Genomic DNA, 144,179 nt, shown 5'->3' on the forward strand with positions numbered 1-144,179 from the left:
TGTGACATCGTGAAAATCTGGGGCTCTTTCCTCAGCCTTCAGTCCCCTGAGGGAGGCCTGATGCAGATGTCCGGATCAGTCCTTGTTCCCTGTTGAAGTGCCATCAGGGTCCACAGCTCTGAGCATGGCAATGGCCTCTTAAGAGGTTGGGGTGAAGTCTGTATTGTTGCAGCTTCTCCACTGTTGTCAAGCCGACATCTGGAAGGTTAGGGAGAATGTGCAGGGGGGTCACTGAAGTGGTGTTGTTCCCCCTTGGGGAAATCCTCCTGACCTTTCTGGAATGCAGCCAGGCTGGACACATGGTTCCCCGCCACTCAGCCCAGCTGGATCTGCCAGAGGAGGGAAATAGGGCCAGTGGGGATGTGGGAGGCGAGTGAGTCAGGCAGGAGAAGAGAGCAGTCGAGGGCGTTCCCTCGATGCACCCTAAGAAGCCCTGAGGCACAACCTCGGGCACATGGGGCTGAACAACCTGGGAGCATCAGTCAACGGGACAGAGAGAGAGAGAGGCAAGGCAGCTGGCCAGTTGTGTCACCTACACAAGGCAGAGGCCGAGCTCTATGCAGAACAGCTGCCTTCCAGGGTGGGGAGGTGCTGCGCTGGGTGGACTGTGCCCATCACTCCCCACGGATTCCCAAACACAGCAAAGAAGGAGCGTGTGTATCCAGCACAAAAGACAACAATAGCCGATTAGACCTTTACAAATCCTTCCCTTCTAACTGGCCCAGATGAAAAAACAAACTGCTGAATAGGACACCAAGTTCTTCTGAGGTTGGGCGCTCATCATTTATGTTACTGGCTATTCCAAATCCTCCACATGGAAAAAGATGTCAAGAGTACCCTGTTGTCTGTAGGGACAGGGAGGGCGGAGAATTGCAATGAAAAAAGTACATAAATGAACTCAGGCAGGCTGTGAATGTGAGCTGGGCTAGGGAAGGGCTGAATGTGTTCATTAAGGTCAGAGGCCAAGTCCTGGAAACTCCTGTTTCTGCCACCAAGTGCCGTGCTCTGTCCACGGTCACAAATGATCTGCCTGTCCTGGCCCCAGGAAGAGGGGACATGTGAGTAAGACTAGGATAAATATAAACACAGCTGGGGAGCAGATTTTGAAGCAAAGCCTACAGAGCGTTTTTCATATTCAGTCATCAGGGACTTAGGATATTTCGTTTTCCAAAAAAAGAAGTGAAGTGTGAGCTGGGAGAATGCAAATTCACATTCAAACACACATGCCACATTGTGCACCCTCTTAATGACAAGAATTATGCCCTGCCTCGGCAGCAATGTGAACCTGGGGATTAAAGCAGTGCAAACCGCGGCCAAGGATAGAGAGATTAAGGCCTAACGACCCCATCTGTCCAGGCCACAAGGGACTTCCCCTGCCCTGCTCCAGTCTCGACATAAGTGGGCAAAAGCAGAGATCTCACCACTAGAAGGTCATAAAAATAGCCTCTGCTCATGGCTCTGTTTTCTAATTCAGTGAGAAGGAGATAATGCAGGGATGTTTCCAAAGGCTTCATCACTCCCTTATACAACTGGTTTTGACAGAAAATTCTCCTGCCACCCACCAGATCATTGAACCCTGTGAGATGATAACAGAGCTGGCAAACATTGATGTTATATAGCCACGGACCACTTGCTTTGGCTGTTCTTTTTGGTTACCGTGGCTACAGTGTTTCTTTCCTCAGTTCTTGTGATCTTTCCTAATATGACATTAGACAATCCCCCCTAAAACTGTTCTGTTCAAGGAAAACACTTCATTCTCACACCATTATAAAGCACCTGTCAGAACTAGAAGGTTGGGTAGGCAATACTCTCCTGTTTCTAACCTCATCTTCTCTGTCTTTAAGGTGACCCCTAGTCAGCTGAGCGACCACCTGGGAGAAAAATCCGTTATTAGGTAGTGATACTCAGCTACATGACATCTGCCCTGAAGACTATTCAAAGTTGGGTTAAGGGTGAGAAGATGGGTGAAATGGGGCCAGACAATTTCCAGCGGGAGGAAATCAAATGCAGCAAAGAAGTCATTTCAGAACATGCCACCCACCTCTACTAGTATGGTCCCCACCCTGACTGCCGTCAGATCCACCTGAAAGGAGAAGCTTCTAAAATAAAGGCTCCCAGCCTCGACCCCAGACAACTGAATGAGATGCCTCAAGATCTCCATTACACAAGCCTGTTCTAGATGGTAAAAAGAGAAAGGAATTTCTCTTCCTCAAATAAATCTCTAAGCTATGACAGTGACAATCTGAAATCGTTACTATTCAAGTAAAGACCAGTTTGGCAAGATGTTATGTTTTTCTCCAAAATATATTTAGGTGCTAATCTGACATTTCTCCACAAGTCCCCTTTTTATACTCTGCTTTATCCAAGTGTAACATACACTCCTTGATATAGTCCTTTCAAGTCAATCTTCATCTCTCAGCTGTTTATCCCTTCATTTTCCTTAGGCAGATAATCAGAGTACCTGTCAATCCACCAGGAGGGAAATCATTCAGAAGAAACATTGAAAATAGAGGTTAAACAACGCTGCTCCCTTCCCTGCCCCCGTCCAGGCATCCTGCACTCATCTGTCTCTGATGTAAGTACGGTGGCTCTGAACGGCATTTGTGGGGACTTAAATTGTGGAGTCACGCTTCCCTGACATGGCAAATCCAGCTGCCTTTTCTTACCACAGGGCATCTGTGCTCGCTCACATCTTAAAAGCTCTCTTCCTCTATATAAAGGTGAATACTTAAGATGAATTTAATCTTCTTCATTAGAATAAGTACCAGCGAAGAGATTTACACAACTGTTTTATTCTACAAAGAATGCTATTTAGGTGCATGCGCTTTTATTTCTCCAGCTCATTTCTTTATGATTAAATGTGGTGGGCAGGACCGGAGTGGGTGGGTGAGAGAGGGTAGAGAAAAGCTGCAAAAGCACTTAGAGGAATCCATTACTTTCTGATCTGAGATGTCCTCCACGGATTTAGAATCTGACTTTTAAAACATGACACAAATGAAGTTAGCTATGAAACAGATGCAGACTCAGACGTAGAGAACAGACTTGTGGTTGCCAAGGAGAAGAGGGGACAGGGGAGGGATAGATTGGGGGGTTGGGATTAGCAGATGCAAACTGCTATATGTAGAATGGATAAACAACAAGGTCCTACTGTATAGCACAGGGAACTGTAGTCAATATCTTGTGACAAACCCTAATGGAAAAGATTATGTATATATGTGTATACCTGAATCACTTTGCTATACACCAGAAAACTAACACAACATTGTAAATCAACTATATTCACTTTAAAAAAAAAGAATCTGACTTTTCATCTTCAGGAGGATACAGGTGCATTAACTATGGCTGAGCAAACCACGGAACCTTCGCTGTTCCTCCTACAGGATCTTCCCCAGGAGCGAAAGTAGGGCAGCAGCCAGGTAAGAAGAGTATTAAATTCCCTCCATTGAAGCTGCTGTATACGCTTGCCATATCTCCTCTCCTTCTGGGGGCCATGTAATGACCAAGCACCCCCTCACTGACGACTGTTTCATCCCACAATCTGAGGCCACGTATTGTGTAGGGGCCCAGCCATTTATCAGGGCGAATCTGCACAGAGCGCAGCTGTGCGTGGTCTGTAGCAAAGAGAATACAAGTGGGAACATTCAACTGGGAGCTTGCTGTGAAAGTGCCAAGAACTCTCTTGAACTCATTATTTGGGAAAGAACCAGAGTGAAGTGAATAAAGATCCAGGAACATGTAGCCCGTGTCTTTGTGGTGCCTTCTCTGTACCTTGTCCTCCGTAGGTGGCTTGCTTTAAATGTCAGTGCAGCAGTACCATTTCTCGTTTTTCTTTTAGAATTAGGTTATAAGTGGTTTCACTGTTGGCATTTTTCCCTAAATACAGGTTGCTCAGAGAACTTACATCAAAACAATATTCTCAATTTCCTTGAGTTTATTGACCCCATTCTAATCCATATTATTTTGTATCAATGTCATGATGATGCAATGAAAATAAAGCTAGATTACCCTCTTTCCCTTTAACAGGCTTGTTTCTTGTTTCTAAATCTCAGTGAAGATTTAGAGAATCATGCAATTTATTGAGCACATTCTGTAGGCCAAGCAGTATGCTAGAAAGCATAAATTTGCAACTACATTTAATGTTCATGATAATTCTGTTAAACAAGCACAATCACTGCAACTTCACAGGTGGAGAAAATTGAGGCTCCTGGAGGCTAAACTAACTGCTTAAATTCTCAGGGCTTAAGTGGTGAGTCTGGAAACTGAACCTGATTCCAATGCACATAGTAAGTCCACTCCTCTATGCAACACCACTAGAATAGAAAAGAATAGACACCTGGGAAGTACAGTACACCCAAACTAGATTTCCTCTCCTTCATCTCACAGAGATGGGCAGAGCCAAAAAAAAATGATGAGCTGCTTCAAGAATTCTTCACTCAAAAAATTCACAGAGGAAATGAATAGATCAATATTTGCCAGGAAACATACACTGTGTCATCATCAAGACAAAGTGCGTGTGTTTGGGGGTGGGGGGGTGTATGTGTATGTGTGTGTGTTACAAACTCACATGAAGATGTGAGCTGATTACATCCTCTCACTCTGTGTCCATGAAGTGTCCAACCAAGAAACACCCAGGCTACTGTTATTTTCTGTTCCTTCCTTTAAATTCCAGTGGAAGAGCAAAAAAAAACTTATTTCAAAGTGCCAGAAGTGGATAGATTACACACAATTCAATCCTAAGAATCTGTCTAATCAATGTACTGGCCCGTATTTTTCACATTTTATGGGACAGCAGGGAAAATTGTTGAGAAGAGCCAATTTGCAGCTGTGCTCTTAATTACGCCTTCTACGTGAAAGGAGGCGAATTTTTCAGCAAGAGACTGCAGCTGCATTCAGGAGGCAGGAAGCCCCAGTGTTGACAGCAGATAATTGAATGCCATAAGGGTCCCAGATCCCAAGGTAGAGCAAGCCACTTCCTCTCCATGTGGCCCAGTCAAGCCACTTTGACTCCTTTGTGCCTCAGTGAAGCCTGCTGCCGAAGTGTGTTCAAGCAGCAGGAGCTGACTGAAAAACAGATGCTATATGTGGGTAGAACTGTCCTGGATAATTACATTTCCCCGAGTCACTGTCATTTGCAAAATAGTGGAGTTCAAAAGTTCCTGCCTGCCTTGAGTGTCTTTGAGCTGTTATACCGCTGAGTCACAATTGCCTCTCTCTCACATTGGGCAGTTTACTTTGGGCCATCTTGGAAAGAAAAGTATAAAATCCTGGGGTATCTACACTGATCAGTACCAGGTAGAGGTACTGATTAGTATAGATATACCAGGGGTAGAGGGGAAGAATGGCAGGCCACCACCTCAGATGTGCAAGAATTACAACTTCATTTTTCTACAACTGAACTCAATTCCTATTAAAATCCCTATTCCCTGAAGGAAAGAAAGAGGGCAGTTCAAGGACTGTCCTCATTTTCCCTGTGATGCCATTTAGCTATCAGTTTGTTTCTATGGCTTGCAACAAGACATTGGGATAGCCATTGTGTCTGAGTCACCATCTCTGTATGTTGGCATCTCCTAAGACGTTGTGATTCCTGTCATGTATGACAGGTGGTCATTGTTGAGTTGTCCCTTGTTCCTTAATGCGTGGCTCCTTGTATGGTCCCCCTAGGGCATGAACACACATGATTCTGCTGTTATAAGCAGTTCCGTGAGGCTGTCTGATGCTTTTCACCTCTTCTGGGCATCATTTAGGAACAAGGAAATCTTTCTACTGTTCCACTATCTTTGAGGCACGAGGGAAAATTAAGGGTCCATCTGAGTAAGCAGGCACAAGACCCCGCTCCTCTCAGGTCCCCAATCCTATCCGAATTTCTGTCCTGTGCCCTACCCTGGAAGCGAGGAGGGATGGCAAAGGACACAGGGCTCATCTTTCAGGTACACACCTAATTCTAGTATCATTTCACTTCCCCTCATATTCTTTCACTCTCTCTAATTCACCCTGAGGCCCTTCAGAGCCTGGAATTTCTGTTTCTGCTATAACACGCCTAACAATGGCCATGGATGTCTCTTGATCAGATAGAAAGGAACAAGGAACAGTAGAAAACACATGAATTCATATCTCAAACACTCCCACCCTAACATTCAGTTCATTGGCTTTACCCTGAATATACCCGGGTGAGTTTGTCTATTTCCTTCCTTTCCCAAACCTTGCCAAGTGAAAAGAACATGATGGTGTCTGCCTTAGCAACTAGAGGCCTGATTTCCATCCAGTAAGCGCTGGACAGGCCATATTGATTGTTAAAATACTGAAATTGTTCCATATTGGTTGATAAATAGAGGCTGTCCGAGATTACGAGTTTTGCCACTGCTACCCTGTCAGCCCCAGCCTCTCTACCAGAAATGCTTGAACATCCAAGGGAATAAAACCTGGCAGATCTGGGGGGCTACAGGATTCTTGCTCCAGCCTATACCTAGTGTTCATTCTTATTGGTCAGTCATTGTGCCTGACCAGTTGTTTCATGTTTTAAATTTTACACCCAGCTATTTCCTTGAGACTTAGAGAGGGCAATCAGGTGATTACTCCTGAGGTCATCCTGGCCCTTGGAGGTGCACATCCATCCTTCAAGCAGAATTGTTCAGACCTGTGAGTTACTGCTGAGCTGCCGGATGGGAACCACTGAACTGGAGAACCCATCTAGATATCATGGCTAGTCCTAATAAAAGGCATTGGAGCTGGTGTCAGAACAAACTGAGTTTGAGCTTCCAAAGTCTTAGGACTTTGAACAATCTCTGTATGTCCTTATCTCTTTAAGAGGTGGTAATAACTCCATCTGTATCATAGGGAACAAATAAAATAGCAAAAGAATGTAATGATCTGCTTCCCTTCCTGGATAATTCAAACTAAAAACAATTAGGTAGGGCAAGGTATGATAGGGGCGGGGCAGAGAAGATGGGAGGTGGGCACAGCCCTACTCAGAGTGTCAGAGCCTGAGTGGTGAGATGGGAGACCATGGGACATGGCAGAGAGTGGAAGAGTGCTCCAGCAGGTGACGGCAGTGGCCCACTAGGAGGTTTGGTACCTGAATGGGGTGAGAAGTAAACAGTCATGCAGGGTTGGGGGTGGGGGAAACAGTGATTCTATATAAGAGATTGATCAAATAAAAATATAGATTCGGGGCTTCCCTGGTGGCGCAGTGGTTGAGAGTCCGCCTGACGATGCAGGGGACACGGGTTTGTGCCCCGGTCCGGGAAGATCCCACATGCCGCGGAGCGGCTGGGCCCGTGAGCCATGGCCGCTGAGCCTGCGCGTCCGGAGCCTGTGCTCCTCAGCGGGAGAGGCCACAACAGTGGGTGCCCTGCGTACCGCAAAAAAAATATAGATAGGTTAGATAGATAGATAGATAGATAGATAGATAGATAGATAGATAGATAGATAGATAGATTTAAAATAATGGAAGGCAAGTTTTTCACTGTTGGAAAAGGAAGTTACAATATGGAAGGAGACAAAACTAGAAATCAACTTTGTAATGTTAGATTTGAATTCAAGTACATATCTTCCTTGACTTACAATGGGGTTTTGTCCCAATAAACCTATGTTAAGTTGAAAATACTGTAATTCAAAAACACGTTTAGTACAACTAACCTACCAAATCACAGCTCAGCCTAGCCTACCTTAAACGTGCTCAGAACCTTTACATTAGCCTGCAGTTGGTCAAAATCAACTAACAGACTATTTTATAATAATGTATTGAATACCCTGTATAATTTATTGAATATCCTGTGTAACTTATTGAATAGTGTACTGAAAGTGAAAACCAGAATGGTTGTATGGGTACTGAATGATTGTAAGTGTATCAGTTATTTATCCTTGTGATCACGTGGCTGACTGGGAAATTTAGCTCACTGCCTTGCCCAGCATCATGAGAGAGTATTGTACCACGTATGCTAGCCCAGGAAAAGATCAAAATTCAAAGGAAGGTTTCTACTGAATGCATATCACTTTCACACCATTGTAAAGTTAAAAAATCCTGAGTCAAACCATTGTAAGTCAGGGATGGAATATATTAGCATAACTCATAGTTTTCAATCACATTGATAAATATAGAAATAAATGTGTGTGCTGTATATATTTTCACACACAGACACACACAAACACATATTTCATAGCTCCATACAATGAGAGGCTCTGAGAGCAAGATACCTCAAGAACACTGAGCACACCTACTGCCAGATCTTGGTTTCTAAACAGTATTATTCACTAAAAGGAAGCAGGGCTCCCTGGAGAATTAGCTGGAGCAGAGATAGTACAAAACAATCCTGAAATTCTGTGTCAAAAAAGTTTAAAAGGGCTTTAAAAATGACAGAGAGATGTTAAGAAAACAGAGAAGTAGGCTTGAAGGAGTCCCACTGACCAAATCTGGGTCAATTTGAGCAGCAAAATAAATAATGATAGTAAAAGATTACATTAAATAACATAAGAATCTATTTGACTATATTGATATAAATAAACGAATGGAGAGAAGGAAATTTTTTTCTTACAATAGAATATCAACCAATAAAGGCAGAAAAATAACTGAATTATAAAAATCATCATTTGGCAACTGTATAGTAATAATCTATTTAGCTATTTATTAGTTAAACATCAATAGATGCTAAGCCAGTGGGTAAAATCTAATAAGGAATGTGATATTGACAAAATCTCAAAGCACCACCCTTCAAAATACATATTAAGTATAAAGAAAAAAAAGAGAAACTCTACATTGGATAAAACTGACAAACACCAGCTCAATGAAGTGATTAAAGTCAACATCACCAGCAAAGGAGCAAATAAAAATCATATTAACACCTGACTAGATGCAATGAAAAGAACACAGAATCATGTCTGTGATATTCTGACCAAAAACACATAAACTGAATTTTTTCAAAAAGAACCATCAGATAAATCCAAATGAGGGATATTCTCAAGAACAACCTGCCTATAATCCTGAAAAGTGTCAGGATCAGGGGGATTACTGAGGATTACAGATGAAAGTAGATTAAAGGAACATGACAATTCAGTGCAATGTATGATGCTGAACTAGATCCTTTTGTTATAAAGGACACTGTTAGGACAACTGGTGAAAATTTGAAGGGGGTCAGACAATTAGATGACAGTAATATATCAATGTCCATTTCCAGATTTTGACCACTGTGTTGTGGTTATATAGAAGAGTATTTTTTTTGTTGGGATTACAAACTAAAGTATTTTAGGATTGTGAAGCATCATGTCAGCAACTTACTCTGAAAAGGGTTGAAGGAAAAAAGTTTCTTGATGATTGCTGTTTTTCTCTAAGTTTGAAATTTTTTTTTTTTTTTTTTTTTTTTTTTTTTTTTTGCGGTATGCGGGCCTCTCACTGTTGTGGCCTCTCCCGTTGTGGAGCACAGGCTCTGGACGCGCAGGCTCAGTGGCCATGGCTCACGGGCCCAGCCGCTCCGCGGCATGTGGGATCCTCCCAGACCGGGGCACGAACCTGTGTCCCCTGCATCGGCAGGTGGGCTCTCAACCACTGCGCCACCAGGGAAGCCCTTGAAATTATTTTAAAATATATTTTTAACTAAAAAAAGAGAAAAATAAGAATATATATAATTAAGAAAAATATCCTGTGCATAGGAGGAGAAAGAACTAGAATTGACCTATAGCAAGTACAAAAAAGGCAAATACTGTGAGATCCCACTTATATGTGTAATTGAAAATAGTCAGACTCATAGAGGAAAGTGGAATGGTGGATGTCCAGAGCAGCAGGGAGGGGGAGTGGGAAGGTGATGGTTAAAGGGTATAAAGTTTCAATCATATAAAATAAATAATTTTCAGAGATCTGCTATGCAGCATAGTGCCTATAGCTAACAATACTGTATTGTACACTGAAAATTTTCTAAGAGGGTACATCTTATGTTAAGTATTCTTACCACAAATAATAATAAAATAATGGGGGCAGGAGGAAATTTTAGGAAGTGTTGATTATGTCCATGGCCTTGAGGGTGGCAATGGTTTCAAGGGTGTATACTTATCCCCAAACTCACTGAGCTCTATACATTAAATATGGACAGCTTTTCACTGTCAGACGTCAGTAAAGTAGTTTAAAAAAAAAAAAAAAAGAACTAGAACTGACCCACCGTTGCTGCCAAGCACATGAATGTGATGATTCATCTGTCCCTTTGCTCTGTCAGGATAGAAAGAGCCTCTTGGGCTTGTTGTCTGATCCAACCACATGTTAAAACAAGGGGAAAGAAAAGAATTAGATCTAGAGAATTAAGGACCGAAGAAAGTAAGTGATTAATAATACTTAGAGGATACACCACTGTATTATTTTAAATAGTTCTAATGGACTTATCCAGAATTGTGCATTAGAAATACAAAGCATGGAGATGTATCTTTAAATCTGGAATATTAAAATGTGGTCTAATAATGGCTCACGTCATTATCACTGTTAGCTCTCAACCAGAAACAAAATCAATTAAAAATGATTTTTATATCTCTCATTTCTTTAGCCAAATAAAAGCATCAAAATTAGTCATAATGGAGTTAATTACCTTTTCATCAAAGTACTGGTAGTGGCAATCTGACTTCTACTTCCTTGTAAAACCCCTGTGTCTGAAAGATTCCTTAATTACACATGTAGCTTATGCAAAGCAAAACCCAACCCAATTCTTACATCTATTACTACAGAAAGAACTTCAAATTACTTTCTATGGCTGAATAGAGAAACTGCCTGAAAAATGCTGACCCAAACTTTCTCTTTCCTCATGGTAAAGAAATTGAAACAGATCCAGTAGAGTTGTCAAGGAGACCAGAAAATAAATTAACAAAGTGTAGTGTAGTGGTTAAGAGCACAAAGACTAGAACCAGACTTCCTACCTATAAATCCTGGCTCTACGACTATAGAGCTGTGTGATCTTGGGGAAGTTACTCAACCTCTCTGTGCTCCAGGATTCTCATCTGTAAAATGAAGATGATAATAGTATCTACTGCATAAAGCTGTTGCAGAATTTAATGGATAGTTTGATGCAAAGCACTTTAAACAGTAACTGGCGCATGATAAGTAATCAGTAGGTATCAGGCATTACTTAAATTGCTATTATTTATCACTTTCTTATATGGCAGAAGCATTGATCTCAAAATAAAGTCCTCAGAGTTATTCAGATTATTTCATATTTCATGGTCAAGTATCCCAGTAGATACAATAAAACTATATGATACTCAAAGCAGGTCACTTTAAATGCCTTAACTGATTTGACTAGTTGTGTCAAAGCAAAGAAACCAAGTTGGTCTAGCAAAAACTTACACCAGTCATTAGACTGAACTATTCAAATCATGATGTGTGTTTCCAGATAATCTGACTGATACCTGACTAGTTTGACCAATAAAGCCAGTAAAACACACTATTCCATTTGTACACAAAGAAAGATAGCAAGAGTCTAAGTTTCCCAGAGCACTTTAACACTGATCTCAGATACTGGTGGGAACAACTTTTTTTTTAATTGAAGTGTAGTTAATTTACAATATTGTGTTCATTTCAGATGTACAGCAAAGTGATTCAGTTATATTTGTTTTCAGATTATTTTCCATTTTAGGTTATTACAAGATATTGAATATAGCTCCCTGTGCTATACAGTAAATCCTTATTGATTATCCATTTTATGTGTAGTAGTTTGTATCTGTTAATCCCATACTCCTATATTTAACCCTCCCCTTTGGTAACCGTAAGTTTGTTTTCTATGTGTGTGAGTCTGTTTCTATTTTATTTATAGAATCATTTGTATTATTTTTTAGATTCCACATATAAGTGATACCATATAATATTTGTCAAATATATATAATAGTAATATATAGTAGTAGCTCTACTAGTAGCTACTAGTAGTAGTAGCTACTAGTAGCTCTATAGTAGGTCCTTGTTGTTTATCTATTTTGTATATAGTAGCATGTATCTTCTAATCCCAAACTCCTGATTTATCCCCACCATCCCCTTTGGCAACCATAAATTTGTTTCCTATGTCTGTGAGTCTGTTTCTGTTTTGTAAATAAGTTCATTTGTATCATATTTTAGGTTCCACATGTGAGTGATATCATATTATCATATAATATTTGTCTTTCTCTGACTTACTTCACGTAGTATGATAATCTCTAGGTCCATCCATGTTGCTGAAAATGGCATTATTTCATTCTTTTTTATGGCTGAGTAGTATTCCATTGTGTATACTTACACCACATCTTCTTTATCTAGTCATCTATCAATGGACACTCAGGTTGCTTCCACGTCTTGACTATTGTAAATAGTACTGCTATGATCATTGGGGTACATGTAACTTTTCTAATTAGAATTTTCTCTGGATATATTCCCCAGAGTGGGATTGCTGGATCATATGGCAACTCTATTTTTTTTTTTTTTTGAGGAACCTCCATACTGCTTTTCATTGTGGCTGCACCAGTTTACATTCCCACCAACACTGTAGGAAGGTTCCCTTTTCTCCACACCCTCTCCAGCATTTATTATTTGTAGACTTTTTGATGATGGCTATTCTGACCCGTGTGAGGTGATACCTCATTATAGTTTTGATTTGCATTTCTCTGATAATTAGCAATGTTGAGCATCTTTTCATGTGCCTATTAGCCATCTGTATATCTTCTTTGGAGAAATGTTTCTTTTCACATTAGAGTTTTCGTCTTTTCTAGATATATGCCTAGCAGTGGGATTGCTAGATTATATGGTAGTTCTATTTTTAATTTTTAAAGGAAGCTCCATACTGTTTTCCAGAACAATCATTTTAAATTCATTATCATATATGCTCTCCCAAACTACAAAACCTGAATAAGGCTTTGATAGAGACTGAAAATAATGACAGAAGCTTTCCTCTTCATATTAACACAGTACTTCTCTAATAGCAAGGTTGTCATCATTTATTTAAAACTAAGAATGATCCTTAAGGTAAATGAGCCTCTTTTCTACATCAAAATAAAAATGAGAGGAAACCAAGAAATTAAAGGAAAAATAAGCATTTCTGATTATATAAGAATTTAAATAATTTTCTAGGTGAAAAACATCAAAACTAGCATTAAAAAAAGGGAAATAAACAGAAAAAATATTTACAACCCATAGAATAGGTTAAGGGTCAACTACAGAGTGCAAAGAGTTCCTACCAATTTATAGCAAAAGGATAATTTAGTCTTTAAAAAATGCACAGAAGTTATGAATAGTCACATAGAGGAAATTCAAATGACCCATAAATATGGGAAAATGTATTCAGTTTCACTAGTGATCAAGAAATGCAAACTAAAGCTAAACTGAAACACTGTTTTTCAGCTATAAGACCAAAAAAATTAAGAAAATATTAATATCTAGTGCCAACGTAATACATCTCAGTGGAAATATGAATTGCTATACCAATTTTGGAAAGTGATTTGGAAATATTAATTAAAATTATAAATATATACCTCCTACGTTCCAGAAATCTCACCTCTATAGAAAAAATAAAAAAGTAACAATGAATAAATATATGTATATGGTATTACTATACATATATATATATATATATATACACACACACACACACACACTATATATATATGGTATTCATTTTCTATTGCTGTTACAACTTATCAAAAACTTAGTGGTTTAGAATACAAACTAACTAGAACAACTCAGTTACAACTCTGGAGGTCAGGAATCCTAAAATCAAGGTGTCAGCCAGGCTGCATTCCTTCTGGAAGCTCCCTTTCCAGCTTCTAGAGTCCATTTCCTTGCCTTTTCCAGCTTCCGGAGGCCACCTCCATACCTTGGGTCATGGCCTGTTCCTGGCATCAATCTGACCTCTGCCTCCATCATCACAACTTTTCTGATCCTTCTGCCTCCCTCTTATGAGGACCCTTATGATTACTGTGAGCCCATCTGGATAACCCAAGATAATCTCCCATATCAAGATCCTTAATTTAACCATGTCTGCACAGTCCCTTTTGCCTTGTAAGATAACATATTCACAAGTTCTAGGGATTAGGATTTGAATATCTTTTGGAGGTCGTTATTCTGCCCACTACATTTATACACACACACACATACACAAACATACAAACACACACACAGTTGCTATTCAAAAGTTATATTGTAGCAAAAATCTCCATGAGAGAGAAATTAAAGCTAGATTGCTATCATGCACCATAACCAAAAATGAATTCTGAAGAACCTGAATACAGGAATGCAGAAAATAAAATTCTAAATCTATTAGGAAAGGGATGGGGGAATAAAAATTTGTTTAGAGAAATGATCCTTAATGCAGTCACAAAATGACCCTGCATTTGCATTTCTGAGAATATATCCCAGAGGAATTCTGACACATGTGTACAAGGAGACATGTACCATTATTTTTACTGCAGCAAGATTTGTAGTAACCAAAAATTATAAATGACCTAAATATCCATTAATAGGATGATGGATGAATCAAATGTGAAACATCACATGATGAAATATTCAGCAGTAATTAATTTTTTTAAAAGCTTCATATGACTAGTTCTTCAAACAATGTTGAATGAAAAAAATTATTTCATTCTTCTGTTCAAAACCCAGACATACCTCCTTGTTTCACTCAAAACAGCTAAAGACTCTACAATGGCCTATAAGGCCTTATACGACCCGGTACTCCTATAACATCTCTGACCATACTTCCCATGCAGTTGGCTCCAGCCACACAGGCGTCCTGGTCACCCCCAGGCACATTCCCACCTTGGAGTTTTTGCACTGGATGTTCCCTCTGCCTGGAACTCTCTTCCCCTCTAATTCCCTCATCCTCAAATTTTTGGTCAAATTTCTTCTAATCAATGAGACCTGTCCTAATCACTCAAATTATAATTGTAACTCACAAATTAGAACACTCCCTAACACCATACATGAAAATAAATTCAAAATGGATTAAAAACCTAATGTAAGGCCGGATACTATAAAACTCTTAGAGGAAAACATAGGCAGAACATTCTCTGACATAAATTGCAACAAGATCTTTTTTGATCTCCTAGAGTAATGAAAATAAAAGCAAAAATAAACAAATGGGATCTAATTAAACTTAAAAGCTTTTGCACGCAAAGGAAACCATAAAAAAAAACAAAAAGACAACCCTCAGAATGGGAGAAAATATTTGCAGATGAAGCCACCAATAAGGGATTAATCTCCAAAATATACAAACAGCCCATGAAGCTCAATATCAAAAAAGCAAACAACCCAATCAAAAAATGGATGGAAGGTCTAAACAGTCATTTCTCCAAAGAAGATATACAGATGGCCAAAAAGCACATGAGAAGATGCTCAACATCACTAATAATTAGAGAAGTGTAAATCAAAACTACAATGAGGTATCACCTCACACCAGTCAGAATGGCCATCATCAAAATATCTACAAACAATAAATGCTGGAGAGGGTGTGGAGAAAAGGGAACCCTCCTGCACTGTTGGTGGGAATGTAAACTGATGCAGCCACTATGGAGAAGAGTATGAGGTTCCTTTAAAAAAGTAAAAATTGGGCTTCCCTGGTGGCGCAGTTGTTGAGAGTTCGCCTGCCAATGCAGGGGACACGGGTTCGTGCCCCGTTCCGGGAAGATCCCACATGCCGCGGAGCGGCTGGGCCCGTGAGCCATGGCCGCTGAGCCTGCGCGTCCGGAGCCTGTGCTCCGCAGCGGGAGAGGCCACAACAGTGAGAGGCCCGCGTACCGCAAAAAAAAAAAAAAAGGAAAAATTGAGCTACCATATGATCCAGCAATCCCACTCTGGGGCATATATCCAGAGAAAATCACAATTTGAAAAGATACATGCACCCCAGTGTTCATTGCAGCACTATTTACAATAGCCAGGACATGGAAGCAACCTTAATGTCCATTGACAGAGGAATGGATAAAGATGTGGTACATATATACAAGGGAACCATAAAAAAGAACAAAACAATGCCATTTGCAGCAACATGGATGGACCTAGAGATTGTCATACTGAGTGAAGTAAGTCAGACACAGAAAGACAAATATCATATGATATCGTCTACATGTGGAATCTTAAAAAATGGTACAAATGAACTTATTTACAAAACAGAAATAGAGTTACAGATGTAGAAAACAAACTTATGGTTTCCAGGAGGGAAAAGGAGGGGAGGGATAAATTGGGAGATTGGGATTGACATACCCACACTACTATACATAAAATAGATAACTAATAAGGATCTACTGTGTAGCACAGGGAGCTCTACCTAATACTCTGGCATGGCCTATATGGGAAAAGAATCTAAAAAAGAGTGGATATATGTATATGTATAACTGATTCACTTTGCTGTCCACCTGAAGCTAACACAACATTGTAAATCAACTCTACTCCAATAAAAAAAATAATAATTGTAACTCACCCCCGATACTCCCAAACCCCTTTCCCTGTTCTACTTTATCTTTTTTCCATAACACATCACTTTCTAACACACCCTATAATCCAATTTTTATTGTGTTTATTATCTACTGACTGTCTCCCTGGCTCAAACATAGCTCCATGAGGGCTGGGATATTGTTTTGTCCACAGGCATTTCCTAGGAGCTAGAACAATGCGTGACACATAGCAGATGCTCAGTAAATATCTACTAAATAAATAAATACATGAATATTTATTGGAGCATTTTTGTAGGGGCAAAAAAAACTAAAAAAATCTTGAGAAACACTGAATGCCAACAGTAGGGAAATAATAGAATAAATTTCTTATCATGGAATGTCATGAAGCTATTCAAAAAACATGAATTAGATCCGTTATCTGCTGATTTCAAAGAGGTTCATGATGGAGAAGGGATAGCGTGGTATGTACCAGACTTGGTACATTGGTTACCTTGAGGAAGAGAAGAGAAAAAAATTTAAATAATAATAAAAGATTAATAAAATGGAAAAAAACCTTCTGATGTAACATTAAGTAAAAGTATAGACTACAGAGCTCTATCTATATTATTACTGCAGTGTGTAAAAATTTTAAACAGATATGATCAATGATTATGAAATAACTTGGCCACATAAAAATGTTGACTAGGTTTCAATGGGCAATTTTTGTCTCAGATTTCTTGTTATTTTAATAGCTTTCATAATGAAGTAACATTTTTAAAAGAGAATATAAAGAAATCTTGACCTATTATATTTTCATTAAAAAAAAATCTGAAAAGAAGCATTTTCATTTATTTTTGAAGTAGGAAAGACTTCCTGGTTAATTAATCTTTTTCCACATGCAAACACATTCCGTCCTGGAACATATCACCTTCACTTTTTCCCTAGCATTATTAAAGACATGAATATTTCCCAAAATAAACCTCTAATGTGCAATAAAAATCTGCCACTTAAACCTATTTAGCATTGGCAACAGTAAAAGTAAATTCACTGTTTTCCTCTCAATAATATTATTATGCTATTTTACACAAGCAGTATACTTTATAATTACTTTTCAAATTGCTTTCAAGTAGTTTTTTCTTATGATCCTTTTTTTAAAAAATGTTATAAGAAACTGGTAGAGAAGATATTCTTAGCCTGATCTCATAGATGAAAAGGAGAAAGTTTGAATGACTACCCAAGGTCACTCAGCTAGTTAAGTAGGAACAGTGCCCAGTTACCCTGCCTTCTACTTCACTGTTTTTCCATTTTTTGTCAGTAAAAATCTGACAGTCACATTCTTACAGCAGCTTTTTAAAGTACAAATGAAATATTTTATCAAGACTCTCCTGTCTTCCACTGAGGTGATCACTTACCAATTGCTTTTCCTTTGGGATAGAAGAAAAATTGGATTTTCTAACCACCAGATCATAGTCACCTCCCAAGAGTCACCAGTGCAAATAAAGATCAGATTATTTAGAATGGCGTCAACATCCCTGTTTCTAATTCATAACCACCAAACGAAGGAAAGTTTATGGAAAACTAAATAAAGTCGATAACAAAATATACATTCTGAATAATTGGGCCAAAATTAGTTCTTCTGATATTAAGTAAAAAAATGTTCACCAATGTATGTTATAGATATCCAACTGTTTTTTCATTTATTTTTCAGTTGACAAGAATAAATATAAATGCAAACTTTTCCTTTCCCCCCACCCCCAACCAAGAGAAAACAGAACAGATCAGACTAGGAAAGGCTAGGAATAAAAGGACAAGAAAACCCAAAAGGAAGGAACAAGAATTATTAGAAATAGTTTTCCCCTTTAGTGTTGTGTTGTCCTAATCCACCTAACGTAGCCCCTTTAGTTACTTTTCCCTTTAGAGGTGATTGACTTGTGCTGATTCTTTATGTTCTCATTTTCCACTGAAGAAGAGCCTGCATTTGCAGGATGGATGATCTGTCACAGAGTCACTCTCTGAGGCCAAGTAAAGAATGAGGATGCCTCCTCTTCCAGTGATAAAACCTTCATTGTCAACTGACTTCATTACTACTACATGCGCCTGTGCCCACAAACTAAGGAGAAGAGATGAAGTAAAGAAAGGAGGTAAAGAAGAGAAGAGAGGGCTTCCCTAGTGGCGCAGTGGTTGAGAGTCCGCCTGCCGATGCAGGGGACACGGGTTCGTGCCCCGGTCCGGAAAGATCCCACATGCCGCGGAGCGGCTGGGCCCGTGAGCTATGGCCACTGAGCCTGCGCGTCCGGAGCCTGTGCTCCACAACGGGAGAGGCCACAACAGTGAGAAGCCCACGTACCGCCAAAAAAGAAGAGAAGAGAGCCTTGGAGTACAGAAGGGTGGGTGCCAATGGTATCCAGAATTTCTCTTGCAGTCTTCTACTGAGACCAAATAGAAATGCAGGACATTTCCTAGTGGACATAGCTGACTCCTTACACTTCTGACAGCGCTATCATTTCCATGGGTTACCCACAGCGCTCCACCCCACCCCACAAACCATCTGGGAAGTTAGATTAGCAGAATTTGTGCTGAATCTATGGGGTGGGGGGAGAGAAAGAGAAAGAGATGTGGAAACCAGAGTACTGAAGTTTCCAGCAGAATCAAGAACAATGTAGTGTCAGATTTTAGCCCCAAGAAAATGTCATAAAAAGAACTCCAACCAAACTTGGACTTTTCAAAGTGGCTATAAAATTGCAGGGTTCTGCCCACTTATCAATTCCCCCTGCTCCTCCCCCCCCACACATACACACACACACATTCTGAAGTGTGTGTAGCTGCCCAGGTGTGGTATTGGTGGAAGCGGTGATTGTTTGAGTGGGATTGGTTTATTCTGGTTTTGCTTTCATTTTATATCAAGAGTCAGAAATGTAAAACACCTTTAAGTTGCCCCTTACATTTTCACGGATAAGATATTTAGGTGGATATGTTACAAGTGTAATACAAATATATTGAGTGGCCATGAAAAATAAAATGTATGGATTCTGGGGATATATTCTGACAGTAGTAAATGTTTTCACATCATATGATTTTATGGTATGGTCAAAAATTCCCCTAAAAGTAATTAGCTGAATAAAATGTGACATCATGTAAAGGTAGCCCCTATTAGCAATTGTTCTGACAATCAGTATGAATAAAGCCAGAATAAAAACTTTATCAGATCAAGAGGATAAGATTACATTTCTGGAAGATGGCACGCATGAAACTACATGTGCTGAGACTGGGGAGACAGAGGACACCATCCCAGCCCAGGTTCCCTCTGCCTGGCTCCCCTCCACAATGATGTCCTGGATGAAGCCTGGTGTCTTCATTTGTACAATGACAGAGCAACCCAGTACAACTCCTGGGACTGTCATGAGGTTAAAAATAAAATAGTTTGGTAAGAAAGTATATAGAAATCTAGAAAACTATGTGTCACTATTTATTATGCATTAATATAATTATCAAAGATAAAACCATTCTTAAGATATGCGGGTAATTAAATACTGGGTGAGAAACTGAAATAAAGGAGCAAAGACTTATTAGAGGCTACATTTTGTCATATTATCATTTACAAAAAACTAGGACAATGCACTCTGTTTAGTAGAATGTTTCAGGAAACACAGTAATAACAACAGCAACAATAATAATAATAAGCTTTGCATCTGTATGCTAAACAACTAAAACCTCACTTCACCTTCCCAATGTGGATATTATTCCTGTTTGATAATCAAGAAAAACATTTAGCCACCTGCCCAAGGTAGCTCAGCTCTAAACTGCAGAGCCAAGACTGAAATCCAGTCTCCTGACATGTCCTCATATGCTCTTTCCAAAAAGTGCTATTTAACAAGCAAATTTGTTAATGAAGCTAGATGCTGCTATTAAATGACCAAAGTCAAGTAAAAAGTTTTTAAGAACAAATAACACAGAAAATAACAAGTGTTAGTGAGGATGAGGAAATTGGAATCCTTGTGCACTGCTGGTGCAAATATAATATGGTACAGCCACTATAGAAAACAGAATGGAGTTTCCTCAAAAAATTAAACATAGAATTACCATACAATCCAGCAATTCCACTTCGGGGTTGAAAAGTCCACTTCTGAATTGAAAGCAGGGTGCAAAAAGATCATTGCAACCCATACTCATAGTAGCATTATTCACAATAGCCAAAAGGTGGAAGCAATCCAAGTGTCCATCCACAGATGAATGGATAAACAAAATGTGGCATATAATTCAGCCTTAAAAAGAAGGAAATTATGACACATACTACAACATGAGTGAACCTTGAAGACATTTGGCTCAGTGAAACAAGCCAGTCACAAAAGACGAAATGTTGTATGATTCAACTTACGAGCTGCCTAGAGTGGTCCAATTCATGAAGACAGACAGTAGGATAGTGATAACCAGAGACTGCAGGGGAGGAGAACTAGGGAGTTATTGTTCAATGAATACAATTTCAGTTTTGCAAGATGAAAAGAGTCCTGGAGACCGTTGATGGTGACAGTTGTGCAACAGTGTGAAATACTTATGTGAACATACTTATGTCACTGAAGTATCCATTTAAAACTGGTTAAAATGGCAAATATATTTTCCATAATTTTTAAATAAATAAATTGTACTAATAAAAAAGCATCCCTTCAATGAAAAGTATCTGTGATGGTTAATTGTATCCATCAATTTGGCTAGACTATGGTGGCTAGACTAGTTTGGTCAAATACTATCTAGATATTAATGTAAAGGTATTTTTTAGATGTGATTAACATTTACAATCAGTTGACTTTCAGTAAGGCAGATTACCCTCTGTAATGTGGGTGGGCCTCATCCAATCATTTAAAAGCCTTAAGAGCAAAACGGAGGTGTCCCAAAGGAGAAAATTCTGCCTCCATACTGCAACATAGAAATTCTACCTGAGTTTCCAGGCTTCAGACTCAAGACTACAACATCAGTTCTTACCTGAACCTGCAGATTGTCCTATAGATTTTACACTTGCCAGCCCCACACTTGCATAGCCAATTCCTTCAAGTAAACTAAATGCCTCTCTCCCTCTCTCTCATATTCTACTGATTCTGTTCCTCTGCAAATCCTTGATTAATATAGTATCTTAAAGAGAAAAAAAACTTAAAAAAAAAAAGAAACTCATGTGTTTAACACTAGTAGCCAGCAGAAATGCAAATTAAAACCACAGTGAGATATCATTACAGACCTATCAGAATAGCTAACATGAAAAATGTCAAATGCTGGCAGGGATGCAGAGAAACTGGATCACTCACACATTACTGGTGAATGTAAAATGGCACAGCCACTCTGAGAAATAGTTTGGCAGTTCCTTTCCCAACTGAAAACGGAATTATTATATGATACAGTGATTGTACTATTGATCATTTATCCCAGAGAAATACACATTTATTTTCACAGAAGAACTTACATATAAATGTTCATAGCAGATTCATTTATCTTAACCAAAAACTACAAACTACCCAGATGCCTTTCAAAGGATGAATGGTTCAACAAACTGGTATATCCATGCCATGGCATACTACTCAGCCACAAAAACCAATGATCTACTACATGCAAGCACCCAAATGAACCTCCGAAAATAAATGATGCTGAATGAATAAAGTAAATCTCAAAAGGATTCGTACTGCAAGATTCTGTTTCTGTAACAATCATGAAATGACATAATTATAGAAATGGAGAACAGATTAACGGTTGCCAGAGGGTAGGAAAAGGGGAGGAGATGGGAATGCTATAAGGGGGGAACACAAAGGAGCTTTGTGGTGATGGTACAATTGAGTATCTTTATTGTGGTGGTGTTTACAGAAGTTACACATGTGACAAAATTGCATAGAGCTACATACATACACACACACAACTTGTGCATATATAACTGATGAGGTTGGAATAATCTGTATGGATCGTGCCAATGTCATATTCTTGGCTGTGATATTATCCTGTAGTTGTGTGGGATATTGGCATTGGATGTTTAGAAGGGATACGTGGGACTTCCCTGTACATTTCTTTGTAACCTCCTATGAATCTATAATTACTTCAAATTAAAAGTTAAATAAACTAATAAAACACCTGTTTTTTAATATTCATGTAAACTTTCTCTCTTTAGGAAATTAGACCTTATTCTAAATAAATTCTTCGTTCTAGAGTTTCTTTAATAAACATGCATTTTTCCTGATCCACTCTAAGACCAATTTTTTTGTCCATTTAATCTGCCAGCAATTTATTTCCCAAACAATAACTGCCTATGTAATAAAATAAAATTACCAGGAGGCAAACTTACATCTATTAGGACTGTTTACAGGTTTGTGAAATGTAACTACACAAAAGATATCAAGAGCAATGAACAAAAGAGTAATTCTACTTATGCAAATAATGTGATTCTATTATTTTAATAGTTTATGACCCCCTTTAAGACAAATAAGCTTCAAGATTAGGAATGCCACAGACCATTCCACCACTAGACATTTCTATTGACTGGGTTAGTTCCCTTTCAATACCAAATTAATGAGCAATCATGGCAAACAATCTTAGTAAGGTAGTTTGCATATTTATGAAGACCCAGTAGCTTAATAAACTGTTATAGGGCAATGAAAGTTTATGGAGATCACTAGAAATGTCAGACTAGTACTCTAAAGATACAATAAAATTTAGTAATCCTCATTTAAATCCCAACCTATCTAAAATAGAAACTAGTAGGGGATTTTTTTTATTAGCCTTGTCTAACTCATAACAGAATCTAATTTTCTTATGTAGTGTTCTGTTTACTAATATTTAGTTGACCGTATGGAAGGGCTGCCATGAGCTAGATCGTATATAATAAATTTAAGGGATTTAGGTTTAATTTTATGAAAGATGATTTCTACTCTCTTTAGCTGTACATATAAAAGTTGATGGATAGTTAGAGAGAAGGGGTATGGTAGCTAAGATTATAAATAAAACATCATACCAATAAAACTACAACAACACTACCCCTAAAGCTAAAATATTATGCTACCATGTCACAGTAGGGTTTGGAACTAGGTAATGAATCAGATCTTCCAGTTTTAAGCAGAGCATTTATCAGCTTAGAGTTTATCTCCACATTGATGACTGTCACTGCTCAAAGTAAAATCATTGTTAAGGTTTTATGTATTATGTAACAACTAAAAGCCACTGACAAGTGTATAATGATAATAGCCTTTAAAGGCAGGATTCTGTAAGTTACTTGTCAAGCTCTAGTTAGTGGCTGGCCCTTTTCCTCCCAGCTGCAGCATCTACCAATCTTCCCCACCCCTGAGTCTGTTAGTCTCCTCCCTCTGTGGGGGGTCAAACACTGGGACAATCTGGACCCATTTTCATGTCTGGCTGAGAAGGAAGGAAAATATTAGCATCTAAAACTATACTATATATCCCAGCCCATCACAGCATATAGGATTATTAAAGTGATCTCTGCAAAAATCAAAGAAGAAATGTTTCTGAAAAGGTATTTCTTGTCATTTTAAGTAGCTCGCAGAGATAGCCCCTGAGAAAATCATAGTGGAATTAAAATCTCTGACTCAACAAGTTTAGATGGATACGTTTTTTTAATTAACTTGCTAAATATTTTTTCAAAGGGGCTTCTCTTTATAAATCCAGCCAAAACTGTTTGTACTTATAACCCAAATGCCTCAACAAATATGTTTTCTACATATTCTACCAGCCAATGGATAATGTTTGCAACAGCTAAGAGTAGAGGAAAAAAAATCTGGATCTAAACCAAACCAGAGGGAAAAGAGGTACTAGATTTTGCATCCTTTATTTTACAGTCAAATTAAATAATTTTTGAGAAGACTTAGAGTTTAAATATTAGAGTGGAAGCTTTTCTCCTCCACATCAAGAGTTAATACCTTTAATTTTTGAAGAGCATGTTTAAATGTATAAGAAAACAATTTCTAAAAAGAAAAAGAATATAAATGGAAATATTTCAGAAAAAAATGATTGAATAGCACGTTGTATATGTTCAACTTCATTAGTGGTCAAAGCATGTTGGCCAGGTTGTGATGAAAGTATGGTAAAGGTGCTGCCAAAGGCACTGTGAACTGGAAAATCCATTTGAAAAGGACTATAAAAATATATAGTAAGGAAGGTAAAAAAAAATTCATGGCACCTTGACCTGATCAGCCCACTCCTGGGACTGTATGTTAGATGTGGCAGACACTGCAGAATCACTGACTCATCCTTAACCCTTTCCTGTGTGCCATCTTCTGGCCAGGTGTGGCCACATATCACAGTTCTAGTTAAGGAAAGTGAGAGCAAGTCTGCTGGGTGCACCTTTCTTTCTCCTTCCTCCTACTTTAAATGGGAAAGTGGTAGTTGAAGCTGTAGCAGCCATCTTCCGGACATAAAAGAAAGATCGTAGAAACACTGGCCCTGAAATCAGGGAACCACCGAATCAATGCCAACAACCAGCACATAACCTCCAAATTTGCTGTGTAGGAGAAATAAACCTTGGTTTGTTTGAGCCACTTAATGATATACAAAGGAATAGATTCAATAAGAGAATTGCTTAACATGCTTCTGACTAATTCAAGATTTTTCTATAGGAGTGAAAAAAGGAAAGCAACCAATTGCTTCCTAATTGGGAGATGTTTAGGAATAGTGATGCAAACAAATCAGATGATCAATCTGAAGATCATGTGTTTGGTGGATTGATTGTATTAATGACCCCAATTTTTTATCCTTTCCTAGATTCACACCTTTTCCCATGAGGCTTTGCAGTTACTCTCAAAAAAGAGACAAGATGACTCTCCTGCCCTTGATTCTGAGTTCAGCCAAGGCACTTGCCTTTGAACAATGGGATGTTAGCAACCATGGCAGAAGCTGTCTTAAAAAGTACTTCTGCAGCGTACTTGTCCTCATGCTAGCACCTCGGCCATCTTCATGAAAATCATTCCAGGCGAGCCTGCTGAAGGCCAAGACATGTGAGTAGTGCCAGGTCTCCCCAGTTGTCTGAGCTGAGGCCATTCTAAGCCATCTGGCAGCCAGGCAACTCTCAGACAAATAAGAGAGCCCAGCCAAGATCAGCAGAGCTGCCCTAGATGGCCCATGGCTGCCACATAAGGAAGCCCAGATGAGATCAACTGAGCCCACCCCAGACCAGCTGAACTCTACAGACTCATGGAATATTTACTGCTGCATGTCACAAGAGGTTTTGTGGTCGTTACACAGTATTTACATGGCAATAGGTAATTGATATAATGCAAAAAACAAATTTTATTTAATATCTGATGCTCATCTACAATATACCAGGCCTTATGTTCAGCAAAAAAGAAACAGGATTGTATTATTCTGTGAGGACAAAGTTGTAAACTGTATGACATATATGGGAAAGGCTAGGAAGGATGCTAATGCCATTTATCGTCTTTATTTTGTTTGTTTTGTCTTTCCTTTAAAATGGCTTTCACCTGCCAAGTTTGTAGGTCGGTGGCATGCAAAGGATGAAGGAGTAAATGTGAATTGAAAAAAATGGAGAGAATGAATGACAAGAATGGTGTAGAAGTGGGTAAGGAGACATTAGAATGACCAATAAGTCCTTTTTGGGATGGAGAATACAGAAACATGTTCGTAAGCTCAAATGAAAGCACTGGAAAAGATGGAGCATTAGAAGAGATGAGAGACAGGAAAATTGATGTGTAAAGTCAGTGAGGAGAGTCAGGAAGACACAGGTTGCCCAGCACAAGTGAGGGCTGAGATGGAAGGAAAAGAAGCTACCTCTGTCTCTAAAACAGTGGAAAAGGATGGAAGAGTTTTATGTGCTTTTAACTGTAGAAGGTGATAAAGCTGCTACCTCAAGGGCTGTACTTTCTTAAGCCGCAATGCAGCAAAATTATGTACCAAGGGTGAAGAGAATGAGGTGGGAAGGGAGCAAAAAGCGTTTGAAAGAAATAGTGAAGGTCTGTGAAAGGAGGCTGAGTGTAGGTAACACCAAGGATTCCTGAATTGTGTTGCAACTTATTTCCTGTCTCAAAGAAGAAGTTATGTTTCAGAAGAATTTTTAAAAGCACTTTAAAGTGACAGCAGAGAAAAATCTATATAAAAATAATGCCTTCATTAATACCTTGCTTACTGGTATTGCTGAAGTTTCATTTTTAAAACTCCTTGATAGTTTATTTAGGGGTCAGCATAGATTCAATAAGATATGGAAATTTAGGTATAAGGTATAGTGAATTAAAATATAGACCAAAAATGCACAAATGAGAAAAAATTTTAAGTTATCTTCATGCACTCCACTTACAATTATAATTTTAATTAGAACATCTTAACTGCTCCATTACTTGATGAGGATTTTCTTTTCCTAATTCTATTGTTGCTGCCTTAATAGTTTCTGCCCTTAACTGCGTTAAAAGATTCTATGGTTGTAAATTCCTTAGTAGCAGTTTGGGAATAAAATAACCAAAAAAAAAAATGGGTATTACCAAAAATACACATGTAAGAGATAATGGTGTTTAGTGTAAAAAGTAGGATTTAATTTCCCTTCCCTACTGCCACCATGTTACTTTTTTTTTAAAGCAAGGGGAAAGAGGCTGATATTAACAATTTTAAAACTAGTTTAACTTTGACAACCAGGGAATTAAAAGTCATAAGTTTTGAGGAAAAGAATGGAGTAGGGTCCAAAGTTACTGACATCCACAACCTCCTTGACTTCACTCAGTTACAGCATAACTTGAGTAAGCAGTCGAGTTATTCCTGTACTCCTGTATGGATATATCGACCCCCCAAAAAAGTACTTTATGTGCACAAACACTACCACATTTTTTCCCAGAGCTTTCTAACCTGTTTGGGGCCATAAACCCTCTAAAAACACACATTTGCACACATACATTGAAATTTTGCACATAGTTCCGGGAGGTTTATAGATCCCACAAAGCCCACCTAAGGGTCCTCCTTGAATCTCTTCTAGATCCTGTTTTCCAAGGTTCTACTAGATTAATGAATCTATGAAACTATTTTTGTTCTGTTCAGCGCTGCATCAGCCTTACCTAGAGGGACAGTTGAGTGTTACCAAATTGATGTTTCACCTGAGGCACTGAGATGCAATAAATCAAAATGAAGAATTTACAGAGAAAATTATGAAAACTAGTCCCCTGACTCTTGGACCAGTCAACCAGGTTAAAGATTCTTTTTAAAGGGGGTCGAAGGAAGGATTTTTTTTTTTGGACCCAACAACAGTCTCAGCCTCCACTACCCCTCTCCTAACTGCACCCTCACCTAAAGCCTAGTAAGCAGGGGCAGGGGTCTTCAGTGGGACAGTCGGAGAGCCCATTACATGTGATGTATGTCTCCCTTACTCTGCAGCAGAGTGGACCGGGGGCTGACTCCTAACCTGGGAGATCCAGAGGGGCAGAGAAGTGACCAACTACTACAGAGGGGAATTGCTGTGCACCACTAAGAACCAGTGTGGGGTCAGTAGGTGAGGAAAGACTCAGCAACAGAAAGCTCAGGTAAAAGTCAGAAGCCCTAGGGCTTACAGATGGAAGCTCAAACATCCACTGACATCAATTTGCATCCCCCCTCCTCCTTCCAAGGCAGCTGCAGGTGAGAAGTTCCTAGAGATGGGGATCACCGAGGGAGCTTTGAAAGAACCTCACAGAGAACGAACTTCAAGTCTGCCTGAGCCAGCTCACAGCAGCACCATTTCAGGTAAGAATTTTATTATAGTTTTCACACCCTTCACCTGCGAGTTGAGAGAAGAGGTGAAGACGAAGGGCGATGACACTCTCTCACAGAGCAAGGGACCAGCTGAGGGAAAAGAGAAGATGGTTGACAGATCAATTATGAAATTTTGATTATTGTGGAGGACTGAAGACTCTAATTTCTGAACTGAGAATGTTTATGCCTTAAATCCATTGTGGGCAGGTCTTTTACTTACCAAAAGTCCTTTGAACCTGCCTACAGTTTTCAGTGGAAAAGTCTCTTCCATTAAATGCAATTTTAGAGAAATCAGGGGAGACCGAAACAAAATTGCATTTTGATTGTGTCTCTCAAATTATTTGTTCAGTCTATAGCATGAAACAGCATTTCAGAGGTTGCAAACTCCTGGCATGCATGCTTGGTGAGTCTAGGAAATAAGTGTGTCTAGCTGCTGAAGCGATTTTTAATGATTTAATTTAACGTGAATGCCTTCAGGTGCCATTGGTACCCCCCAGTTCAGCCTCACGTCCCCTACCACCGACCATTCACAGTCACTCATTTATGTCCCTGGCTAGTCGGTGAACGCACTTGAGTTTGAGGCGGGAAGGTCTCCACCTTAGAGTAACAGCGATGGATTTTATGTAGATTCAAGCAACTCTAAGTCAAAATCTTGGCTCAAGCATGTATTGGCTTATCCTGGACAAGATATTTAATGTTTCTGAAAGGTCTTGTCTATAAAATATGTTCAATATCTATCTCATCAGTTACTTAGAAGCTAATTAAGATACTGTGTGCAGTGCAAGTCACCTATCACAGAGTGATGGCCCGATGAATATTAGCTTCCTTCCTCCCCTTAATTTTTTATTGCTAAGTACATCAGATGAGAAAATAGCGTTGTATAAATAACTGTTCATTGCATATACTGCTAGCTTTTCATTTAGCTGTTTTGAAGTCTTTATAGCAAAATTACATTAAGAGAAAATTCCACCTAATTATAAATAATAACCAAAAATTGAGTTGGCCTCAATTAAAACAATTTCATCCAAGACTCTTCAAAACATTAAAGTTAAAATATGTGGCAACAATATAATTAAAAAGTCAAAAGTCTTGTAATTGCCTTGTTTTTGCAGTGAGTAAAGGTAAATGCATGAAATCTTTTAATTCTCTCCAAAGGACTGTTTACCTTTCACATGGCCTCATCAATTTTTATTTGTTTTTTGTCATATTAAGGTCCTTTTCAATTACTATTTTAATAACTATAGCTTCAGGGTGATTAAGCTTTGTCTTTGAATGAGTAGTTTTAACTGCTGGCTTTTCTGAGGAATTACACATTCTTGACTGGCATTGACAACTCACCAAGTGAAGAGTTACAATGGCCTGTTGATAGATCAAATTCTAAATGAAGGTCATATTTATGTTGACATGACTAGGAATTAAGACATAATCAAAGCAGCTCACATAAAAGCAGTTACCTAGTCTAACCATGCATTCTGTGTGTGAACCTCTCAATTATATTGCTGATAAATGATTGTCCCCCCTCTGCTTGGAAACCTCCAATAAAACAACTCACCACGACCATGAGCATCTGATTAAATTTTAAAACATGTGTAAGTTTTAGAGACTATTTCCTTATATCGAACTAAACCAACTGGCTCATTAGCAGAGATCCCTCCAGTCACTGCCACCTGATACCTATATACACAGCCATTCCAATTTTATCTGCCCAGAGACCTCAGCTAAAATGTCATCTAAGATGAATGCTGCCCAGATGGTGGCACGTTATAGTTAAGCCAGTTGATAATTGTTGCCAATGGCATCAAAATTGATCCCTTTTAAAGTTGCCTGTGTGCTTTAAAACTTTAAAAGTGCATGTGTGTGTGTGTGTGTGTGTGTGTGTGTGTGTGTGTGTGTGTGTGTTTAATTTCTTTATGAGTAAAACCTGGGATAAAGAACATTCTTGATCAGCATTGCTGAGAGATGGTATCTAAAAAAATGATGTCCTCAACTTATGAGAAAAAATAAAATCCCTTTTTCTGTGTCACCTCTACATTCTTCAAAATGAAGACACTGCTGGAAAAGAAGCTGGGGACCCATGTGACCAGCAGTGACTTTTGTGATGTCAGCTCTGCTTTGTAACAGACCCTGAGCTAAATACCTTATTCTCATTTAAACCTCCAGTCACCCACATGGTAGGTGCTATCATCATTGCTCTTGAATGAAGAAACTGAGACAGAGAAAGATAAAGCAATTGTCCAAAGTCATACAACTAGTCAGTGAAAGAGGCAAAATTTTTACACCATGAGTTGGAACTCAGAGCCCAATCTCTTCACCTCTGCAATTAGTGTCTTAACCAATCATTGTAATCCCATCCCTCTTGCCAGTGATTGGTTCAGCAACCTAGGTTTAAGCCAATTAAAACACTCCATAGGTTCCCTTGGAGACAATTTCTGCCCCAAGGATGAGCTGGTGATCTAAAGTGATTCACAAAACCTGGAGAGTGAACTTTTTTCAGAAAACTTAAACCTAACTCACAAAAACTTTAGGTAAAACCGATAGTTTATTATTCTTTAATGTAAAATTCAAGCTGATAAGGTAGCTCTCCTCCACAAAACTGTCAGATGTCCCAGCTCCTTCTACCTTACTGCTCTGCCCTTTTCCATAACAGACCATCTCAAGGACTAAACCCATCAACAAACCCTCATTCCATCATGTATGTGTGTGTGTGTACACACACACACACACACACACACACACACACACACACACGGACAGAGACAAGGAGAGAGAGAGATTGGAAGAGAAATGTTATTATAGGAATTGACTCACGTGATTATGGAAGCCACGAAGTCCCACAAGCTGGAGAACAGGAAAGCCAATGGCTTAATTCAGTCCAAGTCCAAAGGCTTCAGAACCAGGGGAGTCAATGGTGTAAGTCCCGTTAGGTGTCCCAAAGCCCAAGGTAGGGGGGTGGTCCAACTTTGTAAGTCCTGGTCCAAGTTTTAAAGCCCAAGAACCAGGAACACTGATGTCTGAGGGCGTTCAGCTCAACACAGTGAGCAAATCTACCCTCCCTCCCCCTTTTTGTTCTATTGAGGCCCTCAGCAGATGGAATGATGCCCACCTGCATGGGTGAGGATTATTTGCTTTGCTCAGTCTACTGATTCAAATGCTAATCTCTTCTAATGTGTGTTTCTAGAAGACACATTTTACCAGATATCTGAGCATCCCTTAGCCTTGTCAAGTTGACACATAAAATTAGCCATCACAAGGAAGAATAGATATTAGGTTATAACTAAGGTGTCTGACATATTCAAGAAGACATATTTTCTTCTGGACATGACCAAGGAAGCATGCTTCCTTGGATGTTGCTGGCAAGTATGTTAACACAATGGGAGAAGCCAGCCTGAGAATAAAGATAAGGCAGAGAAGAGGGAAGAGCCAAAAGAACAACAGAGAAACAGAGCAAGCATCCTGATTTCCTCATGCCTGAGGTCCATGCTACCTGTTAACTGCCTGTTAGGTGAGATAATAAATTTCTTTATTGGTTGAATTAGGTTGCCCATTAATTGCAGCTGAAAGGAATCTAACTACTACAATGGCCAAAAGACAAACAAGAGCAGGGAAGGAGAGAAGCAGCTGGATCCCAGTGACCTCATAATAATTAATGAGGGCTTTCATTTCTCTTTAGGTATAAGAACAAACTTCCCTACCGCTTTTTACTTTATCCTCTCAGTAAACTCTTAGTTTTCTACAGGAATGTTGTACATCATCTGTATTTGAAAACAGAACTAATTTGATACCCCTGACAGGATGGGCTGCCTTGTGCTGAATTGCAGGTCTCTCTAAGTGTGGTACACAGTGATACATCTTAATTAGAGAGGGTCATTGTAATCTCTAAGTCAATTAAAATTGCTCAGTGGCTTAGTTGTAAGTAGTGTTCAGTGAAGCTGCAGAATTGTGAATAACAATCTAAAATCATCATCATTGCACATTAAGAACAACACCTAATATCAGCATAAAGCATAAAAGTACAAGAAGGAATGAAAATGCAATGTTTTCATCATGCTATGTAATGCCCTGCAATTACTTAAATATCCACACAGCATACACTGCAGTTAAGCTGTTCTAAGTTTTAACCCCTAATTCTATAACCAAGTTTAACTCATAAGTTCATACCTCAGCCAGAGCCATATTTACAGTCCCATTACAAGGACTAACTTATGCTTTTGCCACACACCAGGAAAATGACTATTTCTGTCACTCATTAAAACAGAAATCATACAATATACCACCTGGTTTTGCAGGGGAAATCAGTTGTAAGGCAAACAAAACATAAAGACTGTATCAGTAACACTGCCGTTATATGTAGCTTAGTCTACACTGTAAAATATTCACCATATCCCTCAGTCCACCCCAACCGCCCCCCTAAAAAAATGTGTTCCTATGTTTAAAGACCTGTGGATCACTCTAATCCTGACTGGATGATTAGTATTATTACATCAGTTCTAAATTAATGAATAACTGCTCAGATATTTCTCACACATGGATACCTCCAAATTATTACAGTCTAAATTTTAACTTTTCCCCCATAGCAATCTTACCCCAAGTCAAGCATTTCAGATCATGACAATGCATATTCTTCTAATATCAACTCATCTAATATAGCATGAAAGAAAATCTTAGAACATTTCCTTTGCACTGTAGTATTTTCTAATAACTTCTGATCACAACACTTCTGAAAGCGATTTCAGTTTATCTGTAGAAGTTATTTTATTTAAAAAAGTACATAAATACATATATACTTACATCATGGTAGCTTGTATTTATCAGCAAACATTCACGCTACCTACTCCCACCCTTGCTCTGTGGGAAGAGTATACTTCTCAGCCCAGTTATGGGTTTGGTCAGAAGACTTTCTTTGCAAATGGAATTTGAGTGAATATGATTTATGTCCAAGCAGAAACTTTTAGTACCAGTTTCTATCACTCATTGAGCTCCAGCCCTCCACCATGAAGAAAACTTTCCCTACATAATGGCTGCTCATTCCACTTAGGTCCCCAGAATGAAAGAATATATGAAACAGACTTGAACCCAGTCCACAGCCTGGAGCGCAGTCCAGAGCAGCCAAGCAGAGCTGAGCAAAACTACAACCAACCTGTAAACACATGAGTGAGAAATAAATATTATAAACCATGGAAATTTGGCGGTTGTTTGTTACTGCAGGAGAAGCTCACTAATATATACCCAATGCTTCTGAAGGGCATTTAAGAGGATATATAATAAATGTAACCCTAAATTAACCCCTTTGAATCAGATACTTAAAAGTTATTTGACCAGAACATAGTCAACTGGAAAACCAAAGGGCCATTTTCTTCTTCTCACTTTAATAGGCTTATTCTTTGTCTGCTCTGACACCTCTCAGTAGAGACAAATAGCCCAAAACTGCTATACAAGTCTTTGAACACTTGAGGGTAAAGGATGGGAAATCCCTATGAAAGAGTTTCAAATTCTATCTTGATTAGGATAGAATGGAGCCAGGTCAAACCCTGAATCTAGCTCCTTCCATTTTCATCTACCTCTCAGCTACTCTCACCTTCATATCATTGGGATATGACATTCCTACATTCTAAGAACTTTTAAGGATAAGATAGGGACCCTGTCATATTCATTGCTGTATGAATTCCCCCAGTGTTTATTAGTGCCATCCATAGAGTAGGCCTTACATAGATAGGATGATAAACAGAGAGACAGCTAGATGCATCTAGCTATCCCAGCCCCTGGTAGATTTAACTGCCACATTACTAGAAGCATCTACTTCACTGGATTCTCATCGCATGCATTCCACATGACGTCAGCCCACATCCCCCTGTTTGCAGTTCTGCAAATTCACCAATCTCTTTCCAAACTGTAATTCTATCTACAGGAGCCCCTTACAGGAATGGCTTTCCTCCCTTTTCACCAAAAAAATACTTCAAGACACGGTTTAAAGTCATCTCCTCTGTCTTTCCCACTAAAGTGCCAGCTCCATGAAAACAAAGGCTCATCTTTCTTATTCAAAGCTGTATCTTCAGCATCTATCTTGATGCTGGTATGAGGTAGATGCTCAATGAACACTTCTTGAATGGGGAAAGAAATTAATGCAAAAGCTCCCCTAATCCTCACAGACTGCTTTGAACCTCTCTTCTGGTCTCCTATTATAGTTAATAAGTACTTTAATTAAGGAATTGACAAAACTGTATGATGACTATCTATCACAGTACCCAACTGTTAATGACCAATAAATATTTGAGGAGTGAAATATTTATGGCAGAAACAGACTAAGATTCTCAAATCTGTGCCTGTGGGGGGTTTTTGTTTAGCACACATAACTGAGAACTGGTTTTATAGTGAGAGATTAAATAATACAGTTTGCTTAGGTTGGTCATCTCCAAACCCTGTTTTCTTTTCTAGCAAACTCTCAGCTTGAGGATGACCAGAGACTGCTTTGGGTCTGGCTAGGCACACACACACACCTCTATTTTAATTTTTTTCACTATTTTTTGTCCTCTTTGTCATCACTAAAATTGCTTTCAATGATATTTCTTATTTTTTTCTGAGTTTTGCTTCCACTTTCAAATTATCTTAAATCATTTTCCTGCCTATAAGGTGTTAGACTCCACTTCCCAATGTAACACGGCTCATTAACTTAATAAGCATTCTTTGTTATCTCCTAACAAGTCATTATTGCAACATGAAGCCTGGTTTCTAGGACAACAAGCCTCCCTGGAACATCACACCATAAGGTTCCCAGGTTGGTGTTAACCACTGATGCCCAATCTTTGAAAATAGTCCTGAAACCAGTGATCCAGGTTTAGCCCTATATTCCTTAATCCTTTCTTTTTTTTTAATGAAGCAATCATTTGTTGATGAATAAGTGTCTTTTTCCTTTGTCCAACATTTAATTGGCCCACATTCAAAGAAAAGTTTAAGAAATGACAGCAATGTTGGATTTCAGAGATATAAAAAATACCTCTTGTTGGTCATTCTTGCCCCCCAATTTCCCTCAAAAAATTCTCCATCAGCTTCCCAGTTTCTGAAATTCCACCATCAGTATTCTGTTGATTTGTTTCGTTTCCTTTCAAAAGATAAATATCTAGGGGTTAAAGTAACAAAGAATTTTCATTAATATCTAAGCATTAATTCACTTATATCTAAGCATGAATTCACTTTGGGGAGCAATTTTAGTCCCACTAGGCGAGCTTACATTTGAGAGTTCTGGAAATCTAAGAGGAATGAATGAAAAGGAGGAGTGGGCTCAGGAAACAAACTGACCCACTTGTAGAAAAAGTGAAGTAGATTAAAACTCAAGAGTCTTGCATGCAGACAGTCTAAAGAACTCCTATAAATCAAAATGAAAAAGACAACCCACTAAAATTTGGCCAAAAAATTGAACAGGCACTTCACAAAAGAGGATATTCAAGTGCTCAATCAGTATACGAAAAGATGTCCAACACTTTAAGTACTACTGATACACGCAACACCATAGATGATATTCCAGACAGATGTTGAGGAAAGAAGACAGATATGAAAAACTCTAAACTGCATGATTCCATTTATATGAAGTTCAATAACATGCAAAATGAATCTATGGTAATAGACATTAGAGTCATGGTCATGTTTGTGGGATGGGGTGATTTGACTGGAAGTGGGCACAAGGAAGCCTTCCAAGTACTGGAAATTTTCCATATCATGACATAGTGGTGATTTCATGGGTATCACCGTCTGTTTAAAGCCACCAAGCTATACATTCAACACAGCTAAACTTTTCTGAAGGTATATAATATACCAATATTTTTTTTTCTTTTTCAAATCAGAAGCCTTTGGTTGCAATGTGAATGCTGCAATATTTGGGTCCTTGGGTCAACCATCTTGAGTTACAGAATCCAGGCTTTGGACTCTCTTCCCTCATGAGGAGTTGGTAAGGTGACTATAGAGATCCTTTCCAGGCCTGGGTGAAAGCTTCTGCCTCCTTTGGTTCTGGACTTTGCCAAGTCAACTTCTGATTTCCCCACAGAGTCTTTAGCCCTCTCCTGCTTGTCAGTCCAGGATCTTAGAAACAAGACTTAGGGTCCCAGATGGTAATACCCAAATGTGAAAATGTCGTTCTTGGATTTTTGTTTAACATGTTTTTCCTACTGAGACTGAACTTTTGAAATAAATTGCTTATCTAGTACTCCATGGGGTAGTTAAATAAGAACATCAATCAACCAACTTGCTGGATTAAGTGTTTTCTCCAGTTCTCTTATAATAGCTATGGCATTTAAGTTCTTGGTCATCCCTGAGACAAAAGGATGGAACAACTCTTGTCTTTACTTAGTCACCTCTTCCATTCGACTGTGACTTCCTTGAAGACAAGAAATTATCTCATTCTTCTTTGTATCCCTGGCATCAAGCCCAGTGCCTGGTACATAGTAGGTGCTTATTAATTTTTCTTGAATTAAAATGAATGAGTAAGACCTTCACAAAACCTTTTGTCAGAGGCAATTTTAACTTGCATTCAACATCCAAGGAGAGTGGGCGTGCTGCTTTGGCTCTGACATTGAATAATCTGGATGTTCCAAATTTCTTCTTGCTCATTTGTCCTCAGGAAAAAAAGGGAAGCAGGGGAAGATCATGTTTGTGGGCCTGGCAGACACATCTCAGACTCATCACCCTGTGTGACAGATCAGATGAAGCAGGAGCAAGACCAAGGCTACCTGCCCTGCTGTCTTCTGACTGCTGATGTTGCCTTAATCACCGAGCCGATGCAATTTCCTGCTGCTAACCCTCGCTATGGTCCACTGGGAGGTCTCATTTGTCACTGTCATTACCTTTCAGATCAGCAAAACATCCGTCTTTAGTTGGGCCTTCCTTCAATGCCTTGTTCAGGTATATAGGAAGCTCATGGTCAGCAATGGCAATCCAGGACAGTGGTCCTCAGTGCCTCAATATGAAGGTGGATTCATGCACTTTGATATACTAACTCTATCAACAGTAATTTTGAGGAGAGGGTGAACCTCAGTCTCATTTCAAAGGAGTAACACTTTATTTTTATATATCCTTTAGAGAACATATTCTTTGTATTTTTTTAATAACTCGCATATTCTATGGAAAGACCTTGATTAAATGTATAGCTCCAGGGCTTCCCTGGTGGCGCAGTGGTTAAGAGTCCGCCTGCTGATGCAAGGGACGCGGGTTCGTGCCCCGGTCTAGGAAGATCCCACATGCCGCGGAGCGGCTGCGCTTGTGAGCCATGGACGCTGGGCCTGCGCGTGCGGAGCCTGTGCTCCACAACGGGAGAGGCCGCGACAGTGAGAGGTCCGCGTACCGCAAAAAAATGTATAGCTCCAATTCCACCAACGCTCTCACCTCTGTTACTACCCTGAACCCAAATCAGTCCTCTTCCCCCTCCACTCAGCTGAAAAACTGAAACATACCTGACCCCAAAAAGGAATCTGAACCATATGCAAAATGCACCCTCTCACATTTGACTTGAATAGAACTGGCTTTCTTATCTGACAAACGTCTGTCTAGCATTCACTATGTGCCAGACACAGTTCTAAGAGTTTTGCAAATATAAACTCATTTATGACACCAGAATCTCATTTTATGGATGAGGAAATGGAGGCACAGATAGACTAAGCATCTTGCCCAAGGTCACATGGCTAGTAAATGAAACTCTAACCCAGTGCATCCCATTCCTGAGTCCATGCACTTAATCAATCACTACAGTCAGACAATAGGAGGTCTTTGGACCTAAAGGCCAGGCCCAAAGCTTCCAGTAGTGTTCTGACAACATTACTTAATTACCTAATCAATTCTTTCAGCCCTGGCTCAGAACAAAGGAGAGGGGTATGTGTAGGTGTGGGTGTGGGTATGTGGCGGGGGGTGCACATGTGTGAGTGCACAGTGAACAAATAGTCCACAAAACTGTGCCTCTACCACTGTCTCTCACATTTTCCATCTCATGGTCACCAGTTGGGTCTCCAGAAGCAAATGTTCAGAGAGAATCTGAGGCACAAGATGTTTATCAACCACTGTGAAGGGAAGGGAAAGGAGGCAGAACTGAGCAGGGAAGAGCCCAACTGTAAGGAAGGCCCAGCAAAGCCTCAGTCAGGCAGCAGAGAGTCTGGAGCACATATGGGTCATCCAGGTAACCACCAAGGGCTGAGGCAGCTGGGCCTTTGTTCACCCACCTTGCTCGGTTATCAGTCTGGGGCTGCCCCACGAAGGGCAGCCTCAAAAGAGGCAGCTCTGTAGCCAAGGCAGACCTTGAAGGAGCACAGTCCCTCAGGAGGGCATCTAGACTTTCCTTGAAGGAGGTCTGGGTGGCGCAACTCCACATGTACCAAACCAAAATCCTACACAATCTGTGACCCTATTGCCTCTCTGACCTCACCCCCCGCTTCCTGCAGTCTCACTGGTCTTCTTGCCAAGCAAGCCCCTACCTGAGGGATTTTGTCCTTGTGTTCCCGCTGCTTGCTCTCATGTCCACATGATTCGCTCTTTTGGCTTCTTCATATCTTAGCTCAAATATTACATCTCAGTGAAGCGTTTTCTGAACACTATTTTAAATCTCTCTCACCACCCCCCAACCCTACTCTGATACCCCCAATCCTTCTTCCTGCCATATTTCTCTCCATATCATTTATCATCTTCTGACATAATATATAGTTGGTGGCTTACATATTTTTAATTCTTTCTCTTCATAAGCACTATGAAGACAGAGGATGTTTTCCCCTGTTGTGCTCACTGATTTATCCTCAGTACCAAGAACAGTGCCTGGCACACAGTAACCCTAAGGCAATGAATGACTACACAGAGAGTAAAAGAAGGAAGCTTCTGTCTCCTCAGCACCCTCCACAAGCTCAGGACAAGAGAGATGCCTTCCATGCATTTCCTACCTTAGAGGCAAGGAACCCTGAACATGCAAATCTCTCATGTCATCTCTATTAGACACAAGGTAATTCTTATACTTCAAGCAACAATAAATATGCTTTAATTCTAGTTCCTAGAACAATCAAGCACTACTAAATTTTCCCACCAAACTCACATGGATTATTCACTAGGCTGATCCGAGCGCCCAACTACACACTCCATTATCAGTAAACCCCATCGGTTCCAACTGCAGTTTTGCATGAAACCCATTCTTGTATCCCCTGCTGAAATATCAGTGGATTCTTGTCCCCTTCTCATTCCCTTTCCCACTTGGGGTGATAGCATTGAGAAACTGAGCTACTACCATTCTTTTTCCCATTATATCAATACCAGGTCTTACCAGTTAAGCTTTTTAGTAAACACTGCTTTGCTCCATTGGTTAAGAGGGCGGGTTCATGATATCTACAAAACAGAAACAGACACACAGACATAGAGAACAGATTTGTGGTTGCCAAGGGGGAGGGAGTGGGGGAGGGAAGGAGTGGGAGTTTGGCATTAGCAGATGCAAACTGTTATATATAGGGTGGATAAACAAGGTCCTACTGTATAGCACTGGGAAGTATATTCAGTATCCTGTGATAAACCCTAATGGAAAAGAATATGTATATGTGTAAGTGAATCACTTTGCTGTACAGAAGAAATTAACACAACATTGTAAATCAACTCTACTTCAATAAAATTTTTTAAAAAGAGTGTGGGTTCCTGGCTCCCCCACCTACCAGAAGGGTGTCCTTTGGCACATTGCCTAATAACCCCATGCCTCATTCTCCTCACGTGATCTATCACTTAAGGCACTTTAGACACATAAAGCTCAGGGCCTGGCACATTGTTGGGACCTAGGAAATAGCAGTTTCTATGACTCCATAATTCTCTCTCTCCTGCCTGCCCCACCCCCATCTTTGTCACTGGTAACTGCGTTGCTCTCAATTCTTCCTTCTCCCTAAGTCCTTCTTCCAAGTTTTACAGCATCCTGAAATCTTAAAGTCTTACAGTCTTCTTGCCTTATTTTAAAATCTTTTTGTAAGTGGCTTCACAGATATAGAATATAGTAATTCCCAGGACTCAGGATGACCCATTTGGGGCTGGGTTAAGTGATAAAGATGGATTAGACGCCCACTCAAAAGGAGCATCATCGCCAGCAACAGGAGACACGTTCCCCTTCCATACTTGTAAGTTCCTCATTGCAACCCCGTGGAACCGGCCAGTAGTCCCCTGTCCCCACAGGAAAAAAAAATTCTGTAGCTCTTTGAAACACAATGAAACATAAAACATGGCATTTCATGAAGCCAGTTTCTTAATTATGGAATCTAAGAAGTCACAGTTTTAGTTACTTTGCAACTAGACTAGTAGTTTGTCATGGTTGTTTTACATTAAGATGGAAACCAAAAGCAAGATAACCTGTGAGCATCACCTTGTAGAGAGATTTACAACCACCACAGCAGCTTGGACCCCATCAATCTTCATTCACTGAATTAATGTGCTGGTGCTGGGGAAAGGGCAATAAACAGATAAAAATCCTTGGAGTCCTGGAACTTACTTCCTAGTGGGAAGACAGAAAATAAAGATCAGTAAGGGAAATATATATTAGATGTGGTGAGTGCTGTGGAGAAAAAAGCAAGGATGAGAGGATGAGAGGCAGGACATGGGAATGCAATTTAAAATTTAAAATCAAGTAGTCAAAGACCTTACTGAAGAGGTGATATTTAAATAAAGGCTCTAGAGAGAGGAAGGGGCCAGTCATGCAGTTACCTGGGATAAGAGCCATTTAGGTAGAATGGCACGTGCAAAGCCCTAGCCCTAAGTGGAAATATGTGAGTGAATTTGAGAAATAGCATTGAGGGCAATGCCCAGAGTGAGCGTGGAGGAGATGGCAGAGTCAGAGGGAAAGCAGGGGCCCGATCACACGGGGCCTTTCCGGTCATAGTAAGGATTCAGCTTCTACTCCCGATGAGATAGGAGCTTCAAGAGGCTTTGAGCAGAGGAGTAAGGTGATCTAACTTCCTTTCTAACAGGATTGCTTTGATTAAAGGAGTTGGAGACAGAAACAGGAGATACTGCCTTTAGACCCAAGCAAGAGGGGCCCCTGCCCTGGGCCCCATGTTGTACGGGGTCCTGCATAAAACAAACTCACAACATGTACATTTATGATAGTACCCAGGGCATCCTTCTTAGTGATCAGGCTCAATTCCAGCACAGAACAGCCTGCAGTCGTAAATATGTATTCCCATGACTACCACGTTTTAGACCCTTTTAGACTCTTCTCCACACCTCTTGCCACATGTGCAGCAAACAAAAGGTGACTGCCCCCAAATGCCATCAAGGCTGCAAACATGGGAGCTGGACACTGCTTAGGAACGTGGGGAGGATTTGAGAAGTGGATGTGCCTAATTAAGAGAAGTACGACTTCACTTACTTACTTCCTCTTGGAGAGCATAAGTGCCATAGATAACAACATATTATGTCTCAGTTGTGCTGAGAGTCCATTTCCTTGCTTCTCTTTGTGTTCCAATTCAGCATTCTTGAGATATTCACGAATGGCCCAGGGTTTGCAATGGTTGCATACTTAATGGCTAGAAATATTAAACAATTCATCTCTCTCTAAATTTGTATTTATGCAGGTCCAAACAAAATTCATGCTGGAGCTAAATTCTAGAATATTGTTTCAAGAGATGACGAAAATGGCAATATAAGTGATCATAGTTTATAGGATGAAATTTAAATATTTTGAAATATTGTTTACAATAGTGGTAATATATCATCTGCAACCCCAGTTACAATACTTGAACATGATATGTAGAAGTTGTGGTTCTTATTGCTAGTTCAGATGAGCAAAGTTTCTCCAAACTGAATTGAAATTAATATGTTTAATTAATTTTTAAAATACAAGGACTCAACCAGAGTGGTCTAATTTGATAAAACTATCAATAGAACATCAATTACATGGAAATCTTGGTTATGTGGCATATATTTTACTGAAATTAAGTTTTAAAAATAACATCTACAGGATAGACATATAGTAATTCATAACTTAAACTCTTTCTGTACTCATCCAAATATCACCTACCCATTAAGAGAACACCCAGACGCACACAACAGTAATTCAGTCATCTGTTATGTTTTGCTTACTGTTGGTCATATAAAAATCATTAATTGTTTCTTACTTTTTCAACATAAGAGTATACGTTAAAGTAGGAGGATAGAACATATTTTAAATAACTTTGTTAGATTGACTCATAAAGTTCGAATATTTAGATATTTATTATGTTGGGTCCCATTTGTATTTTGGCCCCTTGTATCTTAGGGAAATCCAATTTGGAGGTTACTGTAATAAAAAAATCCTGGCAATAAATGATGGTGGTCTCATCAGGGTATGTCAATGGAGATGTGAGAAGTCATCAAATTCTGAATACTTTCTGAAAGAAGCACCAGAAGGATTCCTGACAGACTGGATTTAAGTGTGAAAGGGAAGAATCAAATGACACAATGTTTTCAGCCTGAGCATCTCCATAAAAAGTTGCCATTATGTGAGCTAGGGCAGGATGTAGGAAGAGCAGCTTGGGGAGACTTTCAGAAGCTTGTTTTGTCATGTTAAGCCTGAGATGTATTTTAACTCTCAGCAGTTTTTTTTTTTTAATACATTTATTTATTTACTTACTTTTGGCTGCATTGGGTCTTCATTGCTGTGCACAGGCTTTCTCTAGTTGCGGCAAGCGGGGGCTACTCTTCGTTGCGGTGCGTGGACTTCTCTTGCAGTAGCTTCTCTTGTTGCAGAGCATGGGCTCTACGTGCACGGGCTTCAGTAGTTGTAGCATGCGGGCTGAGTAGTTGTAGCTCACGGGCTCTAGAGCGCAGGCTCAGTAGTTGTGGCGCACAAGTTTAGTTGCTCCGCGGCATGTGGGATCTTCCCGGACCAGGGATCGAACCCGTGTCCCCTGTTTTGGCAGGTGGATTCTTAACTACTGTACCACCAGGGAAGTCCTCTCAGCAGTTTAATACTCTGGGGAGGCATTCAGGGGAGAGGTCAGGATATGCAACAGTCACTAGGGTAGGAGCAGGATATGGGTTGCATTCAAATCCTTGGGATGCAAGAGATCCACTTTTGTTTTTGGGCTTTCAACGAGACGGAAGACATGGTATAGTTTAAAGAAGGGACATTGTTGTGCCACTTCACCCTTGTAGCAGAGAGTGGCGTACAGAACCCAGAAGTCACCTCCCAAAGCCATCCCAAAGGCTAAGAACTTCCTTAGTTGGGATGCCCTGAGGAAAATTCATAACTAACCACCAACCCTGGATCCTAACCCTAAACTCTTAAGTTCAGACTTCCTATAAAGTGTTTACCACAAACACACATGTAAGACACTGCTGGATATCATAAATCCTCCATGTGAATTGTTCCTCTCTTACTGGCCCTCTGCCCAGCTACCTTTTGCATCACATCCTTTGATGTGGTTTCTCTTCCATCTTCCTAGGTTAGTTGGTCTCAGCCTCCCAAATCCCTCCGACCCAAAGATGGAAAAGGCATAAAGAAAGAAATATATCTATAAGAAAATACAGAGAGACAAAACTCTAAGTTCCTGGAATCTCTTCACTATCCCGTCCTCAAACTGGAAAAGAAAAGTCTAAGTGCAAATATCGCTGTCTTAATCATTTGTGAATTTTTACTCTCCCTGTGACAAATACAAGCAAAGCCACAATTAAAGCAATATTGCAATCTAAATAGAGAAGAATTGCTGAAGCAAGGGCTAAATGTCAAAAGTAAACTTTATCCCAGCCTGCTGGGTAATCTTTGGATGAGAAACTAATGCAACATTTCCAAAATTGGCATCTTACAGAACGCTGTTCCATGGGATGCTGCTTGATGAGTTCTATGCTCAAAATAAATATAGTATCACTGGACAAAACAAAATTAAACAAATTTCTTTTCTGTGGGAATATCAGGGACTACACTAACATGCTCTATGAATCTTTAAAAGGGAGATAGAATATAGCATTTCCAACATTTGTTTGACACAGAACCCACTCTTTGCAGTAGCTCATAATAACAACTTCCAGTAATGGTTTTCCTCTGAACACAGTTTGAGAAGTACTATTCTAATATATATATACATATATATGAAGATCAAAAATAAATTATGTTTTTCAGAGTTTGTTTATCTGGCAGAGCAAGGCCAAAATGTTTCCCATCACTCACTCCCTGACTTGACTCACCAAGATTTGCAAATCTGCATAACTATATGCCTTCATTAAACCAAATTCAATTTAGAGTCAACAAATTCACTTCTTAATAAATGAGGCTGTTGAGTTATTATATATTCACAGCTTTAAATATTCACATTGCAAGTGAATTCCCAAATACCCACCTGTTACAGCAATGTTATCACTGAATAACTAGAATTAATTATTTTAGAGATGATGATAATGAAGCCAAAGAATTTATCCAAATTAAGTGTTCTTCCATGAAGAAAGGGCTGAAACTTTAGATCAATAATGATTTAATTTTACTCTGAAATCTTTGGGGGACATTCAGTTCTTCTAAGCACAATAATTAGATGAATCGCTGGATCTTTGCTATGATGAAGCAATATCTATATCAACTTTCTTTTTACCTTTTACCCAACACACAAGTCCATATAATACAGGTTTTTTATGAGCAAACCCTTACACACTGATTGATCTTAAAAATACTTTAGCTAGTCTTTACTATTCTTTCTGTGTATTCTCCCTGAATTAAACTAACATGGGAATAGTTCTATTTTGTGGGAAGGCAATCCTCCCAACAGAATTAGAAACTTTTGAGAAATACCTACCCATCATATGTCAGCTGTTAGCCTCACATTCACACTGAAAAGAGTTACACACATTTTTATGAGACAGAAAATATTTAGTAAGAATATATTTATTTATTACAAATTTCATTCATATTTTTGTATACAAATATTATTTAAAGGGCTTGAGAAATGCCATTATAATGCTAAATGAAAAAAGCTAGCTACAAAATTAATAGACACATGCTCTCAAATACATATAAATATTTTTTAAAGGTGATGTTCTAAAATAGGAATTATTGACTCTAGGTGATATAATTTTTTCTTAATTTTTCTGTATTATTTTTATAATCATGAAAAGAAGTGAAGCTTACTTTTTTCAATAGCACTACCCAATGTTACCTGACTTATTCCACTAAACCCAAACTACAGTGTTGAAGATACAAGTTTATGGTGAAATGCCAGGGTTTTCCTCTGGGTACAAAAGGAACCCAGTAAAAATGCTATCATCCTCAGCACTGACATACACCCCATTCCAATCTTTTGAAACTTCCAGCCAGACTTGGTCCCCTGCTTTTAATTTCAAGATGATGAGGAGAGAGGCCTGGTCTATTTCATGACCATAGAGCGTTTCTCTGGACTTGAACTGCTTCCTATTCCAGGCCACCAGGCTGATCTGAGCAGGTCGGCCCCTCACGGTGACGTGGTAGGAAAAAACATATGCCCCAGGAATACTACAGTTAAATTTCCCAGTGACAGGGCTGTAGTTCCCTTGGTCGTTATAGAGAACCTTGTCAAACTTGATAGGGGCATTTGGAGGGGGGAAAGGCTTGGATAAAGCAGCACTGAAAGCTGACTGTGGGACTCTGGCCACCTCCCCCTTGGAGCCCTTGAGGCCCCGAGAGCCCTTCTTCCCAATAGACCCTCGGACCCCTTTGCTCCCAAGTTCACCCTTTGGCCCTGCAGGTCCCACAAGACCAGGAGGACCCAACTCTCCCTTTTCTCCTTTAACTCCTGGATCACCTTGGGGCCCAGGCAGCCCGTCTGAACCACTTTTCCCTTCCATTCCAATATCTCCTTTGCTACCTTTTTCTCCTTTCATGCCCTCCTCGCCTTTTTCTCCTTTTCCCCCCCTCTCCCCAGAATCTCCACAGTAGCCCTTATCCCCCATCTCCCCCTTGTCTCCCTTGGCCCCAGGCTCTCCATTCAAGCCTGGTGCACCCACAGCCCCTCGGTCTCCTTTATCTCCTTTGGTACCATTGGCACACGTGTCCCCCTTCGAGCCTTTTTGTCCTTTCACTCCTGCCAGGCCAATATTTCCTCTATCCCCCTTAGGACCAAGTCCACCTGAAATGGAAAAATTAAAATAATGGTTAAGGTTCACATATGGTATGACCATTATGCTATTATTATGCTCACAAAATGAAACAAAACCTCTTAACTGGAGCTGGAAACCTGCTTCTTGCCTGAGCAATGGCCATGCAGAGGAGATTCTTACACTGAGCCATTCAAATCAAGCGACTCCCTCATAAAGGAAAGAGTTAATGCTACTGAGAAGCAACACCTTATATTTAGATCTTATATATCTAGTTTGCCTGTTTGTTTGTTTGTTTGACTTTTAAGATGATGAAGAATATTAGAACTATAGTTGCCCGTTGTGTTCCATTATACTTTGCATTTTGGCCCAACCCAGCTATTCTCCTAAATCTCCATATTGTCCATCCAAACCCAAAATCTTACAGGCAAAACACCTGCAACCCAGAAAGATTTAGAGATCTTTTTCCCAAGGACAGCGAGAAAGAGGTGCAGAGTTCAGATACTTTTACCACTTCCAGACTCCTACACTAGTGCTGATAACACTCCATCCAATCAGTACACTAAATTATTAGAAGATTATTACTAATTGATATTTCCATCTTACCTCCCTGATAACTTTAAATACAAACAGGAAGAAAATTAAGGGCCATACTGCACACGTGACTACACACAGTAGATATACTTTATACACTACCTGGTACTCCAGGTTTTCCTGGGTATCCTGGAACTCCATTTGTTCCTTGCTCCCCACGTTCTCCCTTAAGTCCTAAAATGATACCAAGATTAACTTTTTTCTAACTATATTAGCTATGATATAACAAACACCCATTTCACAACTGTGTCACATTCTAATGCTTCCTTTACCAAAATGTGTAAAGGTAAAACAATATGGAAAAAGAATTTATTGAGTAACATTAGGAATATTTTATTCCAATTGATGGTGAACCATTTAAAGTATATTTGGAGGTAGTGCCAAATCTCTTCAGATTTCAGCTTTTCCCTCAGCATTCTTGTAGCTCTTCAAATCTCTTACAAAACCTATGACATTCTGCCTTACATTATGTATGTCTGTGTTTGTGCTCTTCTTATTACAAATTCTGAACGACAGTTAAAAGGTCCTCTTTTTTTATATCCCTCACAATGTGTGAGAGATCGTACCGTGCACCATATAAGCTAAAACACAGAGCACAACACTCTGCAGTCAGCTAAAACTATTCATGATAAAAACCCACACAGGGGGCTTCCCTGGTGGCGCAGTGGTTGAGAGTCGGCCTGCCGATGCAGGGGACGCGGGTTCGTGCCCCGGTCCGGGAAGATCCCACATGCCGCGGAGCGGCTGGGCCTGTGAGCCATGGCTGCTGAGCCTGCGCTCCACAACAAGAGAGGCCACAGCAGTGGGAGGCCCGTGTACTGCAAAAAACAAACAAACAAACAAAAAAAAACTCACACAGGATAAAAAATATTGTCCTTGATATACATAAAGCACCAAGGAAAAGCTAATTTTCATTTTGTTTGGAAATTTTTTCATATACTCTTTGGGCAATTATAAAGCTGCTGTGAAAATTCATGTTTGAAAAAATAAAAATATCTGGGCTTTTAGATATTTGCCATATTACCACAAAATGGACTTTTACACTGGGCCTGGCCAAAGGCCCATCCTGTTACAGTACAGCCACTCTAGATTTATTTTAATTGTAACTAATAATAGCAAAAATAACAGTAACAATAATACCTAACTCTCATTGAGCACTTACTTTGCACCAGGTAATGTTCCAAGCTCTTAACATGAATTTTTAAATTTCAAACTTTTAGTTTAATATTAATTTTTATTTGATAATAAAACAGCCTCTCATATAACAGGGAGGCTCACATAACAGAGCACATTTCATCAATTGGAATATTTTTCATTTACAAAAGTTTGTAGCATCTCCCATCAAGAAAGGTAGAGCACATATTTTTGTCACCACTTTCATCACAAAAGAAACTGAGGTATGAAAAAGTTTAGCAATCTGTACAGAGTCAAACATAACTGTATATAATATTGATTGGCATCAACTTACCAGCCATATTATTTATGATATAACCAACAAATTTTGTTTCATTTTTTCCAGGGAAAAAGAAACCCTAAGTCAAATTAAAAGTCATGAGAAGAGGGGACTTTTCAAGATGGCGGAGGAGTAGGAGGACATGGAGTTCATCTCTCTCCACAAATGCATCAAGAATACATCTACAGGGCTTCCCTGGTGGCGCAGTGGTTGAGAGTCCGCCTGCCGATGCAGGGGACGCGGGTTCGTGCCCCGGTCCGGGAAGATCCCACATGCCGCGGAGCAGCTGGGCCCATGAGCCATGGCCGCTGAGCCTGCGCGTCCGGAGCCTGTGCTCCGCAATGCGAGAGGCCACAACAGTGAGAGGCCCGTGTACCGTGAAAAAAAAAAAAAAAAAGAATACATCTACAGATGCAACAATTCTCACAGAACACGGGCTGAACACTAGTAGAAGACCTTGGACACCAGAAAGGACAATAAAGATGCCTGCATAACCAGGCAGGATGAAAGAAAGGGAGAAAGAAGAGGAGAGGAAATGGGATGGAACCTGCTCCCCAGTTGGGGAGCTGAAGCAGAAGAGAGGTTCCCACATCTGGGGAAGCCCCCTCACCGACAGAGAAATTGGTTGGGACAGAAGGGAAGCACCTGAGGCTGTCAGAGGAGGGTGGAGCAGCCAGTCTGTGGCAGAGAGCACAGAGTGAGACCTACACAGACAGTCCATGCAACAGCACTGCATGCCCCACACTGGGACATGTGTCCACTGGTGCACACAGCGGTGGGAGCTGGAGCATGGGGATTGGAGTACAAACCCAGCAGGAGTACTATTGTTGGCTGCAAGGAGACAGCCGATGGGGATGGGAGGGAGGAAATATGCAACTGGGAATGCCTGTAGAGGAAACCTGGACTGCCATGGAAGCAAGGCACCACTGTTGAGTGACATGCAGGGGATGCAGCCCCCGCTGCAGCCTCTCTCCCCACGCACCAGCCCCTGCCCATCCCTGCAGGTGCTAGGAGAGGGCCCTGACAGGGCTGGCCCTCGCACACCTGCCACTGGGCACTAGAAAATGCTCACACTAGGCCATATCTCTTGTGCCTGTGGCTGCCACCTCCCTGCACATCTGTCGCCACTGGAGCTCCTGCGACCCAGGCAGCCATACCACCTCCACGCCCTGTCCTCACTGGAGCAGGCCCAAGTGCTCCAGGGCAGCCTAGGGAACAGAATCCTGTGGGTGGCCCACATGCAGAAGTGGGGCTAAAATCACAGCTGAGCCCCAGGGGCAGGGTGACTAAGGAAGAGGAACAAAAATCTTTCCATCAGTTGCACAAGCTACATATTAAGGCCCTGTGATCAGCTTCGCAGACCCTGCATCTATGGATCTGAATGGACAATGAGTGTTCCCACAAATGAAACTGGTCTAGCTCTGGTAGCTGTGGACTTTGGGGGCAAGCACACGCATGAGCTGGGCCAGATCAGAGTCTGACCTGTCCTCACAGTGCCCACAGCAGGTCGAGAGACCAACCTAGAGGCACTAGAGGGCCTACTGGGGAGGTGGAGGTGGGCTGTGGCTCAGAGCAGGGGCTAGCACAATGACAGCTGAGACCCCAGGAAAATATTATTATTATTATTATTATGTTTTGATTTGTTCTGTTGCTGGCTTTGTTTTTTGTAATTATTATTTTTATTTAGTATTTTGGGGGGGTTTAGGTTTGTTTGGTTTTTCTCTGTTTTTTTTCTTTCTTTTTATAATTTTGTTCATTTTTTTGTTTTTATTTTTAATTGTTCTGTTTTTTTCCTTTTCTTTGTTCTATTTTGTTTTTATCTTTTTTCCCTCTTTCTGTTTTTTCTTTTAATCCTTTTTTTAATTGTTTTTGTGTGTCTGTTTTTGTTTGCTTTATTCTTCAGTTTGCATTCTGTTTTAGTTTTTTGTTTTCTGTTTGTGTTAGTTTTGTTTTTAATTGTTTGATTTCATTTTGGGGTTCTGTTTGTCTGGTTGTTCTCTTGGGTTTTGTTTTCTTTGGTTTTGTTTTTGTTTCCTTTTGTGTGTGCATGAGTTTGTTTTCATTTTTGTTTGGTTGGTTTTGCTTTTACCATTTGGAGTTTTGTTTGTTTTTTGGTTTTATTGCTGTTGTTGCTATTTGTTTCTGTATTTGCTATTTCTCTTGGGTTTTGTTTCTCTTTTTGTTTTCTCCCCCCACCCCTTTTTTTCCCTTTATTGCTGTGATGTGTGGCTTGTGGGGTCTTGGTTCCCCAGCCGGGGGTCAGGCCGGAGCCTCGGAGAAGGGAGCACTGAGTCCAGGATGCTGGACTGCCAGAGAATTCCTGACCCCAAGGAATGTTAACTGATGAGACCTCTCCCAGAGGTCTGCATCTTGAATACAAGACATGGCTCTACCCAACTGCCTGCAGGCTCTAGTGCTAGATGCCTCACAGCAAACAACAAGCAAGACAGGAACACAAAACCAACTATCAGCAGACAGGCTGCCTAAAGTTGTGCTAAGCTCACAGACACCCCAAAACACACCACCTGACATGGCCCTGCTCATCAGAGGGACAAGATCCAGCTCCACCCACGAGAACACAGGCACCAGTCCCTCCCACCAGGAAGCCTACACAAGCCACTGGACCAACCTCACCCACCAAGGGCAGACACAAGAAGCAAGAGGAACTATGACACTTCAGCCTGTGGAAAGAAGACCTCAAACACAGTAAGTTAGACAAAATGAGAAGACTGAGAAATATGTTGCAGAAGAAGGAGCAAGGTAAAAACCCACAAGACCAAATAAATGAAGAGGAAATAGGCAGTCTACCTGAAAAAGAATTCAGAGTAATAACAGTAAAGATGATCCAATTCTGTTAAACAGAAATGTTTAACAAGGACCTAGAAGAACTAAAGAACAAACAAACTGTGATGAACAACACAATAACTGAAATTAAAAATAAACTCGAAGGAATCAATAGCAGAATTACTGAGGAAGAAGAACAGATAAGTGACCTGGAAGATACGATGGTGGAAATAACTGCCATGGAGCAAAATAAAGAAAAAAGAAAAAAAAAGAAATGAGAACAGTCTCAGAGACCTCTAGGACAACATTAAAGGCACCAATGTTCAAATTATAGGGATCCCAGAAGAAGTAGAGAAAGTGTCTGAGAAAATATTTGAAGAGATTATAGTAAAAAAACTTCTCTAACATGGGAAAGGAAACAGTCAATCAAGTCCAGAAAGCACAGACAGTCCCATACAGGATAAATCCAAGGAGACACATATCTCTAAGAGGGAAGTTTAAAGTAATACAATCCTACCTCAAGAAACAAGAAAAATCTCAAATAAACAACCTAACCTTACACTTAAAGCAACTAGAGAAAGAAGAACAAAAAAAAAGTTAGTAGAAGGAAATAAATGAAATAGAAACAAAGAAAACAACAGCAAAGATCAATGAAACTAAAAGATGGTTCTTTGAGAAGATAAACCAAATTGATAAAACTTTAGGCAGACTCATCAAGAAAAAAAGGGAGAGGACTCAAATCAATAAAATTAGAAATTGAAAAGGACGAGTTACAACTGACATTGCAGAAATACAAAGGATCATAAGAGATCCTTTGTAAGCAACTCTATGCCAATAAAATGGACAACTTGGAAGAAATGGACAAATTCTTAGAAAGGCATAACCTTCCAAGACTGAACCAGGAAGAAGTAGAAAATATAAACAGACCAATCACAAGTAATGAAATTGAAACTGTGATTAAAAATCTTCCAACAAACAAAAGTCCAAGACCAGATGACTTCACAGGCAAATTCTATCAAATTTTAGAGAAGAGCTAACACCTATCCTTCTCAAACTCTTCCCAAAAATTGCAGAGGGAGGAACACTCCCAAACTCATTCTATGAGGCCACCACCACCATGATATCAAAACCAGAAAAAGATATCACACAAAAAAAGAAAATTACAGGCCAATATCACTGATGAACATTAAACGCAAAAATCCTCAACAAAATACTAACAAACCGAATCCAACAACACATTAAAAGGACCACATGCCATGATCAAGTAGGATTTATCCCAGGGATGCAAGGAATCTTAAATACATGCAAATCAATCAATGTGATACACCATATTAACAAATTGAAGGACAAAAACCATATGATCATCTCAAGAGATGTAGAAAGAGCTTTTGACAAAATTCAACACCCATTTAAGATAAAAAAAAAAACTCTCCAGAATGTGGGCATAGAGGGAACTTACCTCAACACAATAAAGGCCATATATGAAAAACCCACATCAAGCATTATTCTCAATGGTGAAAAACTGAAAGCATTTCCTCTAAGATCAGGAACAAGACAAGTGTGCCCACTCTCGTCACTATTAGACAACATAGTTTTGGAAGTCCTAGCCACAGCAATCAGAGAAGAAAAAGAAATAAAAGGAATACAAACTGGAAAAGAATATGTAAAACTGTAACTCTTTGCAGATTACATGATAATATACATAGAGAATCCTAAAGATGCCACTAGAAAACTACTAGAGCTAATCAATGAATTTAGTAAAGTTGCATGATACAAAATTAATACACAGAAATCTCTTGCATTCCTATACACTAACAATGAAAGATCAGAAAGAGAAATTAAGGAAACAATTTCATTCACCATTGCAAAAAAAAGAATAAAATATCTAGGAATAAACCTACCTAAGGAGGCAAAAGACCTGTACTCAGAAAACTATAAGATACTGATGAAAGAAATAAAAAAAGACACAAACAGAGATATACCATGTTCTTGAATTGGAAGAATCAATATTGTGAAAATGACTATAATACCCAAAGCAATCTACAGATTCAATGCAATCCCTATCAAATTACCAATGGCATTTTTCACAGAACTAGAACAAAAATTTTTTACAATTTGTATGGAAATACAAAGACCCCAAAGCCAAAGCAATCTTGAGAGAGAAAAACGGAGCTGGAGGAATCAGGCTCCCTGAGTTCAGACTATACCACAAAGCTACAGTAATCAAGACAGTATGGTACTGGCACAAAAACAGAAATATAGATCAATGGAACAGGATAGAAAGCCCAAAGATAAACCCATGCACCTACAGTCACCTTATTTTTGATAAAGGAGGCAAGAATATACAGTGGAGAAAAGACAGTCTCTTCAATAAGTGGTGCTGGGAAAACTGGACAACTACATGTAAAAGAATGAAATTAGAACACTCCCTAACACCATACACAAAAATAAACTCAAAATGGACCAAATATCTAAATGTAAGGCCAGACACTATAAAACTCTTAGATGAAAACATAGGCAAAACATTCAATGACATAAATCACAGAAAGATCCTTTTTGACCCACCTCTTAGAGAAATGGAGATAAAAACAAAAATAAACAAATGGGAAGGACCTAATGAAACTTCAAAGCTTTTGCACAGCAAAGGAAACCATTAACAAGACCAAAAGACAACCCTCAGAATGGGAGAAAATATTTGCAAACGAAGCAACTGACAAAGGATTAACCTCCAAAATATATAAGCAACCCATGCAGCTCAATATGAAAAAAACAAACAACCCAATCCAAAAATGGGCAGAAGACCTAAATAGACATTTCTCCAAAGAAGACATACAGATTGCCAACAAACATATGAAAGGATGCTCAACATCAGTAATTATTAGAGAAATGCAAATCAAAACTACAATAAGGTATCACCTCACACCAGTCAGAATGGCCGTCATCAAAAAATCTACAAACAATTAATGCTGGAGAGGATGTGGAGAAAAGGGAACCCTCTTGCACTGTTGATGGGAATGTAAATTGATAAAACCACTATGGAGAACAGTATGGAGGTTCCTTAAAAAACTAAAAATAGAACTGCCATATGACCCAGCAATCCCACTACTGGGCATATACTGAGAGAAACCATAATGCAAAAAGACACATGACATGCACCCCAATGTTCATTGCAGCACTATTTACAATAGGCAGGACATAGAAGCAACCTAAATGTCCATCAACAGAGGAATGGATAAAGAAGATGTGGTACATATATATAATGGAATATTACTCAGCCATAAAAAAGGAATGAAACTGGGTCATTTGTAGAGGTGTGGATGGACCTAGAGACTGTCATACAGAGTGAAGTAAGGCAGAAAGAGAAAAACAAATATCATATATTATCCCATATATGTGGATTCTTAAAAAATGGTATAGATTATCTTATTTGCAAAGCAGAAATAGAGACACAGACGTAGAGAACAAACGTATGGATACCAAAGGGGAAAAGGGTGTGGGTAGGATGAATTATGAGATAGGGATTGACATATATACACTATTGATACTATATATAAAATAGATAACTAATGAGAACGTACTGTAAAGCACAGGGAACTCTACTCAATGCTCTGCGGTGACCTAAATGGGAAGGAAATCCAAAAATGAGGGCATATATGTATATGTATAGCTGATTCACTTTATAGCAACTATACCCCAATAAAAATTTTTCAAAGAAGAAACCAAAATAATTTTTTTTAGTTTCTTAATCTCTTTTATTTTATTTTTAATTGAAGTATAGTTGATTTACAATGTTGTGTAAGAAACCAGAATATTATCAGTGTCCCAGAAGACTCTATTGTGTCCCCTTTTTGTCACAGCCTAACCTTTGAGAGTAACTACAGTTGACTTTTAGCATCATAGACTTTGGGGGGTTTGTACTAACCACTATATAATTGAAATTGTATAGTATGTAATCTTTTGTGTCTGAATTCTTTTGCTCAACATTATATTTGTAAAATTGATTTATACTGTTGCATATAGTTGTTTGTTGGTTCTCATTACCATTGTATAAATATGCCAGTATTTAATAATCTACTATAAAGAATTTATTAATTTTATAATAAAAGCACAATGGCTGTAAATAAATAAATAAATACATAAATAAAAGTCATGAAAAGCAATTCAAGCAAATTTCATAAGACTAGCTAGAGAAATCCCACCATAAGCTGCTCAACAGAGTTTTCTAAGTAGCTTGCTCCTCTTTATCATTCCATTTAAAATTTGGAAATTAGGGCTTCCCTGGTGACACAGTGGTTAAGAGTCCACCTGCCGATGCAGGAGTCACGGGTTCGTGCCGTGGTCCAGGAAGATCCCACATGCCGCGGAGTGGCTGGGCCCATGAGCCATGGCCGCTGGGCCTGCGCGTCCAGAGCCTGTGCTCCGCAACGGAGAGGCCACAAGAGTTAGAGGCCCGCGTACCACAATAAAAAAAAAAAAAAAAAATTGGAAATTTACCCATAGGCCATCAGGAGAACATCTGTATACCTTTGAAGAGAAAGAGCATAACTATGAATGGAAGTGAAGGAATAATTCTATTCCCAGTCCTTGTCAATATTCATATCCTGACCTTCACTGCAGTTATTCTGGTTCTCGAGTTCATTTAAAGAGTTTAACTGCTTATAATGAATTTACTCAATCAGATAATGATTGAGTAAAAAATACAGTCATTCTACTCATTTATTTTTTTAACTTTAAGTCTTAACTAAGAGTCCAAGTTAAGTGGAAGTAAAAGGAAAATACAGTTGTCACTTTATAGAGACTGGCTAAATGATTTTATACTTTTGATCCTTCATCAAAGCATATTCTTAAGAACCTCATTTTATAATACTTCCCTGTTGTTTTCTTCTACTTCCAGAAGTCTAACTTTCAAAATGTATGAATCACTGAGGAGGTTCATCACTCATCTTTATTTCACAGGGCTTTCTGCTAACATAATTCAGCCACAAAAGGCTTAAATGCTTCCAAGAATGAAAATCGCATAACTGACAAGTGCGAAGTGCTCTCTCTTACCTTAGCATCTTTTTTGAGTAATTACTTCACTGAATGTTCTACCAGAAATGAGTTAGGCGGTTCCTGAGCCATGCAGAGGGTGATGTATAGATGATATTATGTCTTTTGACACGTGACACTAAGGCTAAAACATTTAACTTGATGGATATATAGTATTTCTACAGGCTGGTGGTATTCCCTGAGGAATTTCTAAATGTCCCAGTGAATCTATAACCTTCCCTCAATACCTTGAAGCAATTATAGAACCAGGGATTTCCCAGAGCAGAGCACCCTCTTTGCTGATACATCTATGGAATTACAGAATTTCTGAGCTGGAAAAGATCTAGGAAAGCCCCCGTAATGACAAATCTTCTTTAAACAGGGTACAAATAAATATCTAGTCTAGTCCTCTCAATTTCCAGATGAGGTAAAGTGACGGGTCCAAGGTCACTGCAAATAGCTTGACTTCTTCCATTTTAATTCAGTTCTCTTCCCACCGTTGACACTGCCCCTGATTTGAGAGTAAGCCAAAGGATATGTCATACTCTCCTTAGTAGGTAGGCTATCCATCTATATGGAATATTCTAGAGGATTGCCTGCTCTGATTAGTTTTATGTAGTATGAAATTAATTTGTATCATAAAGAAGAATTCAAACAGGAGTATATAGGAAAGGACCCTTCCCCAGAGTCTATGCCCTGTGGCTCCCAGTCACTGAGTCAGCCAGGTGAACTACAAGGAACAGAAAAGGTATGTGTGGGAGGGGGGGAGTATATTACCAGGCAAGTTTAAAATTTCTCAATTGGCTATTTATAAAGTTCACATTTTTATATCAAATATAACTCACAATATGCTTTACCAAGTTTTTACATTTTAAAAAATAGATCCACCTGCAAGAATCTGGTATTTACTTAACAAGCTGCTCTTCTTAAAAATGATGCAGAACATCTCTTGAGTTTTGACATGAAATGGATATAATTACCTACCCTTCTCTCCTTTCTGGCCTTTTGGACCTTGGGGTCCAGCAACTCCTGGTGGCCCTAGGATCCCCATACCACCAGCTTCTCCCTTAAAACCTGGAAATGAGATTTAAAAAACATCAGGGTAGAAAAATTCTCTTTTGAAATTCATTACTTCCAAAAAAATCAGTCATTTTATTGAGGCCAATGACTGTCAGTATCCTAATGATAAAATCTGGGTGAGAATAAACTATTACAGAGTTCTAAGGACAATATTTTTGTCTGATTTGCAATTTTGCACTACCTGAATAGATAAATTGAGCCCATTAGTACTTATCACTGAATTCATGGCAGTGATCAAATGATTCAGAGAAGCAGTACTATATCAAACAACAAGAAAAGATGATTATCTGACTCTTAACCTCATGTGGACCACACTTTCAAATTGGAAGTAAAACCACAATACCTAACACTTTTGGTTTTCCCATTCCTTCACTTATATACTCATTCAGGAAAAATTGCTGAGTCCCCCTACACACCAAGCATCCTGATAGGTGTCAGGAATCAGCCATCAACATTCCAGCAGTCCCTTCCCTCATGGAGCTGAGAGTCCATGAAAGATAAACATGAACAAATAACCACACAAATAAATAGAAATGGCCACACTGTTGTTAGTTATGTAAAGAAAAGAGAAAGTTCCTATTGTAGATGGTGGTTTAAAAAAGAACTGATTTATGGGATCAGAGGATACCTCCTGGAAAAAAATGTCATTAAGCTAAGACCCAATGAACAAATTAGAAATTTCTGAGACAAAGAAAAAAAAAAAAAAACATGGATGAGTATTTCAGGAAAAACAAGAGTAGAAAAGACCGTGGTGTTTTTAAGAAACTGAAAGAAGAGCACCATGGGCGGAGCTAGCGATCAGGGTAAAAGAGGCTGAGGGGCAGGGGAGGGGCAGATGGTGCAGGACTCAGACCTCACTGGTGTCCTCGCTCATCCCAGCAGCCCAGGTCCACTTCCACTTACCTGGGCCACACAGACACCCAAGCCTAGGACAGTTATCGTTCCTGCAACCCCAGCCCTGTTCAAGCTTGATTGGAATAATTTATGGCCAGGTTCTTTGAAAGTTAACCATATAAATAAGTACACTCAATTAAATTGTAATCTTTCATCTTAATTATTATAATTAAGTTGATGGGATGGAGAAAATTATTTTCAATCTGTTGAATTTCCTCTTTGAAAGAACGCTGTATTTGTTTAGATGAAAAGCTTTAATAAATTGCATACAATGGAGGTTAAGGCTGAAGGCAAGCTTAAGAAGCCAAAGTGGTGGTTAAGCTCTTCTGTCTAAAAAAGAAGGAAGAGCAGAGAGGAAAGGAATGGAGAACAAAGAGCAGGGGAGGCAGAAGCAAGCAAAATGATCAATTACAGTTCACTGTGCAGTGACCCCCCTTCCTCACGACCCCCAAATGCCCAATGTGGTTATGAGGGAAACACACAGGGAGCACACAGCAACTGCCTGCAAGGGCACAAGGGGCAGGCAGGCTGCCCCTTCCATCTAGGCAGGGTGTACATCTTGGTTAGTTTAGTGTAAATATCGGAAGGCTGGACCTAATGGAAGAGCTGGGGCTGGAGGGTGCACACACCGAGTTTGACACCAGCTTCTATACTCTCAGGTGCTATAACCTCTAGAATTACCTGAAACTCTCTGAAATGCAATTAAATTATGCACTGAAATGTAATAATATTTTAATCATTTTCTACAAAGATGAGAAACAACATAAAGTGCTTAACAGTTATTGGCACATAGTAGGTAGCTATTATATAACTGAATTAATGAGAGAAGCTGGAGATAAAATTTCAAATGGAATTTTACCTTTATGAGCTATTAGATAGAGCTGAGCTGTATACTTCAAAACACTTTCATTCAGAAACTCTGTAAAATTAGGCTCATAACTTTTAAAGTCTACATTTATTATTCACATTACAGTAGATAACACAAATGTGATGTATGTACTATGTGTGTTAATTAATGTATGTAATAAGCTGAGCTCTAAGAACAGTGCAGCTAAATCCACCACTGGGTAAGACAAAAGCCCTGATGCTATGACTTATAAGACAGTTTAGCAACCAGCTGTGTTTACATGACCCCCTCCCGCTCCCCACTAGCAGCTTGCCAGACATGATACTAAGAGAAATCCTGGTAAATATAATTTTCTCAGTCTAATTAGATCTCCAGTAATGTTTTGGCAAGCCTGAAATCTTGGTTCCCCAGACCCCTGCCCAGCTTCTTTCCCATTCAATACCACCTCCACATAAACACTGATCACATTTCCCAAAAGCTTCCTGAAATGGGATGAAATAAATGAAAAGCTTAATGAGGATGCAGAATTCCTGATTTTATAACTTTAAATTCTTCAGGCAAGACACAACAAATATTTATATGTAATTCTTTCAGGGAAAAGTGGATTTGAAATTGACATTCTGATCTCACTTTTTCCTTGAATTCTCTGCTGTAGGACATGTGAAAGCTGAACTGTATTACAATAAAAGTGAGAGTATATTCATACTGTATACATGAAAGACATCTGAAATTTTGAAATATTTAACCGTGACGTTCAATGGAGAAAACTGCTGGGCAAGGAGACTGTGTTGCCTCAGAATTTCAATGAGAAGTGAACTGAATCCTGCCTTTATTCTCCACCTCACAGGCATTCCATTTCTAATCCTAACTACAAGTAGAACTCCAAAACCCCATCAGTCAGTATACATTCTTACCAGACCACAGAATTTTCACTTACCCTATTTACATCAGCCATTAATGAAAAGATTGTGTAACTGGAAGGACTACACACCAGTGCTAGGGTTGGTAGGCCAGTCTCTGCTCTAACAAGCACCATCCAGTAGAACTTTCTGCAATTATGGAAATGCTCTATATCTGTGCTGCCCACTGGCCACACGTGGCTACTGAGCACTTCAAATGGGACCCGTGTGACTGAGGAATTGAATTTTTAATCTCATTTAATTTTAATATTAATAGCCATACATGGGACTCTGGCTACCCCACTGGGCAACAGAACCCATTGCATTTGTCACAGTGTTACACCTAGGCTTGTCCCATTCGCATGACAATGTAGAAACCCTTGGGGCAATTCCACCACCAAACCACCACCTCTCAACTCAGGATGTACAAGTGAGAAATATAGGGCCTTGTATATTTTCAAATACCTGGTTTTCCAGTCTCTCCAGGTTCTCCTTTTTGCCCTGGTCCAGATGAACAACAATCACAGCAATTCAAGAAGAAATCAGCCGTGTCAAGAGTGAGGTTTTCAGAGGGGAAGAGGGTGGCAGCACCAAAGACAGAATTGAAAGCTGAGGGGTCAGGGGTTGGTTCTGCCATTTCAGCTGCTTCTGTGAAGGGAGTTTCTTCTTCTTCTGGAGGTTGGCCACTGGATGGCTTTGGACCCTTTGGCATCTCTTTTCCCTCAGACTTCTTCGTGAATTTGGTATATGGTGTGGTCTTTACTATTGTGTCCACACCAGCAACAGCCAAGATAATCAAAATGGCACAAAACCAAGAAAATATCCACATATTTGAGGCTGGAAGAAAGATATAATGGGAATATATACATATATTACAAACAAAAAGACAAAGTGATATAGATATATTCTTATATGAGAGGAATATATATACATATATGAACCATAAGAATGAACAGTATGCATAATACTAAATGATTTTTATACATTTCATATGTAAATGTATGCTTGATTCACAATGGAATATTTTATTTACTTAAAGTATTTGTTGTAAGGAACATTTTGCTTCAATTCTCCTTTCTGGTTGTTTTCCCAGTGTTACACGTACTAAAATACTGTTCTCAATCGTTAAAATTATCTTGCCAAAAAGCAAACATGATCTATAATAAATGCAACATGACTTAATAGCTCATATACCCTGTGGAAAACAAATATGAATAAAATCATGACTGACTTCACCCAGATTTATAGGAATCAAATACATCTGTATTAGAGGGAGATGAAAAATATTGAGCTGAATTGTTTATTTCAGCAAACTCAATTATTTCAAGAAAAAATACTGGTAAAAGAGTCCTTAAATCTACTCAGGATAATGGTCTTGTTATGAGAACAATCTTTTAGAATCTGTTGTAATAAATAGAGAGAATAAAAAATCATAAATTTAAATATGTGTTATGTCTTCAGATTCTTCACATGCCATTTAACTCTCCAATTCTTTGCTTTATAATTTAAGGGTTTTTCTGCAAACTCACATTTATCTTTGTATTATTTTAATGGGCCAAATAGTGGTTATTCTTATTAAGGCTTTTATCACTGTTCAAAGGGATATAAGGTTCCTGATGAAATGAAATTTTGAGAGTTCATAATATTCCATTCCCCAGACACTCCCAGTAGTCCAGTGGCTGCTAACAGGTAGCCAGGGTTAGAAATGCATGATTTCTGATTGGAAAAGGAAGGAGTGTTTAAGATAAACAGTAAGAGAGAAAAGAGAATGGAAATAAGGATAGTAACAACACCTACTATTTATAGAATCCCTACAAAGAGTAGGTGCCTTATATTCATCAATCCAATCTGTTCTCAAAACAGCTCTGCCAGGTAGACAACACTCTCACTCACCTTCACAGATGAGGAAAGAGGCACCAGGTGGTTACATACCTTGTTCAAGATCACACAACCCACAAGTTATTAAGTCAGAACTTAAATCCACGTCTGAATAATATCAAAGCCTCAACCATAGGACCTTCAAGATGGCAGGGAAGTAAGATGTGGAGATCAACTTCCTCCCCACAAATACATCAAAAATACATCTACATGTGGAACAACTCCTACAGAACACCTACTGAATGCTGGCAGAAGCCCTCAGACTTCCCAAAAGGCAAGAAAATGCCCACGTATCTGGCCGTGGGGCTGACAGGGTCTTGGTGCTCTGGCCGGGTGCCAAGCCTGTGCCTCTGAGGTGGGAGAGCCGAGTTCAGGACACTTTTCCACCAGAGACCTCCTGGCCTCACATAATATCAATTGGTAAGAGCTCTCCCAGAGATCTCCATCTCAACACTAACACCCAGTTCCACTCAATGATCAGCAAGCTCAAGTGCTGGAAACCCCACGCCAAACAACTAGCAACACAGGAACACAACCCCACCTATTAGCACAGAGGCTGCCTAAAATCATACTAAGTTCACAGACACCCCAAAACACACAACTGGATGCAGTCCTGCCCACCAGAAAATTCCAGCCTCATCCACAAGAACACAGGCATTAGTCCCCTCCACCAGGAAGCCTACACAAATCACTGAACCAACCTTACCCACTGGGGCAGACACGAAAAACAATGGGAACTATGAACCTGCAGCCTACGAAAAGGAGGCCCCAAATGCAGTAACTTAAGCAAAATGAGAAGACAGAGAAATACACAACAGATAACGGAGCAAGGTAAAAACCCACTAGACCAAAAAAAATGATGCGGAAATATGCAGTCTACCTGAAAAAGAATTCAGAGTAATGATAGTAAAGATGATCCAAAATCTTAGAAATAGAATGGAGAAAATACAGGAAACGTTTAACAAGGACCTAGAAGAACTAAAGAGCAAACAAACAATTATGAGCAACAAAATAAATGAAATTAAAAATTCTCCAGAAGAAATCAATAGCAGAATAACTGAGGCAGAAGAACAGATAAGTGACCTGGAAAATAACATAGTGGAAATAACTACCACAGAGCAGAAAAAATAATGAAAAGAATTGAGGACAGTCTCAGAGACCTCTGGGGCAACATTAAACTCACCAACATTCGAATTATAGGGGTCCCAGAGGAAGAAAAGGAAAAGAAAGGGACTGAGAAAATATTTGAAGAAATTATAGTTGAAAACTTCCCTAATACGGGAAAGGAAATAGTAAATCAAGTCCAGGAAGTGCAGAGAGTCCCACACAGGATAAATCCAAAGAGAAACACACCAAGGCACATATTAATCAAACTATCAAAAATTAAATACAAATAAAAAATATTAAAAGCAGCAAGGGAAAAGCAACAAATAACATACAAAGGAATCCCCAAAAAGTTAACAGCTGATCTTTCAGTGGAAACTCTGTAAGCCAGAAGTGAGTGGCAGGATATACTTACAGTGATGAAAGGGAAAAACCTACAACAAAGATTACGCTACACAACAAGGATCTCATTCCGATTCGACAAAGAAATTAAAACCTTTACAAACAAACAAAAGTTAAGAAAATTCATCACCATGAAACCAGCTTAACAACAAATGCTAAAGGAACTTCTGTAGGCAGAAAACACAAGAGAAGGAAAAGACCTACAATAACAAACACAAAAAAATTAAGAAAATGGTAATAGGAACATACATATCGATAATTACCTTAAATGTAAATGGATTAAATGCTCCAACCAAAAAACAGAGACTGGCTGAATGGATACAAAAACAACATCCATATAAATGGTGTCTACAAGAGACCCATTTCAGACCCACTTCAGACACATACAGACTGAAAGTGAGGGGATGGAAAAAGATATTCCAGGAAAATGGAAATCAAAAGAAAGCTGGAGTAGCAATACTCATATCAGACAAAATAGACTTTAAAATAAAGACTATTAGAAGAGACAAAGAAGGACACTACACAATGATCAAGGGATCAATCCAAGAAGATATAAAAATTGTACATATTTACGCACCCAACATAGGAGCACCTCAATACATAAGGCAAATGCTAACAGCCACAAAAGGGGAAATCGACAGTAACACAGTAATAGTAGGGGACTTTAACACCTACTTTCACCAATGGACAGAAAAGCCAAAATGCAAATAAATAAGGAAACAAAAGCTTTAAATGATACATTAAACAAGATGGACTTAATTGATATTTATAACACATTCCATCCAAAAACAACAGAATACACTTTCTTCTCAAGTGTTCATGGAACATTCTCCAGGATAGACCACATCTTGGGTCACAAACCAAGCCTTAGTAAATTTAAGAAAGTTGAAATCATATCAAGTATCTTTTCTGACCACAACACTATGAGACTAGTTATCAATTACAGGAAAAAAACTGTAAAACATACAAACACATGGAGCCTAAAAAATACACTACTAAAAAACCAAGAGATCAGTGAAGAAATCAAAGAGGAAATCAAAAAATACCAAGAAACAAATGACAGTGAAAACACAACGACCCAAAACCTATGCGATGCAGCAAAAGCAGTTCTAAGAGGGAAGTTTACAGCAATACAATCCTACCTGAAGAAACAAGAAACATCTCAAATAAACAACCTAACCTTACACCTAACAATTACAGAAAGAAGAACCAAAAAACCCCAAAGTTAGCAGAAGGAAAGAAATCATAAAGATCAGATCAGAAATAAATAAAAAAGAAATGAAGGAAATGATAGCCAAGATCAATAAAACTAAAATCTGGTTCTTTGAGAAGATAAACAAATTTGATAAACCATTAGCCAGACTCATCAAGAAAAACAGGGAGAAGACTCATATCAACAGGATTAGAAATGAAAAAGGAGAAGTAACAACTGACACTGAAGAAATACAAAGGATCATGAGAGATTACTACAAGCAACTATATGCCAATAAAATGGACAACCTGGAAGAAATGGACAAATTCTTAAAAAACACAACCTTCTGAGACTGAACCAGGAAGAAATAGAAAATATAAACAGACTAATCACAAGCACTAAAATTTCAACTGTTATTAAAAATCTTCGAACAAACAAAAGCCCAGGACCACATGGCTTCACAGATGAATTCTGGCAAACATTTAGACAAGAGCTAAAACCTATCCTTCTCAAACTCTTCCAAAATATAGCAGAGGGTGGAACACTCCCAAACTCATTCTATGAGGCCACCATCACCCTGATACCAAAACCAGACAAAGATGTTTCAAAAAAAGAAAACTACAGGCCAATATCACAGTTGAACATAGACGCAAAAATCCTTGCCAAAATACTAGAAAACAGAATCCTGAAGCACATGAGAAGGATCATACACCATGATCAACTGGGGTTTACCCCAGGAATTCAAGGATTCTTCAGTATAGGCAAATCAATCAATGTGATAAACTATACTAACAAACTGAAGGAGAAAAACCATATGATCATCTCAATAGATGTAGAAAAAGCTTTTGACAAAATTCAACACCCATTTATGATAAAAACTCTCCTGAATGTAGGCATAGATGGAACTTGCTTCAACATAATAAAGGCCATATATGACAAACCCAAAGTCAACATCATTCTCAATGGTGAAAAACTGAAACCATTTCCACTAAGGTCAGGAACTAGACAAGGCCACTCTCACCACTATTATTCAACATAGTTTTGGAAGTTTTAGCCACAGAAATCAGAGAAGAAAAGGAAATAAAAGGAATCCAAATTGGAAAAGAAGAAGTAAAGCTGTCACTGTTTGCAGATGACATGATACTATACATAGAGAATCCTAAAGATGCTACCAGAAAACTACTAGAGCTAATCAATGAATTTGGTAAAGTAGCAGGATACAAAATTAATGCACAGAAATCTCTCGCATTCCTATACACTAATGACGAAAAAACTGAAAGTGAAATCAAGAAAACACTCCCATTTACCATTGCAACAAGAAGAATAAAATATCTAGGAATAAACCTACCTAAGGAGACAAAAGACCTGTATGCAGAAAACTATAAGACACTTCTGAAAGAAATTAAAGATGATACAAACAGATGGAGAGACATACCATGTTCTTGGATTGGAAGGATCAACATTGTGAAAATGGCTATTCTACCCAAAGCAATCTACAGATTCAATGCAATCCCTATCAAACTACCAATGGCATTTTTCATAGAACAGGAACAAAAAATTTCACAATTTGTATGGAAACACAAAAGACTCCAAATAGCCAAAGCAATGTTGAGAAAGAAAAATGGAGCTGGAGGAATCAGGCTCCCTGACTTCAGACTATACTACAAAGCTACAGCAATCAAGACAGTATGGTATTGGTGCAAAAACAGAAATATAGATCAATGGAACAGGATAGGAAGCCCAGAGATAAACCCATGCTCATATGGTCACCTTATCTTTGATAAAGGAGGCTAGAGTATATGATGGAGAAAAGACAGCCTCTTCAATAAGTGGTGTTGGGAAAACTGGATAGCTACATGTAAAAGAATGAAATAAGAACACTCCCTAACACCATATACAAAAATAAACTCAAAATGGATTAAAGACCTAAATGTAAGGCCAGACACTCTAAAACCCTTAGAGGAAAACATAGGCAGAACACTCTATGACATATATCACAGTAAGATCCTTTCTGACCCACCTCCTAGATAAACGGAAATAAAAGCAAAAATAAACAAATGGGACCTAATGAAACTTAAAAGCTTTTGTACAGCAAAGGAAACCATAAACAAGACAAAAAGACAACCCTCAAAATGGGAGAAAATATGCGCAAACAAAGCAACTAACAAAGGATTAATCTCCAAAATATACAAGCAGCTCATGCAGCTCAATATCAAAAAAACAAACAACCCAATCCAATAATGGGCAGAAGACCTAAATAGACATTTCTCCAAAGAAGATATACAGAATGCCAACAAACACATGAGAGGATGCTCAACATCATTAATCATTAGAGAAATGCAGATCAAAACTACAATGAGATATCACCTCACACCAGTCAGAATAGTCATCATCAAAAAATCTATAAGCAATAAATGCTGTAGAGGGTGCAGAGAAAAGGGAATCCCTTTGCACTGTTGGTGGGAATGTAAATTGATACAGCCACTATGGAGAACAGTACGGAGGTTCCTTAAAAAAACAAAAATAGAACTACCATATGACCCAGCAATCCCACTATTTGGCATATACCCTGAGAAAATCATAATTCAAAAAGAGTCATGTACCACAATGTTCATTGCAGCTCTATTTACAATAGCCACGACATGGAAGCAACCTGAGTGTCCATCAACAGAAGAATGGATAAAGAAGATGTGGCACACATATACAATGGAATATTACTCAGTCATAAAAAGAAATGAAATTGAGCAATTTGTAGTTAGGTGGATGGACCTAGAGTCTGTCATACAGAGCGAAGTAAGTGAGAAAGAGAAAAACAAATACTGTATGATAACACATATATATGGAATCTAAAAAAAAAGTGGTTCTGAAGAACCTAGGGGCAGGACAGGAATAAAGACACAGATGTAGAGAATGGACTTGAGGACAAGGGAAATGGGAAGGGTAAGCTGGGACGAAGTGAGAGAGTGGCATGGACATATATACACTACCAAATATAAAATAGATAGCTAGTGGGAAGCTGCTGCATAGCACAGGGAGATCAGCTCAGTGTTTTGTGACCACATAGACGGGTGGGATAGGGAGGGTGGGAGGGAGATGCAAGAAGGGGGGGGGGATATGGGGATATATGTATATATATAGCTGATTCATTTTGTTACACAGCAGCAACTAACACAACAATGTAAAGCAATTATACTCCAATAAAGATGTCAAAAAAATAAATAATTAAGAAGGAAAAAAATTATAAAATAAATAGCCTCAACACTTTCCCACAAATCATGTGACATTTATAAGGGTGAGATTAAAGAATAATAAATCCAAGTGTAGGATCAATGAAACAGCTACGGAGGAGACAGATATAAATCAAAGCAGATGAGAAGGGATGAAGGATGCTGCATTTCCAAAACACTATAAAGATCCAAAAGTGCTAATCTTCTTTCAAGCTGTCTTTGCTACCATATTCATCCATTCAACCAATATTAACTGAGTACTGACAGTATTACAAGCACTGAGAAATTATATGTGGTAACATACAGTAATACAGAATAAGCCATGGCCTGTGCCCTCTGGGAGTTGACAATCTAGTAGGAAAGATGAGAAACAACAAAAGCAAAGAGCAAAGTGTGAAGGGCAGATGATAATAATGCATCTCTCCAAATACAGATCCCACAGCCCCACTCCCCCCATCTCTGCAACACTGGGCACATAAACAAGGTTACTGTGCATCGGTAAGCTAAATCCAGCCCCAGCCAAAACCAGACAACACAAATATGCAGTTTAGATATAAAATAATTCAACTTTCATTAGTTCATACAATTGCATTCAATGAAACATTCATTTGTTCAACAAACATTTACTTAAGCATCAAAGAAGTGTCAGGTCCTGTGCTGGGTCATACAATATAAAGACAAATAAATCGAGCCCTATCCCTAAGGATCTTGTCTGCAGTAAACATTCAAATATGGCAAATATCCAAAGTGCAAAATATGCAAATTGAAATATTGGTAACTTTTAATTTTCTTACCACTTTGCTATAAAAATAATTTGAGCTTACAAAATGCTGAGTGTTAATGCTCTAAGGCATTGTTTATGTTCTCTTAAACAAAATGAGGTTATATGGGGAAAAAACAGGGTTTTTATTCCTTACTAAAACATATCTGTATTATTCTTCTAGGCACACAAAGTAGTTTTGATCCCGAAAACATGGTGTGATAGCCCCTTGGTAAACCAGTCATGAGGTGGCAAATAAGAGATAGCTATTGGGATGGAGAAGGGAAAGGAACTAACACTGAGATCATGACAGACATTTTCTAAGCACTTTGTAATTATTATTACAATTACCTCACACATGAACCATGCAAGGTAAGATTTACTACGCCCACATAATGGATTATAAAACTGAGGCACGGAGAGGTTAAGTAGCCTGCCCCAGATCACAGTATTAGTAAGCAGTGAAGCTGGAATTAAAACCTAAATCCATTTGACTCCAAAGTCAGCCCATGTGCTCCCCACTGTGCTGTGCTGCCTGGGGATTAATGAGTGATCAGAGATGCTGCAGAACAAACTGAGTTAGGCCCTTCAAGGAGCTCAGCTTGAGGCCCTTCAGTGGAAGAAAGTGGGACAAGAAACGGGAACCTAATGGGAGACATGAGGAAGAGGAAAGACAAGAAGTCTGGCTCTGACCGTGGAACATATTAGTGTGGGGCAAAGTTACAGAGGGGAACACAGCCCATCTGACAAGAGGCTAAAGGACCACAGAAAGGAATGAGCAGAACCAACCAATATTATGAAGGTGCTCAGTGTCCTATTGGAGGGTGTGACTTGTCCTCATAAATGTCTTCCTTGCATTGTAGCTTCCTGCTTCCCAATTTAAATACAGATATTAAAGGATAATGTAGTCAGTACCTGAAGACTATGATGAAGCTCCCCAAGAACTTGGAGATGAAGCCCTTTTTAAAACAGTAGAGGGCTTCCCCAGTGGCTCAGTGGTTGGGAATCCGCCTGCCAATGCAAGGGACACGGGTTCAAGCCCTGGTCTGGGAAGATCCCACATGCCGCGGAGCAACTGGGCCCGTGAGCCACAATTACTGAGCCTGTGCGTCCGGAGCCTGTGCTCCGCAACAAGAGAGGCCGCGATAGTGAGAGGCCCGTGCGCCGCGATGAAGAGTGGCCCCTGCTTGCCACAGCTGAAGAAAGCCCTCGCACAGAAACGAAGACCCAACACAGCCATAAATAAATAAATTAATTAATTAATTAAAACAGTAGAGCAAGAGTTGATAGCAACCCGATTGATGGTGCATATATATTATTTCTTTTCATTTGGATTTTTTCATGTTTGTGTAGAAACACAAAAACTTAGCCAAACAAAACCTCCACAATGAGTCAAGCAAGTAAGGGCTTTTGACCAAATTTTAAGTCACTAAAACAATAAGACATGACTCAAATGCTAACTCTGAAGTTTAACACAGGTATAAATCTTAACAGAGGGGTTAGAAGTAAAGACCTAAAAGGAGATTGAGGTCCCCAATAAACCTAAATACGGTAAAAGCCCTTTTACTCCTCCTGAAGTTCGCCTGGACTGTAGGCATTTCAAGAGCAGAAAGTTAGGTCTCTTTTGTTTCTGTGTTCCCAGTGTCTAGCATAATATGTATCTCATAAATGTTTGCTAAAATGAAATGAAGTAAATGTAGTAGATTGCATTATTGTCTCCAATTTTCCACCCTTCCCTGTACTCACACTCTTTGATGTATGAGTTTTGCACTGTCTCCCACAAAAGAAATGATGTCTATCCTCCAGCCCCTTGACTTTGAGTTCAGCCATGTGACTTTGGTCAGTAGAATGAGGTGGAAGTGACAGGATACCATTTCCAAGCCTAAGTCTCAAGAGGCCTTATGTGCTTCCACTTGCTCTTGCACTTTGGCCACTGCCATGAGATGGATATGCATGGCCAACCTTGCTTGTCACAGAAGGAGGATGAGAGACACATGGAGCAGAGCTTCCCCAGGTAAGCTGCCCCAGCCCAACTCAATCTAGATGAAAGTCCACAACTGATCCACAGATGTGAGTGAGCCCAGGTGAGACCAGTTGAGGCCAATCTAGATCAGATGACCCTCACTGATCCCACAGACATGTTCCAGTCATCTATTGCTGTGTAACAAAGTACCTCAAACTCACTGACTTAAAATAACCATTTTACCATAGCTCATAATGTCATGGGTCAGGAATTTGGGTCTAGATTATTCAGGTTGATTCTTCTGTTCCAGGAGGCATCAACTAAGGTCACTCAGCAGTATTCAGCTGGTGCATGGGCTAGTCTGGAGAGACTTCACTACAAATCCAATGCCTTGATAAAAATGGGGGAAAAAAAGCTGAGCTCATCAATCACAAGCATCTCCCTAGCACGTTAGTCTCAGGACTGTCAAATTTCTTCAATCAGACCTCAGAGTTCCCAAAGAGAGTGTTCTAAGAACATGGAAGCTACCAGTCTACTTAGGCTGTACCTGAGAAGTGGCACAGCAACACTTTTATTGAATTCTATTAGTTACAGAAGTCACAGAGGCCAGCCAGACTCTAAGGGAAGGGCCATAGACCCCATCTCTTAATGGAAGAAGAGACAAGTAATCTTTGGCCATCTTGAATCCACCGCCGACACTCAAACCATAATTTGTAAGCCATGGAGTGAGTTTGGGAAAGTTTAGGCAGCAAAAGATATTACCAATAGTTCCAGCCTCTAGCCTAACACTATATTTGCTACCATTGAGACAAAAATGACTAAGCAGCCTCCAGGCAGCACCATCTTTCCCTTTCCCAGCAGCAGGTATCCTATGTACTCCTCCCCCTTGTCAATCAGCCCCCATAGTCTTGGACATTGCCCCCATTGAAAGTTCTTAAGCAGAAGCTGGGCCATGTTTTGTTGAGATGCTACTATAAAGAATCTTGAAGACTCTTCAACCTTGAATGCCCTGTCTAACCTTAAATTCTATGACGTGGTTTTATAACAGTAGACATTTTATCAATATATGAAAATGAGTTCATACCATAAAATTGCATTCTAAATACAGGAGACATTACATTCCTTCTAATGGTGTACTTTCTTCTCTCTCATTAAGTTAGTGCCCATGCTTGGGAGGATGTTCTTTAAAGATTAATTAGTTTTTTTCCCCAAAATAAGTGAGGTATTTACACCAACTTAATAATGTATATTTGTAAGACGACTGGAAAATTTTATGTTGAGGCTAAGGCCATGGATTATAAATAAATTTAATAACTGACTAGTAAGTAATACAGTAAAAGGACTAAAAGCCATTGGCTTTGTAGACAGTGAGTCCTGAGTACAAGATTCAGATCTTCTATTTACGAGTTGTTTGACTGGGAGCAAGATATTATACCTCTCAAAGTCTTAGTTCCTTTTTTTTTTTTTTTTTTTTTTTTTGCAGTATGCAGCCTCTCACCGTTGTGGCCTCTCCCGTTGCGGAGCACAGGCTCCGGATGCGCAGGCTCAGCGGCCATGGCTCACGGGCCCAGCTGCTCCATGGCATGTGGGATCTTCCCGGACCGGGGCACGAACCCGTGTCCCCTGCATCGGCAGGCAGACTCTCAACCACTGCGCCACCAGGGAAGCCCTAGTTCCTTATTTTTTAAATAGAGATAATAATAGTAGAGACATATTTTACGGTTGTGAAACTTAATGATGTAATGCATGTAAAGCTCTTAACACAGTGCACCTGGTTGTTACTGTTGGCTATTATTTTTAGTGAGGATTAGAGCTAATGAAATTAGCCAGAAATAGTATTTTAAAGCAGTGACAAGTATTTCCTATTCTCATATTGTACCAGATTGGCATTTGGCCCCATTTCCATCCCTTTATATGCTCTCTCCTTTATCTCAGGAACTCAAAGCCTGAGAACTACTTGTCCCAGAATCTCTTGCCATCAGGGCTCCAGTTTAGTTTCTGCCAGTGAGAAAAAGTTGCATGGGATGTGGAAGACAGAAAGGAAGCAGAAGCCATTATACTTCTGCCGGCAGCAGCTAGTGAACGTATGGACTTTGGCAGAATCGAAGTTTTGCAGTGTTCTCTGGTACAACAACATGATTTCTTGCCCTGGTTGTGTAGCTGGCTGTGACCATCACTAGCAAAGTCTTAATTCTCTGAAGGCGGGTGACAAACCTGACAGCTAGTGGCAGCCCTTCCTGCCCTGTGCTCCTTCCCCTTCAATGACTGCATGAACACCTAATTACCTGTATCAAATCCCTTTCTGCCTTACACAGCTACAGGGGTCCCAGACTAAATCCTACTATAGTCTTCTTCTTCTCCCTTTACTTTTACTTCCACTTCTCTTATTATAAACTCCCAGCCTGCCTGCCTTAGCCTGTCTTATATCCAATCCTACATTCTCTTTTTTCTTAACCCAGTCACTCCTCATCCATCCACAACATCTTAATCTCTTAGAAATTAGCTGGATCCAATTATATCCCAAAAAATTTTGTCAAAAGATCCTCCCACAATGTTCTGAGCCTGCAAATACATCATCCACACCAGTGATGCATCCCAGTTGCATTCTTGAATGCTGACTCCAGTATAATTATAAAGACTTTTGAAATAATTTTAGGCACACAGATAGGTATGGATATGTTGTTGGGCTGTAACAGTGATGGCCTTTTTCGACCTTTTGTAGAGAATTCTTCCCTTCTGACACTTGTATCATTATATAAGATTATAAGATGGACGTTTATGTATATAGCATTCCTTTCCTATGTGAACAGTTACTTTTAATTTCTCACAACACTTCATTATGAACAATATTCCATGCTGTGTTCCTTCTCATACCCATGTTTCACATTCATTCATTCTTTCAGTCAACAAATGTTCATTAAACACCTATTTTGTGTAGACACATTATATGCAGGAGTCATAGAACAAAATATCTGCTCTCATAGAACTTACATTCCAATGAGAGTAATAAATATCTGATGGTAAAAAAAAAATCCAATATTTCAGACTGTAATAGTGCTATGGAAGAAATAAATAGGGGTATTTGATAAAGAGTGACAAGGAAAGATCGTTTCAGACAAGTGGCTAGAGAAAGCGTATCTAAGGAAGTGATACTTAAGTTAGGAAGGCCTGAGGAAGGAGCATTGATGAATCAGAGCAGCCAGTCTCAGGAAGAGCAAGGAGAAGAACTTTCCAAGCAGCAGGAACCAGGTGTGCCCTTGGTACTGGAGGCCTGACCATATGGAGTGAGGAAGAGAGATTACTGTCATGGTCACCCAGGATGCACTTTGTAGGGTGCTGTAGACCATCATTAGGATTTGGGGTTTCTTCTACAAGCTCTAAGAAGTCACTGAAAATTAAAGCATGAGCGAGACCCTGGCTTCTGTGTAGAGGATGGTTGCAGGTGGATCAAAACAATAAGCAGTAAAAGCACATGGGAGCTGCTGCAGTCCAGGCAATAGGAGATGAGGGTGGCTTACAACAGTTTGTTGATGTTAATTCACAACTAATAGGTCAACCCATTCTGGAAAACAAGTGTTACTTTAATTTTTATCTGAAAAGTGCCTCTTTCCCCAATGTTCATCACAGTGCTGTTTACAATAGCCAAGACATGGAAGCAACCTAAATGTCCATCAACAGATGAATGGATAAAGAAGATGTGGTACACATATACAGTGGAATATTACTCAGCCATAATAAAGAATGAAATAATGCCATTTGCAGCAACATGGATGGACCTAGAGATGATCATACTAAGTGAAGTAAGTCAGATAGAGAAAAACAAATATCATATGACATCAGTTATATGTAGAATCCCCAAAAATGATACAAATGAACTTATTTACAAAACAGAAACAGACTCACAGACATAGAAAACAAATTTATGGTTACCAAACGGGAAATGTGGGAGAAAGGGATAAATTAAGAGGTTGGGATTAAGGTATACACACTACTATATATAAAAAAGGTAATCAACAAGAACCTACCATAGCACAAGGAACTATACTCAATACTCTGTAACAACCTATATGGGAAAAGAAGGTTATGAGGAAAAGAGGAAGTTTTATTAGAGGGCTGAGCCCTAGTCAAGAAATGGGATGACTTCAGGGCTTGTTCCTAGGATGTCGGCAGCCCCCTGTGACCTTTCCGCCTAAACAAGTAACCAAAAGTGGTGTTGAGAGTCAAGAGCTGCAGACAAGTGAGATCATTAACATCACACTCATTTCAGGCATGTTTACCCCAAGGAAGAAGGTCCCACAACAGAGCATATTATATAAGGATGTCAGGAAGAGGAAAACAGGGAGGGCCAGTTGCTGCCACTACTTCCTTCTCCTTCCCTGAGAGCCACATCCATCGAATAATCTCCTCTTTTCCTTTTTAAGGTGCCTGCTGTTGAGCTCTCAATGCTATGCAGCCATAAGGATGAATTAGGGAGAATTTCTGAGAAGCTGTTTTCTCTTGCCTGAATGCTTCCAGCAAACTCAGGCAGGCCTCCTTGAGCTCAGAGTTTGAGTTCACAAATAAAACACCATCAAAAGGAAGGAAGAGAAACTTTGCAACTAGAGATTCCTATTTCCCACTTTATTTTTTAAGGGCAGCTCCAGAGTGACTGTGATCAGCTCTAATAAGGCTTGCTCATCCCTTTGTGTCAAGAGATGCAGCAAAAGCATCATAATTTCCGTTATCCAGTGGGAGACTATTTCTCCCGGGGTGTCAAAATAAGTGAATCCATTACAATTTTATTAAGTACATTGAATATAACATTATATATATATATATATATATATATTCTATATATATATGTATATATATATATATAGAATATATATATTCTACCCAGTTAAATGCTTCTTATATTTAACAAGTATGCAGTAAAATAAAAACATATTCTCATCATTTTTCAGTTAGATAAAAGGGATTAGCTTTGGTTCAGAGTCTAACACCATTTAAAAAAAAAAAAAAAAAGTCCGGCAGCAAATGTGGATGCTTTTTTCCTTCTATGTATGCCACCACTTTTTCAGTTACACCTCTTCTCCGCCCACTTTGTGTTAAATCCAGGTAGTATGACAGGAAGCAAAATGTTCTAAGTGGCAGGCGAGGCCCGTGGCACAGAATTGGGTGCAGAGAAGGAATCACATTCAGGAGAGCTGGGAGCAGTCAAGCTAAGGCAGGAGGAAATAATCATTCAGGTGACCGGCTGGTAGAAAAGCCAACTCGACCCACACGGATGAGCAGACAGGTTATAAATGTACTTTAATTTAGGCATGAAAATAAGCCCTGGCCCCCAGATCTCCAAAAACCAAAAGAAACCTTTAAGAATGGAATTAGGCAAAGGCAAGAATGAAATTCTTACTACTCTGGTTCATCTTTGTTTATTTCCCTCACAGGGATTCTGAGTGTGTCTGCTGTAGTGGTTTTCCTATTTTATGGAGAGAGAGAGAGGAGGTGAGAAAAGGGACAGTGTGACTGGGTGGGTAGACAATGAGCCACTGATTGTAAAAGGCAGTGGATAACTGCGTGTGAGGGGTGGGGGGATGGGCACATGGGACTCTGTACTTTCTGCTCAATTTTCTGTAAACTTGAAACTGCTCTAAAAGATAAAGTCCATTGATTAATAAAAAGAAAAAAGCAATGGGGCCCAAACATGATTGATTTGTTCCCTTACTTGTTTATTAGTTGGTCCTGGTGGCAGTTAATAATCTATCGAAGTTGCTGCTAAAAAACTGAATTTAAAATTTACCTATGTCCATGATATTTTTTTTTTTCCCATGATATATTTTTGTTAAGTTTTGGCATGTTAACAAAAATCTATGGTGGAGCCAAACTGGCTTCCATGTTAGAAACTTTCTTCACGAAGCAGGGATTTCACTGAAATTTTTCAACTTCCTTGACATAAATTATTTAGACACCCATTTAAATAAGTATAACCAAACCTAAGCAAACCACTTCATGTTTCTGTCGACCAAGCAGAAGGTCCATCATGGGTGTTCCTCAGCAGGGAATTATTATGGAAAGGAGTGGAAGCCAGTTCACTCGTGCTCCATCAGGTCCACCGGAAAATTAGCCAGAGGTACCCTGATGGGGAGGTTCTGGACAACCTTGAGGATACAGAATCTAGCAGATTGGAGGGTTTAAAGAAAAGAAGTTTGTAATAACCTGTACTGGAAAAGGATCTAAAAAGTATATAGATGTATATATGTATATGTAACTAAATCACTTTGCTGTATACCTGAAACATCATAAATCAACTATACTTCAATTAAAAAATAAAAATAAAAAAGCAAGGACAAGGAGTTTGTCTTTGAAGCAAAAGGTATTTTTCAGATAACATGATGGATGAAAATTTTCATCACTAGTAGCTTACCTTCTGCTGGTAGCCTTGCTTCTCAGTGTTGAAAGATTAGTGTTGAACCTTTTATCAGCTTACTCACATGCTCATATGTAGGGAACTCAAATATGAAATAAATCTACTAAAGATATGGCATGAAATAAATGCTTTATTATACAAAGATATTTCCAATTACCAAACTTCTATTTGTCTTCCATTTCTGCAGTGTTTAAGATCTCCCTTTTTCTAAAATCCAGTGTTCCAAACTTATTCCAGTGCTCTGAATGTCTTATAAACAAACATTAGGAAAGTAAAACGTTTGAGGATGCCAACAGACATTACATATATCCCAAAAGATATCAGTTCCTATCCTGCCCACTGGAATCCGAACTAGTAACAGCTGTTTAGCATCTTAGATCAAGGCAAGAGCAGGCCCCATAGAAACATTTTAATCATAAGTTACTAAGAGAAATCAATCTAGGCCTATCGGTAACGGAGTTGGTCCTTACCCTGCCTCTAAAACATTTCCAAAAGTTTTTGAAAAACCGTTAATTACTTCCCACCACTCATAAGGTCATTGTCACTGACCCATACCATTGACCAAAAAAAGGCAGGAAACAAGGATATTGGCCACACTGCATTTTTCTGGGTCGTACAGACATGCTGATTCTAGCACTTTCCTGCTTTGCTCTAACTCCATAATTTGGCATTAATTTCCAAGACTTCATCATGGATATGGATTCTGTTAACTCCATAAAATGAAGCCAAGAACCTGGGTCACTAACAGCTGTGAGAGGCCTGGGGCAAGTCAGTTTACCATTAAAAACAATGAGTTTGGACTAGATGAGCCAGAATGATAAACCCTTTTCTAATTCTAAAGTATTAAGACTCTTTTCCCAACAAACCCTGGCTAATCATATCGCTCGATATGATTAAATATTAATCATAATAAATTAAATATTGTTACATCCTCATTTTGTCACCTGGTCCAGGGCCTATTATTCCAGGACTTGAGAGGCACGTCATGGAAAGCTCTGCCTGTGGCAGTGGCTCTGGAAGACACTTTAGAGGTCAAGGGCTCTCCTAGAGAAAGCTGAGAATCCCAGAATAACAGGGATCTCTGATGAGCATCAGGTTTGGTATCAGCCCAGAGAAGAACAGAAGGGAGTCTGTCCCTGAAAAAGCTACCAAGAGGTTAGTGCTTCACAAGCAAACCAGTAGTCCATTTCCTCCTCCAGAACAGCCATGCTATTTAATACCCCAAAAGATCAAGGACAAAGAATAAGCACTGTAACTCAAGCAATTAGCCAGGTAATGGTCTATGGGGTTCATTATAGCAGAATGTCAATTAAAACACTTGGAAGGAGATTATACAAAGCCCTTAGATTTCAAATCTTATAAGCTACGCAGTAAGACTAAATTATAGTAAATGTCATATCACTACAGTAGGTATCACATAAATGAAATTAAGTTTCTTTTCTAGTATGGACCCTTGCTTAATATCTTATCAATTCCAGAAATTGAAAAAAGCAGCCAAGTGTCTAGTTTTCATTCAGCAATAAAAGATAAGGGATAAAGGATGTGATGTTTCAATTGAATATCTTCTTTCCTACCTTTGGCCTTATTAAGCACTATTTTGTATATCTCTAGTTAATTGTTTTTTAAAGATTAAAAAGTAAAGCAATTAGTTTCATTTTAGATTTCTGCCAAAGAACTTAAGGAGGAAGAAAAGAAGAGGAAGGAATAAAATGCGAATTTCAGAAGGAAAATTATTTCTTAGAAAGATCTTTAGATAAGATTTCTTCTGTTTAATGATCTGCCTGACTTCATTCTCACAGAAGCATAGCATTTCCTTTTTTTTTTAGTACAGATATGTTATTAGAAAAATTGGCTTCTTAAAAATAGAAAAATAAATGACAGAGTTCTTTATGAAATTTCAAAAATGCAAATAGCATTTAGGATCAAAAAGAGATGGCCACAATGATTTGCCTTAAACACTGGTAGAAAGAACATAATACATAAAAATTAGTTTCTGTCCTGAAAACCCTCAAGTCAAGTTTAAGTCAGCAGTTAATTTTTTTTATCACTTTTATTGGAGTATAATTGCTTTACAATGGTGGGTAGCTTCTGCTTTATAACAAAGTGAATCAGCTATACATATACATATATCCCCATATCCAGCAGTTAATTTTTATTCATGAATTATAAATCCTTTACAGAGGGGGTGAAAATAAAACGACCATTAGATCTAGAAATGTAATGCTCCACTAATTCTATCATAAGAAGCTAAATGCATATTAAATTTTTATTATTGTTCATAATTGTTCCCTAAAATACCACAGGCATAACATATTTTTGAAAGCAAACTATCTTTTCTCACCAGATAATTATTATGATAGAAACCACATTTTTGATACAACTACCTACATCATCTTAACTGAAGATATACCACAGTATTGTAATCTAAACAAAACCTGATTTTTAAGATCTTCATCTCTGAAAGGGAGTTAAATATTGCATGGAACCAAAAATATGTAGTTTGACCTCAGTAATATCAATATATTATAATCTCCCTTTAGAATTTATTTATTCTACATGTCTCATGGATATTCACAAACTTAGAGACTTTAAAATTAAGAATGATTTTATACTCCATACCACAACCTTCCACATTTCAAAAATCAATACAAAAAATAGATTTAATACAACAGAGGAAAGACTGCCTTCTACCAATTGCATGCTTTTATCATGTCTATTCATATTCTTACTTCCTTGAGGCAAATTACATCAACACAACTTTTTTAAGCCTGGGATCTTATTGCAAAAGACCTGATAGAAGATAAAATAAATCCATGTTTGTAATCATCACCTACCTTATGGATGTTTCCTTATCAGTAATCCCTCTCCTGGATAGCACATTGGAAAATTCAATCTCATTCACCATCAGACAGGGGTCTGTTTTACTCCTTTCAAGATTTGCCCCTACCCAATGAGAGATGAGTACCCTATGATGAGGGGAGGGGTGACTTTTTTTGACTCTGAAGAAAGGCTCTGAAATCTGATGAAATGCAAATATCTTGGGAATATTAAAGCCTTAGCTCTTCACTGGCCTGAACTTCTCTGCCATTCCTCTTGGTTTACAGGATTATCTTTCATCCTAATACTTTAAGACCATGGCACCAATGTGTCAAACAATTCTCCTGTTTAGTAAATGTCACAGTTTTCTGGAGAATCTCCACTGGAATCTATTATTCAGGCAGCATTTGGGTATTTAAAGGCATCTGCTTCCGCTACTGATTGAGCCCTCACTGCAGGAGAACAATCACTTGGGTGACATTTCTGAACAAATACATTCCGCCCAACCTTCCCCTTTACTTCATAAGCCTGACACCCATTGAGGATTGACCAAGACTTGTAGATTCTTGGCCAGGTTCATTTCTAAGAAGATAACTTTGTCATATTGTTTGGGATTACAATAAGATGTTCCCAAGAACTTATACATTACAAAAGCACCATTGGTCTCTTGAAAGATCATTCATTCAGCAAACAAGTAAGCAAGCATTCATGAGAACCTATCAAGTGCCAGACTCTCTTCTAGGTGCTGGGAATAGAGAAGAAGAAAGGCTGACAAGGTTCTTACCTTCATGGATCTTATATCCTAATGGGAGAGACAACCAAAAATTAAAACACAAAGATGTAAATAGTAAATATCATTTACTAATAAGCCAATGAGCATTACACACAACCTAAAATAAAGTGAAGTGACAGAGAACGAGTGGCTTCTTTAGACTGACTGCTCAGGGAAGGTCCTTCTAACAAACTGACTTTAAGCTGCTTCAATTTGAATGTGGAGAAGGAGAAATCAGAGGATAATGCAAGAGCAGCCCAAGTGCAGAGACTCTGAGATGGCAACAAGCGTTAGACTGTGAAAGCAACACAGAATAGATCAGAGGAGAGATACAAAGAAAACCAAATTAAATCCCAGATCAGCAAAATGGTGATATGATTAAATATATTAACATACCTAGGACTGGTGCTATAGAAGGGACTAATCAACCATCAGAACATAGAAAAAGGAATTTGTGAGGCACAAACAGGATTGGAACCCATCCAGACAGGCCCAAGGAACCTAAGGCAATGGGACTTCAATATTCTGGTCCCATTGGTAACCTGATCCCCATTATGAGCTGGATGCAGCTGGTTAGCTTAACCAGAAGCCATGAAATATTTGATTCATGTAAATCCTCTCGTTTTGATTCCACACTCACCAAGTCCTTCCTCATTCTGCCCTCAGAGAGAATGTGTTGATCATAATGCTTAAAATAATTTGACATAGTGATTACTCATGGTAAGTTACAAAGTGGGTTTCTAATTATCATTCGGCTTCCGCTGTAGCTTGCTGGCTTGGAGAGTATGCTGTGGTCAGGCTAATACAAACACAGCAGCCATATGGTTATATTTCTCACTATAAATTAATAGACTATAAATTAATTAATTTAATTAATTAATTAATTAATTAATTAATTCTCACTATAAATTAATTCTGAAAGCTATCTGTCTCCTCCTCATTTTAGTGTTTCTGGGGTCTTGATCACTGCTGGACATTGACAAATGCAAGTTTAATCAAGCCACTACCTAGAGAATCCCAGCCCAGTCCCAGCTGGCCTTTCCTTCATAACCACTGACTCCTGATGATAAGGATATATATATGTCTATGTCTACCACATCTTCATCTAAAATGCCTGATGTGGGCTTCCCTGGTGGCGCAGTGGTTGAGGGTCCGCCTGCCGATGCGGGGGGGTGCGGGTTCGTGCCCCGGTCCGGGAGGATCCCGCATGCCACAGAGCGGCTGGGCCCGTGGGCCATGGCCGCTGGGCCTGCGCGTCCACAGCCTGTGCTCTGCAACGGGAGAGGCCACAACAGTGAGAGGCCCGCGTACTGCCAAAAAAACATAAAATAAAATAAAAAATAAAATGCCTGATGAGTTCAACTGGGAATGATGAAGAAAGTTACTGCCATGAAATAAACAATCAAGCACACTGAATTCTCCCTTTGGGTTTACCATGCTCTCTGAGAGCCCTGGCAAGCAAATATCTGTTTCCTCTATAAAATGGAAGCGTTGGTCTCCTCCAGGTCTTTTTTCATAGATTTTTAATTACACAAGTAATATATCAATACATTTGTCCTGTAAATGCATAAAACATTACAAACAACAACACCCCAATTGCTGTCTGCTATTCCCACTGTCCAAAGAGGAGCGCTGTTATCACATTTGAATCCTTCCAAACCTTTTTAAGCATTTACATCCTATGTCTACATACATATATTTATTCATGAAAAAATAGTATTGTTTGCTTTATGTTTAATAAATAGTTCCACATGGTACATCTTGCTCTGTAACTTGCTTTCACTAAGCAATATATCTTAGAATTGGACTCATCTTCATAGAAAGTGAATAACAGTGGAAGATGGTTTAAAGTTGAAGTAATGGCCCCATGACCTGCACAGAGTTCGCTTCTCAGGTTACTTACATTTCTTTTTCTCTGTAAATACCTAAAACCATTATACTGCTTGGAGTTAAAAACATCTTTACCTAACAAAATTGTAATAGCTTTGTTCAGATCTCCTGTATAGCAGTAGAAGTAGATATTTTCCTCACAAAGTATATGAAAGTAAATGTAGATCTTTCCACATCAGAACACAGCTCCCCCCTAGTCTCTTTAATTGTTGCCTAACATTCCATCATATGAATACACTACACTTTTGTGTACTATTTATCAATTGGAAGCTATTAGGCTTATTTCAACGTTTAACCTCTACCAAATGTCACAATAAATATCCTTGTACATTCTTTACTGTGCACATAAAAGAGAGTTTCTCTAGAATAGCTCCAGGAACTACCAAATGACAGCATCTGAGTCTAGGCTCAAGCTATAGTCTGTAGACCACCTGGATCATAGAAGTGTTTACTAAAGATAAAGAAATGCATAATACGAGATAAAAAGGGAGCTTTCTTGGTCCCATCTCACACCTTCTGTGCCAGAATCCATAGGTATGGGGGCCAGGACCTACGTTTTATACAAACACTTTCACAGTGAAGTTAGAGAACTATTAGAGTAGGTGGCTCTCAGGTGCTGTCTGTCTCTAAAAATGTACTAAAATGTCCAGCTAGCAAACACTTGTATGTGCAAGGCTCTGCATTAGGAGTTTTGCACACGCTTCCTGTTGAATCATAACTCCCGTAGTCCAGAGCTGGGTTGCAGTTAAATCTGGATTCCAATCCAGACTTTGTCTACTAAAATATATGTGGGCCCATGGACACAGTGTTTCCCTCCCAGTGCACCCTTCGCTCCCACATCCCACCACTGTGACTGTCCTCATCCACCTCAACACTGTGTTTCCCAGTGCCTCAACACTGCTGTTTCCCAGAGTGTGCTCTGATGAGCCTGAGTCCCTGATGCGTGCTGTCCCTGTCAGAGTGCGATTGGCCTGCTGCTCTGACTGTCTGGTTTTCTATCATTTTCCCTCTGTTATTACCAAATCTGCCTGGATAGCCTTTCTCCTTAGACAGCAGGAGAAGAGACGCTAAATGAGCAAAGACCCACCCATCTTCACTGTGGTTAGAAGGTTACAGAGAAAGCTGTAAATATTAACATATTAATAATTGTATTTAATTATTAATTTACTAGTAAATGAAACCGTGTGCAGGAAGTACTGTTATCCCCATTTCATAGATGAGAAAACTGAACACAGAGAAGTTAAGAAATTTGCTCAAGAGAACCAGCCAGGGAGAGGTAGATCCAGCATTCAAACCCAGCTCTGTCTGGTGTCAAAGCCCAGCGCATAAGCCTGTTTTGTACCATTTCTAGTCCACATGTACCTGTGAATTTTTTTTTTTTTTTTGCGGTACGTGGGCCACTTTTGTGGCCTCTCCCATTGCAGAGCACAGGCTCCAGACGCGCAGGCTCAGCGGCCATGGCTCACGGGCCCAGCCGCTCCGCGGCATGTGGGATCTTCCCGGACCGGGGCACGAACCCGTGTCCCCTGCATCGGCAGGCGGACTCTCAACCACTGCGCCATCAGGGAAGCCCGTACCTGTGAATTTTATCCTTTCTCTTTTCTGGGCATTTGTGTAGGACTTTATCATTGAAGTACAAGAAACAACCTTGAGCATGAAGTTTAAAGGAGCGTGGACCACAGAAATCTGCATCAATTCATCTGAGAGTGTTCAACAGGCATCACACACTAGGCTGAGTCACATTAGGAATCCATGCCAGCCTGTAATTCTTCACCCTCTCTGATGTGCTGGCACTGGATGGATTTATGTACCACTAAACTTAGATAGCTTAAAACACCTCATTGCCTAAGCCCTCAGTAGTGCTGATAAAATACATGTAGCTGCATTTATAATTCATTACATTTACTTACACTTAAAAAATTGAAAATAATCTTCTCCAAGAAGTTGTTGGACAGTTTCAACTCACTGTGGACTGGCTGTGATTGCTTTTTATGCACCATATCTTTATACTCTTATCACCTCTTATGTAGTTACTATGAACTGAATTATGCTCCTCCCCCCAAAATTCATATATTGAAGCCCTACCCCTCAATGTGATGATATTTGGAGATGGGACCTTTAGGAAATAATTAGGTTTAAATGAGATCGTGAGGGTGGGGCCCTCGTGATGGGACTAGTGCTCATGTAAGAAGAGATACCAGAGAGCTTACTCTCTCTCTGCCACGTGAAGACACAGCAAGAGAGCAGCTGTCTGCAAACGAGGAAAAGAGCTCTCACCAGAACCCTGCCATACTCTGGCACAGAATTAGCATTTTTAACTCATACAGTCCCTAAATATTAACTTTTCTTTAACGGCCATCACAATCACTTAAAGGAGTCTTTCCGTGTATTAAATTTTGAAAAAGAAAATGTGTTAGGGTGAAATTTAAATTATGAGCAGCAGAAAAACAAATACACAAATATATTTGTGTATTATAATACATACATATATGATATATATCATAATATATATTTATAATGTGTATTTTATAATATATGCATTATATATAGTTATAAATAAAACCAGATGACTTCATAAAATGTTTTATGTTCCTCTTCAGGGTACATTTGTACTCAAACTAATTTATTAGGAGGAAAACAATGAAGGCCCAGAATAAAGCTCTTTTTATAAAACAGCTACATCACCAAGCAGATTATATTCCTGACCCTGAGCTGAAGGAGCTTGTCAGCTTTCTTTCTTTCCAAGTAAATCTTCCCTGTTGGGCTTCAGTCCAGAAAACCTCTCTGCTTTAGCTCACTGCATCTCCCTCTGACCTTTACTTTTCAGATGTGTATCTCATGTAACAGGTCTGTACACTTGACCCTGACTCCTTTGAGCAAACATGAAAGAAGAAGGAGTTCAAGGAGAAAGCTTCCCTGAGTAAGAGGACTGCAGAAAGTCTTCATATATCAGAGCATTTTGATTTTAATAATATAATTTTCCCTTAAATGTACCTATTTAAAAATTAAAGTTTCATTAGTACCATGGAACTTGGAAAGTCCCAAACAGTTTGAAATTAATTTTATACTTTATAAGATTTTAATTGTATGAAGTTTTGTTTCATCCTCTCTCTAATTGAAAATCTCATTGCAAAAATACTCATTTGTTTTCAACTCTGGTAAAATTATAAACCTTATAGTGGAAAATTTAAATAGCAGAGAGCTTCCTTCTATTTTGTAATTTAATGTGTAAATAAAGTCAAATTTTCAACAGCTAGACATTTCACTATACTTGTTAATCATTCAGACTGACTACCAGAAAAAAAGAAAGATTATCTCTTTGGTTGCTTCAAACCTTTTTCTAAAACCATTTAGCTTCTTTCTCATTAATTCAAGCAATAAGAGACCTAATGTTCCTTGAACAACTTATATTTGAAAATGCTTTTTGCTTCCTGAAAATATTCAAGTTTTATAACATTGGGATTTTTTTCAATAAAGTAGAGTTCAAGAATATAGGCAAATCTCTCACCAGGGACCTTTGAAATATTGCAATATACCAGCAATTCAATTTAAACACTAAAAATATTTTCTTTTATATCATATATTTTCTTAAGGTCTGACAGATTTATAGTTTCCCTCCATAAAATCAATTAATTTTTGCTAATCTGCATCCCTCACTAATATACATTAATGTCTAAGTGTTTGTTTTAAATACATGGTAAGATGCCAATTAAAATGAAAACCTTCTTCAGTTATTTGAATTCCATCAGAGCAGTTAGTCTGCATATGGAAACAATCCCAGTTGCCCACAAAACAACCCCAACAATATATTGATGGATCAAAAATGAAATATGTGTATAACCTGATTTTTCTCCAGCTTCCAGGTTGCCTAAAAAAGTTAATTACTCATATTTTACTTACTTTCATATCTATGTCCTAAGACCCCACCCCCAAGTATCTCTAAGACATCTCATGGGTGTCTTGCCAGGTGGCACCACAGGCCCCGCATGGTCCACTGTGCCCCACCTTCCCCAAGTCTCTACTGGACCCGCCCCTCTGCTCCCCCTCCAACAGTGGAGGTGACGGTGCACTGTGAATCCGGGGAAATACCACTCCCCGCTGTGTACAGCCACTTGGATGTCTGTTTATTCTCTGGATGCCTTAAAGAGATTTAAGTGTAAAATATTTTCTGTTTCTCTCTCCCGCTCCACATAGAACTCAAACATGAGACGAAAGAGGGCTAGCCTGGGAGATAAATCTAATACATAGACAGGTTGCATTAGAATTCTCCTTCCTCAGTGGCAACTTTTCTTTAATTGATATCTAGTTAATTTACAATGTTGTGTTAGTTTCAAGTGTATATAGCAAAGTGACTCGGCTATACACACACACACACACACACACACACACACACACACACATTGTTTTTCAGATTTTTTCCATTATGGGTTAGTACAAGATATTGAATATAGTTCCCTGTGCTATGTAGTAGGTCCTTGCTGTTTACCTATTTTATATATAGTAGTGTATATATGTTAATCCCCAAATCCTAATTTACTCTTCTCCCCACCCCACTATCTCCTTTGGTAACCATAAGTTTGTTTTCTGTCTGTGAGTCTATTTCTGTTTTGTAAATGAGTTCATTTGTATCATTTTGTTAGATTGTATATATAAGTGACATATGATATTTGTCTTTCTCTGTCTGACTTACTTCACTTAGTATGATAATCTCCAGATCTGTCCATGTTGCTGCAAATGGCATTATTTCATTCTTTTTTATGGCTGAGTAGTATTCCATTGTATATATGTACCACATCTTCTTTATCCATTCATCTGTCAGTGGACATTGAGGTTGCTTCCATGTCTTGGCTATTGTAAACAGCACTGCAATGAACATTGGGGTGCATGTATCCTTTCGAACCATGTTTTTCTCCAGATATATGCCCAGGAGTGGGATTGCTGGATCATATGGTAGCTCTATTTTTAGTTTCTTAAGGAACTTCCATACTGTTCTCTATAGTGGTTGCACCAATTTACCTCTCACCAAAAGTGCAGGGGGGTTCCCTTTTCTCCATACTCTCTCCTGCATTTATTATTTGTAGACTTTTTGATGCTGGCCATTCTGACCAGTGTGAGGTGATACCTCACTGTAGTTTTGATTTACTTTTATATGATAATTAGCGATGTTGAGCATCTTTTCATGTGCCTATTGGCCATCTGTATGTCTTCTTTGGAGAAATGTCTCTTTTCAAATTAGAGTTTTTGTCTTTTCTGGATATATGCCTAGCGGTGGGATTGCTGGATCATATGGTAGCCCTATTTTTAGTTTTTAAAGGAAGTTCCATACTGTTTTCCAGAACAATCATTTTAAATTCAATATCAGACATGCTCTGAGTAATATTCCATTGCATATATATATACCGTATCTTCTTTATCCATTCATCTATTGATGGACGCTTAGATTGTTTCCATGTCTTGGCTACTGTAAACAGTGCTGCTGTGAACATTGGGGTGCATGTATCTTTTTGAATTAGTTTTCCCTGGATATATGGTCAGTGGCAACTTTTATCTCAAAAATGAATTCCTCCCCCAGGAGAGTTCTTAGTCCTTATGCTTACCAGCTTTTCATTCCTTAACGCTAACTCAATATTTTCCATACAACCCCAGAAGTATCTGGATCCCACTTTAAATTTACGACCTCTGGTCCAGGTGATTATCCACATCTAAAGCAATGTGTAGATATCACAAAAACATTTTCAAAACTATTTCTATTTGCATATTAAAATAAGAATATCTAATTCTCATAAAAACTGTGGAGGTACATGCTGTAGTGGACACTTGTAAGTTTTCTGACAGGCGTCTCTTTGTTTTTTAATAATTTTTTTTTTTTTTTTTTTTGGCGGTACGCGGGCCTCTCTCACTGTTGTGGCCTCTCCCGTTGCGGAGCACAGGCTCCGGACGCGCAGGCTCAGCGGCCATGGCTCACGGGCCCAGCCGCTCCGCGGCATGTGGGATCTTCCCGCACTGGGGCACGAACCCATGTCCCCTGCATTGGCAGGCGGACTCTCAACCACTGCGCCACCAGGGAAGCCCTTTAATAATTTTTTTAAAAAATATTTTTAAGCGTAAGAGTCCTGCATCTTCAAGGTGGAACCCAAAACACTCACTCACATGACCTAGTCTCTACCAATAAGTACTCAATGAGGCTTCAGTTTGGAAGTAAGCAACTTGAGGAAGGAGGCTCTGCACACAATCCAACATATTGGTGAGGCTTACAGCAGAGCTGCCCGGCTTCCTCAGAGACTTCATGCAAGGCTCTAAGGCAAAGTAGGACAGAAACAGTCTCTCCTTGCTCTTTGCCTTTGTTAGCAGCATTCCAAATCACTCCTGGGATTGGCCTCAATATTTTATGAAACTTTCACTGAAACCGCTCTTCCTAGGTTTCTCACAGCCTTTCTGAATTACACGGGACTCAAACATGAATCCAATGGCAACTACATACAATGCAGAGTATGTCCTCCTAAGTTTGGTTCACTGAGTGTTTTCAGCAAAACTGACTCATTCTTCCCCAAATAAGATTCCTCAAGGCTCCTGCAAACAAGTATCTGGCAGGCCCAACCCTCAATTTCACTCTAGGTAAATCCCACTTAGACCCAAGCTGGAGTTCCTACTGTATCAATATCGCCAATGATTAAATTACTAAAGATTGAGCAGATAGCCAACAAGCACCTACTGTATAGCACAGGGAACTCTGATCAATATTCTCTAATAACATAAATGGGAAAAGAATTTGAAAGAGAGTATATATATATATATATATATATATATATATATATATGTATGTATAACTGAATCACCTTGCTGTATACCTGAAGTTAACACAACATTGTAAATCAACTATAATCCAATATAAAGTTAAAAAAATAGTCTATTTTGTCTGAAAAAAAATTTAAAAAAAATATTGAGCATATTTAAACAAATTTAAACATGTTTAAGTCAGTAATCAAATCAAAAAACTCCATTTCAACATTTCGGAGTAACAAAGAAGGTCTTTTCACTACTAGTATAATTCCAAGTGCTATTCTACAATTGCAGGAGGTCCCATCTTTACCCCAGGGGTCTGTTCCTGAGATATATCTAAGGACCTCAGCATTATTTACTTAATCTAAAGTGTTCATTCTCAGTTATAACTATCTGAGCCTCCTCAAACATCCCAGCAGCCCCTGCAGTTAATACTAATGGCAGTGGAGCCACCCAGACAAATGCCCCATTTGCTGTTCCTATTACAGTTCTCCTGCTGGTACTGGGCCAGAGAAGTTCAAGCACGAGCCACACTTTGTGGTCAACAACAGCCTCTCTCACAATTGCTGCAAGCTTGGCTGGAATACACCCTCTTGACTTCCCAGAAGCACAACTAAAAAGCAAGCTCTATGCTCCTGAAGAGACCGTCTCGAATTCATAGTTATTCAATCCTTAATAAACCGAAATAGAGGTCACTAATAGTCCTGATTGAATATCTTTTAGGAAAACTACTTCTGTTCCCTCTTTTAGAAGTAAAATATGTACATCTAATTGACATTACCAAATAGAACACAATGCACGTATTCTCAGATTCAAGGTAACCTCATACCTCTACTCGATAGCAATAGGTGGCTATTTTTTTTCTTACAAACCTGGAATGAAAGAGCCTATTCTGAAGAATTTCCTTAACAAAAGTAGTGTTCCAAAGGTAAAGACTTTTTTTATCTCCATGAAACCAAAAAAACTGTTTCCTCAGTAAATCTTTTAAAAGATAAAGTACCTGCTGTGTTTTTTGGTTTTTTAGTCTCAAAACAATTCGTGCCTTCTTACCTAAAAAATCATTTAAAAGCTTTTCAAATTAAATTTTATACATGTATTTTTTGAATAAGTACTACCTGAAGATGGTACAAAATTCAAAATATACAAAGTAGATCTCTCTCCCACCATATTCACTCTTTCAGAAACAACCACTCAGTGATATTTTTTTTCTTTCCAGAGATTGCAGAAGAATTGATGCCTGCATAATGACATAACATTTCTTCGGGAGCTTCCTGAATCAACTTCTCCTTAATTTTCAACTTTCCATGTGTTACGATTCTATTGTTTTCCAATTTCTGTATTTTCTTCTGGTCCCTATAATTGTTTTGACATTACCATCAATTAGCTCTTTCACTTATTCTTCCCCAATGCAAGATGATGGCTATTTTGCCTCTTAATAGTAGCTCTGTTCTGCGAAGTGGGGAAGTTGTATTTTTGGTTAGATTTTACTTACTTCTTTGTTTTCCTTATCCAATATAAGGCTACTTATCCTGTTTTTTTTTTAAGCTTTCCTGAGATTATGCACTTTAGTGCAAAAAGCATGTATAGCGTCAAGAACTGTGAAGGGCCTGAGATTTTAACCTACTTGCAAACTAAAGCTTAGCCTCCCACAGTCTGATGGATGTTGGTAGAAGATGTGAGACTTCTGGGCCAAAGACAAAGGGCAGTTTATTGTTCAGAGCGATAGCAACAACCTGAGTACCATCATTTGTGCCAGTTCCCAAGCCTCAATTCCCACAACGTGACATCCAGAAGATGAAATGATACCTACATGTGAAATACAGTGCATTACAGGAGAGGAACCCTCAGCATAAGGATCCCAAATCTTTTATAATGGGAAGTAAACTTGTGTGACTTTTGCTCCAAAAAGGGACATCTTTATTATACTGAACAGTAAGCAAACCTGCCCATTGCTTTGGAGGGAGATACTATCTCTATCTTCCAAGGCTGATTACTACATAAATATCCTCAAAAAGATAGTTCATAACATAGGTAGTCAGTTCCTCTGCCCACAAGATGTACAGATGTGAGAGATTATGCAGAATTATCTCCAAATATACAGCGCCTACAATCTGCTAGACACTGCTAGGAATTTCAATCTATTCATTTGTCAAGCTTTTATTGAGCACTTGCTTTGTTCCAGGGACCACGACTAGTGTCCATTAAAGGAAATAATGTATGTAAAGGAATTTTTTAAACTGTAGTGAGACAAGCATTACCTATTTTTCCTACTACCTTAGTTGATTTATCTTTTTAGTATTTGCCAATAGTAGGTATTTTGTCCATTGCTGTTGCTGGTTATCTTCCAATGCCTGTATTGGTATTTTACTTCCACAACTGGGATTTAGGGGAAGAGTCATAGTACTAAAGTCCCAGAGCCTGTTTTCCTCTGCACGAAACAGACTGGCTTCTCTCTGCTCATAGCCAGCTTTCCTGGGGCTTTCAATTTCCTCCTTTCATAAAGGGATGAAGGGAGAAACTGATTAGGCTGGAACTCAAAAATGTAAAAATTCTCAGTTGTGAAATCAGACAATATTAAGCACATTTAAAAATGTTAAGCCAAAGATTGTTCCATTGGATTAATTTCTAATTTGAGTTAATCCATTTTACTTACCCAGAATTTGGCATGGTATATATTTAATTATGGTGTGTTATATAATGAATAAGAAAGTACTGGTAACTCTGAATATTTTTAATACATATTCATGTAAAAAAAATTTCAAGATGAAGAAATCAACTGTTCTATAAATTTATACATAATATATAAATTGTTTATGTAATTACAAACAAAAAAAACTTTAGGTAAGTGAATGTAAATTTCTGGGGTTGATGAAGTTCTCTTACTTTTGTTTACTATTTTCTTTTTTTTTAAACAACTCATTGAAATATAATTAACATGCAGCAGACTGCACAAATTTAAAGTACATAATTTGAGGAGTTTTAACATATGGATATACCCGTGAAATCATCACAACACTCAAGATAATAAACGTTCACTCCAAAAAGTTTCCTTGTGCCCCTTTGTAATTCCTCCCTCCAACAGGGTAAAAAGGCAACTTACGGAATGGGAGAAGATATTTGCAAACTATATATCTGATAATGAGTTAAAATCTAAAATATATAAGTCCTAAAACTCAGTAGCAAAACTAAATAAATAGCCCAATTAAGAAATGGGCAAAGGACTTGAATAGACATTTCTCCAAAGAAGACAAACAAATGGTCAACAAATATATTAAGATGCTCAACTTCACTACTCATCAGGGAAATGCAAATCAAAACCACAATGGGATATCACCTCATATCTGTTAGGATGGCCATTATCAAAAAAATAAATAAAATCAGAAAATAGCAAGTGATGCAGAGGATGTGGAGAAACTGGAACCATTGTGCACTGTTGGTGGGAATGTAAAATGGAGCAACCGCTATGGAAAACAGTATGCAGATTCCAAAAAGAAAATTAAAAAATAGAATTGCCACATGATCCAGCAATTTTTCTTTTGAGTATTTATTTAAAAGAATTGAAATCAGGATCTTGAAGAGATATTTGCACACCTATGTTCATCACAGCATTATTCACAATAGCCAAGAGGTAGAAGCAACCTATGTATGCATCAATGAATTAATAAAGTAAATGTGGTACATGCTTCCAGTGGAATATTGTTCAACCATAAAAAAGGAAGAAATCCTGTCATATGCTACTATGACGAACCTTGAGGGCCTCACACTAAATGAAACAAGCCAGTCACAAAAGGACAAATGCTGTATGATTCCACTTATAGGAGGTATCTAAAGTAGTCGAACTCACGGAACAGAAAGTAGAATGATGGTTGCCAGAGGCTGGGGGGCAGGGGAAATGGGGAATTGCTGTTCAATGGGTATAGAATGCAGGTCATGCAAGATGGAAAAGTTCTAGAGATCTACTATACAACATTGTGCTTAGAGTTAACAATACTGTGCTGTACACTTAAAATTTTGTGAAGAAGAGAGATTTCATGTTGTATGATTTTTACCACAATAAAAATAAATCCAGTTGAGAGAGACAGATAATTATCAAATAAACAACTGAATTGTCGGGCAAGGATGAATGCTATGAAGAAGAATAAAAAGTGGGGTAAAAGGATAAAGAAAAAAATCCAATTGTATCAATACATGTATGGGTGGATTTATTTCTGGACTCTCCATTTTGTTCCATTGATCTGGGTAACTATTATTATGCCAATTATGACAATTTTTTAGCCATTTTATTGAGGTATGATTGACATAAAAAAATCTATACATATTTCACTTTAAATATCTTAACAATTTTATTTATCAATTTTACCTCAGTAAAGTTGGGGGAAAAAATCAGTAATTGGAGACAGTGAAAAATAAAAAAGGAAAAAATCTGTACATATTTAATGTATACAGCTTGATGAATTTAGAGAGAAGTATTCATCCATAAAACCGTCACCACAATCTGTGCAATAAACATATCTGTCCATATATAATTTTTAAAAACATATTCATCACCTATAAAAGTTTCCTCCCACACTCTTTATTTATTTTGTGTGTGTGTAATAAGAACTCTTAATATAAGATCTATTCTCTCAGCACATTTTTAAGTATATAAAAATGTGCTGTTTACTATGAAGAATATGAAATAGTCAAACTCATAGAAGTAGAGCATAGATTGGTGGTTGCCAGGGCCTGGAAGGAGGGGAAAACAAGAGGTATTTGTGAAAAAACACAGTTTCCGTTATGCAAGCTGAATAAATCCTTGAGATCTTCTGTACAATATAGTGGCTATAGTTAGCAAGGCAGTATTGGACACTATCTGATTATTGTAGCCATATAAAAACTCTTGAAATCCAGTAGTATAAAAAAGCTTCATTCAGAATTGTTTTGGATATCTAGGTCCATTGCATTTCCACATAAATTTTAGAATCAGCCTATCAATTTCTACTAAAAATTTCTTCAGGGATTTTGATTGGGACTGAGTTAAAAATAAATCAATTTGGGGACTTCCCTGGTGGGGCAGTGGTTAAGACTCCACACTTCCAATGTAGGGGGCGTGAGTTCGATGCCTGGTCAGGCAATTAATATTTTACATGCCTCGTGGCAGTGCAAAAACTATATATATATATATGAATTTGGGTAGAATTGACATCTTAATAATATTGACTCTTCCCATACATGAGCCTGGTATATCCCTCCATTTATTCATGTCTCCTTTAAATTTTCTTAACAATGTTTCCTAGTATTTAGTATACAGTTTTTAAACATCTTTTGTCAAATATATTCCTAAATATCTCATATACTGATGCTAATGTAAAGATACTGTTTACTTAATTTTGTATTTTGTATATTGACTTAGTATCCTGCAACCTTGTTAATTAATTAGCATAAAGTTGTTCATAATATATTCATAATAAACATCTTTTTAATATATGTAGGATTTGCTCTAGGATTACAGTATACATATTTAAGTTATTAAAGTCTATGTTCAACTAATATTACACCACTTTACAGACAGCAGTAGACCCCTATCTACTTACATTTCCCCCATCCTGGACCTTATGCCACTACTGTCATACAGTTTACCCATACTGTCATAAAATTATGTTATAAACTGTACAATACATTGTTACTATGTTTGCTTTAAAGAGTCAATTATCTTTTAATGAATTTTCTTAAATAAGGAAAAAACTTTTATATTTACATAAATAGTTTTTACTTCTGATTCTCTTCATTTCTTTAAGTAGGTATAAATTTCTATCTGACATCCTTTTCCTTGAAGGACTTTCTATGGCATTTCTTGTTGTACTACTCTGCTGGTAATAAATTCTATCAGCTTTTGTATGCCTTTTAAAAAATCTTTACTTTACCTTCATTTTATGAATATATTCTAATTGGGTAAAGATTTCTAGAATGATGGGGTATTATGTCTTCTGGTACTTAAAATGTGTTGCTCTACCATCTTCTAGTTTGCATTCTTTATTTGTCATGCTTATCTTTGTGCCTCTGTATGGAATATGTTATTTTCCTTTGACTAATTTAATTATTTTTTCTTTATTCCTGCTTTTAAGCAATTTGATTATCTGCCTCGTGTTGCTTTCTTCATGTGTCTTCTGATTGAGGTTTGCTGAGCTTTTGCTGTCTATGGGATTTGGTAATACTCTGTCATTATTTCTCCAGACATTTTTTCTACCCTCCTTGCATCTCTCTCTACCCCTTCTGAGACTCCTATGGCATATATATGAGGATACATGAAGGTTTCCCACAGTGCACTGATGCTGCATTCACTTTTCCATCTTCTTTTCTCTGTTTCATTTATGATAGTCTCCATTACTATGTCTTCAAGTTCACTAATCTTTCCTCCTAATAGTGTCTAATAACCTATTAATTTCATTCAGTATATTTTTATCTAAAACATCATATATTTCATCTCTACAAATTTAGTTTAGGTGTTATTTATACTTTCCATTTCTCTCTTCATCATGCTCATGTTTTTCTCTACCTTTTTCAATATACACTGTGTATTTATAATAGCTGATTTATTGTCCTTTCCTAAAAATTCTATTATCAATGCCATTTTTGTTTCTATTAATTGACATCTGTCTTCATTATGGGTCATCTTTTACTGCCCCTTTGAATACGTGGTTATTTTTTATTAGATGCCAGACATTGTGATTTTTACATTGTCGGATACTAGATGCTTTGTATTCCTTTAAATATTTATGGACATTGTTCAGGGATGCAGAAATTTTCTTGGAAATGGATACTAGTTTTTTCCCTTTAAGTATTTTTAGGTTATGTTTTAGGATGTGGTTAATTTACTTGGAAATGGATACTTTTGAGATTTGCTTTTAACCCTTATTAGGCAGGTTTAGAACAGCCTTTAGTCCAGGATAGGGTTCAGCAAACTTTTTTTGTAAAGGACCACATGGTTACTAGTTAGGTTTTATGGGCCACATATAATCTGTGGCATACTCTTCATTTGCTTTCAATAATCCTTTAAAAATGTAAAAACCGGGCTTCCCTGGTGGCACAGTGGTTGAGAGTCCGCCTGCCGCTGCAGGGGACACGGGTTCGTGCCCCGGTCCGGGAAGATCCCACATGACGCGGAGCGGCTGGGCCCGCGAGCCATGGCCGCCGAGCCTGCGCATCCGGAGCCCGTGCTCTGCAACGGGAGAGACCACAACAGACAGAGGCCTGCGTACCGCAAAAAAAAAAAAAAAAAAAAATGTAAAAACCATTCCTAGCTTGTGAACTGTACATAAAAGGCCAGATTTGACCCACATGTCATAGTTGTCTACCCCTCATCCAGGGTTATTTGACTCTCTTATCAATCCCTGGGAATAAAGAAGCTTTTCACTCTGGCTGGTACAAACACAAACTATTCCTGGAACTGTGTGAGCTCCATGGACTATTCTGACTAGTCTGAACCTTTCTGTATAAACATTTGAAAGCCAGATCTCTAGAACTCTCTAGCTGTGCAGCTCTTTCCTCTCGAGTACTCTGCTCTTTCCATTGTAAGTGGCTTGGCCACCATGAACTCTGCACTCTGTCTCCTCAACTAAGGGAGTCTGCCAGGTTCTGTATGGACTCCCGCACCCTGCAGTGAAGCCCAGAAACTCTCTTTAGCCTGTAGCTTGAGCAATCATAGGGCTCACCTTGTTTGTTCCCTTCTCTCAGAGATCGCTCTCATGTACTGCCTGTTGTCCAATATCTGAAAGCCATTGTTTCATATATTTTGTCTGCTTATTTCGTTGTTTAAGATAAATCCTGTGCTTGCTAATCCATCCTGGACAGAAATGGCAGTAAACAATACAATTTTTTTTTTCTGACCACGCGGTGCATTTTACAGGATCTTAGTTCCCCAACCAGGGATTGAACCCCAGCCCTCAGCAGTGGAAGTGCAGACTCCTAACCGCTGGACTGCCAGGGAATTCCCAAGATTACAATTTTTAAGTATTTGTTTACTTAAAATTAAATATTGATTCAAGCTCAAGTGAAAGCATCTCAGTTTATTTTTTTCCTATAACTTACGTAAATCAAATTATGTTCCTGTATTACATGAACCACAGGAAGAAAACATTTTCTTAGGACAACTTTTTTGGAAAAGAAATTTCATATGTAAGTATAAATAAGAAAATGTCTATTATTATTGAAATGACAAATTTTCATTTAATTCTAATATTTCCTAAGAATGAGAAAGTTGTTAAAAATTATCATTAGCTAAAGAGAGGAAGCTATAGGACATGCCTCACCTAGATATTACAACTAGGACATATTCATATTTGTTTAAAATTTTTGAAATGTGGGACTGACATCATACTTGGTTAGTAAGTAAGCTTTATATTCAGAACAGCAATAGATATTTTTAGGGTTCTAACAATTTGGTTTTTAGAAAAAATAAAAGAGTTTCACTTATTTAAAAACTAGGACAGCAATTTTGGTATTATATATGTAAAGCCTTTAAATGTATAAAGTAAACAAATTCAAATTACATGGGTCTTTTAAAAACCATCAACTAATTGCTCTGAATAACTCTAATGACTTCTTTCAGACTTTGTTTAGAATGCAAATTACTTCAAATGACATGTTCACTATAATTTTATATCTTTTTCTATTTTTAAACTATTTAACTTGTGGTGGTATTGCTTTCCAGCAATTAAGCTAAAAATGTGCCTTAAATATTCAACATTAGAACCTAAATTACATGAGCAATAACATCTCATCCATGAATTTCCAAGAAAAAAAATTTTATAATTTAACTCATGCTTCTTCCACTAACTGAAAAAAACAATAATACACCTGAGAAGAGACTTCCATTTAAAAAAATTAAAAAATAAAAATAGGGACTTCCCTGGTGGCACAGTGGTTGGGAGTCTGCCTGCCAGTGCGGGGGACACGGGTTCAAGCCCTGGTCCGGGAGGATCCCACATGCTGCGGAGCAGCTAAGCCCAGGCGCCACAGCTATGGAGCCTGCGCTCTGCAGCCCACGAGCTCACAGCTACTGAGCCCACATGCCACAACTAAAGCCCGCGCGCGCCTGGGGCCTGTGCTCCGCAACAAGAGGGGCCCCCACTCTCTGCAACTAGAGAAAGCCTGCGCGTAGCAACGAAGACCCAACGCAGCCAAAGTTAAAAATAAATAAATAAATAAAGTTATTTTTTTAAAAAAATAAATAAAAAATAAATAAAAATAAATGCTACTTCTAACTTGAGATAAATTCACAGAAAACAAGTCTACCTTCACTGGAAGATATTAAGGTCATTCTAGTTCTATAATCAAATAATACATTTTCATGTTCTTATTTATCAATGAAGAATATCTTTTTTACAGAAATTAACTAAGATCATGCTAGACCCTCTGGAAAGCAAGGAAGTATAATATGCATGTTTCCTGCCCTCATGGAACTGACAATGTGTTTGTAAGACAGGGCATATAAACATAGGAAATAAAATAATAATGTATAAAACATAAGCAATTTGTGATTTAGTTTTAAAAAACAACATTTGTTGAAAGTCTGCTATGTCAGCAATTTTATACGTATTATGTCTAATCCTTTCAAAAATCTTTTAAGATGACCATATTAAATGGAATTCTTTGGTTGGAAATAAATCTCTCCAATCCCCTCCATTCTCTCTCTCCCTCTCTGTCTCTCTCTCCCTGTCTCTCTGTCTCTCTGTCTGTCTGTCTGTCTCTCTCTCTCTCTCTCTCTCTCACACACACACACACACACACACACACATATACACTTTTCCTTCTCCTTTCAGATTGGTTTCATTCTAAAGATCAAAGGCTACCGAAACCTGAAACTGACTAGAGCTGTCTTGGGGCTTGCATTCTTATATTCTCACAACCAGAGAGAAAATATAGCTTTTCTATCCCAGCTTCACCTTGAAAAAATAAAGGTTGAAGGGAAAATTCTGATTGGTCTGCCTTAGATAAATGTTCACATCTTGGTGAGATTATTGTCACCATAGGGATGAAGAATTATAATTGGTCCAAACAGAGGGGTCTTTTACCATTAGGAGAAGTAGCAGCACAATAAGGTCACTGAAAGATACGTCGTAAGCCACTATGTTCCTTCAGATACACCCAAGCTTCTTTTTATTACTCACTCAAGAAACACACAGCATGAGATTAAAAAAAAAAGAGAGCATTTATGGAAAAAACAGAATGTAAGTCATTTTCATGCCAGTAATGTTTTTTTGAAAAAACCATGTCACTTGTCTCACTTTCCAAGTTTGGCTGATTTAATGTGTTTCTGTCTCCGCCAGGTTTTCTATAAAATCTCAAACAAGGATTATGACTTGTGGGCCAAATGTGACCTGCTGCCTGCTCTGAAATAAAGTTTTATTGGGGCAAAGCAATGTCTTCTATTTACACATTGTCTGTACCTCCTTTCATGCTTCTCAGTAGAGTTTAGAAGTTGTGACAGAGACTGTATGGTCCACAAAGCCTAAAATATTTACTGTCTTGCCCTTTACAGAAAAGTTTACATATTCCTGATCTACATGCTTGATTATATTCAGATTCAGTTACTTAGATCAGAATACTTTGTATGTATGCTGTATATTTTTTTACATCATATTATGAAGCGCATAATACTTTACCATCCTACTTTTACTGATAAGATGGAATCACCTCAAAAAGTTAAACATAAGTGACCATATGACCCACCAATTTCAATTCTAGGTATATAACAAAAGAAACTAAAAACATATGTCCACACAAAGACTTGTACACAGATGCTCTTAGCAGTGTTACAATAGCCAAAAATAGAAAGAACCTAATTTCCATCAACTAATGAATGGATAAACAAAATGTGGTATATCCATACAATGGAATATTATTCAGCCATTAAAAGGAACAAAATACTGATACATGCTACTACACAGATGACCATAAAAACATTATGGTAAGTGAAAGAAGCCATATCATTTGATTCTGTTTAAATGAAATGTCCAGAATAAGCAAATCCACAGAGAGAGGAGATAGATTAATTGTTGCCAAAAACTGGTGGGAAGGAGGAATGGAGACTTACTGCTAATAGGGATCAAGTTTCTTTTTGAAGTGTTAACAAAATGTTCTGGAATTAGATAGTGGTGATGGTTGCACCACTCTGTGATTATACTCAAAACCACTGAATTGTATACTTTAAAGGGTGAATTTTTATTGTATGTGGATTATTTCTCGATAAAGCTGTTATTTTTTAAAAGGATGAAATCAGAGGGTTCAAATTATATGACCCTGATCCCTCCATTATAAGATTTTCCCATCAAATTTTACCTCATACTTTTATTATTTATACGTGATTGTTGCCCAGAAGCATTATTTCCTTAGAAGTTGCAAAACAGTGATTTTCTTATTCTACCATTCTCTCTGTACCTTTAGGCTGAACTTCTTCTATAAAGAATTTTCTTTCATCAGCTCTTCAGTTATATAAATATACAATTCATACAGGTAAGGCAGGATAAGCTTGGTTCTTTTCCTCTTTCAGTTTTTCACAGAAATGATTGGTGGTCTGGCAACCTCCAGTGGTGAATGGTGAGATATTTGTTTTGTTGTCTTTACAAACTAAAACTCACTATATATATATATATATATATATATATATATATATATATATATATACTGTGTTTCAATTCAATGCAGTCAGTCTTTTTGATGCTCAAATTGCCCTGTGCACTGGGAGCTCCTTTCCAGTTGGCTGCTATGCACTGTTGGCATGATTTCATTAGACTTTTTTTTAACAGCATTATTAAGATATAATTCACATACTATTCACCCATTTAAGGTATACAATTCACTTGTTTTTAGTTTGTTCACAGAATTGCACAATTATCACCATAATGGATTTTTAGAACATTTCATTCCCCTACAAAGAAACCCCATGTCCATCAGTAGTAACTCCTCATTTCTCCTACCCCCAATCTATCCCCTGCCCTAGGCAACTACTAATCTACTTTCTGAATCTATAGATTTGCCTATAAAGGACATTTCATATAAATGGAATCATACAGTATGAAGTCTTTTCTGTCTACCTTCTTTCGCTTAGCATGTTTTCAAGATTCATCCCTATTGTAGCATTTATCAGTACTTTATTCCTTTTAATGGCTGGATAATATTCCATTGTACAGATATAGCACATTTTGTTTGTCCATTCACTAGCTGATGGACATTTGAGTTGATTCCAAGTTTTGGATATTATGATATAATGCTGCTATGAACATTTGTGTACAAGTCTTTGTGTGGACATATGTTTTCAATTTTCTTGGGTATAGCTCTATTCCCTTTTTCTCCTTTTTGAGCTGTAATTGTTATGCATTGTACATGTATATATGTTACAAACCCAACAATAGGTTATTCTACTTATTATCTTATATATTTTTTTATTTTAAAGAAGTTGAGAGAATAAAGGAGAGGAAGTATATAAACTAGAGTTGGTTAAATTAATCTCCTTACTTACTATTTTTGGTTCTCTTCCTTTGTCGCCATACATTCACGTCGCCATCTGGCATCGTTTCCTTACTCCAACATAGCCTTGCTCCCATTCACTTCCTTTGTGCTGTTCAAATATGTTGCATTCCTATGTGTTATAGGACCAATAATTCATTTATATATGTAATTTCACAGAATTGCTTTTAAATTGTAGTTCAAAGAAATAAGCATCTTTTATGATTATATAATTACCTTTACCATTACTTTTTGGGTTTTGGTGTGCAGTTGAATTACAGTCCAGGTGTCACTTGCTTTTAGCCTGAAGAAGTCTTTAGTATTTCAGATAAAGTGATCTCCTAGCAACTAATTGTCTCCACTTTTGTTTATCTGGGAATGTCTTTATTTCACCTTTTTTGCAGAATCTAAGATTCTTAGTTGACAATTTTTTTCTTTCAGTTCTTTGAAAATGTCATCACACTACCTTCTGTCCTTCATTGTTTCTGAGAAGAAGTCATCTGTTAATCTTATGGAAGTTCCCTTGTATGTAAAGAGTCCATTTTCCCCCAACTCCTTTTGAGATTTCCTTTTTGTCGTTGGCTTTTACTCTTTTCACTACAACATGTCTGGGTATGGACCCCTTGCATTTACCCTGCTTGGACTAGGTGAGTAGTTTCCCAGGGCACATATATAAATCTATGCTTACATTCCTTATATATATACACTCCACCAGGAAACAACAGTCAAAACACTGTGCTTTAGAGTTACTTTAAATAATTCATTTATGTGTGTGATTAATGCTATCAAATTGATATACAGCTAGATTTGTTTTATTTCCATTAGTTTTTAATATTTAATAGTTCCTTTTTATTCTTTAATTTTGTTTTTAATTATGTAAGCCAAAGTACCAAAGTCAAAAGACAATAAGGTGTATCACAAAAGTCTCACATGAGTCCCATCTCCTCCTTGGTCCCTGACTGCCCCTCTAAGTAACCGTATTTGTTTATTTTGGTTAATCATTCCACTGTTTCTTTTTGAAAATGTAAGCATTGGTGTGTATGTACTCTTATCCCCCTTTTCTTATACAAAAGATTGCATGTAAAAACACCATTCCCCACCTAGATCTTTTTATCCTTTCTACAACTACAAAGTACTCAGTTGTGTGGATATACCATAGTCTATTCAATCTGTCCCCTATTGATGGACATTTGGTAGTATTTTGTTTGTCAGTGTATTCATTTTCTACTGTTGCATAACAAATTACCACAAATTTAGTAACTTAAAACAACACAAATTTATTACCTCACAGTTCTCTGGGTCAGGAGTCTACACACAGGTTGTCTGGGTCCTCTGCTTAGCATCCCACCAGGCTGAAATCAAAATGTTGGCCAAGGCTGTGATCTCATGTGAAGTTTGCAGTTCTCTTCCTCCTTCACTAGTATTTGCAGAATTCAGTTCCTTATGGTTGTAAAGTGAAATCCCTATTTTTTTTTCACTAGCTGTCATCTGGGATGACTTTCAGAAACTAGAAGCCTCTCTCAGGTTCTAACCACAGAACCCCCTCCAGAGGTCCTCTCACATGTGGAGCTTACTTCTCCAAAGCCATCAAGAGAATCTCTGCTTCGAGAAAGAAATATCATATGATATCACTTATATGCAGAATCTAAAAAGAAATGATACAAATGAACGTATTTACAAAACAGAAATGGACTCAAAGACTTAAAGAATGATCTTATGGTTACCGTGGGGGAAAGGTGGAGGGAAGGGATAATTAGGGAATTTGAGATTGACATGTACACACTGCTATATTTAAAAAGGATAACCAACAAAGACCTACTGTATAGCACAGAGAACTCTGCTCAATGTTATGTGCAGCCTGGATAGGAGGGGAATCTGGGGGAGAATGGATACATGTATACGTACAGCTGAGTCGCTTTGCTATGCACCTGAAACTATCACAACATTGTTAATCGGCTATACTTCAATATAAAATAAAAAGTTAAAAAAAAAAGGGTACAAGGAAATGTTGAGAAAAAAAAAGAGAGAGAGAATCTGTTTCAAGGACCCACCTGATTAGGTCAGGTCCACTCAGTATAATCCTCCTTTTGTTTAACTCAAAGTCAACAGTTTAGGGACCTTAACTACATCTGAAAGATTCCTTTACATTTGCCATATAATATAGCCTAATCCTGAGAGGGATATCCTATGATATTCACAGATTCTGCTTGCCCTGAAGAGGAGGGAGCTATGCAAGACATATGTTGGGGGGAGAGAATGGGTGGGTCTAAGTATTCTGCCTACTACATTTAGAATTACAAATAATGCCTCAATGAAAAGCTCTGTGCGTTTGTTATTTTGTATTTTTTGCCAGTGTATCTTTGAGATGGATTCCTAAAAAAAAGATTATGCCTATGTAGTTGCTCTATATTGCCAAAGTTTCCTCCAGAGAGGTCAGACAATTTTACATTTCCATCAGCAATGTAAGAAAGAGTCAGTTTCCCAACAGCTTCACTAACAGAATATGATGTCAGACTTTTTGGTTTTTCCAATATAATTGATAATAAATGGTATCACTGTAATTTAAATTTGTATTTTTCTTATTATGAGAGGATTTAAGCATTTTTTTCATATGTTTAAGAGACATTCTGAGCTTTGAGTGTAATGTGTTCAAACTCTCTAGGTGATGGAGATGAGAAAGAAAATCTGGCATTGGGGAAAGTATAAAAAGACAATGACTTTTTGAAAAGCTCATGAAACCTATGGATCTGATCCCCAAAATAATTTTATCTAAAAATACCCATGGGCACCTTTATACACAATTTATATTATTGCCTTGAATGTTTCTTGCTTTCACATAGGCAACATAGAAAAACCACACTTTATTAAAAAATTTTTCTCCATATTGTATATGATTGTAATTTCTATCTTTCTTTTGATTTCCTCACATATTATACCCATATTAACCTCATTCACTGCTCAAGCTTACTTCCCACCATGGGAGCCACAAAACACAGATGCTTATTCCCCAGCACCCCTGACATTTAGGGCATGGACTACTGGCACAGATTTGGCCAGTTAAATGCAGCAGCCTGGCATTCTCAATTTGGACAAAGAAGCAGGAACAGCACAACATCCGTTATGGTGGCTGGGCCAGCAGCTGCTGGGTATGATATTCAGCGCCGTTAGCAACAGTGGTGAAAACTGAGGCATCCAGAGCCCTCTAGAGGCAGCAACGTGCTTCCCTGACTTTGATTCTGTTGTGCAACCTTGGCTGTGGCTGTGGCTGCCTGGTTAGTCTGCCACTGTTCCTGTTGGCTTCACAAGGCTCATCTGCCAGCCCTCCCAGAAACTCTGGGAGCAGCCCCATATTCTTTCAGTAAAACCCTTTTCTGCTTTATCAACCCTGACTGGTATATTTCTTTTTTTTTTTTTTTCTTGCAGAAATTAGTGGCAACTTCCTGAAAATGTGAAATAAATCAAGTCGTTCCAGTGAAATGAAAATTAGCTTGATGACTGCTCAGAAATGAGAATCCTGAAGTTATTTTGCAAGAATAAGAAGTTACATTACAGTGATCTTTGACATTACACACTTGTCAGCTTTAATATCCAACTTATTTCCACTTCTGGTTTCTAATAAGTGCTTAATCACAAAGATGTGAATTATTGTAACCTTCAAGACAGCTGGAGGCCTCGCTGCCCCCATGACCTTTAGGTAAAATTTTCTTGTACTCAATAATTTCATGGCTCATGAAATCCAAAGCTCAATCTCAAGGTTTCTACTAGTTCTGCGCCAACTGGCATTTGCCTGGCCTCACCTCTAAGCTCTGATGTCCTTACATCCTACCTTATCCATCCAACAATAACTCCATCTCGGCCCCCTTTTCACACACAAGCTTTTGTGTTATTTATAGATGTGACCAAACCTTTCTTTTGGTTGGGGGAAAGCACAGAAAGGTCACATCAAGTAATGTTGTACCATTTTACTGACTCTAAATTTTTCTTTCTATTAGACAAAGCAGTGGTGGTCATTCTTTGAAGCTTTGGGACTCATCAATATCCAGACACCAAGAGGGCTCCCCTTTTACCCAGTGATAATCTTGTACCTTGTCTTTGTTGTTTCTGTACCACTTCTTTGTACCGACCCTCCCCAATCTGCAAGAGGCAGCCACGATGCCTTGAAAAGGATTCAAATTATAAAAGCAGGCATACAAAAAGCAAAACACACAGTGTAGAGTTTTGGGGGTTTTGTTGGATCTCTGGATTTTGTTCAACTTTTGATTTCTGTTTTACATCTACAACGAGCTGTTACGTGGAAAACAGGAAAGTCCTGAGGGAATTTAATCAGAATACTTTATTAGAAAGAAAGTTGAAGGAGAGGCAGACAGGTCCCTCAAGGGAACTAAATGAGGATTACTGGGTAAGGAGGTGACAGGGAAAAGAGCATGTACTAGAGCACATGAGAGGAAGTAGGAGGAAGAGCTGAATCACAAAGATGGGGTGGGGGAGGGATGGCAAGTGAATGAGCAGAGTCATCATCAAGAGCAGCCAGATTCCTAAAGCATCTTCTGCAAGGAAGCTGATGGAAGCTGAGCCAATGCCCAGTCACCACCCGTGGCCATTGCAGTGAGAGCCAGACAGCTCAGTTACTACTGATACACTGAGGGGCTATGGAGACTTTCTTTTCATTGCTGATGGGGGAGGGCTTGTCACCCATGGGTCATCCACCAGAAGGACATTTATCTGGACTCTACCACATCCAAAATGTGTCCTATAGACACTTCATTTTTCAAAAGCCCAGGATTTGCAAAAGTCCCCCAGAGAGGGAGTTGGAAGACAGAGGGGCAAGTCACCAGTTCCAGCATTGGGCACAACTGAGCAGTGACAAAATCTATCCTAGTTACACATTTATCAACAAATGATTTCCAACAGACAGTTCTCTCAAAGAGGAATTTGGGGGTCAGCTCTTAAATGTTACAACAATTTCTCTGCAGTAAATGAAATAAAAAACTACCATCGGGCTTCCCTGGTGGCGCGGTGGTTGGGAGTCTGCCTGCCGATGCGGGGGACAAGGGTTTGTGCCCCGGTCCGGGAAGATCCCACATGCCATAGAGCGGCTGGGCCCATGAGCCATGGCCGATGACCCTGCGCTTCCAGAGCTTGTGCTCCGCAACGGGAGAGGCCACAACCGGGAGAGGCCCCAACCGTGAGAGGCCCACGTACCGCAAAAAAAAAAAAAAAAAAAAAAAAAAAAAAAAAACCATCATTTGATTTGCAAAATTAAAATAATCTTGTGTCAAGGAACACTAGGATTCTCCAGGTCTCTGAACTGACCACAAGTCAAGTTATCTCTTTTGGCTTCACATCAGTGGTGGTATCTGTAATTGTCAGGGTTCTCCAGAGAATTGTACCAAGAGGATATAGATAAAGATATAGATATAGATATATAGATATAGATGATATAGAGATAATAAGAAATTGGCTCACATGATTATGGAGGCCGGCAAGTCCCAGGAGGTCCAACAGCACAGGTTCAGTCCAAAGGCTGGCAGGTTGGAGACTCAGGAAGCAACAATGTTTCAATTTGAGTTCAAAGGCAGGAAAAAAAAATCAATATCCCAGTTCAAAGGCAGTTAGGCAGGAAGAATTCTGTCTTACTCAGAAGAGGGTCAGACTTCTCGTCCTATTCAGACTTTCAACTGATTAGATGAGGCTTACCCACATTAGGGAAGACAACCTCCTTTACTCAACCTATCAATTTAAATGTGAAGCTCATCCAAAAACACAGAAACACCCAGAATATTTAACCAAATATCTGGGCACACCATGGTCTAATCAAGTGGACACATAAAATTAACCATCACAGTATCTTTAGCAAAGTCTGAATCTTTGGTGCTGTCTTTGTCAGCAAGGAAGGAATTTCAAATCCAAACTCCTATTTTAAGGTTATCTCAGCAAAATAACTTCTAAACAAACTCTACCATATTGCCAGGAGTCTACATACAATGCTATCTTCTCAGTATCTCCATTTCCAGACTACAAAAGTACTTCTTCCAGCACCAGAAAATTCACACATTTGGCCACCTTCAGTAGCAGCTTGGTCAAAGAGCTTGTCATTTTTCAGCGGCACCCACAATTATCACTGCAGAAACTTGAATCAAAAGATTTACTCAAGTGTGTGACCAAAACTATTTGCCAGGAAAGTCAGGCCATGAATGAGCTGCTCCCATGCCAAAACTGAGAGTAAATTTACTTTCTTTTTCTCTCAAAAGAAAAGAAATTACCGTCTGATATCCAACCACTAGTTTCAAGGTTTGATCTTGGGAAACCATAAATTGTGTAATACAGAAGAACTTTGTATCTGGCTCCCATTTCTTGACAAAACCTCTTGAAAGATGCTAGTTGTGAATTTAATGCTTCTCCTAGCAGTAAGCAGGGCTTCTTTCAGGACTTTTGACAGGGTTTTGATGCCAACACATGCCTGTGTCAAAGACAGTGAATCACTGCAACATGTCACAAGGCAGGAAAGCCTAGTGCAGTGCCAAGCATCCAGGGACCCCATCTGTACACAGGGTATCACGATTTTTCTTTCAGGCAAAGTTTTGCTTGGCTAAGATACACTGCACCATTTTGAAACTGTTGACAACCCTTCCAGTTTCCAGAAGAGAAGTTGGACTTTTTCTCTGATGGCATCAGTATACACGTAACAGACGGAAAAGAGGAGCTGCCTGCGCTGAAAAACATCATTCATTTGGTTGAAGAAACTAGTGGTGGAAGCTCCACGATCAGCTGTGAAATATCAGGAGAAATGTCAACAGTTACATAGGGAGTCACATAATTTAGGACAGATGCTACTTCAATTACCCTCCCCTGCTCCAACCTCCTCCCAATTTAACCATTCTCAGGGCACATGGTTTCAAGTCCTCTCTGGATGTATGTAGCTTCTTTCCTTTCTGGTGAAACTAGAATTCTAGTAGGATCCAAGGTTTTTGTTTGAGGTCAAATCCAAGTGTTCATAAAATCCTAACCTTTTCAAATCAAGGATTTTCCCAGAGATGTTCCAATGAGCTTCAGAAGGAACAGACACAAAGTGTCCACTGGTTTTGCTGGATTAAGAATCTCATTGGCAAGAACTCAGCCACACTAAGAAGCACACCAGCTTTTGTGTTGGAGATAAAAAAGGGAAGCAAGTGAAATAGACATCTCATCATTTTACCCAGGTGAGTATCTCAGTTACAGGCCTGTCCTTCTCATTCCTGCTTGGCTGACAGAGTGAGCTGAATTTTCTGTCATGGAGCAGGTTTCCACCACAGCTGCTAGAGCAGCAGACATGTCCAGCTCCCCATGCACTTTGGGTGCTTCAACTACTCCCCTCACTCCTTCCTCCCATAAGGAAGAAAAGAGAATTAAGGATTGGTCATTAGCCCACATTTTATCAGCAGATGAAGCAGCTTTTTCTTTAAGCCTTGCAGCCATGTTCCAGTTGCTTCTCTTCCATTTTGTTTCTTTAATCTAATTAGTACATTTATGTGGTCCTGGTTTTTTGGAGCAAGTTCACAACATTCTTTGTGTTCTAGCAGCTCCTCCTGAGGCTGGGAAGATAAGTCTGGTCAAAATCTTCTCCACGGAGCCACTCATCTTAATTTCTGAAAAAGCTTATTGAAGCCTTCTGGCCTTGATAGGGACGCTGTCCTCCAACCAACTTTGCCAAAGAGCCTTAAATGGGCGGGGGAGGGGGGGAGATCAGACAAGGGTTCAGTCAGAAAAACAGGAAGCACTCTGTCATTTAAAACAGAAAAGAAATGAATGCTGGGGGTTAGGCTACAACATCGCTGGAGAGCCTAGAGGAGACCAGAGGGGAAGGAGGTGTCCAGAGATCAGGACCTACAAGAAGCCATGCTGGTCTTCCTCACGCAGTGGGACCACATTCTCTGTGGCTGCTGCTGCCACTGATGCCCTGCAGGTCACCACAGCTGCTGGAGCCAGAAGTCAAAGGGCTTCTGCTTATTTCCATCTTCGTATCACATGGGAGTCCCTTCCATGGAAGAACCTAACGAAACCAGCCGTCAAGCTGGGAGATGTAGCTCCCAGGCTTTCTCCTCAATGGGAAGAGACAAGTATGGGGCTGAGTACACCCAGATAATAAGATGTGATTAGTCTTGTGGATCAAAGATAAAGGACTTTATTACTCAAGAGCACAGCAGGCAGCGTGAAGTTCATGTTCACATCTGTTCTCCTTACCACCCAGCTCAAGTTCTGCAGGGCAAGGTCCAGTGGCCAACATTGAGTATCACACACACAATAGGTTTGTATCCCAGTTTAGGAGCCCCAAGCTTAGGAAATCCCTAAGGGGACTTTTAAAGGGGACTGCTAGCAAACCTGCACAACCATTGCTCCAGAGAGATTATCTTTATTATCCTGAAAAGCAAACAAATCTGCCCTCTACCCTATAAATAAACACTATTGCTATCTTCCAAGACTATTTGCCATACAAACATCCTCCCAAAGATAGTTGAGAATGAATTCTGATACAAATTGTGCAGGAATACAAGAAACCCATGAAGAATTATCTCCCACAAAGGCAGCCAATAGATTTTTGAAGCAACACTAGGGAAAGTATTAGAAAACCTCTACCTGTAACCAAGGAAAGGATTCCCTTCACCTGTGAAAGTTGCTCCCTTACTAAGTGAGCATCTACCCTCCATCTAGTCAAATCAAGAGCTCAACATGAATAATCACTGGGGTGAGAGATGTTAAAACAGACTACCATCTTTTTTAAGTCATTAGCAAGTAGTCAAGGAGGAAGGACAATGAAAAAATGTCTGGACAAGGCTTCCCTGGTGGCGCAGTGGTTAAGAGTCCACCTGCCAATGCAGGGGACAGGGGATTGAGCCCTGGTCCAGGGGATCCCACATGCCGCGGAGCAACTAAGCCTATGCATCACAACTACTGAGCCTGCGCTCTGGAGCCCGCGAGCCACAACTACTGAAGCCCGCATGCCACAGCTACTGAAGCCCACATGCCACAGCTACTGAAGCCCGTGCACCTAGAGCCCGTGCTCCACAATGGGAGGGGTCACCACTTTGAGAGGTCCATGCACCACAACAAAAAGTGGTCACCACTCACCGCAGCTAGAGAGAGCCCGCATGCAATGGCGAAGACCCAACACAGCCAAAAAAAAAAAAAAAAAGTCTGGACATAAATGAGGTTTCTTCTGTTGATCAATTCATTTGGAAAGGAAGTACACCAGAAGAATGACTTGAGAAGCTCTCTAACAATTTTGTATTAAGAGGTGTGTTTCTTGAAACGACTGAGGCAATGATAACTTTTCAAGAATTTCTTGCCAACATTTACAACACAACTAAATGTATAAACATACCAGATTTACATTTGCTCACCAATTGACAACTTTTTCTTTTCATAAATTCCAAGTACCAAACACTGTGCTAAGTACCAAAAACAAAGTTGAACAAGACAGACAAGATCCCTGCACTCATAAGGGTTATATTCCAATGAGATAGAAAGATAGGAAGCAAGAAAAGAAATGTAAAAATACAAAAATTACAGGTTTTGAGAGATGCTGGAAAGGAGATAAACAGGGAACTACAAGAGAGGCAAAGGTTTAATCAGATAAGGTGAAGATACACCATTTAAATTCAGGACAATGGGAAGACGGTGGAGTAGAAAGACCCTGAGCTCACCTCCTCTCACAGGCACACCAAAATCACAACAATATACAGAACAACCATCAGTGAAAAAGATCGGAACCTACCAGAAAAGATCTTCTTCAACTAAAAATATAAAGATGGAACCACAAAGAGATGAATAAGAGGGACAGAGTCATAGTAGAGTCAAGCCTACACTTTTGGGTAGGCAGCCCACAAACGGGAGATAATTACAATTGCAGAAGTTCTCCCCAAGGAGCAAAGGATCTGAACCCCACGCGGGGCTCCCCAACCCAGTCTTGTGCTAGGAACGTTTGGCTTTGAATGCCAGTGGGGCTTTCAGGAGTCCCAGAGGCCTGAAGAAAATAGAGCCTCTATTCTTAAAGGGTACACACAAAATCTCACATGCTCCAGAACCCAAGGCAGAAGCAGTATTTTGAAAGGATCCTGGATCAGACCCACCTGCTGATCTTGGAGGGACTTCCAGAGAGACAGGAGACAACGGGAGCTTACCCTGGGGACACAGACAGTGGTGGCAAGCATTTTGGGGAGCTCATTCTACCACATGGACACTGGTGCTGGCAGTCACTATTTTGGAATTCTCCCTCTAGCTTATTAGCCTCAGAACCCAGCCCTGCCCCTACCCACCAGCCTGCAGGCACTAGTACTGGGATGCCTCTGGCCAAGCAACTAACGGGGCAGTGACACAGCCCCATCCACAAGCAGACAGGCTGCATTAAGAACCCCTGAGCCCACAGCTGCCCCCTGGACACAGCCATGCCCACCAGAGGGCCCAGCACCCAGCCCCACACACCTGTGCACAGGCACTAGACCCAAAACCCCCAGCAGAGACCTGCAGCCACAGATCCCAGGGCCGAGCTTCATCCACCAGTGAGCAAGCACCAGCCCCAGAATCCCCTGGACCCAGACGTCACCCACCAGTGAGGCTGCTGTAGCCTCAGGACCAGCCTGACCCACCAGCAGGCAGACACCAAACCCAGGACAAATGTAGCCCCACAGCCTGCCATGGCTAGCAGCAGTTTGGGGACTGGCTGGGCCACAGCCCTGTCTACCAGCAGGCCAATATAAGCTTCAGGACAACCCAAACCCCACAGTCCTGTGTCAGAAACTGGCCCAACCTGCCAGCAGTCTGACACCAGCTCTGGGACCCCTGGACCATAGAGCCACATCCCAGAACACGGCTCTGCCCACCAGTAGGCCAGCACTAGCCCTAGGTCCTAGCCTCACCCATCAGGGGACAGGCACCAGCCCCAGGATCTCCTGGACCCCACTCTGTCCACAGTGAGCCAGTACTAGCCCCAGGACCCTCCGGGGTTCTGCAGCCAGCTGCCCCATGACCCAGCCCCAACAACCAGAGGCTTTCAACCTCCACACAAGGCCAGGCCTGGCAACCAACCAGACCAGAGCCAGCCATGCCTACCAGACTGCCCACAATAGTCAGCTGACCAAAACAGAAGGACCCATGCAGCCCACATATTGGACATCCCAAGAGCATATAACTCTGGTGACCAGAGGGGAGAGCATTGCTGGGATGCACAGGATGTCTTCTACAAAAGGCTACTTCTCCAAGGTCGGGAAATGTAACCAACCTACCAGATACATAAAAATAAAAACACCAAGTTAGGCAAAATGAGGTGATAGAGGAATACATTCCAAACAAAGGAGCAAGATAAAGAACTAAGTGAAGTGGAGATAGGCAATCTACCTGAGGAAGAGTTCAAGGTAATAATCATAAAGATGATCAAAGAATTTAGAAGACAGAAGAATGGATGAACAGAGTGAGGAGTTAGAAGTTTTTAACAAAGAGTTAAAAAATATTAAAAAAAACAAACAGAGATGAAGAATACAATAACTGAATGAAAAATACACTAGAAGGAATCAACAGTAGACTGAATGATACAGAGGAATGGATCAATAAGCTGGAAGACAGAGTAATGGAAATTACTGAAGATGAACAGAAAGAAGAATAAAAAGAAATGAGGACAGTTTAAGAGACCTCTGCGACAACATCAAGCATACTAACATTCACATTATAGGGGTCCCAGAAGGAGAAGAGAGAGAAAGGAGCAGAGAAGATATTTGAAAATATGATAGCTGAAAACTTCCCTAACTTCTCTGGTAAAGAAAGCAGATATCCAAGTCCAGGAAGCACAGAGAGTCCTCAACAGGATCAACTCAAAGAGGACCACACCAAGACACACTGTAGTTTAAATGGTAAAAATTAAAAATAAAGAGAGAATACTGAAGGCAGCAAGGGAAAAACAGTAAATTACATACAGGGAACTCCCAAATGCTATCAGCTGAATTTTCAGCAGAAATGCTGCAGGCCAGAAGGGAGTGGCACAATATATTTCAAATGATGAAAGGGAAAAACTTACAACAAAGAATATTCTACCTAGCAAGAGTCTCATTCAGATTTGACAGAGAGATTAAAAGTTTTACAGACAAGCAAAAGCTAAAAGAGTTCAGCACCACCAAACCAACTTTACAAGAAATGTCAAAGGGACTTCCCTAATAGAAAAAGAAGAGGCCACAACTAAAACATGGAAATTATGAAAGGAAAAAGCTCATCGGTAAAGGCAAATATACAGTAAATGTAGTTAATCAACCAATTACTAAGCTGGTAGGAAGGTTAAAAGACAAAAGTAGCAAAATTATCTATATCCACAATAAGCAGTTAAGGGATACACAAAACAAATAGATGTAAAATATGATGTCAAAAACAGCAATTGTGAGGGGAGGACAGTAAATTGCAGGGTTGTGAAAATGCATTTGAATTTAAGTGACCAGCCACTTAAAATAATCATGTGTAGATAGATAGACAGATAGATTGCTATATATAAACTTCATGGTAACCACAAATCAAAAATCTATAATAGATACACACACAAAAAAAGAGAAAGGAATCCAAACATAACACTAAAGAGAGTCATCAAATCAGAAGAGAACAAAAAAGAACTACAAAACAAGTAACAAAATGGCAATAAGTAATACCCATAAATAATTACTTTAAATGTAAATAGACTAAATGCTTCAATCAAAAGACATAGAGGGGGCTTCCCTGGTGGCACAGTGGTTGCAAGTCCACCTGCTGATGCAGGGGACACGGGTTCGTGCCCTGGTCCGGGAAGATCCCACATGCCGCGGAGTGGCTAGGCCCATGAGCCATGGCCACTGAGCCTGCGCGTCCGGAGCCTGTGCTCTGCAACAGGAGAGGCCACAACAGTGAGAGGCCCACGTACTGCAAAAAAAAAAATAAAAAGACAGAGGGGCTGAATGGAAACAAATATAAGACCTGTGTATATGCTTCCTACAAGAGACTCATTTCAGATCTAAAGACATATACAAACTGAAAATGAGAAGATGGAAAAAAGTATTTAATGCAAATGGAAATCCAAAGAAAGCTGGGGTAGCGATGCTTATACCAGACAAAATATACTTTAAAACAAAGACTGTTCCAAGAGACAAAGAAGGACACTACATAATGATCAAGGGATCAATCCAAGAAGAAGATAAACAATTGTAAATATATATGTACCCAGCATAGGATCACCTAAATACATAAAGCAAATTAACAGACATAAAGGGAGAAATTGACAGTAACACAACAGTAATAGGGGACTTTAACACCCCACTGACACCAACGGACAGGTCATTCTGACAGAAAAATTAATAACAAAACACTGGCCTTCAATGGCCACATGTACTTAATAGACATATAGAGAACATTCCATCCAAAAGCAGCAGAATACACATTCTTTTCAAGTGGACATAGAACATTCTCTAGGATAGGTCACATGCTAGGCTACAAAACAAGCCTTGGTAAATTTAAGAAAATTGAAATCATATCAAGCATCTTCTGCAGACACAATGCCATGAGACTAGAAATCAACTACAAGAAAAAAAATTGCAAAGAACTCAAACGGGGCTTCCCTGGTGGCGCAGAGGTTGAGAGTCCGCCTGCTGATGCAGGGGACACGGGTTCGTGCCCTGGTCCATGAAGATCCCACATGCCACGGAGCGGCTGGGCCCGTGAGCCATGGCCGCTGAGCCTGTGCGTCCAGAGCCTGTGCTCCGCAACGGGAGAGGCCACAACAGTGAGAGGCCCGCGTACCGCAAAAAAAAAAAAAAAAAAAAAAAAAGAACTCAAACATGTGGGGGCTAAACAATATGATATTAACAAATGGATCACTAAAAAAATCAAAGAAGAAACCAATAAATACCTGGAGACAAATGAAAATGAAAACACAACAACCCAAAATCTATGAGACACAGCAAAAGGAGTTCTAAGAGGGAAGTTTACAGCAATACAAGCTTACCTGAGGAAACAAGAAAAATAAACAACTTAACCTTACACGTAAAGGAACTAGAGGAAGAAGAACAAACAAAACCCAAAATTGGTAGAAGGAAAGAGATCATAAAGATCAGAGAAGAAAAAAATGAAATAGAAACTAAAAAACAAAAGAAAAGATCAATGAAACTAAGAGCTGATTCTTTGAAAAGATAAAATAAAACTGATAAAACTTTAGCCAGACTTACTAAGAAAAAAAGAGAGGAGGCCCAAATCAGAAAAGAAAAAGGAGAGATTACAACTGACAACACAGATATACAAAGGATCATAAGAGATAACTATGAACAACTATATGCCAATAAAGTAGACAACTTAGAAGAAATGGACGAATTCCTAGAAATGTACAATCTCCCAAGACTGAACCAGGAAGAAACAGAAAATATGAACAGACCAATTATAAGTACTGAAGTTGAATCAGTAATTAAAAAACAAACACAACAACAACAAACAAAAAGCCAGGACCAGATGGCTTCACAGATGAATTCTACCAAACATTTAGAAAAAAGTTAACACCTATCCTTTTCAAATTATTCCAAAAACTTGCTGAGGAAGGAATGTTTCTGAACTTGTTCTAAGAGGACAGCATCACCTTGATACCAAAAACAGACAAAGATATCACAGAAAAAGAAACTTACAGGCCAATATCACTGATAAACATAGATGCAAAAATCCTCAATAAAATATTAGCAAACCAAATTCAACAATATATTTAAAAGACCATACACCACAATCAAGTTGGATTTATCCCAGGGATGAAAGAATGATTCAATATCCACAAATTGATCAATGTGATACACCACATTAACACACTGAAGAGTAAAAACCACACGATCCCCTCAATATAGGCAGAAAAACATTTGACAAAATTCAACATTCATTTACGATAAAAACTCTGTAGAAAGTGCGTTAGAGAGAACATACCTCAATGTAATAAAAGCCATATATGACAGTCCCACAGCTAACATCATACTCAAAGGTGAAAAACTGAAAGAACTTCTTCTAAGATCAGGAACAAGACAAGGCCGCCCACTCTTGCCACTTCTATTCAACACAGTTTTGAAACCCCTAGCCACAGCAATCAGACAAGAAATAAAAAGAATCCAAATTGAAAAGGAAGAAGTAAAATTGTCACTGTTGGCAGATTGCATGACACTATACACAGAAAATCCTAAAGATGCCACCAAAAGCTACTAGAGCTCATCAATGAATTCAGTAAAGATTCAGGATATAAAATTAATATGAGAAATCTGTTGCATTTCTATACACTAACAATGAACCATCAGAAAGAGAAATTAAGGAAATAATCCCATTCATCACTGCATAAAAAAAAATAAAATACCTAGGAGGTAAAAGACCTGTACTCAGAAAACTGTAAGACACTGATGAAAGAAATGGAAGATGACACAAACAGATGGAATCCAGTCCATGTTCATTGATTGGAAAAATTAATAATGTTAAAATGACCAAACTACCCAAGGCAATCTACAGATTTGATGCAATTCCTATCAAAATATCAATGGCATTTTTAACAGAACTATTTAGAACAAATAATTTTTAAAAGTGTATAGAAGCACAAAAGACCCCTAATAGCCAAAACAACCTTGAGAAAGAAGAACAGAGTTGGAGGTATCACACTCCCTGACTTCAGACTATACTGCAAAGCTACAGTAATCAAAACAGCATTGTACTGGTATAAAAACTTACACATAGACCAATGGAACAGAATAGACAGCCCAGAAATAAACCCATGTGCTTATTGTCAATTAGTCTACAACAAAACAGGCAAAAGTATACAGTGGAGAAAAGATGGTCTCTTAAAAAAATGGTGCTGGGAAAACTGGACAACTACACGTAAAAAATGAAATTAGAATATTTTCTCACATCACATACAAAAATAAACTCAAAATGGATTAAAAACCTAAATTTAAGACTAGAAACCATAAAACTCCTAGAAGAAAACATAGGCAATAAACTGTAGCAATATTTTTTGGATCTGTCTCCTAAGGCAAAGGAAACAAAAGCAAAAATAAACAAATGGGACCCAATGAAACTGAAAAACTTTTGCACAGCAAAGGAAACCATTGACAAAACAAAAAGACAACCTACTGAATGGGAGAAAATATTTGCAAATTATAGACCGACGAGGAGTTAATATCCAAATATATAAACAGTTCATACAACTTAATATGAAAAAAATTAAAAACCCCATTAAAAAATGGGCAAGAGACCTGAATAGAAATTTTTCCAAAGGAGATATATAGATGGCCAACAGGCACATGAAAAGATTTTCAGCACCACTAATCATCAGAGAAATACAAATCAAAACAACAAGGTATCACCTCACACTTATCAGAATGGCTATTATCAAAAAGACCAATGTTGACAAGGATGTGGAAAAAAGGGAAACCTTGTATACTATTGGTGAGAAAAATGGGTGCATTCACTGTGGAAAATAGTATAGAGGTGCCTCAAAAAACTAAAAATAGAAGTACCATATGACCCAGCAATTCCACTCCTTGGTATATATTCAAAGAAAACAAAAACACTAATTCAAAAAGATACATGCACCCCAATGTTCACAGCAACATTATTTACAACTGCCAAGATATGGAAGAAACCTAAGTATCCATCAGTAGATGAATGGATAAAGAAGATGTGGTGTGTATACACACACACACACACACACACACACACACACACACACACACACTGGAATACTATTCAGCCATAAAAAATATGAGATTATGCAACAACATGAATGGACATGGAGGGCATTATGCTTAGTGAAGTAAGACAGAGAAAGACAAATACTGTGTGTTATCACTTACATGTGGAATCTAAAAAATAAAACAAACCAGTTAATTTAACAAAAAAGAAACAGACTCACAGTTATGGAGAACAAACTAGTAATTACCAGTGGGGAGAAGGAAGGAGAGAGAGGCAAAGTAAAGGTAGGTAATTAAGAGGTAAAAACTACTATGTATAAAATAAATAAACTACAAGGATATATCGTACAGCACAGGGAATATAACAAATACTTTATAATAACTATAAAGGGAGTATAATTATATAAAAATTTTGAATCACTATGTTATATACCTGAAACTAATATAATTTTGTAAATCAACTATACCTCAATTTTTAAAAATGATCATAATGTGTGAAAAAGAGCCAGTTCCACAAAAAGCCAGAGGAAGAGTGTTCCTAGCAGAGCATACAGCCTAAGCAAAGATATTCAGTCAGGAAAGTTGTAGGAACTGACAAAAGGCCTATGTGACTGCAGCCTATGAAAAAAAGACTGTAAAATCTAAATTGAAAAACACTTATCACCATTTCCTTTAAGAATCCTTTGTTTCCACTTATAAAATACTAACAGACCTTGATCATCAGTAGCAGACGAAATTCTGAACTTTCTAAAGATTTTGGGAAGACTATGGTTGTACATACTCCTAGTCTCTTTTGTATTGCCTCCCCCTCTTCTTCCCTTACTAAAGCCATACAGGAGTTTGCACTGCCCCTTTGCCCCTCTAGATGTCACCAGGGTTACCAAAAATTTCCTTGTTAATGACATCTCTCGTCATCCTCTCCAGACTGCTCCTCCAGCATCATGGGAGGGTCTGCCACTGCCTGCTGTGGCTTTGGGGTGGGATCTCCCTGGCTCTTGTAATTCCCACCACCACCACCACCACCCCAACAAAACTCTGACACAATCCCCTTGAAAGGGTGCAGCCCTCTCTCCCCTGGAGACTGGGAGGAGTTGGAAGAACAGGCTTCCCTTCTCCTTTACCACTATTAAGTGACCCAGGACTAGCTCACCAGGCAGTGCAGGCATGTTCAGACACTTTTCAGAAAGGGATCACTTCTTGGGAGGAGAGACATTACCATCCAGCTGGTGTTGATGTTTCCTCAAGCCTCTTCATTCCAAAAATCTTCCTTCCCACTGGAAGAATTCTCATCTCCTAGTTCTTCTTCTGTATCCCCTTACAATGTCCCAAGTCAGGGCTTCATAGTCTTGAGTATCTTCTACCTAGGAGATGGTTATGCATCTCACCTCCCAAGATTATGCATCTCACCTCCCAAGATCTTAGAAGAGGAGAGTTTCAGTCTTGTAGATAAATGAGCATCCATCTTCTAATTCAAAGTCTCTTTTTAAGTCTCACCAGTGAGAGCTGTGGTCCTGCTGGTTCCTTTCTCAGTTGACCTATAAAATAGCCTACCCACTGACTCTGGCAAGACTGTCATAAGGTGCCCTGAGACTTTGCTTAGTTCAAACCTAAATAACCCCTTAGGGCAGCCTCACTTTCAGCATCCCAGGATACTCATGAGCCCCTCAGTGAAGTGGACTTTAGACTCCCTGGGACAAGTTGGAACTGTGGTAAAATACCCTAGTTACGGTGCTCTAAGAAGCTACAAGTGGAAAAAAGAAAAGGTATGTGTAATAAAACCCTACTCGAACTCCTCTTGATAGGTCCATAATTCATTTGTATTCAAAAGAATAGACAGCGTGCCTAGGACGGGGAAATTCCTATGGCTTCGTTATCTATCTTCTTGGAAAAAATCACTAAAGATTCTGCAAAAGTTAATTCCTAAATATACTCCACTCAATAGTTTTATGGAATAAACTTGGGGAAAATTATGTGATAAACCCCTGGCAACAGAAAACAAAAATGAGATGATGGATTTTTTTTTAGCAATCCCATGGTGCCTTTTCTATTGTAGAGACTGAAGCCACTCGTTGAAAAGATATTGGACATATGTACCTACTTTGGCCCAGAAGGATTCTTTTAGTTAATTTACCAAAAACTTGCATTCAGGTTTAAGTCTGCTGGGCACAGCTTTTATCATTTGCTGTAGGAAATTTAGAAATTGTTCATAGAGTCAATTTAATAATTTTCTCCCAGTTTTTATTTTTATTGAAGTATATAATTCAGTAATAGTAACCTGCTTTAGTAAAGAAAGCTGAGAGTTAAGCAATGAATGACAACCATCTAAAGGGAAAAGGATCTTGGTACTGGTTTTCTCCTGGCTTCTCTGTGTGTGCAGGCACAGTACAGTTTGGCGATGTTTGTAAAACACAAGCCACTTAATAACCCAACACAGTGCCTTTGTTGGAATCAGCCAGTTCAATCATTAGAAAACAGAATTCTTCTGTTCTACTTCATGTTTCTCTAAAATGGCATCCAGCTTGCAGTGGTAAATTGTTTGTAAATGATTGGTTCTCTGAAACCAAGAATGCATGAAAGAACCATTCTCTTGAAGATGAGTATTATTTTCCACTCCATCTATCTCACTGTGGAAAATGGTGGCAGTGGTGGAAGTTACAGCCGGCTGGGAACACTGGTGACACCCGGCCATCTGCACCTGGATTGGTTTCAGAGCTCTTTTAAAGTGAGTCTGGATGAACAGAGGAGGTTTGTTTAAAACGCTTTGTTGCACTGCAAGGCAAATAACTCGTTGGGCGATGCCAAAGACAGAACAGGGTTATAGGCCCCTAGATAGCTCATCAGAGAACTTGTATGAGTGAACTGGAAACTCTACACCTGAAAAAACAGGGCAGTAAATACTATTGTAAAAGTGATTTAAAGACACTCTCTAGTCCTCAAAGAGAAGGCGTTTAATGGGTTTTGATACTTATTCACATATGCCTTTAACAGAAATAAAGAAAAAAAAATAATGCTCCGAAGTGATGTCTTTGGGACCAACATACTTTAAAAATCTCTCAAAATATGTGAGAGAACATTGTGAGTAAATACACCACTGTTAAAGGGTGTTAACATACAACAAATTTGCTAGGTCTTAATTTATGTAGAAATGACAATTTTTAATGAAGTTAACTACCCACAAATAAGGGAAAGGGGCCAATAGATGGCAAAATTAAATTAGAAAGTATAACAGAAGATAAAAGCAAATGAGATTTCATGTCATATTTTAAATAACAATGTTTTGCATTTAAATGAAACTCTACCTTAAAATAACAGCATATGTTAAAAGAAGAAAAACAAGTTTTCTCTCATTTTGTGGAGGGAAGCAGATGTACTCAGATGGAGAACTATTTATTCTACTCCACAAAACATTCACTAAGTATTATAATGTATATATCATTTTCCCATAGTCAAATGTCATATATGGATTCAATTAAATTATAAATTTTAACATTATGTAAGAATTTTGTGAAAAACTGTAGGGTTTTTAATTTAACTGCTATCATAAAAAATTGTAGAAATTTCAAGTAAACCAGCGATTCTGTACAACAAGTGAACAAAAAGAAAATAATTTTACCCAGTAAAGTTCACTTGAGCTGATAAACTGACTTCAGGTTACAAAATCACCAGATGTCACTGAGGCTGTCCTAGAGCAGAACCTTCCCTCCATCCTTAAAATGATGAAAAAATAGATTAAAGAACTTTGGTCATATTCTTTAGTCTCATAGAAAATGCCAGTTTTATTAGGGGCACTTCTCCCTGTTACCATAAGCTCAGACTACCACAATCTACTACTACACACACACACACACACACACTCACATGCACTCACACACAAACAATAGCCCCTTTCAATCAATAGATCCTTTGCTGAGGTTCTAGAGACTGGACCACCATTCAGCCTGTCCCCAGTGCCATCTTTGCCTCTCCACATTTTATCTAAAACAATGGATAAATCCTGCATACTTTAAAAAGGTTGGAATAAGCATCTCAAAATTACAGTTGATGAAGTGACAGTCTAGCAATTCTGAAACTAGCAACGTCTGTCAAACCTGGGTTCAAATCTTGAACTCAGGACTTACTGCCTATGCTGCCTTGCAATCATCACTTATTCCTCTAAGGCTTAGTTTCCTTCTCCATAAATGGAATTATGTAACTTTGTGCATTGTTGAGAGAATTAAAGATAATTTAAGTAAAGCATCCAGCACCAGGGCAGGAATGTGTAGTTGCTGCTCAATTGGTTACACCTGTTAAGCTATTGCTACTTTGGGAATGGGATTCTCTCATTTTTGCTGTTTGCACATAGAGTCTTCTTTTGTCATTTAAAAAGTTATAAATTTTAAAAACGGGGGAGGGGGATGCTCTGGTCACTCTAGAGTGGGCTGCCTTCTCTTTTGCAGGTTTATTTTCCTGCTTCATTTCATTGGGATTGGGAGGTATACTCGCTTGCTAGAATGGCTAAAATAGAACTTATTGTTTTTCCAGAACTCACAATTCTGGAGGCTAGAAGTTCAAGATCAAGGTGTTGGCAGGGTTTGTTCCTTCTAAGGGCTGTGAGGAAGAATCTGTTTCATGCCTCTCCCCCAGCTTCTGGTGTTTGGTTGGCAATCTTTGTCCTTGGCTTGCAGAACCATTACCTCAATCTCTGCATTTATATTTACATGGTGTTCTTCCTGTGTGCATGTCTGTGTCCAAATTTCCCCTTTTCATAAGGACACTAGTAATATTGGATTAAAGCCTATCCTACTCCAGTATGACCTCATCTTAACTAATTACATCTGCAAGGACACTTTTTCCAAATAAGATCACATTCTGAGATGGGGGGGTGGTGGTTAGAACTTCAACATATGAATGGCGGATGAAGGGGGGGGACACAATTCAACCCATAAGAGGTTATAAGACTCTCATTTCCATCTCCAAAGGAAATAAGCAGAACCTAATTATAACTCTTGTTGCCAACCTTTTTATATTGCAAGCCACCTGCCCTGGAGCATGAATGTGTAACTTCATGTATATAAGAGAAAGGATCTTACTTTCCTATAAAACAGTAGATCTTTCTAGGATTTTTATCTGATTTTTTAAAAAGTAGGAACACCGCAATTAATGCCTTAAATTTATTATTTACTTTCATCTATTGCAGTTATTAGTTCAGCCAAAAATCACTTCATTGACCAGACGGGATTTCAGAAATCCTGCAATAGGAAATTAAAAAAACATGACAGCACTTGACCAAAATCCTGAGGATGGGTTTCAACTAAATCCATAAACATTTGGATGTTACTCAAAACAAGGGAGCCAAACTTTGAGGCCTGGAAGCGTTTTTGCCATGACAAGATTTCCTTTGGGTAGATTTTTTTTGTATTGTAGTTTTCTGTTTCTGTAATTTGATGAAGTGATCCTCAGATGGAGTTTTTTTAATGGGGGAGGTCAGAATGCACAAAAGCTTTGCACTAAAAATAAAGGAAGTCTCCCTCTGTGCCTCCCAGACCCCCAGCTCCCCTCCCCGGAGACAACCACTGCTACCAGGGTCTTTGGTCTCCACAATTAAAAACAAAGATGCATGTAGGGGCTTCCCAGGTGGCGCAGTGGTTGAGAAAATCTACCTGCCAATGCAGGGGATGCGGGTTCAATCCCTGGTCCGGGAAGATTCCACATGCCGTGGAGCAACTAAGCCCATGCACCACAACTACTGAGCCTGCACTCTACAGCCCGCGAGCCACAACTACTGAGCCTGTGCGCCTAGAGCCTGTGCTCCACAGCAAGAGAAGCCACCGCAGTGAGAGGCCCGTGCACCACAATGAAGAGTAGCCCCCACTCACTGCAACTAGAGAAAACCTGCGCACAGCAATGAAGACCCAATGCAGCCAAAAATAAATAAAATTTTTTAAAATAAATTTTTAAAAATAGGGCTTCCCTGGTGGCGCAGTGGTTGAGGGTCCGCCTGCCGATGCAGGGGACACGAGTTCGTTCCCCAGTCCGGGAGGATCCCGCATGCCACGGAGCAGCTGGGCCCGTGAGCCATGGCCACTGGGCCTGCGCATCCGGAGCCTGTGCTCTGCAACGGGAGAGGCCACAGCGGTGAGAGGCCTGCGTACCGCAAAAAAAAAAAGAAAAAAAAAGAATAAATTTAAAAAATAAAAGCAAAATATCTTGTTTAAAAAAAAAAACATGCATGTAAACTCACAGCAAAGAAAGCAGAACTGTCCAGCTCCTGGCTTATTTTCTCTTTATCTTGTATCTTGAAGATCCTGCCCTGTTAGTAGCTGTTTCATTTGTTGTAACTGCTGCACTCACTGTGTTCCAGAGTCACAATTCCTCTTTGGTAGGAATATTATCTATATAAGCAATGCCATGTTCTCACAGTACTATAATGTGCCCCTCCCCACCCACACCTCTGCTGAGGACCGAGAAGGAAGGTTCATGCCTAGCACACAATATCAAATGAAAGACAGATTTAATCAAGACTTTCAATGGCGCCATTGTACTGGAGAAGTTCTGTTTGGTGACTTGCAGTTAAAAAAAAAAAAATCATGTTCAGGAATTGTTGCTTCTCTACCCAGCCTCCTTCACTCGTTCCTTTGCTAATAAAATTTACAAGTGAAAGAATCATTCATTCTATAGCACTATTGGTAATAGCCATAGTGACTCCCTCCTAGGGCTTGAACGTGATTTATTTGAAACTTCCCTATTGTTGAACATTTAGGTGGTTTGTAGTTGTTAAACATCAAAACAATGCCATAATGCACATACCATACCGGTGAACATGTTTTGGTACAAATTGCCAACTTCCCCCATCCCCTCCAGAAATAATTTAAACATTTATTCTTAACATTTGGGAGCATGGGCTTTGAGAATCTGATGGAACTTTCATCTCTCCTCAGAAAAAAAAAAGACAAATACACACAAAACTCTTTATACAATTTTAGGGAACTTCCCCCTCAAAAAAGGACTCCAGGTTAAGAACTCAATACCAACTATGCTCCTACCAACAATGTAAATACCTCTTTGCTCACACCTTCACTTTCTTTTCAACCCTCTTACTGATTTGATAGATGAAAAGGTATACCTCTCTTTTCTTAATTTGTATTTTTTGATTGCTTATGAAATGTGAATACTTTTTAAAAAGTTGATTGGTTATATATGTTTTTTGGGGTTTTTTATGGTACGCGGGCCTCTCACTGTTGTGGCCTCTCCCGTTGCGGAGCACAGGCTCCGGACGCGCAGGCTCAGCGGCCATGGCTCACGGGCCCAGCCGCTCCGCGGCATGTGGGATCCCCCCAGACCGGGGCACGAACCCGTGTCCCCTGCATCGGCAGGCGGACTCTCAACCACTGCGCCACCAGGGAAGCCCTATATATGTCTTTTGTACCTTGATTATTCAAGTCTTTTATATAATTGAGATTTTAAATATCAAATTAAATTTTTTATTTCAACACTATAAAAGCAGATGATAAATTGGAAACATCCAATCCCTAGGCATTCCCTGGACTGGAATGGAGTCTTTTATGATTATCAGATGCCAATGTTGCAAGTCTCACATTTTCCACTAGAGGGCAATATTAACTCATCTATTATTCTCTGGCTTCTACAGCATACAGACGGCTCAATTTATGGTCCCTAGAAAGTATTCTACTGAAAAACACTTGCAAAGAGTAAAGAGTTATAAATACTTCATTATGCATATAACACATTATTATGTTAAAATGATTATTTAAAATTTTTCTATTTAATTTATTTCAACACAAAAAATGTACAAATGGAATTTCAATCATTATCTTAATCAGATGAAAACTATGCTTTTATTATCATTCACTATTACATAGATTTACTAAAACTATCATTACTTATAGAATTGTATTTACAGTATGATTTATAATTGAAACTTCATAAACCATTAGAGTAAACTTAGGAAAAACAACTGACTCCTGAAAAGCTTCTTGAAAGGCAAACAGATTAATTCTTGATTCCAAATATTTGATCCCATTGGCTGATCATGTACTAAATGATAAAGCATGATTTTTTTCATTTTATAAATATTTTCTGATCACCTGAATTTGCAGGGCATTCTTCTGGTGCCTGCAAATACAGTGATGAAGAAAACATAAATCCCTGACCTCGAAGAGCTTACATGCTAGAGAGGTAGGGCAAGGAGCATATACAGACATGTGTGTCTTATATACACGTTAGAAGGTTACAGGTGATGAGAAGAAGGTAAAGCTGGGAAGGGAGATAGCACGCTGGGGACATGAGGATACTATTTTAAGTAGAGTGGCCAGTGGAGACTTCACACATGATTTGACATCTGAGCAGAGAGCTTAAAGGGCTCAGAGTCACAAAGATCTGAAGAAAGATCACTCTGTGAAGAAAGGGAACACGGGCACAAGGGTCTTGAGTTGGGAGTGGATCTGATTGGTGAGAAACAGCAAGGAAGCAAGGTAGGTGGAGAGAAAGTGAGCCAGGGGAGAGAGAAGGGGCCAGAGAGCGGGAAGCCTTGGCAGCCAGCATCAGTACTTGGGCTTTTCCTCTGAAGTAAAGAAAAGTTGGGGCATTAAGCACAGGGAGGATATGATCTATATGCATAAAAAGGGTCATTCTGACTACCATTTCAAGAATAGACCGTAGAGGAACAAGGGTAGAAACAGGAAGACTAGTTAGGAAGCTGCTGCAGTTAATCAGGTGAGAGACAGTGGTGATGAGGACCATGCTGATAGCAGCCCAGGAAAGATTCGGAGGCAGACGACGTTTCAGGTGCCTGTGAGCAGTTGAAAAAGTAGTTGCATACGGCAGACTGGCATTCAAGGAAGAGGTCCGGGTTGGAAATATAAACCTGAGACACATAAGTGTAGAGATGGAATAAAATCACAGAGAGGACACGTGTAGAAAGAAAAGTCTGAAAACCAAACCCTGGAACATCCAACATTTAGAAGTTGGGGCAATGAGGACACACCAGCAAAGGACGCTGAGAAAGTTTCAAATGAGACAGGAGAAGAACCAGGGATGAGGGGCCTGGACTCCAACTGCTTCCAGGAGCAGAAAGTGATCCATCCTCAAAAACCGAGGGCAAAGCCTGACCCTTGACGTCAGCAGAGTGGATCACGGGGCCTTGACAAGAGCAGTGTTCCTGGAGTGGTAGGACCCGAAGCCTGATCAGAGAGGGTTACAGAAAGGAAGCATGATAGAGGAGCCAGCAAGCATAACACTTATTTCAAGGACTCTTGATAGAAAGGGGACCCAGAAATGAAACAATAGCTGGAGAAAGATACAAGGTCAAGAGAGGGTTTTCAAAAGATGGGAGAAATGAGAGCATGACTTTATGCTATTAGCAGCAGAGAGGGAAACTGAAGGTTGCAAGAAAGAGACTTTCCAGAGCAATGCCACTGAGTAGATAAGGGGACGGGATCTAATGCAAAAGCTAGGGCTTTAGCTCCCTTTAGCATGTGGCCAACCATATGGGCCCACACGCCAGGATGTGGGAGCATTTTTCATTAAGAAACTAAGGTCAGTATTCCCCATGGCCCTTTATCCTGCATTTTATTGGGGAAATGTGCCTTATAGGAGCTGTTTATATGATTAAGCTAGTACCTTGTCTAACTGATTAAGTTAAACCGTAAAGCAGCCTGATTACTCTGCTCTCTGTTGTTCAAAGGCCTATTGGGTGGATGACATATGCTGCACAAGATGCTGCCTCTCATTATCAAGGGGGGGCTTTCTCAGAAAAAAATTCCCCACGAGAACAAACAGCATTTTGCCCATAGTATCTCCTGCTGCAGCAGAGAAGCCCTGTCAGCCAGTTCCTTTGTGTCCTCTGCTGATTTGATACAGAAAATGGACAATTAAAAATAATTGCTATTTTATAGCAGGGAGATCAGCTCGGTGCTTTGTGACCACCTAGAAGGGTGGGATAGGGAGGGTGGGAGGGAGGGAGACACAAGAGGGAGGAGATATGGGCATATATGTATACGTATAGCTGATTCACTTTGTTATAAAGCAGAAACTAACACACCATTGTAAAGCAATTATACTCCAATAAAGATGTTAAAAAATATAATAATAATAATAGTTGCTGGGGGTGGGAGTGGGGAATAGAGTATTGCTAAAAATGAACAATTTTTAAATCGTTTTAAATTGTTTTAGATTTCTGGCATATTTGCTGTCCTCTCTGGCTGGACAGTTTTGTCCCAGATCTCCATGTGACTCACATTTTCATTCCCTCCTCAAATCAGATGTCACCATCTCAGAGATGTCTTTCCTGGATGGGGACTTAACCACAGTCTCCATTCTTCATGTGCACCACCCATCATTCCCTTTCCTTGGCTTTGATGCCCTTGCCATTTCTGAAAGTCCGTGAGGTATTTCTTTACCTGGTTTACTTCCCCACTCCACGAGGGCAGCAAACTTGTCAGTTTTGTTGCCTCTTCTCCCCACATCCAGAACACAGCACAGAGAAGCTGCCCATTAAAGTATGTGTTGAGTGAATGAATTGATGAGAATCAAGACAGAAGAGAAAGAATGGAGTGCTGGATCCAGCAGGAACCACATAATAATATTTGGGACATCTTTACACTAAAAAAAATTGATGTTTATCTGAAATTCAAATTTAACTGGGAAGCCTGTATTTATTTCATTTGGCAACTCTTCCCCCAGATATTTTCATTGTTGGCAACTCACACCAAACCACGATACAGTTGTCCCCTGATATCTACTGGGGATTGGTTCCAGGACCCCCACTGACGCCGAAATCCGCGGATGCTCAAGTCCCTTATATAAAATAGTGTAGTATTGATATTTGCATATAACCTCCCATATACTTTACATATCCTCCTGTATACTTTAAATCATCACTAGATCATTTAAAATACCTAATGCAATGTAATACTATAGATACATACAAATTTATATACAAATAGATATAAATTCAATGTCAATGCTGTGTAAATATAGTTGTCGGCTCACAGCAAATTCAAGTTTTGCTTTTTAGAACTTTCTGAAATTTTTTCTGAATATGTTCAATCTGCAGTTGGTTGAATCCATGGGTGCAGAACTCAAGGAGGCAGAATCAACAGATACAGAGAGCTGACCGTACATCCAATGTAGGTGCTAAAGGTAATCAGAAGGTGGCATGACATAGTGGATACCATGGAATTAGGGTCAGTTAGATAGCCCTGGGATCATGTGGCTGTCGAATGTTGGTTTTAGGAAACTTACTTTCTTGTATGCTATAAATATGACTCAATTATTTGTTCAGTAAATACTATGTGCTAGGCACTTGGCTAGCACATAAAAATTATTCCACAATGGGAGAAAAGGGAACCCTCTTACACTGTTGATGGGAATGTAAATTGATGCAGCCACTGTGGAGAACGGTATGGAGGTTTCTCCAAAGACTACAAATAGAAGAACTACCATATGACCCAGCAATTCCATTCCTGGGTATATATCTGAAAGAAACAAAAACACTAATTTGAAAAGATACAGGCCCCCCAGTGTTCATAGCAGCATTATTTACAATTGCCAAGATATGGAAGCAAACCTAAGTGTCCATCAACAGATGAATGGGTAAAGACGTGATATATATACACAATGGAATACTACTCGGCCACAAAGAAGAGTGAAATTTTGCCATTTGTAGCAACATGGATGGACTTGGAGGGCACTTGGCTAAGTGAAGTAAGTCAGACAGAGAAAGACAAATACTGTATGATATCATTTATATGTGGAATCTAAAAAATACAGCAAACTAGTGAATATAACAAAAAAAGCAGCAGACTCGCAGATATAGAGAACAAACTAGCAGTTACCAGTGGGGAGAGGGAAGGGGGAGGGACGAGACGGGATGGGGCAAGATAAGGGTAGGGGATCAGCAGGTACAAATTATTAGGTATAAAATAAACTGCAAGGATATATTGTACAACATGGGGAATATGGCCAATATTTTATAATAACTATAAATGGAGTATAAACTTTAAAAATTGTGAATCACTATATTGTACACCTGTAACTTATATAATATTGCACAGCAACTATACTTCAATTTTTAAAAATGCCCACACCAACTACAAGAAAAATAAATTATTCCACAATGGAGGAAACTTTCCTACATCTTACTTTTTCCTCTTACTTTATTGACAACATCTTGCAAATTAATTACCTTCCTCAAAATTTTATCCACTCTGGGGCTTCCCTGGTGGCGCAGTGGTTGAGAATCTGCCTGCTAATGCAGGGGACACGTGTTCGAGCCCTGGTCTGGGAGGATCCCACATGCCACGGAGCAACTAGGCCCATGAGCCAGAACTACTGAGCCTGCGTGTCTGGAGCCTGTGCTCCAAAACAAGAGAGGCCGCGATAGTGAGAGGCCCGCGCACTGCGATGAAGAGTGGCCCCTGCTTGCCACAACTAGGGAAAGCCCTCGCACAGAAACGAAGACCCAACACAGCAAAAATAAATTAATTAATTAATAAAATCCTACCCCCAATATCTTAAAAAAAAAAAAAAATTATCCACTCATTCTTGCCCGGAATCATGAAAGAAGACAGTTCTTGCATTTTTGCTGAAGGACAGATGATTCTATGGGCAGGAATTACTTACACAAAATGAATCTCCCAGTCTAACTGTGCCTGAAGGATTTTTCTCCACCATCTTTATAGCCCCCTCACACTAATGTAAGATCACGGTCTCAAGAACTTGTATTGTTTCTATGTATTCCATTATCTTCATCAATAACATGTTATTTTAAATGCATATTAAAAATACATTTATTTCCACTGCCATCAGTTCCCCTGGCAAACATTAGTGATTGCTTTTCTCTTGAGTTCTCAAAGGGGCATTTTTTAACATGGCTGCCTTTTCTTTCTTGTCAGATCTTTTTTTTCAGTCTGTTCAATTAGCAGCATTTAATTAACAAAGTGGGTTACTTCGGGCTCTGCAAACCACCCACTGCACATCACGTGTCTTTTATGGGGAAAAAGGAAGGGTGTGACATTTGAATAGCAAGAATTCATGAATAATCTGCCACAAGATTCATACAATTTGAAATCTCTCAATGGAGGTCTGTACATTTTTTCTCATACTTGACAGTGAAGATAAGATTAGTAAAAATCACTTACAAGGAGGGAGAAGGGACAGTTCCCTCAAAAACTAGGAATGTTGCCCTCTAGTGTGGCGTCAAAGAGCAAACTGAAATGGAACAAACCAGAACTGCTTGGCCAGACTTTGATTACCCTATGGTTCTGATTCTTGGGGCAGGCATTATGGAAGAAATGAACTCTCCTCACAGGAAATGGCTTTGTGCTCTCTTCAGTGGTGGCTGCAGTTACTTGAGTGTTAGAAAGCTTATCTGAGAGGCCCTTGCTCTGGGTCCCTGGGCCCAACCTGCCCATCAGGTGGTTCCAACCAGGGACAAAGGACCCACTGAAAATGAAAGAAGAGGAAGAGTCATCCTGGAGGTGGGGAGAGGAAGATGGACAGCTAGAGCACTGCAGAAGAACGGGAAGCCAGTGCAGGCTTCTCCAGCGCTTCTCCTTAAGACTCTGTGCGTTAAACACTGAATCCCACCCCCCAGCATCCCCTCTCCTCACAGGGGGTTGCACTCCCCAAGGTCACAGAGCAGACCTTCTCACTGCCAAAAGCTCAAACGCTGCACTAATACCAACATCATGGTCTTGCCTACCACCCAAAGTTTACTGCATAGTTTTACAACTTAGAAATTCTTGAAGCTCTGAGAAAAACTCAAGTAACATAAATTACATTAATAGGCCCCAGGATTCGGGGGCCAGACCTGTCTGGCAGCCTTGTAAATGTTATCATCCTGCACTCGGTGTGCTCAGAAACCCCACTGCTTATTGATGTGCTAGAATTGTTGACATTCCTTATGGGCCCCCACCCTGCTAAGAGAGAGAAACACAAATATAATTCAGTTGGTAAACTCCATTAAATAAAGAGCATCTTTAGGTATCAGGCTTGCGGAGAAGCCTGAGCATATTGTAAACTTCCTCCACTTCCCCGGCTCCTCCAGGATGGCAGCTCAGTGAATGGCGGTGGGACCCCAGATACATATTCACCATCCCCTGCCTTCCATCGCCTATTCCAGGCATGGGAACCCCACCGCAACTACTGGGCCTGATCTGTCTCAGTTCTCTCTCAGCTGGGTCTGATGAGGTCTGGTCTTCAACTTCCAGTCTACCTTCAGCCCAGGTGGGCCAGCCTACCCTTGCTTAGTGTCACTTTGCCCCAACACATTAATACCCCTCCCTTTAAGTTCACATATCAGTGCCTTTAGCTATCTAGATAGTTCTCTGTAGCATTCTTAGGAACTTCTAGAAAGGGATATTCAGGGGAATCAGGCCCTCACTCCACCTACCTGACCCTGTAGTTGCCCACCCTGTTATGGGAAGAATCACCCTGTGAGATTTCTTTCTCTCAAGAAGAAATAGTGCAAAAGCCATTCTTCTTTCATCCCTGCCCTCCCTGTACCTAAAATGTCTCCCCATTTAGCACTTTAGCCTAGACAAGGTCACCCAGACACTTGGTCACCATGTTCTCCCTCTGCCTCTGTTACCTCCTTCCTCCCACGAGGATGGGATCTCCTCTTTATCTTCTCTTCTGACCAGGACGTACCCGGCAGAATATTGGTGATGCACTTAGTCCAAAGGACGTCCCGATGGGGGCCCGCCCTCCCCTTCTCTGAAGCTTTTGATGTCATGGTTCAGGCTTGAAGGTGAAAGACTGAAAGAAAAGAAATGATTATAAGACTAAACAAAAGTACATCTGTTCAATATTGTACAAAATGTGATGCCTTTATATCTATTTTCTCAGAAGCAGGATTTCTGAATTCCTTTCAAAAGTTTCTTCACGAGGGCTTCCGGGAAGATGGCGGAAGAGTAAGATGCGGAGATCACCTTCCTCCCCACAGATACACCAGAAATACATCTACACGTGGAGCTGCTCCTATAGAACACCCACTGAATGCTGGCAGAAGACCTCAGACCTCGCAAAAGGCAAGAAACTCCCCACGTACCGGAGTAGGGCAAAAGAAAAAAGAATAAACAGAGACAAAAGGATAGGGATGGGACCTGCACCAGGGGGAGGGAGCTGTGAAGGAGGAAAGGTTTCCACACACTAGGAAGCCCCTTCCTTCGCGGGCGGAGACTGCGGGTGGCGGAGGGAGAAAACTTCGGCGCCGCAGTGGAGAGCGCAGCAACGGGGGTGCGGTGTAAAGCCAAGACATTCCCGCACAGAAGAGCGGTGCCGACCGACCGGCACTCACCAGCTCGAGAAGCTTGTCTGCTCACCCGCCAGGGCGGGCGGGGCTGGGAGCTGAGGTTCGGGCTTCGGTTGGAGCGCAGGGCGATGACTGGGGTTGGTGGCGTGAACACAGCCTGCAGGGGGTTAGTGCAACACGGCTAGCCGGGAGGGAGTCCGGGAAAAAGTCTGGACCTGCCGAAGAGGCAAGAGACTTTTTCTTCCCTCTTTGTTTCCTGGTGCACGAGGAGAGGGGATAAGAGCGCTGCTTAAAGGAGCTCCAGAGATGGGTGTGAGCCGCGGCTAAAAGCGCGGACCCCAGAGACAGGCAGGAGATGCTAAGGCTGCTGCTGCTGCCACCAAGAAGCCTGTGTGCGAGCACAGGTCACTATCCACACCCCCCTTCCAGGGAGCCTGTGCAGCCCACCACTGCCAGGGTCCCGTGATCCAGGGACAACTCCCCCGGGAGAACGCACGGCGTGCCTCAGGCTGGTGCTACGTCAGGCCGGCCTCTGCAGCCGCAGGCTCGCCCCTCACTCCGTGCCCCTCCCTCCCCACGGCCTGAGTGAGCCAGAGCCCACGAATCACCTGCTCCTTTAACCCCCTCCTGTCTGAGCGAAGAACAGACGCCCTCCAGCGACCTACACACAGAGGCGGGGCCAAATCCAAAGCTGAGCCCCTGGGTGCTGTGAGAACAAAGAAGAGAAAGGGAAATCTCTCCCAGCAGCCTCAGAAGCAGCGGATTAAAGCTCCACAATCAATTGATGTACCTGCATCTGTGGAATACCTGAATAGACAACGAATCATCCCAAATTGAGGAGGTGGACTTTGAGAGGAAGATTTATGATTTTTTCCCCTTTTCCTCTTTTTGTGAGTGTGTATTGTGTATGCTTCTGTGTGAGATTTTGTCTGTATAGCTTTGCTTCCACCATTTGTCCTAGAGTTCCACCCTTCTGTTCTTTTTTTTGTTTTGTTTTGTTTTTCTTAATTATCTTTTATTTTAATAACTTTATTTTATTTTACTTTATCTCTTTCTTTATTTCTTTCCTTCCTTCCCTCCTTTAGACAATGAACCACCCCAAATTGAGAAGGTGGACTTTGAGAGCAAGATTTATGATTTTTTCGCCTTTTCCTCTTTTTGTGAATGTGTATGTGTATGCTTCTGTGTGAGGCTTTCTCTGTATAGTTTTACTTCCACCATTTGTCCTAGGGTTCTATCAGTCTGTTTTTTTGTTTGTTTGTTTGTTTTTGTTTTTCTTAATAATTATTTTTTATTTTAACAACTTTATTGTATTTTATCTTACTTTATTTTATTTATCTTCTTTCTTTCTTTCCTTCCTTCCTTCCTCCCTCCCTCCCTCCGTTCTTTCTTTCTTTCTTTCTTTCTACTTCTACTAATTCTTTCTTTCTACGTTTTCTCCCTTTTATTCTGAGCCGTGTGGATGAAAGGCTCTTGGTGCTGCAGCCAGGAGTCAGTGATGTGCCTCTGAGGTGGGAGAGCCAACCTCAGGACACTGGTCCACAAGAGACCTCCCAGCTCCACATAATATCAAATGGTGAAAATCTCCCAGAGATCTCCATCTCAACACCAGCACCCAGCTTTGCTCAACGACCAGCAAGTTACAGTGATGGACATCCTATGCCAAACAACTAGCAAGACAGGAACACAACCCCACCCATTAGCACAGAGGCTGCCTAAAATCATAATAAGTCCACAGACACCACAAAACACACCAACAGACGTGGACCTAACCACCAGAAAGACAAGATTCAGCCTCATCCACCAGAACACAGGCACTAGTCCCCTCCACCAGGAAGCCTACACAACCCACTGAACCAACCTTAGCCACTGGGGACAGACACCAAAAATAACGGGAACTACGAACCTGTAGCCTGCATAAAGGAGACCCCAAACACAGTAAGATAAGCAAAATGAGAAGACAGAAAAACACACAGCAAATGAAGAAGCAAGATAAAAACCCACCAGACCTAACAAATGAAGAGGAAATAGGCAGTCTACCTGAAAAACAATTCAGAATAATGATAGTAAAGATGATCCAAAATCTTGGAAATAGAATAGACAAAATGCAAGAAACATTTAACAAGGACCTAGAAGAACTAAAGATGAAACAAACAACGATGAACAACACAATAAATGAAATTAAAAATACTCTAGATGGCATCAACAGCAGAATAACTGAGGCAGAATAACGGATAAGTGACCTGGGAGATAAAATAGTGGAAATAACTACTGCAGAGCAGAATAAAGAAAAAAGAATGAAAAGAACTGAGGACAGTCTCAGAGACCTCTGGGACAACATTAAACACACCAACATTCGAATTATAGGGGTTCCAGAAGAAGAAGAGAAAAAGAAAGGGACTGAGAAAATATTTGAAGAGATTATAGTTGAAAACTTCCCTAATATGGGAAAGGAAACAGTTAATCAAGTCCAGGAAGAACAGAGAGTCACATACAGGATAAATCCAAGGAGAAATACGCCAAGACACATATTAATCAAACTGTCAAGAATTAAATACAAAGAAAACATATTAAAAACAGCAAGGAAAAAACAACAAATAACACACAAGGGAATCCCCATAAGGTTAACAGCTGATCTTTCAGCAGAAACTCTGCAAGCCAGAAGGGACTGGCAGGACATATTTAAAGTGATGAAGGAGAAAAACCTGCAACCAAGATTACTCTACGCAGCAAGGATCTCATTCAGATTTGATGGAGAAATTAAAACCTCTACAGACAAGCAAAAGCTGAGAGAGTTCAGCACCACCAAACCAGCTTTACAACAAATGCTAAAGGAACTTCTCTAGGCAAGAAACACAAGAGAAGGAAAAGACCTACAATAACAAACACAAAACAATTTAAAAAATGGGAATAGGAACATACATATCGATAATTACCTTAAATGTAAATGGACTAAATGCTCCCAGCAAAACACACAGATTGACTGAATGGATATAAAAACAAGACCCATATATATGCTGTCTACAAGAGACCCACTTCACACCTAGAGACACATACAGACTGAAAGTAAGGGGATGGAAAAAGATATTTCAAGCAAATGGAAACCAAAAGAAAGCTGGAGTAGCAATTCTCATATCAGACAAAATAGACTTTAAAATAAAGACTACTAGAAGAGACAAAGAAGGACCATACATAATGATCAAGGGATCGATCCAAGAAGATATAACAATTGTAAATATTTATGCACCCAACATAGGACCACCTCAATACATAAGGCAAATACTACCAGCCATAAAAGGGGAAATCGACAGTAACACATTCATAGTAGGGGACTTTAACACCCCACTTTCACCAATGGACAGATCATCCAAAATGAAAATAAATAAGGAAACACAAGCTTTAAATGATACATTAAACAAGATGGACCTAATTGATATTTATAGGACATTCCATACAAAAACAACACAATACATATTTTTCTCAAGTGCTCATGGAACATTGTCCAGAATAGATCATATCTTAGGGTCACAAATCAAGCCTTGGTAAATTTAAGAAAATTGAGATTGTATCAAGTATCTTTTCCGACCACAACGCTATGAGACTAGATATCAATTACAGGAAAAGATCTGTAAAAAATACAAACACATGGAGGCTAAACAATACAGTACTTAATAACGAAGCGATCACTGAAGAAATCAAAGAGGAAATAAAAAAATACCTAGAAACAAATGACAATGGAGATACGACAACCCAAAATCTGTGGGATGCAGCAAAAGCAGTTCTAAGAGGGAAGTTTATAGCAATACAATCCTACCTTAAGAAACAGGAAACATCTCGAATAAACAACTAACCTTGCACCTAAAGCAATTAGAGAAACAAGAACAAAAAACCCCCAAAGTTAGCAGTAGGAAAGAAATCATAAAGATCAGATCAGAAATAAATGAAAAAGAAATGAAGGAAACGATAGCAAAGATCCATAAAATTAAAAGCTGCTTCTTTGAGAAGATAAACAAAGTTGCTAAACAGCCAGACTCATCAAGAAAAAAAGGGGGAAGACTCAAATCAATAGAATTAGAAATGAAAAAAGAGAGGTAACAACTGACACTGCAGAAATACAAAAGATCATGAGACATTACTACAAGGAACTCTATACCAATAAAATGGACAACCTAGAAGAGATGGACAAATTCTTTGAAATGCACAACCTGCCAAGACTGAGTCAGGAAGAAACAGAAAATAGGAACAGACCAATCACAAGCACTGAAATTGAAACTGTGATTAAAAATCTTCCAACAAACAAAAGCCCAGGACCAGATGGCTTCACCGGCGAATTCTATCAATCATTTAGTGAAGAGCTAACACCTATCCTTCTCAAACTCTTCCAAAATATAGCAGAGGGAGGAACACTCCCAAACTCATTTGATGAGGCCAGCACCACCTTGATACCAAAACCAGACAAGGATGTCACAAAGAAAGAAAACTACAGGCCAATATCACTGATAAACATACATGCAAAAATCCTCAATAAAATACTAGCAAACAGAATCCAACAGCACATTAAAAGGATCACACACCATGATCAAGTGGGGTTTATTCCAGGAATGCAAGGATTCTTCAATGTGCTCAAATCAATCAATGTGATAAGCCATATAAATAAATTGAAGGAGGAAAACCATATGATCATCTCAATAGATGCAGAGAAAGCTTTCGACAAAATTCAACACCCATTTATGATAAAAACCCTGCAGAAAGTAGGCATAGAGAGAACTTTCCTCAATATAATAAAGGCCATATATGACAAACCCACAGCCAACATCATCCTCAAGGGTGAAAAACTGAAAGCATTTCCACTAAGATCAGGAACAAGACAAGGTTGCCCACTCTCACCACTCTTATTCAACATAGTTTTGGAAGTTTTAGCCACAGCAATCAGAGAAGAAAAGGAAATAAAAGGAATCCAAATCAGAAAAGAAGAAGTAAAGCTGTCACTCTTTGCAGTTGACATGATACTATACAGAGAGAATCCTAAAGATGCTACCAGAAAACTACTAGAGCTAATCAATGAATTTGGTAAAGTAGCAGGATACAAAATTAATGCACAGAAATCTCTGGCATTCCTATACACTAAGGATGAAAAATCTGAAAGTGAAATCAAGAAAACACTCCCATTTACCATTGCAACATAAAGAATAAAATATCTAGGAATAAACCTACCTAAGGAGACAAAAGACCTGTATGCAGAAAATTATAAGACAATGATGAAAGAAAATAAAGATGATACAAATAGATGGAGAGATATACCATGTTCTTGGATTGGAAGAATCAACATTGTGAAAATGACTCTACTACCCAAAGCAATCTACAGATTCAATGCAATCCCTATCAAATTACCACTGGTATTTTTCACAGAACTAGAACAAAATATTTCACAATTTGTATGGAAACACAAAAGACCCCGAATAGCCAAAGCAATCTTGAGAACAAAAAACGGAGCTGGAGGAATCAGGTTCCCTGTCTTCAGACTATACTACAAAGCTACAGTAATCAAGACAGTATGGTACTGGCACAAAAACAGAAAGATAGAGCAATGGAATAGGATAGAAAGCCCAGACATAAACCCATGCACATATGGCCACCTTATCTTTGATAAAGGAGGCAGGAATGTGCAGTGGAGAAAGGACAGCCACTTCAATAAGTGGTGCTGGGAAAACTGGACAGGTACATGTAAAAGTATGAGATTAGATCACTCCCTAACACCATACACAAAAATAAGCTCAAAATGGATTAAAGACCTAAATGTAAGGCCAGACACTATCAAACTCTTAGAGGAAAACATAGGCAGAACACTCTATGACATATATCACAGTAAGATCCTTTCTGACCCACCTCCTAGATAAACGGAAATAAAAGCAAAAATAAACAAATGGGACCTAATGAAACTTAAAAGCTTTTGTACAGCAAAGGAAACCATAAACAAGACCAAAAGACAACCTTCAGAAAGGGAGAAAATATTTGCAAATGAAGCAACTAACAAAGGATTAATCTCCAAAATTTATAAGCAGCTCATGCAGCTCAATAACAAAAAAACAAACAACCCAATCCAAAAATGGGCAGAAGACCTAAATAGACATTTCTCCAAAGAAGATATATAGACTGCCAACAAACACATGATAGAATGCTCAACATCATTAATCTTTAGAGAAATGCAAATCAAAACTACAGTGAGATATCATCTCACACCAGTCAGAATGGCCATCATCAAAAAATCTAGAAACAATAAATGCTGGAGAGGGTGTGGAGAAAACGGAACACTTTTGCACTGTTGGTGGGAATGTAAATTGATACAGCCACTGTGGAGAACAGTATGGAGGTTCCTTAAAAAACTACAAATAGAACTACCAAATGACCCAGCAATCCCACTACTGGGCATATACCCTGAGAAAACCATAATTCAAAAAGAGTCATGTACCAAAATGTTCACTGCAGCTCTATTTACAATAACCCAGAGATGGAAACAACCTAAGTGTCCATCATCGTATGAATGGATAAAGAAGATGTGGCACATATATACAATGGAATAATACTCAGCCATAAAAAGAAATAAAATTGAGCTATTTGTAATGAGATGGATAGACCTAGAGTCTGTCATACATAGTGAAGTAAATCAGAAAGAGAAAGACAAATACCGTATGCTAACACATATATATGGAATTTAAGGGGAAAAAATGTCATGAATAACCTAGGGGTATGACAGGAATAAAGACACAGACCTACTAGGGAATGGACTTGAGGATATGGGGAGAAGGAAGGGTAAGCTATGACAAAGCGAGAGAGAGGTATGGACATATATACACTACCAAACGTAAGGTAGATAGGTAGTGGGAAGCAGCCGCTTAGCACAGGGAGATCAGCTCAGTGCTTTGTGACAGCCTGGAGGGGTGGGATAGGGAGGGTGGGAGGGAGGGAGACGCAAGAGGGAAGTGATATGGGAACATATGTATATGTATAATTGATTCACTTTGTTATAAAGCAGAAACTAACACACCATTGTAAAGCAATTATACTCTAATAAAGATGTAAAAAAAAAAAACTTTCTTCACTAGTTTTTAGCTTTCTAACTTGCCAGTGCACCTTTAGTGCACCTTTATTCGAAGAAGAACTTTTTCATTATCTCATTTAAAAAACAAAACAAGAGAAAACAAACCCACCTAACTAGTTCTCCAAGATTTGCTCTCAAGTGAAAGGCAGTCAGCAGTATGAGAATGGAGGCTGCAGAAAAGCCGTGGGTAAGGAATTAAACACAGGATTCAATCCACAGAGAAAATAACTCACAGAATTTGGGGCAAATAATAGTTTCTGAAAAATTCAACACCAGCATTATTAATGAAGTAGACTTGTTTTATATGATGGTGAACATATACTCATAATTGCTTTAATAATCTTCAATGTCACACAATGAGGACACACCTGCCAGTTTCCAAAGGTGAGCACTGCCCTATGAAACTTAGAAACTCTTTAAGCTCTGGGAAAAACTCAAGTAATAAAATTACATTAATATAAGACCACTTTTTCTAGCTTGTTTTAAAAATTAATCTTCCAATGTGCTTGCCTTAGTGTGACTCAACGTCATTTGATTTACTTTAGGAATTCAGTCCAAATATTGCTGTAATTTTTGGCACAAAGAGTCATTTGCAAGGTCATGGGGTACGAGTAAAAGACTAATTTTCTCATTACTTGTCATTTCCAAATAGTATTTATATGTCCTTTTGAATAGTAATTACAACTCAGGGAGAAGTTAGAGATCACTTCTAGAGCCTCACTATTAAAGTCTCAAATAGATGCCAGGTGAAAAAATTTGCATAGTGACTATTATGGGCATTATTTTTAAAAGTCATTCCTAAGCAAGATACGTTTTCTTTTGTTTTGTTTTTTTGTTTTTTGCGGTACGCGGGCCTCTCACTGCTGTGGCCTCTCCCGTTGTGGAGCACAGGCTCCGGACGCGCAGGCTCAGCGGCCATGGCTCACGGGCCCAGCCGCTCCGCAGCATGTGGGATTCTCCCAGACCAGGAAACGAACCCGTGTCCCCTGCATCGGCAGGCGGACTCTCAACCACTGCGCCACCAGGGAAGCCCAAGATAAGTTTTATTCAATTAAATTGACTAAAAAATCCATTACAGATTGCTTCTAGTAGGTTCTCTTCAATATTTACATAACAGTGTCATTGTCTTCCATGGATGACTTAGATTCACAATCAAAAAAGAATAAGCCTCTTTTTGGTACCACTAGTTTTTAAAAGGGGGGGAAATGATGAGATGTGTTGAAAAATATAGCTATGAAGAAATTCTGGGGAAAACAGGCCTAAATAGGAATAATAATTTTCTGAGAATATCAAGTCTACTTAAGCTCCTTAGTTAAACTTCCCTGAAACTTAATTGTTAAGCAGGATATAAAATGTCACTGAGAAAAACCACAGTTTTTTAGGAACTGGAATCTCTTCTGTCCTATTTTTCATTTTTTAAATGTCAAAATCCACTTTTCAAGAGCAAAGAAAGAGCAGGCATGGATATTTCTCTATGAACTCTTGCAGCTCTTGGTTAATTTGTGTATTAACATACTTACCATGAACAAACTTCTGCATATGTTTATCCACCCCAACACACACACATACACACACACACACACACACACACACACACACACACACACACCCCAGATTATAAACTAGGGCAGGGATTGTATCTTAATCTTTTTTAATCTTCCATAATTCTTATTTCAGTTCTTGTAGAGAGTAGGTGCTTAGAAAATGTTTATCAAGTTGAACTGAAGTTTGCTTTAATGGTTTAAAATTTCAGCTCCTGTTTTCTATAGAGAAACATGGAGCTAATAGATGGTGAACTTGACAAAGGCAAACACTTAAAAAGAGAGAGAGAATTTCTAAATAAATTATCTAAAAACCTCCATAATTTTATGGTACACTGGCATGGTGTGCAGACTAAATTTTATTTTTTTATCAGTCCTATTATTATACCTAGATTCAGCAGAAATTTTGCTGATTAGTCGATATGGTAAATTTCCAGGGTTTTAGATTGTCCATTCAAAACCTAAAGCTGCATTGACAAAAAGTATATCAAAGAGACTGATTGCACTGACTTCTGATTAAATTAGTACTGGATAAGCTTTACTGCCTTCCTTTTTAATATGTCACCACTGAAGGCTCAGTGCAGGAAGGCTGAATTTAATTGTGTTATATCAGGTTTCAGAAAGTATGCCTGTCTTTCCAGATTCTACCCACTTTTCCCTCTAGGATAATTTTCTTTAATTAAAGAGATAACTGTCTGCCTCTGTGTGTGTGTGTGTGTGTGTGTGTGTCAAGAGTGGCTCAGAATTAAAGACCTAGAAAAAGCAATGCACGCACAAATGAATACAGCTCTGATGAAGCAGAGTAACCAGAGGAGGAAGGAAGGAAGGAGCTAAGAAAGGAAGTAAAAGGAGAAAAGAAGTGAAAGATATTTAAATGAAAAACAAAAATAGATGGAGAAGTGAGTTTTTGTGGATTTAAAGACACTACTCAGGCACAGCCAGGACTCTGCCTCTTCCTGACTCAGTTACCTCAAGGCACTTATCACCCTGCTTTTCTCTCTGTAGTTCTCACAGAGTGTTGGTCCATGCTTCTCAAAGTTGAGCGTGTGTATGAATCACCTGGGGACCTTATGAAAAAGTGCAGATTCTAATCCCATGAGTCTAGAGTGGATCCTGGGAGTCTGCATTTCTCACAAACTTCCAAGTGATGCTGATGTCATCTGGGGACCACACTCTGAGTAGGAAGGTGTTAACTGACACACTTAAGCAAGAAACTGGTTTTCTTGTCTTAAAATATAGAAGGGGGTTTCTCCATGTTAGCACTCTGGATTTCTGGGTTGGATGAGTCTTTGTTGTGGGGAGATGTTCTGTGCACTGTAGGGCGTTTAGCAGCATCCCTGTCCTCTACCTACTAGATCCCAGAAGCAAATCCCCCAATTGTGACTATCAAAAATGTCTCCAGGGGCTTCCCTGGTGGCGCAGTGGTTGGGGATCCGCCTGCTGATGCAGGGGATGCGGGTTCGTGCCCCGGTCCGGGAAGATCCCACATGCCACGGAGCGGCTGGGCCCGTGAGCCATGGCCACTGAGCCTGCGTGTCCGGAGCCTGTGCTCCGCAACAGGAGAGGCCACAGCAGTGAGAGGCCCGCGTACCGCAAAAAAAAAAAAAAAAAAAAAAAAAAGTCTCCAGATACTGCTAAATGTCCCCTGGGAGGCAGAATCACCCTAGCTGAGACCACTGAAATAGAAGATATTTGGGGCTATAACTGGGGGAAAGGCCGCTGGATAAAATGCATGCATCTTTCAGTTCTGTGCTAGCCCTGACCCTTACCCAACCTTTAGAAACAGTGTTAGAAGCCTTCATGCCAACACCTCAGATGAAAACATTACAACTCGGCCAAGTGCAGCCTGGCCTCCCTCCAGGGAGACCTGCCATCCAAGAGCCATCTCCTCCATTTGCTGCAGAGCTGGCAAGATCTGAGAGTATTCTTAGCATCTAGAAGGAGTAAAATTCTTTGTACCTATTCTTAGGGTTTAGATAAATGTTAAACTAGCAGACATTTTTACTATTTTCTACAATGTTAAGTCAGACGCCCACAAAAATGTAGTTTTAATATCACCTACACAGTGTATCTCAGAGATCCATTCCTTCCTTGTAATTATGGAAGGAAATAGCACATATTTTTTATAATATTTCAGAAAAATAAGAGAAGTTAGTGTGGCCTTTAGGGTGAATTTGAGTTTCTTCTTCACGTCAAAAAGGGTAGTAAAAGGGCTTCCCTGGTGGCACAGTGGTTGAGAGTCCGCCTGCCAATGCAGGGGACACGGGTTCGTGC

At 39.2% G+C, this 144,179-nt stretch overlaps 1 protein-coding gene across 1 annotated transcript; it reads right to left on the minus strand.

Annotated features, from left to right (window-relative positions):
• Window positions 1–44,950: 44,950 nt before the first annotated feature.
• Window positions 44,951–106,859, minus strand: OTOL1 (otolin 1). Its single transcript, XM_060010010.1, has 7 exons — window positions 106,797–106,859; window positions 102,615–102,682; window positions 101,344–101,463; window positions 60,119–60,490; window positions 56,918–57,007; window positions 46,771–46,842; window positions 44,951–46,106 (listed from the first exon to the last, which is right to left on the minus strand). Exons 3-7 carry the CDS (start codon window positions 101,426–101,428, stop codon window positions 45,208–45,210), a joined length of 1,518 nt encoding a protein of 505 aa, XP_059865993.1. The 5' UTR covers window positions 101,429–101,463; window positions 102,615–102,682; window positions 106,797–106,859; the 3' UTR covers window positions 44,951–45,207.
• Window positions 106,860–144,179: the final 37,320 nt, after the last annotated feature.

This window comes from Delphinus delphis, chromosome 4 (assembly GCF_949987515.2).
Source record: "Delphinus delphis chromosome 4, mDelDel1.2, whole genome shotgun sequence".
NCBI lineage: Eukaryota > Metazoa > Chordata > Mammalia > Artiodactyla > Delphinidae > Delphinus > Delphinus delphis.

Excerpts from the sequence above, each read along its gene's own strand:
- OTOL1 (XM_060010010.1), bottom strand. The coding sequence starts at position 101,428 with ATGGGAGCAAGGCTATGTTGGAGTAAGGAAACGATGCCAGATGGCGAC. Across the intron at positions 57,008-60,118 it reads TGGAGAGACTGGAAAACCAG|GTTTTAAGGGAGAAGCTGGT; the intron begins GTATTTGAAAAT and ends TCTCATTTCCAG. Across the intron at positions 46,843-56,917 it reads AGGCCAGAAAGGAGAGAAGG|GACTTAAGGGAGAACGTGGG; the intron begins GTAGGTAATTAT and ends GTATCATTTTAG.